General features: G+C 45.3%; 1 protein-coding gene across 2 annotated transcripts; it reads right to left on the bottom strand.

Annotated features, from left to right (window-relative positions):
* Positions 1-18,623: 18,623 nt before the first annotated feature.
* JCAD (junctional cadherin 5 associated) lies at positions 18,624-86,901 on the bottom strand. 2 transcript variants are annotated; one of them, XM_009679631.2, is made up of 4 exons: positions 86,742-86,901; positions 35,642-36,000; positions 25,082-28,767; positions 18,624-21,205 (listed from the first exon to the last, which is right to left on the bottom strand). In XM_009679631.2, exons 2-4 carry the CDS (start codon positions 35,938-35,940, stop codon positions 21,171-21,173), a joined length of 4,020 nt encoding a protein of 1,339 aa, XP_009677926.1. In that variant the 5' UTR covers positions 35,941-36,000; positions 86,742-86,901; the 3' UTR covers positions 18,624-21,170. The 2 variants fall into 2 exon arrangements, with proteins under 2 accessions (XP_009677926.1, XP_009677927.1); XM_009679632.2 differs by lacking the exon at positions 86,742-86,901 and adding an exon at positions 49,131-49,226.
* Positions 86,902-136,239: the final 49,338 nt, after the last annotated feature.

The following is a 136,239-nucleotide window of genomic DNA, read 5'->3' on the forward strand; positions in this document are numbered from 1 at the left end:
TTATCCTTAAAAAAAGAATAATTCTCTGAGTTCTTTTGAAGAAAACCTCAAAACCTGCAGACAAATATTCCCCAAATTTCTCTGAATTTCCCCCCAAATTAAAACTCCTGTCCCAGGCAGGAACTTCCACAGAAAGGGAATTAACAAAGCTGTGTCAACAAAATTGTGTAGAAGCCCAATTTCAGCTGATTCTGACAGAAGTTTTGGTACTTTCAAATACCTTTTCTTCTTGATCAGTTCTAATAAACCACATAACTTAGAGGAAGGACTTGCACCTACTTAAAAGCATACATACCATATAGACATATTTCCAATGCATAAAAACTTTAGTAATTTTCCTTACTGCTCAATGAACTCTCCTTAATAACATAGGTAAGTGGCTGTTTTTGTCATCAGTCCAGACATCACTCCACTGCTCTATGGTGCACGTTTCCCTAGAGACCACCTTGGACTTTACAAGACTGACTATGTGCTGCACCATCTCTGCTTATACCAGTGCACATTTCCAGCCAGAGCACATCGAAATACTTCACGGGACTGGATGTCTCCAGGCCAAGCCATCCAATAAGTGAAATTTATTGCTTTAATATTTTTCTTCCATTTCTCCGCCAAGGGATCTCCCATCACTCAGTCAACACGACCCAGCCTGATGCAGAAACAGGCAGAAAACAGGACAAGCACAGACCCTCTAAAAAAAAAAGGAGCCAAAGACAGATCCTCCACAGTACTGAATGTTTACAGTAGCAATGAGATGAATCAAGAGAGCTACTCCTTTAGGCCAACAAATAAAGCAGGTAAAAAGGAAGGTGTTTTGTTTGGCAAAGCCTGGCACTTGTTCCGACATGATGAGACTGGGTGAAAATCATCCTGGTCTTCATCTTAAAGATGGTCCTGCAAAGTGTGGTGACCAGCCCCAAAGCCAACCTCACAGCAGCCAACTGAGTCCCTCCAGCTCGATGCCTTTACCATCGCCCTGCTCACCAAGGAGGGTAGGGAGGTTTGAGGATGAGCATTTGCTTTGCGCTTTGCCCCTTTCTCTGTATCCAAGCATAAGAGCATCTCCTGCCTTAGTGTCCACTGGCAATTTCTGTCAGTACCCTTTCTTATGCATGGCCTAAACACAATGAGGGAGTCACAAATAACATCTCCAGCCTTTCCCCATCACTGTACATCTGGGAATCGCTAACTCTGCCCCTTGCCATAAGTGGCCTGTCCCAGTCCTTTGGGATACCACAGTAAAAAGTTCTATTTAACTCCAATAATGCTGAAGGGGAGCAGTCTGTGATGGTACACAGTGCACAAAAACAGGGTAAAAATACGATCCAAAGGGTTTACAATCTAATTAAAGAGTTTAATTCTTTATATACACTGTAAAACTGAAAATCCAGGGTAGGCCCATTTGAGAACAAAGCAAAATGGATAAATGCGAGCTGTTTCACACTGGGCTATGTGTATATTTATGTGGAAGACTGAACAAGTAAATTAGTGGTTTCTTTTCTGATAATGTAAATACTCCCATGAACTGGAGATCCCTGCGAAGTCATCTGGATGGGGATATAACGCAGTGCAGATGTGAAAGTGCTTGAAGGGGAAGAGGGAACATCCAAGCCTTTCCTGAAACTCTCCTAACACCCTTATGACAGTGATCTGCCTTAGTGTTGTTGTTGGCAGGGCTCACTCAGCAGCCGTCACAGCTCAGCCTCATAATTGAAGCTACAGGCCCAATTCATTAAAAGAAGATTTACTGGTGTTAGGAGGGTTTTGTTACAGATCTTGTTTTCATAAATGGGGCTCCATAGTGCATTATGCATGTGATTTACAGAGGAAAGAAAAAACCCTGAGTTATGGGAAGAAGTGCATGTGAGCAAGGCGCTTGGACTGTTAATAGTTTAGTGTGGAAACAAGATATGGATCTGGGGAAAAAGGAATGCAACTTCGTGCTATCTGCTGGTGTCCTGGGAGATGTGATAGTAAGATGTGACAGTGCTGAGGTGCCGCAGTGCACTGTGTACCCCTCGGCCTGCTGCTACTGTCCTGTGAGCTCTGGCTGCTCCTGGAGAGGTGGCATGGAGCAGCATGGCCCCAGCTCCGCAGCTCACTGCCTCCTAAAGCCTCTGCCTCCTAAATGTAGCCTCAGAAGTCTCAGAGAAGTGCTCAGCTCAGTGCCAAGACCCTGTAGATGTCATAGTTTCTTTCAATATTTGGTGTGACTTTCCAGTCACACTCACAAGTACAGCCCAGCTACGGTGGCAGAGGTGGCAGAAGTAGCCACAGTTACAGTGCAAATGACATTGGTGCTAAATGTCTGGGTTTGGTCAGAACAATGTTTAGCTAATAGAGACCTAGCTAATAAGGTCAGTGGAGTCTTGGGCATGTCATGTCTCATCCTAAAATAGATGCCTAACAAACCATGTCCCCAAAGTGTCCCTCTCTTTCTGTTGACTACAAAGGGAGCCAGGATGACTGGCCCTGATACACAGATAAAGTCCCTCTACATGTCCTAATTTAAGTCTAATGGCAACATCCAAATCCAAGTTGCCCAGGTGGCAGAATACAAACAACGCAGCTAGCTACAGCCACATCTATTAAGGCAGGAGCAACACAATGGCTGGATCCAGGCAGGAAAGCCTGGAGGACATACCAAGACTATTTCAGGCTCCTTCCCTATCTTTAAAACAGTTCATGGCTGTTAGCTCTTATGATAGAGTGCAACAGAACTGAGTAAAATATCCTGTTTCTTTATTGAACTTGTTAGATTTCTGTGATTAAAAAAGCAGCTAGATTATTTTATCAAAAACCTGTCGTAGTTTCTAATTTGTATGGATTTTGTCTCTCAAAATACAAAAAAAGACAATTTTGTAATTGACAAACCTAATGAATAATGCACAGTCTAGCATTATCTCCTTGGGAGCTGCTCAAAATCTCCACCTAGGAGATAGCAGACTCACAGTAGTCAACTAGGGAAACTGATGTACGTTTTGATTTATGAGATTAAGTTATAGGTATTTTGCTCTTGCAACATTTGATATGCTATAGTGATCTACAAGTGACACAGCTCTTTCAGAGGGTGTCCGGCACACAGCTAAACCAACGTCTCTGTTCAGGTTTTGTGCATACAAAGCATTTTCTGGAACCATTCACTCACATCTTTAAAACTGATTCACTTACTACAGGAATATCATAGAGACCAAAACATTGGTAGGTATTTTAATAAAAGGAAAGTGTGAGGTGAAGCATTTACTGCCTTTAATTTAAGCTGTTCATGTTTCTCTAGCAATCAGGGGCTGGTTTTCAGAGGCCCTGCAGGTGTTCAAGTGCACATTGGATTTGACAGGGTCTATTGTTTGTGCACAGCAATTTTTTAAGTAACAGTTGGAAATGTTCACAGAAAAGGGCAATTCTGGACTTGTTCAATGGGAGTGATCCTGCACAAAACCTGAAGCGGAGTTTGACTTTCCCAATGGGAGGATAAGGAGCAAAAAACGCCCCTCATGAGTCAAGCATTCAGTCAACACAGTGTCCAAATATTGAATACTAGCTATTGAATACTAGAATTCTCCAAAATTGCTTTTTGACCAAGAATTTATCCAGTCAGTAATTTTGATTAAGCAGAAATGTTCTAACTGGTCATAACCTGCTTGTGGCCAAATCACAAAGAAAAGAAATCATCAAATACAATCTGTAGTCTGAGAAGTTTATTCTGTTCTAATCACACGGCAATACTTAGATAAATATATATCCAGTCACACCCCACTGGCAAGCCACCAGCAACAGAAGACCAAGAAAAAGCAGCCTTGATGCATCTTTCAGACCCATGGTTTTCAAGGTTTTTTTCATTTGCAACCCTCTAAAGAACGTGCAGCAGAAGTGAAGATCCCGCCTTTTCAAATACAAGCAGCTGACAACAAGCAGTTAACTTGAACAATCCCCACAGGAGTAGTTCCAGGAATATACAGACCGTGGCTGAAAACCATAGCTCTAGATCAATCGTATTTGACAACCCAATTTCAGGGTTGGGCTTTTTCCTCATTTGAGCTGTACAGTTTGAAAGAGATTAAGAAGCTTGCCTAATAATTGGAATTCTAGCCTGTCAGAGTCATACTATTGCCCATAAAACCTCTATTAAAAGAACAATACAAATGTTGCCAAGTTAAGTATTCAAAAGCTAGGCCGTACCAGAAATAAGGTCATTATGCTCTATTTTAGCACTTTGAATGACACAGCCATGTAATCCGTCTCAGGCAGTCATCACTGTAGTATCTGTCCTCCATGGAAAATAATTAGTTTTCAAGTCAGACTCTGAGACAAGTCTTTTTGTGAGTGAAGATCCCACACTTTACTCACTCATATAAATCATGATAGCCAAAGCCTGCTATAAAATTGAGTGCTTGGTTTGAAGTGCCTTGCTCCTGCCTTTTCAGCATTTGTAAGCAGGGCAACTCATCTTCTCAAAGCGCAGCTCCCACCAGCTTTCAGCGTCAGTAACAAGCTCTAAAAAGACTGTCTGAACGACCTGCCTAGCATCATCCATGAGCCGAAGAAGAGAGAGAAACCACCTTCCCGGGCAGCAGTGTGGTTCTTCCTGTCCCTGGGCTTCCTTGCGGCAACATGCACACCCCTTCTCTTTCTGCCCAGAGAGGATGGACTCTGGGAGATTTTAAAGCCACAGTCTGTAAATGTATAGACAGTAAAGACTGCTGTGGTGTTTTGAAGGCTGTTCTCTTGGCCCGTTCTCAGCACTACAGCCACTTCTTCTGCCACACTGCAAGCCTGTTCCAAGGAGTGCGAGAACTGTCACATTCCTCCCCGCTCCCCCAAAAAAAAGGCCTCAAGAATTTTAGGACATGAGAAAAGCACTGTTTTTCATCCTTACTTTGGATCTTGGAAGTAGCTCAACTTGTTGACATTTTCCCAAAAATAAAGCCTGAGATGGAAGGCTGGCATAGAAAATCTGAGCCCAAATAGGTTTAAAAGTTTAGCAAAACTATAAACAAGTAAGACTGGCGTCTTGTAACAGGGGAACCTGTTCAACTGTAATTACAGGAAGAGCTGTTAGATTTCTTCAAAATAGCACAACAATATTGCAGTGTTATAAGATCTATAAAAGAGTTTTTCCAGATAGAGTTCAAAGCTATTAAGCTGAGGGCTGGGGTTTCATAAAGACCTAGGAGGATCTCAGGGATCTCAGAGATTCCCTTTTCCTGAAGACATTAACTGAGATTAGACTGACACCAAGAGTTGCACTGAACTAAAACTTACAGCCAAAAATCGACAGCGTCTCTTGATTCGTGTGCGTTTCTGCTCAGGTTGAATCACTAGATATCTATCCCACACTAACATTCTGCTCAGGTTGAATCACTAGATATCTATCCCACACTAACAACATAATTGCTAGACTAAAAAGAATCGCTTATTAAACTAAGGTGACAACAAATATTCCCACAGATCAGCTTCTCTCTTCCTACAAATAGCTGCTTTAAAAGCCTTAGTTCAAATTTTCAGAAAATCCTATGTAGAAAAAAAGGTAAAGCATTAGCTAGACACTGACTCTTTCTGCATGTCTTTATCGGCTTTTCTCTTTCTAAGGGTTAAAATGTGGGACCCAAGACAGTGACTCAAAAAAGGTTCTGGTTTAGATACATGAAGTTAGACAGATTTGCTTAAATATTTAGCATCCCAAATCATGCTTCTAGCTCTTGACTTTATGCTTGTCTCTGTTCTTTAGGATTTAGTTTTCACTGATGTCTGTTTTTGCTAAAGCCTCTTGCATTGCAGGAGAGAAGAGATCCCTGAAGCCAGTTGGTGTAGATCTTTAAACTAATACTGGCTTATACATTAAAAGACAAACACAGCTGGAGTGAACGGCACTAGGCTTTTGATCTTAGAAAGGAAGGAGTTGGATTTAAAGAACTTTCATGTTACGCAAATAAATCCACACAGAAAAACTGTGGAACAGAACGTCTGTGCCCTTTAGGGACAGGAGAAAGCAGCTGCCTGGCTTTCGTGGAAGCAGCCTGCAGGTGCTGGGCACCGCAGTGCCAGAGGGCGAGTTTCTCAGCTGTCGGACTTCAACTGGCTTCTGCCGCATGGGGACAGGAAGATGTTATTTGCGTGAGGAGGGCCCTGTCCCTGGAAAGAGGGTCACCCCTCTTCCAGGTCCAAGTGCTTGAAGGGAGCAACTTTGTTCTTTGTATCTATCAGAGGCATATATCTCTTAGGGTGGATGTCCTCTTTCTTTTATCTTTTTTGCGACATAAAACCTATCTGAGAAATGTTTGCTCAGAAGTGCCAGCTGGCAGGCATTTTCCTGTTGGGCAGCCTGTGCTCCCACTTTGGTCAGATCAGAAAAAAGTCAAATAAATGCTTCTGGAGCTCTGCAGAGGAGAGTGTGATCTAAGACTTATTTGGAACAAGAGGAGTTCCTCTTTGCAGGACTTAAACCCTTTTCATTTTTCAATTTTTGGTCATGCAGTCCTGACTATGGATTTTCTCCCTCTTCTGTGTGCTTCTTCACTGAATTCCCTGCCTTACCATAGGCAGTATTAGGGGGTGAGGGGAGATGGGGAGACAAAGGGAGCACACTGGGCAACTGCCATTTGGTTTCTTTGCACCCAGGCAGATCTAAAGAGCTTGGCCTTCATCTCCCTCCTGTAGTCTGTGACACCAAAAGAGGTCAGTATAGTTAAAAACAGGTATGCCATGTCCTGTGTTTCTTGGTGATACGTGATTTGCGAGGGGCTGGCAATGTCACGGATTGTCTAATAAACTGTGGCTGACATAGCATAGGTAACGTGAGGCAGTGCTTGATTTTTTGTGACACCAGCGAAGAAGATGGGCTAAGGCACCTACTCAACTCCTAGGACAGGAAGGAGAAGATGTATAGAGACCTGGAAAGAAACCTTTTTAAAAAAATTAAGATGAGAAAGAATGGAAAACACACTCATGAAGATGTCGGGTTTGTATAGTTTTTTTCCTACTTTTGGATCTGAAAAAGCTTCTCAAGAGGGGGGGTGAACTACACCCGTTTTACATACATAGAAAGCACACAAAGCTTATTGGCAAATTCATCAAGCAAGTTACTTCAGAATCAAGAGTGAAAAACTATCTTCATGTCATTGAACTTCCGAAAATTCCCTTTTTGCTCCTCCTGGCTCATGTAGTGACATTTTTCAATATAAACGTCACCTTCCCCAAAACAGAGAGGTTCACTGAGGTCAAAGGTTGGAAGAAACTTATCTTAAACTTGGGAATAAGATGGATTTCAGACAAAATGGGCTTATTCTGGCAAAATGTCTTTCAAACTTTGTGAAAAATGTATCAGTGACGGGTGAGATTACAGAGGAGCTGGACAACTAATTGTTCAGTTCAGTGGTGTTCCCAGCCATCCTGGGACCCAGCTCCCCACAAAAGAAAATGCCAATGCTTCCCTCTTCCAGCATCAAGCTAACATTCCTCATCCCTTCCTAGCTATTCTTTAGCCATCTTGACACAACCAGTAATGAAAGTCATCATCCATAGACTTTCTTTTTACTCACTGCCCTCCAGCTATTCTCCATACAAAAGTGAAATGTCAAATTTGCCTATACTGGGTCTGGAAACCACAGGACTGGGATTGGATAATTCAGGTGTAATATCAAATGCAAATCGGATCCTAGGTTACATTTTTGTATAGGATGGCTGGCAAGAAAAGAGCTATGGAGCTCTGGCTACTAGGGTTTGGAAAGTGGGAATAAGCTGTGATTAATTCTACTTTGAAAACAGTCTCCTACTGCTTTGCTGCCTTCTTGAGAATCACCACTGGAATAAACCCAGGCCTTTTGAAATATTCATTAAAAATAAGAGACCCTCCCTTGCCAAAAGAGTCCAGCAGCCTGGAGTATGCAAACCCAACCTCATAATCTAGGTCTGAACAAGGCAGAGCAGAGATTCTGGCCACTATGTATTGGGTTTTATTTTTTGAGGTTCTAGGTTGCATCTCAGTTTCTTCTGCTACAAGTGTCCTATTTTGCAAAAATAATTCAACACAAGTAGGAGAAATTGTGTCTGTATATCCCATCAGCTGGAATGATCATGTGAGTAACTGGTTCAAGTCTTTGCCTCCCCAGCATCTTAGGTATGTTAGACTTCATGCATGAGGTTAATTGTTTCAGTTAACTAGAATTGCAGTTTAGAAAGAAGAAGGAATTAAAAATTGAGAAGGTTTTTGGCTGGAGTTCAAGGTATTTAGGGGTAAATGAGAGCCAGCTAGGCATGACACCTAGGGCAGAAAGGAAGGATGGCAACAGGAGGAAAATGAGATGCTCAGAAGGGGTTTATTGAAAATTCAGATGTTGCTTTGGCCAAATTAGGCCTACTGGTGATGTGTTCAGAGCCAAGAGCAAAAGCTGGTGAACTACAGACATACATTGCAAAAGGTCAGTGGTGGCTAGTGAATGTGGTGACGCTGCTGAGTGATTTCACTTTTGTTGATCACTTCCTAACCCTGAGAAATTCTCTCATACTGTGGTTTTGTGTCTCCACATCTTCGGGGAAATTGCTCAAGTAGAAATCACTTGTCACAGGCATGCTAGAAGAGTGAACTTGTAGATGCTAGTAGATGCATTGACCATCTAACAGGAGAAATGCTGATTCAGGTGCTCTAAGTGGTGCCTGTATAGACCTGAAGGGAACTGATGAGGTGAGGTACATGTTCCTGTAGGAAAGTCCTAATGACAGTCACAGGGAAATTGGTTTCAGGACTGAGGTCTATTGATTCATGCCTCATAGGTAAATTCAAGGAAGTCGGAGCTCCAGTAGAAGAGTTTCTGAAATCACAGCCTTTTTTCCTCTTTCTACACCTTCCAGAAAAGGCTTCTAATAAACAGTATGTCAGAGCACCATCCAGAGCAGCAAGCCACCTTGTTTAATCAACCTGGCCTCCTCCCAGTGTTTTCCCACTCCTCCCCCTGATCCCCACTGACCCGTCCTGCTCCTTGTCCAGGCTCCAGCATAGCAGCGCTTGGAGCCCACCCAGCTCACACCCATCCAACCTGTCTCTCACCCAAACCCAACCTGTCCCTGTACGCTCCTGCTAAATCCTATCACATCACAGCCTGCTTGGGTTTCATCCGGCTCAGACCCGCATTTAAGCTTATTTGTAAGGTCCCTGGCAAAGAAAGAGCCCCCGCTGTCTCGGCGCTCTCTTTCTCTTCACCCACTAACCCCAAGGCCAGGCTGAAGGTGAAAGGGGCCAGGGCGTTTTGCAGCGGTGAAGGAGCCGCAGGGTGGGTGTGGGGCGCTGCTTGGACGGGCTCGTCGTGACGGGCCGGACAAGAGCAAAGGTGTCCGGCAGGCACTGCTGCCACGAAGCGGGGCGCGCCGAAGCACCTCGGTGTGGGGCAGGGCAGGGCAGGCGAGCGCCGGAGGGAGCACGGGCAACGCAAAAGCAGCAGTGAAGACGAGGAGCTGGGGAAAGCCAAGTCTGGGCAACGACCCCCAAACAAAGCCCACGGAAGCCGTGGCGTAGCTTAAGCGCGGCCTCGCCCGAAACGGCACGGCCACCCGCTCCGCCGCCGGGCCCAGGTTCCCGCCGCGGCCCCTCAGCTGCCGGCCGCGGGGCGCGCAGCCGCAGCCGCCCTCCCCGCGGCCTCTGCCGGGCACGGCGGCCAGGCCAGGCCAGGCGGCGCCCGCAGGTGGCGCTGCCGCAAAGGCTGCGGCCGGCGGCGCCGCGGAGGGGCGCGGGGGGCCGGCGAGAGCGGGATCCCCCCCCCACCTCCCCGCGCCGGAAGCCGGGCATGTCCCAGCCCCGCTGCTTGGCGACGTGCTACTGGCAGCAGGGGTAACGCCTGGGGTCTCTGCGCTTTTCTTTTCTTTCCTTTGTTTGTTTGTTTGTTTGTTTGTTTTTTAAGGAAGGCCTTAACAGGCTGCGGTTGAGCCCTCTCTGAAAACCCCTGATGCTCCTGAGGGAAAACGGCTGCGTCCCCGTGCGCAGGCAGTGCTGGGTGCACTTCAGGTTGGGGCTGCCCTGTTAACGGGCACTCGCTTCACACGTAGAAAAACTAGTACCTCTCCAGTCTCATCAGGTTTTCCTGTTTGGAAAGGACACCAAGAAAAAAAACTGGAGTAATTTTTCACTAGGAGGTTTTTTTTTTTTCTTCAGAAAGAAAAACCAACTGCGGGGGCTGGTCCAGTGGCCTTGCCCAAAGGAGAAACCTGCAGCCCAGTGGCACCAAATGGCACCCGGCCCGCGGCAGCGCAGCCGCCTGCCGTGCCCGGCGGGCAGGGCGCAGGAAACGCCGCTGCTCCCTCCCCGCTGCTGCCTGACGCCCTGGGCATGTACCAGGAAGGATCTGCGAGGTCGAGGAACCGTGCGCGGGGCAGCGTTCACTGACGGCCATGCTGGTGTGAAACAGAGGGTGGCTGCCATGGCGCAGAGGCCGCGTCTGGGCTGTGGCCTCTGAGGGGGGTGTGAAGAAAGGGCTGCAGCAGCTTGGCGTCTCTATTTGGCTTCTCTAGGAGAAGAAGAATAAAGGAAACAGAAAAGTGAGATTTTAATACTGCTGAAGGGATGCTCTGGGCTGGCCAGGCTGGGGAGGAAGGGGCCAACCCTTTGGACGGGCTGCAGTGAAGCCTGTTCGTGGTTGTGCCGTCCTGTGTACGGACAGAGCAGACAGTGAAAGGGTGAAAGAGTGCTTGAGAAAGATCTTCAGAAGTTAAGAGGGGGCACTTCCCAGCTATGGTTTCATCTCCTGATGTCCTCATCCTCAGCAGCAAGGAAGAATCCTTCAGGGTTTTTTTTGACTTGGCAGATTCTTGTAGTTGTTGGGGAAGGGCCACCGCCTTCTTCCCACAAATTTCCGCTGAATAGTACAGTCAGCCCCAAGAGTCAGAGCGAGGGAGGTTGTTACCAGCCTCCTGTCAACGGGGATCAGCAAGCAAATGAAACAGCTCAAGTTAGGTCCGTGGGCTAATAGGAAATCAAAGATCAGCTGTAGCCTTTTTGAACAAGTGGTTGCACTGAAAGAGGCTTAGGTTTTTTACAGCGCTGTCTTTGTGTAATGGAGATTTTTGTTTCCCGTCATTGATCAACCTGCTTCACCACCCCATTGCTATGATGAACTCCTTCAACTATTTATATGGTTCAAATGTACGGACACTGCCTAAAAAAAACTGAAAAAAATCTTAAGGCAGAGTTTTAGGAAATTGTTCAGAAGTCTTAGAAACTGAGTCACTGGGGATGGGCATAACTTTGCTTCTTTCTTCCAGCTGGCTGCTGTGTGTTTGGCAGATAGGGATTGAACTGAGAAAGGGTCCTGGAGTTCAAATGCCTCCCCTGCCTGCAGCAAGGTGGAGCATGGCACAGGATGCAGGTCATCACAGATAACAGCTGGGTGTATCAGGGTCCCAGCTTCCCTCTCCCACGTTGCTTACTCTGCTCTCTCCCCCTCCTTCACACACTGCTTGGAGGGAGGTTCTCAGATAAGATACGCTTTTCAGAGTTTTTAACAGCTCTTTAGCTGGCTAAAGTCCGTGTCACAGGGCACATCCTGCTGATTCAGCAGTAGAGGGCAATTCCTGTCTCAAGAGGAAGCAGTGAAAAAGAGAGAAATGCGTCTCCTTGCCTTAGGAGGTATGAGTTACACCTTGCAAACTCTGTCTGTCTGAAACGTGGACCAACGTTACAAAACTATACTGTCTCACTGGTGTAGTTAAAGTTGTATAATTTCTCAGTGGCGGACCCAGTTGTATGGATATAAATGTAGTCATCAGCATTTACCAGCCACTAAATTATGACTTCAGCTGAAATAATTGTCCTGCTGCACCGAGCTGTGTGCATACCAGGCTTTGCTGGCTGTGGGATGAAATTTGGTGTGGGGAGGGACGGGGGGAGTCTAAGCAGATCAAAAAAATGACTTAAGGGGGGAAAAAAAAGGTTTTCTTGGCATTTCAAACAGTTTTAAACATATTCGTAATTCATTCATTATTCCCTCTCCCTCAAATTCTCTTTCTAAACCTGTTATCAAAACCATCAGCTAGCCAATAATTAGAACACCACCAACATAGCCAATAATTGTTTGATATTAAAAATGTAAAAGTACACAAGAATAAAAGGCACATCCTCTTACATTATGTAAAGAGTTGACAGCATTCATGAATGTTGTCTTTCACTTCTCCAGGGGGGAAAAAAAAAGATATTTTTTACATAAGGAGTGTTTCTGTTAAAAATCTAGCACAGTCTTCTCACTGTCCTTACTCACCTCCCTGAAATGACTGTGATTCTTGAGGGCAGGGGAAAGGGGCCTGTATTTTTGACATGGTACTGATATGTCTCAGGAGAACCTCTGGCTGTAGTAACTCGTTTATACAAGAACTGCTTAGGGGAGGATGGGTGTTGCAGGTACATGCAGGTGTGTCTGAACTTAGAAGGAGAAGAAGCTGAAAGGTAATGCAGAAGGAGAAGCTCTGTGGATACTTTTCAGCCTTATGTGTTCAAGAGGAGGCTGGGAAAGGAAGGAAATAAGCAGCATATCACAAAGCGAAGAGAGCTGTGGCATTTTACAGCAGCTGAAGATCTCCTCCACGGTGTTTGTACTTCTTTCATGTGGTGTTATCAGGGTTCCTTTCAAGGGTTTATTATCGTATTCTCCCAGACAGAAAGCAGACAGCCATCCTGTGACCTACATCCTGAGTTTTGCAGACCTTCTTGTCCTGTGCCATCTGGGATATTTATAGTGTGACCCGCCACTGGGAGAACAGAGGACTTCCTTTATACTCTAAACATTATGTTATAATAATAATGAGAAACTGGGACAAATGACAAGCCTTGCTGCCCACAAAATGTCATAACCCTGCCACTTTAAATGACACAAGTTGGCTAGGTCACTGTGCTATTTGTTCAGTTGATTTCAGATTACTGCTTGTTCTTGCTACTGTAGTGAAACTGAGGCTAAAGGTTCGGTGTGGCAGAATGCAAAAAGTACCTCAAATGCTCTGCAGGCTAAATGGAGAAGAGAAGGAATGAAAGGAGAAGCTACAACTTCTCACTTAGGCCAACATCTCTCCACACAGTCCTTCCCAAGGATTGTCTGTTAAACTGATGACAAAGCGAGATACAGCTAGCCCATTATTAAGTACAGTGCTGCAAAGCTCGGGTGAAGCATGTTTTCCTGACCTGCACCCTCAAAGGGACGTAAGGGCTTTATTCCTGTCGGGTTTGGTGAACACTTGCTTTGATCTTGGCTTTAGTTACAAGAAATACAGAATCACACAGAATCGTTTAGGTTGGAAGGGACCTCTGGAGATCATTTAGTCCAACCTCCCTGCTCAAGCAGGGGCCTCTAGAGCATATTGCCCAGGATCACATCCAGACGGGTTTTGAATATCTCCGGGGAAGGAGACTCCACTACCTCTCTGGGCAACCTGTTCCAATGCTCCGTCACCCTCACAGTGAAGAAGTTTTTTCTCAGAATACCTTTTTTCAAGGTGTGAAACAAAGGAGCTGGCTCCCTGATCAGCCACCCTTACTTTCTGCTCCACAGCCCCTGAAATATATGACATTCCTGTGGGTTGGCTTTAGCACATCTTTGGATAAACTGTGCTAAGGGATTCCCCGGCGCCTATTTTTCTTTCCCTCAAGAAAGGGAAGATTCAGAGAAGAACAGAGAAAGAGAGAGAGAGATAATCCACGTTTAATTGAAACTGGGTCCGGATACCATTGTTACCAGAAGAGGCCAAATGTGCTTTAGGGCTAGAAGAGGTCAGTGAGAGAGATAAAGAAGATGAGGTATGTGCAGAGTAAGATAAGAGCAAAGGGTCTTCTCTGATTAGCAAAGGGTCACGGCTGTGTGGGCCCAGTGTGAGTTAGCTGGTGACTCAAAGTAGTGCTGGAGAGAGGGCACAGGGAAGCCCTGCAGCTTGAAGGATTTCTTGCTTATTGAGCCAGAACCCATCCAAGGGAGGGCTTGTCAGCTGCAGCGGCCAGAAACATGTAGTCCTCTCTTCCTTAATCTTTCCTACATTTCCATCTGACTTGCTTTGCAGGCTGGGGTGGCCCTGAGTGTCTACGCGTTTTCCTGGTGGGTGCATGGACAGTGCTGCCCTATAGGATGTTAATCAGCCCCTGTGCCCTGTGAGTTGGTACAGTGTGTTGAACCCTTTGCTGTGATTGGTGTTAATCATAGTTTGCTTCAGTAGTAGGCAGTAACAGGAGAAAAGATATGTCCTGAGCTGGGTGATCTTCCTTGTCTGCTCCAGATAACATCCATTCAGGATCTTCCAAAGCACTAACTGCTGCCTGCTCCCATTGCCTGAGCTGGCACTGATGGCAGATGGCTGAGGCTATTGCAGGCCAACATCAGCCTTGATACTGCTGCCCTTCTGTTTCCAGAGAGGATGGGTGGTGGTGGGTGGGAGGAAGTGCAGAAAGGCCTATGCAGTCATGTCTTCACCTTTCTCACTGAGCATATAAGCTCTCTAACACACTTCCAGCCTCTGCTCCTTGCTTTGAAGGATCAGGTCTCCATGTAACAGGACAATTTGGTCTGTAGGCACTCTGGAAACTTCTTCCCGGTGTAGCTCATAGTAAATAGTTCGGTTATGTTGTATATGGCTACTACTGAAAAAGTAATAAACAATATTTGTGCATGAATGCAGGGAGCAATGCTAAGGTGAAGATTAGAAACAAACAAACAAAATCCTATCAGCAATTGGAAAGAGCTGAATGCCTTCCTTCTCCGACCTAGGGAAAAACTAGGAAAACTGCTCTCTAGATTAAAACTGGGTGGAAGATGAGATTATGTTGGACTAGAGGCTTTTATACCTCAAGAAGGTGGGGAAGGAGAGGGTATAGTGAGATCAGATTGGCTGGATTTTGGAAGGAAACGGAGAACAGAACTACCACAGTCATTCCTATGTGCAGTATCCCCTAATCCGTGTGGTCTCTTGTTCCACAGGGTTATTGGTGACACATGAGGAGTTCCGGGATGCACCATTTGCTTCTCCACGGCTTACATGTGAGTGTGACCGTGAGGCCTCACTTGTTTATTAGCCAAAGACAAAAGACAGACCTGCATGCTCCAGCCATTAGCGTGACCTACACTTTTGCCTAAAATGGGTAGGTTTTTTTTATACCTTGATGTGATAACTTAGCTTTCTCAAGGTTCTATCAGCACAGACACAGAGCATGCTATTTTTTACTCCAATATAGCCAAGCTATCCTATCCCAGTGCCATTTCAACTTGTGCAAAGGGAATGGAAAATGCTCTGAAATGGTAGCTTTAGCTAGCACAAATGGCTGGTTGCCAGGCTGTAAAGGAGGACCAGACACTTGCACAGAGGCAGAACATACCCTAAAGGTAGCTAACAGACAGTATACAACTTGGAATTATGACCTAGAGTCTGTGAAGACCTGGGAAAGTTTAGATATGGAAAGTAATTTTTTTAAAGTAAACACATGAAAGAGGAAAGACAATTTCTGTACCTGATGGTATAACAGGACTACCACAGTGTCAGATTTTAGTGTAGTGAAGTAGCAGTCCCCTGGAGAATACTGCAGCCTTTTAACACTTCACTGATACACTTACTTTCTCCAAGGTTATGCAAACACCAGGGCACATGTTCCATTTTGCCCCACACTAAAAACAAATCCACAGAGGAGCGTATTCATGCAAAATCTTTATTTGGAGAATATCTCCTTGTTCGATACCAGCACCCCTCCAGTCTACATGAAGCACAAAAATACAGTATTTGTATTGTGCAGAAAAAATACAAAGAAATTCTTAAAACACATTCATCCTGTGATATCATATAAATACTACTGTAATTGCTTACCCCTTTTTCCTCCCCTCTATCCCTCTATCTCTGCCCTTGGGCTACCTAAAGTAGAAATCCAGGTCAATGAGCTAGTACTGGTTTTGAAGGTAGGCCACAGTATGTTGAAAGTCGGTATGGAGAATTACTTGCATTGTTTAAAGACAAAGACACAGGATAACTATACACTGTCTAGCACATACATCTCCTTGTTTTCCTTCCAGCTTAGGAATAACTTTTGGAATGGTTCTAATTATTTTCTCTGCCAGTCCAGAGCTAAAAAGAAGGCTGTTGAGGGTGGAAAGTTCCTCCTTCATTTTATAATCTGTATCTTATTGTGGTTTCTCTTGGCTCAGCCACTTGGCGGTCACTTCTGACTTAAGTTCTCTTCACCCTCTCCCTGCTGTGCAGCTCTGCAAGCCATATTGCAAACATATTTTTCAGCATGGGTGGGAGATAGCATTGTGGTTTTGGGCTTTGCTATTGATATCAGGATTTCCTTTTTTCTTTGTTTGAAACATTTTTTTCTTTAAAAATAGAGCTGATGGTAAACAGCTTTCATTTAGTTCCCAGAGGGAAGTAGTTCATTGAACATTTTCATGCGAGAGAATGAGAATTAAAGAGAATTAAGTGAGAATAAGAGAATTAAATCAAAATTGCCCAGCTTTTCTAACAGTTTCAATGATACAGTCATCATCTCATAAAATCTCCAGCTTGATCCTTTGAACTGTTACTCTTCTGTATAGTCCCGATGATATACTTAGTAGACTACTCAGGACTGCACCATCATGGCATTATTGCCAGTGGTATGAAAATAGGTGAGCATTTGATCCTTAACCTAGAAAATACCAATGCCCTGCAAGAGGACTGCTTCACAGAAAACATTCAAAAGGCTGACAAGCTACCAGTCTTTTTCGTTCAATGTAACGTAGGCTATCCTATAGTTTTGTTTCACCTATTTAAGTAAGTGAATGACTCCTGCCAAGGAAAGACTCTGTTCTCAGATATGCTTCCTTCAGTTAGATCTTGAACCTGAGTAACCGTGGAAGAACTTTGCCATTTGAAATGCGAGAACATTTCACTTTTATCGCACTAGTTTTTCCCCTGAAAAGGGGCAGAGAAGAAAATGTCAACATTTTAACCCAAAAGGGAGTTCCAGTACTATAAAACTAACATTCAGTTGGCTGTCCGTGTGCCAAAGGCAACAGAACGTAGACCATAGATACTAATATTGATTTATGATATTAAACAAACAGGAACATTTTACTAAATTCAAATATTTATATATAAATAAGCCTAGTGGAGCTGGTTATTTTCAAGGGGTGCACACATGACAGATTACTTTTATTCCTTGAACACTTCAAACATATACTGTAAACAATCTCTCATGTTTTTTTCCAAAAGTTACTATGTGTTTAAGTGTATAGAATATTTACTCTCAGCGTTCTTGCATTATTCCATGTCCTGTCAAGATCTGAGTCAAGGAATCTTGATGTTTTTAGTACAGGACACAGTTGTCTGCAGTAAAGATTAACCTGCTGGTAAAATCTGTTGTATGAAATACTTCAGTACTTCTTATGTCTAGGAAAGTTTTTTTTTTTTGTTATTAATTGACTACTAATGCTTATTCAAGCATATTGCTGGGCATTTCAATTACCAATGATCTTTAGTCATTAAAAGGACTGTCCCTCTTTTGCCTTTCCCAACCCATCCCTAATTAGCCATGAATCCAACGGGATTTGAAAGACATACATACCCAAAAGCTCTGCTCAAACCACACTTTCTCCTACTCAATTCAAAATCACTCCAGCAAGAGCTGCAGTGGGAGCAGTAGTTACTGATTCTTCATGGAAACAACTTCCAATTTATACTCAGGGGAACCACATGAGGGAGCACTCTTACCTTCCAAAAATGACATTCTTCTCAGGGAAGTCCCTGAGGGTCTTCTTGCTTCACATCTCTCCACTGGGACTCCAAAGTGACTTGCCTTTCTTTGTTAACATGGGTGAATAAAGCTCAGTAGCCCCAGAAGCTAACTAGCTACTTTTCTTTCTCTGACAGAAGACAAGGGCCTGAAACTTTGCATTCACTGCGTATTGGCCTGCCACCAGAGTTGATACTGTAGCACTGACACCAAGTGCTGTTACTTTCACTAACCCTTAGGGTTGACTATCCGTTCTGGATTTCAGCAGGGTATGCGGAAGGAGATGGCAGGTCTTATTTAGCTACCCAGCTCTACAGGAGTCTCCCTGTTTAAACACTTTTAAAATATATAAACCAGGCACTGGTTCTTTGCATGAATTTCTGGGAACGCTTGTGAAAGTAACATCTACCCAACAACCACTTTGACATCTTGTTATTCAACCCGAACTCCCCTAGTTTCAGCAGTATGGCAAACTGGCTACACAACATCTCATAATAATGTGATTTTTTTGAGGAAACAGCTCTGTATTTCCTCCCGAGAATAAAGATAAACACGCAGTTACCCACTGCTGTTCTGTAGTCATATTTCTGCATTGGAGGCGGCACAGGAAACAGACGGCCACATCCTCTTCCTCCATGCCCACTCACCCCGAGCCCCCTGTGATTGCTGTTACCAGTGACAGCTATTGCCATGATAGTTTTATGCACCCATTGAGACAGGCACTGGAGTCACCATTTAGTTTTTTTTTTTTTTTTTTTAAATCACATTTAGCGTAAGAGGAGCTTTCCATTGACTGGTATTTGCAACTGTCAAAAGGCTTCTGGAAAGGTGGCAACCTATGGTACTTACCAGCCTAGTGAGACACCTGACATCTTTATTATGACACAGGTACTGTAGAAACACTGAGCCACAATTATTCATAAGACTATTTTATGTATTTCTTAGATGTGTGTACTTTAGTAGGAAAAGAAATAACTAGTGTTGCTAGACAAATACAAAATTTTTACAGCAGTACTACCTCTAGTCTTTCATCTACTGGTCAGTCACAAACTACGGCACAGTAAGGCTTCCTAACTAACTTTCTACAACTTAATTTCTCACTCTTAGGCAATAAAACCTCCCCTTCAAAAATTCTGCTCATTTCCTTTTTTAAGATCTTGGCTCTTTGCATCCGTTGGAAAAGTAATCACTTTACATGACTGATGAAACAGGCATGTTCCAAAATCAATTAAGCCCCTCCTCATCAGAAAAAAAAAAAGATGCATAAAACCCTGTTGTTCCACAAAGAAATGAACTGAAGTAGCAGTACTAGTGATACATGACAATTTAAAGTTCTCCAGAAATTAAGGGTAAATTAAGACCTGCAAGATATTGCCAGACATCTCAGTTTTACTAGGAAGTGGGATGATGAGAATTGAAGCAATTCATTTTAATAAATGGATCTTTGTGGAGAGACCTGTGGGGGGAAACATGTTTTGTACCCATTTACTACCCCCACATGTCCTATGCAGATGCTGGTGAAAAAGCTGGATTTTAAAATAAAGGTGGGTATAGCAAGATTCATGGGAACAGTTTGTCAACAAGTATTGCTAGGGAACATGCACAAGAATTAATAAAACAAATTATACACCACATTTTCTTTTTAAATAAGCTTTAAATAGTCCATATTTAACAGAATCATGTGTTACAGACAAGAATTTCTTGCTGCCAAAGCACAGGATGAGGGTTTTTCCCCTTGTTTTTCCAAATTACAGACTTAGGGGGAAAAAAAGTATTTCAGGAATTTAAAAGAATTTTTTCAAAAAAAGATGTTACAAAAGCAAAAAAGGCCAGTAGAAGAGACCAGTGACGTACATGAATAAGTCATCAGAAGAATGTTAGCAAACAGAAACGCTTACAAAAACCCACACAACAGCAGACATAAAGGCTTTCCAGACACAGATACTATGGAGGCTAACTCAATATCAAACAGAAGAATGTGTTGACTTTATATAAAATCTGTAATTCATGCATTTGTGTGTGCAGATAATATATATTAAAGCCACGTATGTAAATACGTCAGAGAAAATACCTAAACTCCTCCCCAGCAACATCAACTGGCTTCAGGGAAGAATTTAACCCAGGTTTATTTGTTTTTATATACTGGCCTAATCCAAAACCATAATATGTAAAAAGAAACAAAGTGAAAGAAACAAACCAGGTATTTTATCTGAGCTGCTGAGAGACACCGAGACAAAGATCCATACCCACTTTTTGGTAATTACAGTCATTGGAATGCTATGGCAGGAACACCAGCCCAGACAGTTCTCAGCTGTGTTTCAGAAAGTTGCTCCAGGAAGAACGATCCAAGGGTTGAGTGGGGAAAAAACAGAAATTAACCCTGTAGTTCACACATACATACACAGATGGCTCTTTTCACAACAAAATAAGATAACACGACTGAATATGTGGCAGTACGGAGTGTGTATTAAGATACACAAGTGAAATCTGCTTGGGTCACCTTCACTCAGAGGGATAAGTCTTCTTAAAATATAATAATAATAATAATAATACTTCTTTATACTTGCCACTTGTTAGCAATTGTTTACGTCATAGAAAAATAGATAGCATTCTGTAACAAGAAATATAGTTACTTTGTTAAAACGGGCTATTTTAAACGAGCTACTATTCTGTCATATAAAGAATTTCTAAACAGCAAAACAAAAATAGGTACTACTGAGTGCAAAACAGCCAGTGGTATACTTTGCGTTGGTTTGAAACCCTAGTTGCCAGCTATTGTAATTACATGTTCTGTACACAGTACTACAAAAGTCCTCATCTTTTAGAAGCTGGGGGGGGGGGGGGGGTTTGCTTTCCTTCTTTCTAGGTGGCCAATAAGTACTTAATCCAAGTAATTTCAAACTTTGGAAGTCAGAAATAATTTCACAATCAATCTTTACTACCATTGTCTTGCATTCTTTCCCCCATTCAGTGCAGCAGCACTTTCTACTTATGGCCAAAAATCCCGTAAGTTAAACAAAGTTTAGACTTCAGAGACTAAGAAGTTTAGCTTATATATTCACATTCTTTTAAAAATCATTTCACTAATCTTCCACATTTACATTTACACCAAAGAGAAAGCGCAGAAGCCTTCCTTCATGCATTTCACCATCCCCGCTGAAGACTGAAACACAGTTCAGATGAAAACTCTTGGCCAACTGTAGGCATTAAATCTTAATGCTACAAAGCCAGATGGTTCCAATGTAGAAGTCAGATTTTTCTGTGGTCTGTGCAACAGTTTTGTATATGAATAGCTAATTCCTAGTGGCATTGGTAAAGGCATCATCAGTACACCATGAACACCACAAATGGAGGCAATTTCCAAGCATCAAAAAACAAAAACAAACAAAAAGCACCCAGCAAAAATTGGTGAAACATTCTTCGTAGAGCAGAAATCTCTCTGTTCTCATTGCCATTCATCTCACACCTTTTCAACTTTGCTGGGGTCATATGTATCTGAAAAAGACAAGAAAACAATATTAATAACATATTCTGAAATCTATTCAATGTTAATATGTGCAGCAAGCCAGGGAAATGAGACATCCATTTCCTAATTTTTATTTTTTAAAAAGAAGCTAATACTGGACTGACAGCCCTAAATATACATACTACATTCCTGACCCAAATTCTGTACTCACATCAGTGTAACTAGGAGCTACTCAGATCAAATGTATGGAGATATAATTAGGGAGTCCTTAGGTAGGTAGAAACAAGCTCATTGTCTACTAAAAAATTACTTCTAATTTTCAGATGCTTTGAGAGGGAGGGAGAGAGAGAAATCAGGCTTGCTCCCTTTGGATGGGACACTAAGGGCAGGTAAATTCTGCAAGCTTCCTAGCATGGTGTTTAAGGCTACTTGAAGAAGTGATGATACAGTTTAGTCAGCAGGACCTCTTAATTCAATTGCAGGTCCTCCTCAATTTGAGAATAAGTCAGTGGAATACTGGAAAGCATAGCTGTGTTACATCAATACAGTTAGACTGCCTCCCTTCAGTCAGCAAAACTGTAGCACACAGTTTGAACAATATTCGTAAAAACACAGGCCTGGCATTTTTCTAAATTTTAAGCCCACCCCTTGTCAGTTCACAGCACTGATCACCCTTCATTTTTCTTTACCTCAACTCCACAAGACACTTTTCTGTCAGATTTCTTTGTTGGAATTTATCCAGACATTTGCCATGATGTGAGCATATATGAACATTTTCTTCCATGCTTGGGACTTGGTGACATGATTGCAGCGAAAGAGTTTAGCCTTACATAATCTGCCTGCCCTCCATCGTCATGCACGTCTGCCTTCCTCTAGGCATCTTGGAATGCAACGCAATCATGGAGTGGAAGAACCAGAGCTACCGATGGAGGAGCCTGTAAGTGCACAAGGGCCTGGACAAACTTGCACTGCAGCCTGTGCTACTTGCAACTCTTATATAACTTTGTAACGCTAACCTTAAAAGTCCCTCCTGCAGGCTGTATTCCCATAGCACTCTCATTTGAACAGTTGAGCATGAAAATAGTTGCACACATAAATATCACACTTAGGAGTAAAATGTTCACCCTGAAGACTTTTATGTAGATATGAGTGACTGTCTTCATTCAAACAAGCATAAAACCTCTCACAATGAGAATTTTACTCCTCTGTGCAAGTGTCCATCTGTAGCATCCAAACTTATATCAAGGGGAGATTGGCCAAGAAATGGCCTATGGATTTGTCCCTAGTGGCTGGATTACTGGTGCTGGATCCTTTATCCTTTCTCTTCCCAGCTCTCCTCAAATCGCAAAGCCAGCCAAGAAAAGAGTCTGTGCCGACACTACCTATGTTTTCAGAACTGCTTATCGCCATGCAGCCTCTTCTGGTATTGCCAAACTCCAAGGGCAGACATCACATAAACGCAAAAAACCCAAGAGGAAAATAGTGTTGAGGGTGTACTCCAGGAGAGCACTGCAGCTTTCTAAGCTTAATGCACTCACTGTGTGGGAAGATCCCTCTAAAGCAGTAATGCTTTTACAATTTTAAATGTTTTTCCCATCTAAACGACAAGAATGTACAACAATTCCGAACTGTTCTGCATAAGGTTGACCTAAAAATAGAAACGGATTCACATTTCAGAAACCTAATTTTCCTAAGGCCTCTATGGCCCAATTTTCTCACCTCAGAATTGCAGGTGCTCAGTGTTTCTGGGTGTGTGTGCTTGGGCGGGGGGGTGGGGGGGTGGGGGGAGATGAGAGGAGGAACAGGTCACAACGCATGGAGAATCTGCATGGTTAAGTTTATTGCTTCAAAGCTTACCCAACACCTTCAACATCTAAACTGAGGAAACAGAAGAGCCAGACTGTCAGGAAGAATTCTGGCCATGCCGCATTTCTAGGGGTGCAACATTAGAGTTCTAGCACTGATACAAGCACTTGTTCAAAACTGAGTTAAGCTCATTTGAAATGCTTTCTACAGAAACAAAAAGCTAGATCAGCAGCTTCACAGAAATAGTCTTCAAACAGCAAAAGAGAAAAGATATTCACTGCATTTGCAAAGAGTTGGGCATGTTCTTCTAGTGACAGTATTTGCATAGTAAGATCAGCTTCTTGTGTTGAGTTTCAGCAGAGCTCTTACACTGGGAGATGACTGTTCATCTGCCAAGCTGCTTTATACAGCTAAAAGCCTGTTTCTGCTAAGGCCTGAAGCCTCTATTATGGGCCCTGTCTGCGATTATAAGACTATCACTCTATCTCACTCCAAACAGAATGGACTTTAGCGATATGTACTCTTTAAAAGCAATAAATACAATGGTTTTCCAGAATTAGTTGTCATTTTGGCTTCCAATGGTACCAGTGAGCTATTTTGGAAGTCAGGTGGGATTAACAGAATGAGACAAAATATCAGGCCCTTCAACAAGGATGAATCTTCAGTCCTGCCCTTTAAGCTAAAGGTGCAGATCTTGTGGCTATCAAAAAAATCAGGAAACGAGGAAGCTAGTGGAGGAGGTTACTTCCTGCCTCATGTGAGTGCGTGTTGTTCCTTGCGGTACAGGATGCGTGTGGCGGGCAGGATGAGCCATGCTATCCTGTCATGGGGAAGGCTGTCACGGTTGTAAGGAAACTGTTCCAGCGGGAACACACTGCAGAATACAAGCCTGGCATTGTCAGTAACAGGCATAAATTTAGACCCAATTTACTGCAGAATAACTCCAAGTACAAGTCTCCAGTAACATGCACACAATGTGTTTTGATACAACCCTGAAGTCATTGTCACCACAACAGTTATTCTCCAGCAGAAACCTCAAAAGAGGAAAGCATATGAGATGCATGTGGAGCATATTAGACCTGATGGGTATAAGGAAGATGAATTTGACTGTTTGGCAAATCTGGTCTAGAGAATACAGTTCGGAGCAGAAAGACACGCACAGCTGTGGGGCACAGAAAAGGTCATGAAGGGAAAGGCTGCAAGATAATGGGAGCCAATACTTAAAATTCATACAATCATTTCTCTTTGGAGGGAAATAAATAAATCCACTTTAAAGTATGCTTGGTTTAATTGCAGTGCCCCTGTAGTGGAAATCTGCAAACAGATTTATATTGATGGGGTTTAATGAATAACTAGCGTAAATTTGAAGGTACGATGTCAGCTGTTACAGGGAGGATGGGAAAAGTAAGGAGAAGATTAATACTAATTTAACAACTTTCACACCATGCATTTGCTCACTCCAATTACTTTAATGTACTGGACTGGGAGATTTATCCTTTTACATAAATCTGTGGCAACAACTTGTTTTTACTGGTTCAACACACTATCACATGAAAACTGTGTCAGAGAGAACACCTCAAGTTACATTGGGGATGCATATGGGCTACAGAAGTTTGTAGGCTTTTGAGAAATGAGGAATAAAAAATAAAAGAAAGGAAAAGGTGCTCAGTGAAAAGCCAGTACGTGTCTATGTAAGTATTAGAGAGGTAAAAATGGGTATTCAGGGAGAGGCTATGATTACATTACCGTGTGTTCCCAAACACTGGCACAACAGTGACTATCTCTGAACTCTCTTTTTGAAGCAGGCAGTTCTCTGAAACACTTAGACAGAGATAAGACCTCAGGGAATGCTCCAGTCTCTGTGAATGAGTCTCAGTATCCCAAGGTAAGTTTTACATTAACTTTTCCTAAAATGGGGTTAGAGAATGCTCATGTTATCTCTTCCACATGGAGAACAAAGGGGATGACAACCAGATGGGGGTAGCACCACCTACAGTCTGTTAGTATTTGAGTGGTATTATGTGACCATAGGGAAAAATGATCATGCCCATTACATAATAAAACAGAACCTACTTGGATCTCAAATAACGGGGTCTTACCTAAACAAAAATCTCTGTCAGTCTTCTTCTTGTCCATTCCACCTAAATATCCATTTTCACTGAGAGAGATAACACGCTTGGAAACACCCCCTGAGCTTGCCGATTTGCTTCCCCTCTCCTCTTGCACCCTTGAGAGCTTCTCCTCATCCACGTCCTCTCCGGAGTCTGCACTCTTAATGCTCAGACGTCTCATCCGCGACACAGAGTCAACTTCCTTCATTCGCACTAAGCGATCCATGGCAGTCCGGCTAGGTGGAGAAGTGAGTTTGCCTTGGAGTGTCTCTATCACTTTTGAGGTGCTTCTCACTCTCTTTTCTGAATGCTGAAACACAGCTGACTTACAAGATAAGTTTTGGTCCTCGCCTTGGCTGGGACCTGCACGTTGTTCGAAAGCTCGCTTGGTTATTGCAGTTTTAGCGCTGGCTTCTTGGTCACTGGTCTGGCATTCATCAGGATATAAAGATCGGCCTCCCTCTCCAACAAAGAGCACGCTCTCTGTCCAGCCACACTTTCGTCTCCCTTCGTAAGAACCATCTTTTTTTCCTTCTTTGCCACTTACTGTGCTCTCCACTGATGACTCAAAGTCCTGGGCACCATTAGCAGGGCTAGTGCCTGAGCGGGGCCCAACTCGTTCGTCAGGAAGGAGAGACTCCACTGCTATCTCTATGCCTAAAATCCTTGCAGCTCTTGCCTGCAGTGACTCATTTGGAGGGATTTCCACTGCATTTACATTTGAAGAATGATCAGAATTGTTAACACTAGGTCCTGACGCTGTATCAAGGCCCACTGACCTCAAATCTGGCTCAGAGTGACCTTGATTCCTTTTCGTTAATGACAAACGTACTATTGTGCCTCTCTCTACTACTGTGTCATTTCTGGGAGTTGCGCCTTTGTTTGGTTTAACACAGTCTAGATAATTTTGATATTCAGTCATCTCCTTTAAGTCAGCGTTATTGAAAGGATTACTGTGACATGAACTGCTTGGGCTGCTGGGCAAAACTCCCTTGAGAGGGTCTGCACTAACTATCTGTTTGTTTGTTCTGCTCTTGGCTTCCTCTTTTCTCATTTCTGTTATCAGACTTCCATCTGCTGGCCTGACTACTTCACTGCTCTCTCTTGGCTGCAAAGAGCTTTGTGATCCAACACAGCTCTGCTGATCACCATACTCTGTCCCCATACTCCAACTTTCAGACTTACTTTTAACTCTTCCTGACTTAAACATAGGAACCTTTGGCACAACGCTTTCCAACTGCCCACCATGTTTTGGTTGCTGGTTTGATTTCTCATTTCTGAACGCCCTTCTCTTTGTAAGGGCACATTCTTGTGGAGAAGCTGCAGCACTTTCTGAGTCTTCTTCACTGCTCGTGCTCTCTTCCTGTCCTTGCAGTTCCTTGTTAAAACTTTCTAGCTCACTTATTGCATCCCAGGGGCGGCGACTTACGGGTTTCAAAAGGAACTGGCCAAACAGCTCTTTACTGTGGCACAGAGTGCTTGCTTCTCCCTTAACTACATCACCCTTAACTGCATCACCCTTGGAACCCAGGCTACTTTCCCTTTCCTGGGCAGGCACATTCCTGCTGGGCCCAGAAGGCTGGCTCTGATGCGCCTTTGGCAAAGGGGCCTGGAGAATAGAGGTGGCAGTCCTTGAAAATGCACTGTTGCTAGATTGACTGAGGTACGTCTGACCCTTCATGCTGTAAGCACTTTGTGAGCTGTTTCTCTCATCGGAAGGTAACCCTGTCTGTTTTGACCCTATCGTGGATGCTGTACATCCTAGGAGCTTTGGAGTTAGCAATTTATTACTACTGGGTTGCCCAGGGTTTGTACCATGGAAAAATTGTGGGCTTTTAGGTTCTTCAGTGAAACTGGTCTGCGTTTGCTGGTCTTTGTACTGATCACCTGGCCAGGAGCCAGAGTATTTGAGCTCTCTGTGTTTTGTGGGCTGAAGAAATCTGAGGTCATTCATTTGTTTGAACTCTTCTGGTCTCCACAGCTCTTGTTTTTGTAACTCATTTTTATTGGTCATGTTTCCTGTAAGCGCTTGTAACTCCAAGTCCGTTGAAGACATACTTAAGAGACTTTGTTCTTGCAAAGCCCCATTGTTATCAAACCCATTCTTATCAGGGCTCTGGGTTATGTTGTTGTTCCTATCTGTATCTGGCAGGTTTGATTCTGATTTAACTGGGATGGAGACCAAACAAAATATAGTTTCATTCATTTTTTTCTTTGAACTCTTTTTGCTCTGCATCCCAGTTCCAGGTTCAAACTTTTTCACTTTTGTAACAGTCTCACAGGTGCTGTCCATATGTGAATTTCTTACAGAAAGTTTGTCTTTTGTGTACTCTGCACTGACTTCATTATGGGGATTGTGGTTAGTTGTGCTACAACTGTCTCTTTGGTCAGGCAAGGCACAATTTTCCTGATCTCGGATGGATGGTGCCAACCATCTGTTACTATGGGTGGAGCTGCCAGAAGTTCTTTCTCCCTTTACAGAATTAGATAAGTTTGATGCATCCAAAAAGGCACTGTTGTACTGTACTTCAAGATCTCTGTCTTGCAAAGTACCGGAACTGGGACTACATGCATTTTCAGTGTATTTAGTGTTGTCCTGGAGACCTTCTGGTGGTGCAATTTTAATATGTCGTATTCGAGGATCATCAAAGGGAATATACTGAACAGAATGCAGGTAGTCAGCAGGACGCCTAGCATGGCTTGGCTTTCCGTGAGAAAGATGGTTGTCTTTGTAAGGTTCACCCACTGTTTCAAAAGCATTTGTGGCTGGTCGTTGGCAGGTGGCAGGCCTTTCTGCACTATTCTGCTGATCGCTGTTGGCATGTACATCACTGTTAGGCACTTCACTGAGGGAATGTGGAGTCACACTCTGGTGAGGTGGGGATTTGTAAGATGGAGGAGGTACATAGACAGGGGGTTCCAAACCAGAGTCTTGAATGCAACCATCTTGCCTTGGCTCATTAACTTTGGCTAAAGAGGAAATAGGTTCATCTTTCTGATAGGGGTCCTGAAAACCACTCGTTTCTGCAGGTGTCCTGGTTTGCCGCTGTAATTCATAGGACAGAGGTTTCAGAGGTCTTCCATACTTGGGTTTTGCCAGTGGTAGGAAATGGCCTCCTGTTTCTTGGTGTTTGATTGATTCCAGAGTTAGTCTGTTTGGGGGATAAGGAGGTGTTTTAGTTCCACTGAGAGAGCTGTTACTGTTCATCAGAGAGGGCATTTCCACACACCTCAGGCTCTCTGGTGAAAGAACTCTTGGCAATGACTGTGACTTCCCTTTGTTATGGGTGCTCAGTACATTGTCTCCCAGGGTCAATGAGTACAGGTCTTGAAGCAGTTTCTCCCTGTCACCATCTGACATTTGCCTTCCTAATTTTTTCGGTTGGTTCCAGCTTTCCATTCTTAAACTTTGCCATTTGCAGTCACCAGGCACTTTACAGCTCTCCTGCAAACCACTTCTTCTTGCATACTCTGGGCCTGCTCCTACCTTGAGCTGACTTTCTTTAGCATGCCTGTATGCCCCATGGGCTGGGGCCAGTCCTTTCATTTCAGAGCCTCCTTTGTGGGAGTAGCCTAGTAACACACTAAAGTCTTGTCCTCTTCTTCTCCAGTAGGCAAGATCTTTATCTGTCTTGGGCTGGGAAGACCATGTTAATTGAGGTCTGTCATCAATCCTGAAAAAGAAACACAGTGTCACAGGCAATTTATACAGATATCCTTTCTTTCCCTTATGGGTAATTCTATTAGGAGGTCAAATGTTGAGTTATGCCAATGGGGTTTCTGTAATCTGTTCACAACCAGAAGACATTATGATTTTAATGAGCGGATTTAAAAGTCAGTCATTAACATGAGCAAAGGAATAGTGAAGGAACCTCTACTCTGCTTGCATGTTGTTAGCTATGCAAAGCTGTTAGGAGGAAAAATAAAATACATATAGTTATGTGCAAACATATACAGCCCTCCTCAATGGACATGAGCAAATAAATATTATTAAGTTGAACTGATTTCTATGCTCTGTTACATCAAAATCTATTGACTTCAAGGCAACTACTGTGGTGGAGAAGTTTAATAAGAATTTAAAGCTAAAAAGCAGAGGATAGACAGAACAGGTAGAGGGCTAATTCATAAGGTATGCTCTGTAAGAAGTATGATTTGCATCCTAGTACAAAGGCTCAAACTGAACATGTCATTTCCTGCTTTGATTCTTGTTTCTTTCTGAGGGGACAAATTTCTTTAGTGTTTGAATAAAATGATACATACCACAGCAACGGTCATGTACTAGTGCAGTTCTGAATAAGATGGAGCCAATATTTAAAATCTTAAACACCTTAAAAGAAGTGTAAAATTTTTAATTAAAGAGGGATTAACTCCAACAATGTGTCGCTGAAATATGAAAGACAGTAAACATTTTATTGCAGATAAAAAATCAGAACACAGATTTACATGAATAGAATAGGTTCTTTATGTGTTCTGAACAGACTGTAAATTATTTTACATATTATTGCTGAATGAAATCGGTACCTTTCTATGTAAATAATTAATCTTCTATTTGAACTATTTTCTGCTATTCTTGTACCTAAGGTGTCCTACAACATAACCACCATTACACTATGTAGCTGCCACCAGCATAAGACTGGAAAGAAAAATCAAAATTGACATAAATAGGACAAGTATGTAGACAGAGCCCAAGAATTTCTTCCTCTTCCCTTAGTCCCAAGGTATAAAAACAGTTTCATCTGGCTTTTTTACTAAAAAACAATTGTTTATTTAAATATTACTTTATGAAAGCATGATAGAATTCAAAATTCAGAATCAAAATTAAGCAATCCAGATTCACAGCACTAGTCAATAATTTTTTTAACGTGTATTAACTTCATCCTACGAATATAAAAGTTTAAAAACCAAACTGGGATAAGGCACAGGGATAAGGTTCCTATTAAATCCACTGGATTAAGACTTAACATCTGAACAAAACTTTCTGCCTCTGAAGTACAAAGTACAGTTCAATTGGTGAACCCCCAAAAGTAATAAGTCTTCATTAATCAACGAGATATAACAGGACACCTCCTATATTGGAAAGTTGATTGCAGTAATGATGAACATTTCTGTATCTCTCAGCATGCAGAAGCATACAAGTGAACATATGCTACCTTCTTCTGAGATTATCAAATCTACCTTTTCATTTCATTCCCATGCTTTTATGGCGCCATTTACATCTGTGTTTACAAAAACAGGTGAGAAACAGGGTCTAGCAACAGCAAGGAGGGAACGGACAGATTGCTCTTTCTGTTCTGCCAGAGGTACTAGGAACACAAAATACCTGGTATGATTTTATCAGTCATTGTAAAAGGGTCTATAAAAATCCCAGAAACTACAGAGTCATAGATTATAGGATTAGAAAGGTCCATTATAATTACTTAGCTTGACCTCCTGCTTAACACATGCCATCAGACTTCCCTGAAATGATTTCTGTTTCAATGGCAGCACGTCTTCTAGAGAAGCATATAGAGATCTTGATCTTAAATTTTCCATCGAGGAAGAAAGTGTCACTATTGTTGCAAAGGTTAATCCACAATTTAAAAAAACCTCTGAAACTAAATATAAAGTGAAAAAAAATTCTTATTCAGCCAAATATAAAGAAAACTTTGGGGAAAGGAGGTATGGCAAACAATAACACTGAGATTTGCAGCAATTGCAACTCACAGCAGAGGAATGAAATGGGCTAGCTATTTAAAGGGTTTAACAGGTGATTGGTAATAGATAAGCATTACTTGATTCTTTCCTAGGAAGTCACTAAAAACAAAAGAGTTTTGGTTAGTTTGCCTTTTTTTAAAAAAAAAAAAAACAAACAAACAGGCAAAACCCAAGTTCAAATATTTATTGTACTAAATTAGGCATAAATTAGGGCGATCTAGCTTCAGTTACAGAAAGCATACTCCTCCATATTTTAAAGCTGTTTAAAAGATTACATTTCCTTTAAAAGATTAAAAGATTAATAACTAGGCTACAGTAATAAACTTCTAAACATGATATAAAGCACCCTGTGACCTCTACCATGTCATGAGTGCAAAGCAAGAATAGATAGCACATTTAAAGGGAGGCATTTAAAACTTTTGTCTTTTCTATGATACATTCACGAAGCAGAGAATCTCTCCAACTACAGGCTCAGGCGCTAGAGGTGGTTACAAGGGCAGCCCGTTTCCTGGGCCCTGTAAAACCGTGCGGGAAAGGGCTGCTGCAGTCGCCTCAGGGACTCTCTCATTTTACCCTAGGCTGAAGACTACTTAGACCCCTCTTTGCAGTGTTAAGCACAATACCCGTGTGCCAGCACCCAGCACGTGAGCTGGCAGGCAGCCCTCCAGACAACGCATGAGCCTCAGAGCATAACTGCACCCTCCGGCAGCAACTGGGGTGTGCAGTGGCTCCTCCCAGGTATCTGTCACTTCTAGGTCCTGCAGTCCTATAAAATGGTGGAAAGGGGAGCATCCAGGGGCCATCACAAGTTCAAAATACTTCACTACTGCAAATTTCTGCCTTACCCCTTGACATAATGGCACTGATGCACAAAGAAATGCATATGCAGAGACAGCAGCCTGCAAGCGCTTCACAGCTACCTCTCCGACGGGGTGCCAGTGACTGAAGTGGCCCATGGGACCAGCCAGGAAGATTTAAATCCTATGAACTCTTTTCTAAAAGGTCTGCTTCTCAGCGATGTCACATTGTGAGAATGTGCTATGAATTCGTTCTATATAAAATTAATCTAATGAAAAATTTGTTTTAAAAATAAACTATTGCTAGTTTTCTATGAATTTTAGGCCTTTGCAAGAAACTAGACAATCAGCCCCCGCTGCGTTAACTGCATTTCCCTGAGCAGCAGCTATCAGAGCAATGGGTAGAAGATGCCTTGCTCCCCTAGAGCAACGCTGGACCAGCAGGACCTTACAGAAGCCACGTAACGGGAACAGAAGTGCAGGAGCACGGCACAGGCTGTGAAGTCAAAACCCTGCAGACCGAAGCCACTTCTGGGTTACCCAGCAATACCATGGAAGTTTCTGTCTCGTTTCTGGCTCCCTGGGTAACCTTTAGGAATAAGGCACCTCTGTGCTCAGGATGCGCAAGCTGCTGGCACCAGGGGTGACTGTGCCTAGTGGGCAGGCCACTGTTCAGAAATGTCCAGGATTTGGCAGCAAGGGGGCATGATTTTCAGAGAACTCTTCTGGCAATTGCTGTTCTTTTGGGGGATCCTATCTTTATATATACACTCTCCCAACATTTTGAAACAACAATTTAGTTTTCTAATTTTTCCAGTTAGGTGATTTCATTAATGACAGTATCTACTTATGTCTAAATTTGCTAGGTACCGACCTAGTCCCTCCTTCATCTGCAAAAATTTCCCATGCAAAAACTAAGCAAAGTGCATCTCTGCACTTTTTCTTCCACTCAGGAGAGAAGCAGGAAGTAGTTCTTCTGTGGACCCTCTCGTCTCTACCCCTAGGGTCAGCTTCCCCATTTTTTTTGCCTCATTTAACTCTTTAAAGCCTTTACTGGGCAGTCTCCTAATACTCAGTGAAACAAGGGCAGCCGTCAGACCACGTGACCCCCATGGCCTGCCTGAAGAACAACGGGATGGAGCAAGAAGTCAATTCCCTGATCCCTGGAGAGTCATGGCCTCTTGCAACCTGCAATGGCTGTGTGATGTGCCCACGTGTAGCTGCTTCAAAGCTGCTCTGCATCACACCCCTGGCCATTACAAAACAGGCTCAGCTCGGCAACCTGTCTGTAAAGGCAACAATAAAGCGGGCGACATTGCTTTTTTTGTGGCTTTTTGGAGGGTGAGTGTATCTTCAACATCCAGTACTTTGAGCACAGATAATTGCCACCGCTGAGTAGTTTGAGTCATTCTATAAATTCCCATGGACCTGGTCAAGGTCTATGAAGCTAGTCAGGTCCCTGACTACCTCTTTCGGCTTCCTCTTGCCACAGTGCCAACATCTGCTAGGTTGGCAAGGCAGCATCACTACCTCCTGTGTGTGCTGGCACGCTGTGCCACACAACCTAGTTAGTGGATGGACTGGAGGCAAGTGACAGAAGTTGGTGCTGAAGTTCAGCCTAATTACAGAGTATTATTAATTAGAGCAGTTGCTAAACACAGGAAACCCAAGCAAAACTTTCTGCAAATTGTTACCAGCTGGAAGCTTTTAAGAGGCCAATCCAAAAAAAGGAGCTGGTAACATGAAGTCTGTTAAGTCCAAAAAACACTGTATTTGCTAGATGCCACCTCTTTAGGCCTAAATGTTCTCCGAGGCTCTGCAACATGCAGTTCTGTCCCAGTGGAAGACCAGGAACCTGTTTCCCAGTATGATTCAGAAACCAGACAGAGTGAGATCAAAATCCCCAGTGGAGCTCATTACAGGCCAGCCCATAACAGGCCTAAACTCCCCAAAGTGGGCCCTCACAAAAAAATGTACTCTTTCATTTTAACACAATTCACCTTTGCATGACTACCTCCTGCCTCAGATCCTGCCCAGGGCAGGGGAGGCCTGGACTACCCTCAGAGGGAATCGAGGCAGAGCCTGAGATTATCACCCCGGAGCTTGGCAACTTAAACACAGGTGTGGCAGCACTGGACCTGCAGACATCCTGACTTGATGTCACCCAAAGGGATCCCGTGGTAAGAGCAGGACAGCTCCAGGATTGCTCTCCGACTGCACCAGAGGTACGCTGCACATCCACGGACGATGTAAAAAGAGGACTGATACAAAGGCTTTCCTTTTTTCGTAACTCCTAGTACCCTCTAAGAGTTCCCAAGAGGGTCACTGTGAATTAGGGCTGTAATAATAATAGTTAAAAAAAGTTTATATTTTTTTAAAGGGTGACAAAAATATCTCTAGTGCAAGGTTTTGTTCCCTATTTTATGAGGAAAAGCAGCTTTTTAAAACCGAGATATAATATTTAACTATGCTGTAGGCTGACAGATTCCACTGCTTGCATTTTGAGAGGTTAGCAAGAGACATTTAAACTGTCACAGAGGATTATTTTGTAATACGTTTCCCAGCCTACACTTAACAGTTATAGATACCTTTGCCACATCTCAGGCGTGGGGCAGCTGAACAAGCCCACACAGCACTCACACACTGCAGATTTAATGGCAGAGGCGGCAGTCTTCCCACCACCGACACGCACTCAAAGCACGCTCGGCCTCCCAGCATGTGGGAGCAGCAGCGCTACAGTTGCTTCCAGCCTTGCATAGCCAAACTTCTTTCACTCTGATTTTTCTCCACGCTGTAAAATCTGCTCCAAGGCCAAGCGCCACCTTCTTCCTTCACACCCTGCATGCCCTGTTTTCCCGCTTCAAAGCTTTTACCCCGTTTTGTTACTTTTTCAGAATCTTTCCTCCTTTCATTGTTTTCTGGTCTACCTCACTGACAGAACACCATAAAGTGTTCTTCCTCACTATCTTTAAAATGTGCATCCCTCCCTTCCTCCTCCAACACTAACCCATCTGCACTAGGCAAAGCCCCACCTGGAGCAGAGAGAACCATTACACACTGCAGTTGGGACTTGCTGCCCTTATGCTGCTTTACAGCGAGTGCATTTGTTCTTCCCGTTATTCTAGCTGGCAATGAGCAGTCATTTCTGCTCCAGGCCAGCAGGTTTGCAAGGGGAAGAGATACGAAGGGAAAGAGCAGACGAGACCAGCAGTCGGGGGACACATGCCTTTGCCATGTGTTAGTGAAGGTCTTCATATGAGGACAAGATCCCAAGGCTCTGGTATTTTGTCCTGCTTTCAGTTTCAAGCCCTTTCTGCAGGCGGAAGGGGCTTTTCCTTATAAACTATCGTCATATTTGGGCTTGCTTCCAGTACGGCCTTAGCCCCTTTCCTTTGCTCATATTTAGCACTCCAATAGCTGCAGAACAATGACCGAGGCCAAGGTGTATAGCTCTTCCTGCCCAGCCTCAACTGCATGTCCTCTGCATTAAGCAAGCCACAGTTGTACAAGCGCTTTTACGAAGTGACGACAAGAGCTTCCGTTGGGTTTGAGCCGTTTTAAAAAGAAATCTGCAGGCACCTTCTCATGTTTACTCCAAGAGAACTGCCTTAAAAAAAACCCCTCCATATATGTAGGAACACCCAGAGAGCTGCACACAGCTGAATTTACAGCAAAAGTCAGGGCGCGTACGTGACAGAAGATGCTGGGGTCATTTTTTTTAACTACTCATTTTTGAAAGGAAGAGCTTTTGCCCCACTTTTACTGCACTTGCACCGAGCTTTTCCAAACCTGCCAGAAGGCCCTTCTGATATAGACTATATTGAAAATTTCCCACACCTGGCAATATTCTCCCAATATTCTCAAAGGCCTCGCTCTACTGAAAGGTGAATGGATGTACCACTGCTTTGTGTGGACTTGGAGTGCATGGAGATGGTCACGCGTATGGGAGCAGAAAGAGACCACAGAGAGATAGTATCAGGGGTTAGGGTCATGCTTAGTTATCTGCCAGAACCCAAAGGAAGAGAAAGCAAAGCCATGGCATGATGCTGAAACTTACCCCCCTTCTGAAGTATGAAAAGTGGACAAACCCTGAAGGTCATGGTGGTAACCAGGACCTGCTTGCCTCCCTTGGCTCCCATGGCTGCTTTCGGTGCTGCTCGAGTTGCTTTTTGCCAGAGGTCTCCTGCTGTAAGCACTGGCTCTTGATTCTGCCTCAAACCCATTCAGCGTTCTCTGACCAGATCTATTCTCTGTGACTTCATGCCGATATCCATCATATCTGTTCTCATATGAAACAGGAGGATTTTTCGACAATTTGTATCCGTGAGAAATCAGGAGGTCCTCGACACTGAACATATTGTGCTGGTGTCGGTCACAGCTGTGCCATCAGAAAGCTCTTTCCAGCAAGACCCATCACTGGAAAAAGAAACAGAAAGCTGCTTTAAACACGGAAAGACATCTTTGCTCAGCTGGTAGGCTGCTGAAGCTAAGAGTTTTATCCCCTGGCCTCAGTCCTCCACCCTTACAATAAAACATATTAAGTAAAGTGCATGCAGATGCTGATGAATCATGTGCTGACCTTCCCTAGACAATACACCTACATTTATTCAGGCAAGGAGCAGATGCCGTGCTGCTGCTGAGTCAGTCCATTTAACTGAAGAATTCAGTGATGATTGCAGCTTTCAGTTTTCACCAACTGATCTCAAAAATTATTTGCACCAGAAGTAAGCACACAGTTTGAGGCAGGCATTTATTTAAAAAACAATTTTTCTCCAGTCATGGGGAGATGTGCTTCGTACTGGGTTTTAGCTAGCTGTGGGAGGAGTGGCTAGATTACAGGGCAATGGAGCCTCTCCCTACAGTTCTGCATATTCCAACTAAGAAAAAAAAAGAGCACATGAACAAGGAGAAAAATTTGCATGAGAACAAAAATGAATTATGCTACCACATAAGAAGCCCAGGTATTGTCATGCAATGCCCCAGTTAAACACTCTCCTTTACAGGTTTTTTTTTTTTTGGTATAGGTTGGCATGCTGGAAATCAGTAATACTCAGCTAGAATAATACAAACCTGAAGATTTCAAGTATGCTCGACTTCTACAGCATGCTTGCACTCATTAGAACGACTGAAAACAACCTGAGATGCCTGTGTTTGTTGTGTCTCAATGATTTCCAAGACACAGGACAGTCAAGATTTTTTCATTCCAGTGACAGCCCTCAATTCTTTACTGACTACAGCAAAGATACAGCAAACTGAATTAGTTGGCTGGAAACAACCTCTATTGTCTATACTACTCGTCTAGCTTGTTATGGCAATTATGGAATACCTATTCTTCTATAGTTTTAAAATGACTGGAATGTAATGGTCTATTCTGTAGATTACGCACAGTAGCGAACGGATCCTAGTATATTCCTCCCTGGTTGAAACAGTGTTATAAGGGAAAAAAAAAGAAAAGTCTGAACAAGAAGTGAAACACACTGAAGAAACAAATTCCTTATGTAAAACACTCAAGATGATTTTACCTGCATAAAGACTTCATTTAATGTGCCTAGCAAGTATTGTGTAGTAGCACTAAGTCCATCTGAGGGTCTAGAGCCCAGCATTGGCAGCTACTCAAAAAGAGATCATCTCTGCAAAGATCATGATCAGCAAGTGCATTTTACACACAGGGCTCTAATGCTCTTTTGGGGGAAGAAGAAAGGGAGAACTCTGTTCACTGCTATTTACAGTAATTTAAATTAGATGGAACAACTTCCAAGGTGGCTGCTGCACATGTATCAGTATTAAAGCTCTCTGGCTACGTTTACCCAGAAGCTGGCAGGTGGGCGTAGAATTTAAACCAGCTGTACAGGTGGAGCACACTGTGCGTTATGGCAGCTTTGTGCCTCTCCAGTGTCCCGTCCAGCGTCGGCTCAGCCCGTCTCCTAGATGCCGCACGTGCCAGCTCCTGGGCGCTCTCCGGCCACGTCTCGTGCCGTGCTGCACGAGATGGCAGATCTCGTCTTGAGGACAGCCCTCAAGATGTGGCATAGAAAAACACGTAGTTTTTCCTGCAGGGCCATACTTTAACTAGTAACCAAGATTGTTGCAAATAGCGGCTTTTCAGCCTGAGACCCTGCTTTGCGTTTAAACCAGTTCGTCTTTAATGAATCTCTTCCCTTTTTTTTACAAGTAATACGACACAGCCTCTAAGCAGAGAAATAACGCTCTGTGCAGAAGGTATTTAGCAGTATGGCCTTGCTAGAACAGGACTCCAAATTCCCAGTAAGTGCCCAGAATAACAGAGTCAGCAAGAAGTACACCTAAGCAAAAGTCAAGGAAAAATCGAGCCGTTCTCTCTCAAGGGAAAGGAAGGTTCGGTGGGTTGTTTTTGAAGGCTGACCTAAAAGGCTGATTTTCCACATGCACCCCACCCCCAAGACCGTGTGCAGCACCAGGTATGAGCAAAGCAAAGGGAACAGCTGGCTGCTAGAGCTGCTCAGCCTCTGAAAGGAGAAAGATCCAATGTGACTGCCATGAACAGCAGAAAGCCTATCGGAGCGCTCACAGGTGCACGGAAGAAATGCGCTTTTCCTGCGATTATTGTCAAGCTGGCTTGGTGCGTTTGTTAACCCCCTCTCTGCCACCCGCTGCAGCACAGGGTGGCCGGAGAGGGAAAGGCAACCCCTCAGCCCCACCACCCGCAGAGAGCGCCCCGGCAAGCCATGGCAGCGGCTGTGGGTGACCCGCTGGCCAGGCTGCTGTCAACGCACGAGCCATCAAGCAAAAGTCACAAGGAGCCACTGTCCTGCGGCACCGGCCCGGGGCTGGGGCAGGAGAGCAGAGGCCCCTGCCTGAAACAAGCCCATGGGAGACCACCACGGCAGCACCCGACATCCGCAAAGAGCCTGGCCAGCTGTCAAATCTGGATGTAGTGCCGGGATGCTCTTCCCGCCCGCCCTTAAACAAATGAGTTTAAAAAATAAAATCAAAGGACTGGCAGGAGTAACTAAACTGTTGCTGCTGTGCTGTCTTCTAAGTAATTTATGAGACTGGGCCAAAGAGTAAAGTCTGTGCAAAGCTTCTAATTTGAGGTAAGATCAACAATGCTGCAAAACAGTTTGTTTTCCCAGCGCTCGTTTGTTTTGTTTGCCAATGACATCAGTGTTTGCTGATAGGGTTTGCTTCCTGAGGATGCCTGCTATCTTGCCCGTGTTTCCGACTTGTCCCAGGCAGCCGGTACAACTCCACATTACACTGGAAACAGGGGCCAAACGTTTTTCTGGAAACTTCTCAGCAGCACTCTCAGTTGCAAAGAAACAAGCATAGGCTGAACTACGGAAATCTGCATTAGCACACATATACACAAACACAATGGGGACCTGCAGCCGCGGGCAGCTGCATACAATGGGACCAGGGGACAGACACGTAATCAGAACATCTTGTTTCAGGGATAATCTGTCCAAGACCAGGGATCTCATTCCTAGCGCTAAGAAAAGTCCCAAGCAGTCTTGAAGGATCTTTAAGTAATTTGGCACAAGAATTTCCTCTGAGCTGCTTCTGGAGCCCATTCTCAGTGGGAGAAACGCACTAATTTCTGTTCATGTTCTGCCTATACCTGTGGCAGGGCTTCCTAAAGTCCTCTTTTTTTTCCTGGGTACCACTATCATCACTACCGGCAGTGACAACAACACATGCAGCAGTGGCAGAAGCAAGTCCTATCTCCAGGCTTTGAAACGGCTTGCGTACCACTTGGGAATCTTCACCGGACGGCATTTAGAGAAGGCTGCCAGGCCTGCTCCTTTGGTTACTCCCAATTCCTGAGATCATCCTTGCAGAGCACCCACGTAGTTTGGTGGGAGACCAAAAGTGACAAAGAATTTGGCACTGAGCTGGCTGCTCTCTGTTATATCTCTCTCCCTCCCTCTGCTGCTTGAAATAAACTGGAACATGGCAACCCTTCAACTGTTTGAATACCACCCCTGAAAGTGCTTGCTTTCTTCCTGTCCATCTCTGTATAATTATTTATAGTATTTTGCAAGCAATTCTATATAACTTTATAGAAAAGAAAACATTATAAGAACATTATTCACGTTGCAGAACGAACCATACAAACATGAATTGCCAAAACTAAGGTACCCTGCATGGATGCGTAAGTTACCACAGTCTGTAATTACATGACTACAGAAGTCCTGCAGGACTCCAGCCTCATTTAATGCATAGGGTACATGACGCTGGTCTCCATAGCCTTCATCTACAGCAGCTATCCAAACACTGCCCTGAAGACAGAATTACCTAGCAGGCACCTGAACCACCAAGTGTATTATTTAGTTGGGTCACACACTAAATTTCCCTCAGCTCCGTAGAGCGTGGGGTGATATTATACCCATTTCATACCAGAAGTATGTCACATAGAAGTATTTATGTGGAGAGACTAAAGCAAAAAACACCACTTTCCATTCTAGGTGCCTAATTGGAGGTGTCTCAAAAAAAAAAAAAAAAACTGATTTTTTTTAAGCACTTAAATATTGAACTAAGTATGTTCAAAACAATGCTCCCACAGACTTACTGTTGCAAGTGCCCAGCGCTTCTGCAAGTCAAACCAAGCATTGCGAGTCAGGTGTCAACACAATGAGGACAAGGGAGTATAAAAAAAGTTGGCTGCAGTAATTTGTCTGTCTCCCTCTCTTCTGTCCCTCTGCCTGATCAGTCTAGTACCAGTGCTGTTCTCGTCCAGCCAGGCCCATCTTACCTCCTCCCAGCACGTCAGCTTCTCACCTCTACGTACCTCCGTGCTTTTGTTTCCCAATGCCCAGGCTTCTTGGCCAGCCAGGCCCACGCTCCCCTGCCTTACCCTCCAGCATCCCTCCCCCAGGTCACACTCCTGCTCCCATGAGTCCCAGCTGCTATTCCTACCCAGACTCCCATCCTTTCAGCCAGCCTGTCTTTCCAGCTCTCGGCATCCTCGCCCTCCTCCTCCCAGTCACATGTTCTCCCTGCCCAGTCCCTGACTCATGTCACTCATCCCAGTTTTATTCCTTTCCCTCCTGATGATCAACTTCTGGCCCTTCTACATCTCAGGCAGAAAAACCTCCTCCCTGAGCCTGCCTCTGTGCCGGACCTCTGCTCCCAGGTCCAAAGCCCCACCTCATCCTTATGTGGAGAAACCAGGAGCCATCATTACTGGAGAAAATCCAGCTTGACCTCCGCAGCCCTGGGCAGGAGCACCCCTCTGGGAACCACGCACCCTCAGCCCAGTCACACATGCTCTGGGAGGGTATGGAGCGCTGTCCCTACGTGGGGTGGGTTGCATGTGGGCTGGTCAGCACCAGAAGCTGGGATGTTAATGGATGCGAGGAGAAAATCTTCAGAAAATGGAGCAGCTAGAACCAGAGAAGTGTCTGCTGGGAACATGCATGGACTTTTCCAAGTCCTACAACCATAGGTCCTGTTCTTCAGCACGATGACACTACAGCTCTCAAACACTTGTAAGATTTGTTTTTTTTTTCTCTTTTTCCCTTTTAATGTGGGCAAAACAACATTCCTTCTCCCCTTCCTCCACCCCCTAGTTTTTCTTGGAAATGGTTGAATTGGTTTAGCAGATGATATTAAAACAAATTTAGCCTGAGAGAGAGAGAGACAACCTGAAAGTCTTAGATCAAGTGATAAAAACCTGACAAACTACAGCAATGGAAAACAGGTTCTCGTAGTAAAAGTTTTAAAACTAGATGTTATTACTAGCTCTGTCTAAATATAACCCTCTGCTACATCACAGGAAAATATGTTAGTCTTTGGCTATTGTAATCTCTTCTGTTTTCTCACTCTGTTTTTGCATGTGTACATACCAGATGGCTTATCAAAATCAAACACATTAAATAAGACTTTTACCTTGATCATTTCATCTTTTTTGACGACAATAAAGTCAGATCAGACTGTTCTGCTGCTCTGTGTTTGTACAACACCTGGCATGCTGTGCCTCTACCCTTGATTTAGAGCTACAGGGCAGTACAGAAATCATCCCCACAGTGTATTAAGCTGCTTAAGAGATGACATTCAAATGCTAAAGATAAAATTCAACTGCTTGAAGAGTCTTCAACAATAGTGTTCACTATCATCAAATATTAGATATTTAATACAAATGGTGTATGAGGATGATAGACCAGAACAAGGAACAAAGAGGTTTCAGAAGATTAACAAAGCTGGATGTATTCAACTCAGCAAGGCTTAATTAACGTACAACAGAAATAAGGAACTAGCCAGAGCAGCCTCCGAGCCATTAGCAAACACCTCCTAGACATTCACAAAGGATGGGCGAATGGCAAACATATTATCTGACTTCAAACAAAAGGGGGAAGGAGACAGAGCTGAGGTATTATAGACCAAACAGCCTGACTTTGATATCTACTCAGACAAATTATTCAGCCCACTCGTAAATACTTATAACAGGTGTAGATTTATCATGAGCAGGCAGGGGAAGGGACGGAGCGGGGTGACACAGGAGGAACAGCAGCACCCTTCCCAGTCTCCACTCCGCTCCCCGCACGGCAGCTGCATCCACTCCCAGAGGATAAAAGTATTGAGAAAAGAGAAAACACAGACTTGTCAAGAACAAATTAAGTCTAATCAATTTAATTTTCTTCTTTGATGGAATAAGTAGCATAGGGACTAGGGGAAAAACAACAGTAGAAGTCATGCATTTGGAACTAGGAAAGCACTTGCTAGATGCATAGGATAGTTCTATATACAAACCAGGTGAATACAATTTAGGTATAATTTACTCAAGGTGGGTATCCAAAAGTTTCAAATCTGTACTCAAGGAATAGTCAGTAAATTCAATGTCAATCTGAAAAGACTAATCAGGAGACTGCCTGGGGTCTTGCTCTATTCAATATTTCCATTAATGACTAAAGACTACAATTACAAATCTGCAGGGAGTGCTGCGAGCATTTTCAGGGATTATAATTAGAATAAAATTTTAATAAATTGGAGATCCAGTCTGAAATCAATGACTGAAATGCAACACAGACAGGGGCAAAGCACCATGCTTAAGAAGGATGCAATGCAAAATGCAATATGGAGCAGTATGGCAAAAGAGTCTCAGGGACTAGAGCCACAAATAGAAAAGGCACCAACAGTCCTGCAGGGCTTGAGACAGAGAGGCAAGCACATTCAGAGCTGTACTACCAGGAGCACGGCACGTAAGGCACGAGAGGGGGCCGCTCTCTCCTCGCAGCACTCCAGCACTGAATCAGTTTGGGGCCCCTACACCAAGGGAGATGCTACTCTCCCTCCCCCCCCCCCCGCTGCTCACAAGGATGATAAAAGGTTTAGGAAGCATGACCCCTTGAGAAAAGGGTGCATAAAGTGTGCTTGTTTAGCTGCAAGAAAAGGGAGGAGGAATGAGAGTGAGAGAATGAGACATGATAACAACTTTCAAATTCACCAGGCTGCTAAAAGGGAGAGAGAATCTTGTCCTGCTCCCTGCAGATGTGGGGGAAAAAAGTGATTGGCTTAATATGCAGCAAGAGAGATTTAGGTTAGATATTACGAGGCACCGCATAACCACGACAATAGTTAACCACTGTGTACCCTGGGAGGCTGTGAATCTCCATCATTCGTGGTTTGCAACAAGAGGCTAAATGAGTATCTACAGGAACAGTACAGATAAAACAGATCCTGCCTCAGAACCAAGGGATTTTGGGTGGAAACTAAATACTTTGACATTCCTCCACTCCCAAAACTAAAAAAAAAAATGAAAAAAAGTATCATTTTGTCAGAATTTCCCTCACCTGTAGTTTCTGGACTTCCAAGTACTGAGTGTTTCTCACCTTGACTCATCCGTTGCAGTTTTTTGGCCTCCATCCTCTCCCATGGACCTAGATCCCTGGCTTTGAATTGTAATATGACCAATGCTGTGTACCTCCGCGACAAACCTCATACATACCACTGAGGACAACCAGGACACTGCTTTCTGTGAGGAAAACTCCTCTGGGGATCCCACAGTGTAGCAAAGTACAGACGTCAGTAGCGTAACTCCCTAAGGTAATACACCATCCACAAGACATCATTTAACAATTTTCTCATTGAAAATAGCACATTTCCAAGAAAATCCAAACCCCTTCTGTACACAATTCCCAGTCTTATAAACAGACATCTGAATTACAGAATGTCTTTTGCTCCCCTACCATTCCTAAAAGTAAAATGAACACTGTCATAAAATGCCATCAATGACCTCCCCTGCACCTCCCTCTCCCGACATACTCTGCACTCCAGGGGAGCGTGAGGAGGATATAAAGAGCAGACAGGCCTGGTAAGGTAGGAGACAGTGCTCAGGTAGGAACAGAAACTTTCCTTCTCCTCCAGGGATGGGAGGGATAGACTCTGCCTGAGGTCACAAGAAACACATTACACACTGAAGGATCCCTCCTAGAGAACAGCCAGCCAGTAGACGAGGTGAGTGGAGATATCACAGTGGGGTCCCCACCAGAGGACTCAAGTCTAATCACGGACACACACCAGCCAAAGCTCCAAGAAAGCTTCCAGCACAGCCAAGACCATACTGAAGGCTTCAAAGACACTAGAGCTAAATGAATAATCATCTCTGCTGACTACAAGTAAAGAAGATGTGCCAAAGTCATTGCTGGAAAATAATTCAACTTTAAGTTGGCTCCACAAGTGTTCCCAGGCCTGCACGTCTCTCTCATTCATCTCAGAGATGAAAAAAATCTGTGATTTTTGTGTTCAACTTTCATTACCTGTGGGCAGGAGAGTTCACATTTTCTCTAATACAGAGATTCACAGACAGTGAAAATTACAGCTCACATCCTCTTTGCATTCTTTGAGCAAAAGTCCTCACTGAAATCACTGAGGAACTGTGCCAGAAAATAAATTAATGATACAATGTGTCTCCAATAAAATTAAGAAGTGGGAAGGAGAAGAGAAGCGAGTGTTGAAGACGGAGTTTATTTAACTGTAAGAAGATAGTTACTGCTGTCTTTAGTCTTACTGGGGCAGCACGATCAGCAGATGCATCAGCAGACCCACTGTGGCTTGTGAGATAGCAAAGAGTCTCCTCCCCAGGAGACTCAGACCTTGATGAGTGACTGCCTCTCTCCAGGGGTGTAACAGCCCTGGTTTGTTAGGTTTTGGGTCATATTTCAAAGTTTGCCTTCTCAGGCTTGCCAAGAAAAAACTTTGGAGAGCTGCTTTTTCTTTTTTTTTTTTTTGAACTAACATGGTCATTTGCGTAGAGGGTATCAATTTGTTATTTAAGGTTCGCACAGTGACAAAATACATGTCTGACGGTGCACGGTAGCAGTCTATGTCTGAAAAAAGCCTGATTTTTAAACTTGCCCTAGACCAATCTGGCACCGACTAAGCACCCATTTACTGTGGCTCATAAGCATCCACACAGAAGCAAAGGCATACAAGGAGAGAGGAAATATTCAAGCATGGCCAGATACTGCTGCTCATTTTAGCTGGTTTTCAAAATGTCAACAGCTTGCGTCCGCCGATGACAGAGCAGCACATTACTACTCTGAAAACGGTCCAGACTTTTTTCCAGAGAAGGAGCAATTGTTAAAGAGCACTCACTGCTACTCTGTACTAAAGATATAACGAGTTCTTAGACCAATTGGCAGCATATGGTGTATTTCCTCAAATGACAGCTTTTGTTTGTCACAGCAGAAGAACAAAATAGTACATTTATTAAACAAAGTATAATTAGCCAACTCTCTCCCTCCCAAAAAGGAGCTATAGAAGAATCTACTTTTTAGAATGCAAATGAACATTTTCATGCTGTTGATGACACTTTTTTGTACAGTGCAGTCCATCAGGGCTGTGGTGGAACAAAGTAAATGGAATCACATTTTTTGTTCATTCTTAAAATCAAGACTTTAAAGGCCAATCGTCCCACTGAAAATACCTGCAGGCAAAGTGTTGATAATCTACTCCTGTGCTGGGACTACACGGATTACTATTATTACTTTAAACAGAAAAGGTCTCCATTTGTACAAATCAAAGAAGAGATCACAGTAATTACTGTATTCAATCTTTTGAAGTAAAAATTTTTAATAAGGGATCCATCACTTAGTTGAACTTCTTAGAGGTGACAGTGACATGGCTTATAGAGCTTGGGCTCTGTGATCAAAAGGATTACACACATTAGCATCCTACTAATCACGGCAGGATCGGCCAGCCGATCCGGCCGGGATTCAAGGAGGAAAAATCTGGAAACAAACACTTTCTCTTCCTCACAAATGTGGCTGGGAATGCAGGCTGTCCAAGGTTGGTATGGCCTTCTCCTCTTTCAAAGAGATAAGGACTGTGTCTGCTGCAGTAAATAAATTCTCAGCAGAGTCTTATGCATCTGTTTGTTTACTTGTTTTCAGACATTACTACCCTCTCCTGTGCTGTTATCCCCTTTATATTACCCTTGTACGTATAATCTAATGCCCTCTCTTCTGGATTGCCCCTCTGCTTCTTCCTGTATTACAAATGTCTTTGATCTTTCTTTCTTGTGTCTCTATGTCCTGCCTTGTACTCTCAGCAGGATTTCCCCCTGACCCCTTGCCGTACAAGAAAATAAATGCCAAAGTAGCATTTGAAGCACTAGTTTAAAAAAAAAAAAAGACAGACACTCAAGATGCCTATACAGCAAGTCCTGCCGACGCATGGCATGTGGTGGGCAAAGAGGTGCTACTTTGTGCAAAGTATAGACTGGAGAGAAGTGGCACAGCTCTTGAGTGCAGACAAGCCCTCCTGAACCAACAAGGCAAGCAACACACAATGATTGTGATGGAGGAAGAGGAACCATGCTAAAATTTCAGAAATCATTATTATTATTTTGTTACCCTCTTGGTTAGTTTTAGGGTGTCCTTGGCACTTTCAAAAATGCACTCGGCCTTTAACTCTATTTTTTCCTTTGCTAAGGTTAGTCCAAATTTCAAAAAACCTTCCCTTGTCCCACATTTCACGATGATCCAAGTTATGGCCGATAAGATCTATTAATAGCCTAACTATAATAGGCTCAGACAACAAAGATGCTACTGCCAACTTCTGTTCTCTGCAGGCACTGGCAATAGCAAAAGAATTGTGGGTTATCTGTACTCGAGATGTGAAAAGATGCCGTCAGTTCACATAGAGACCTTAATGGTCACATCAAGACTGCCGAAGGGCTGACCAGCCCCTCCCTTTGTAGCTGGAAGCAGTGAGTAAGCTTCCCCAGCAAGCCACCAGTCCACTGGCTCTTGAAACAAAGCACAATAACAAGGTTGTAGAAAGTGAGATAACCCTTTCCACTCAAGACGTGGAAAACAACATCTGTTAAAAAACAAATAAACTAGTGTAATGGCTTCAGCAAAAGACCCAGAGGATTTTAGAGATGCAGCTCTCGGTTTGGGTCAACACATTGTGAAAAGCAAATTACAAGAGAACAATTGGTTCATACCAAGCTCTCCCACCCCTGAACTCCCTCAAGGTTAATTAGGGTGGACTCTGGCCAAATTAATGAGAACAGAAGATTTGGGCAGGACTTTGCTATGTACTCATAGCTAGTTCCAAGGTGACTGAGGAGTTCAGAAATAAGTCTGTCTTGGCAAAAATCAAGTTCACATGTGCCATGTCATTTCTCTGGCAATCAGGAGAAATACCTAAAAGTAATCTTCCCCTAACCGGACAGCTAAAGCAAAAGAATTTTCTGCATCCTTCCCACTGAACAATATGCCCTTGTTTATTTTCTGTGTGCTTTTTAGGTCGTAAGAGGCCAGTGAAATTATGCATCTAAAGAACAATATACTACTGTAATACGGCACTCGACACACGCAGCCAGACAGACTCCGACAGATCAGTATTTTCCACGTGCTGGCGAATGCACATCGCGGCAACAAGCAACTCTGAACCTCACCACAGACCGTGAGGATGCCAGCGCGAGACTCAGCCTTCCCAGCGACGGACCAGGCTGGCATGTGTGCGCCGAGCCGGGCGGCGCGCAGCTTCGGAGGGCATCCCGCCCCGGAGGTGCCGCCCTAGCCGCCTCTCCGCCCCGGGGACGGCCAGCTGCGCTTGCTCCCACTCGCTCCTGCTGCCCGCTGCGTCCCAGCCGAGCTGGAATAACTGCAAGAACCAAAGTTTTTCCTCAAAGCGGTACCGCGGGGGACGGTGGAAGTGCAGGAACGTAACAGGGCACGCAGATCTCGTCTCTGCGATTAAAAACCGTAAGAGCTGGCACAGACTCAGGCTCCTGCGGTGGCCGAAGCCTGCATCTCCTAACTGCGCAAACCTTTTCTGTCATTAGCCTGAGATTCTTCAGTTTGCAAGCGGAAGGCTGCTATTTTCTGTGTGTCTGTTACGCACAAACAGCAACACCCATTCTGGACAGAATCAGAACTTTTACAGCCTTCAGTTTGTGCTAGGAAGTGTAGATAAATACTTTTCGGCAAGACACAATTCTCATTGTCACTCGCCAAGATTTAATGTGCTCACTGTGTGGATCAGATTTACTACTCCGAACAGTTACATCATATTTTCACTTAAAAACATGAGCTAAAGTAACTTAACATGTAGGGCCCGGGCCACAAAAAAGCCATTATTCTCAACTCTTGACAAAAGAAAAACTCAATAGATGCAAGAGTCCTTTGGCACAGACCCAGCGGCAGAATAAGGCCATAATTTGTAGTTCTGGGGCAATTATGAAGTGACATAACAGCCCAGTTCTCCTTCTGACACAACAGCTTTTCTCATCTCCTTTGTAACATAATTGGATTTTTTTTTTAAAAAAAGGAAATAAACTAAAAGGTCTACTTGACTGCTGTGCAAATACCATAACACAAACAGATACCACGACTGGTGGCAGATGATGCTTCAGACCCCGGCCCCACATCCTGCTACCCAACCCCCGTCAAAGGGAGCCGCCTCAGGGTGCAGGAGCTGTGCCCCCCGCCTGCGGGCTGAGGGCCCACGAGCAAATAAATCATCGCAGGGCCCAGGTGCTACCGGGGGCAGCTCCAGAAAGTGGCTCTCAGGCTTCCCCGGGACTTCACTAAGCAAAACTGGGGAACCGCGGCGCCTTCGCAGGGCCCTGGCGGCCCGCAAAGAGCCCCTCTCCCCTGCAGGGACGCGGGGAACGCGGTGGGGAGGAGGAGGAGGAGGAGGAGGAAGAACAGTGAGTGGAACCAGCAGGTGCAAAGCGACCCGAGCGGGGACGGGAACCTGCCAAAACTGTCCCCGGCGGCGAGCCGCAAGCCCTCCTCTTGCAACAAGACACTTTTGTGTCACTGAAGGAAAGAGAAAAAAGGGAAAGATTCAAGAGCACAGCAGGCAAGAATACAACAAGCCAGATACATACACATATATATATAAAGAAATGAGTGCGTCTGTGTGTATAAATATATACAGACACACACACACACATATATATATATACACACATATATATAAAGAGAGATTAGGCTTCTTTAGCAGCACTCTGCCATGTGCTCAGACACAAACAAGAAAAGCCAGGGTGTAGCGATTTCGCTACATTTCTTCACTCACCCTCCCGCCTCCTCCCCTACCTGCCCGCGACTCACCTCTCCGGCGGGCCGGGCCGGGCCGGGCCGGGCCGGGCAGCGGCAGCGGGCGGCAGCGGCGGCAGCGGCGCTGCGCGACCCCGGCAGGCGGGCGGCGCCGAGCCTGCGGCGGCCGCGACCCTCGGCGCAGCGCCCGGCCGGGCCCCGCGGCGCGGCGCGGGGCGGCCCCGGCAGGCGGGGCGGGGCCGCCGGGGCGGGGCGGGGCGGGGCGGGGCGGGGCGGGGCGAGCCCGGCCGGAGCCGCCGCGGAGCCGGGCGCGGCGGCGGCCCGGGGCGCGGGCGGCGCTTGCGGCTGACTCGCAGCAGCCGGGCGCAGGGCGGGCGCGGAGCACGCCCGGCTCCGTGCGCCCGCTCTCAGAGACTCTGTTTTTTCCACCGAAGAAACTGTGCGGCTTCCCCGCCCCGTAGACACTTTTTCCTTTCTTTTTTTTTTTTTTTGTTTTAAGTAAAGAGCCCCCGCGGAGCCCGGGGAAGGCGCTGGCCCCGCTGGGGAGGGCGGCGCGCCGGCCGCTGTGCGCGGGCGCCCGGCTGTGCCCGCGCCGTCCCTCGGAAGGGAGCCCGGGGCGCAGCGCGGCCGTGCCGAGGCGCGGAGCCCGCCTCCGAGCCGAGGGACCCCCCGCAGTGCGGTGGGCGCGGGGATCGCGGTGGCCAGCCCTGCTGGGCCGTTCCCGGGGGACGGCGGCACCTCGGACCCCCCTAGGGGTGGGGGGTCCGTTGGCTCTGCAGCACCATGCCTTGGTGCCAGCCCCGTGACCCCCCCCCCAGCTGGGAGAAGCATTTGCTTGCACAGAGCAAGCTGAGGGCACCGGCCCCTACAGAAATCACACGCGCGCCTCCCAGCCGGCGCCAGGATCCGCAGATCCTCGTCTAATCCTTCCCTATAAACATGCCTACTTGTGCGACAGAGAGCGCACGTCCTACGCCAGTGGTAAAGCGTGCGCAGTGCACTTGCAAGCCAAATAAACAGAGTATTAGAAGATCTGGTTAGCTTCAAGCCCTGAGCCCGTCTCAGCCGCGCGGGCCTGCTCCGCAGGCGCTGAGCTGTGAAGCTGGGTCAGACAGACTTCCAACTGCAGCGCCGCATCCTCCCAGAAAAATAACAGAGAACGGCCTGAGCCAGGGCCCTGGCTGCCCCTCCGACAGCAGCAGCCCTGCTGGGAACACCCGTGTGCCTGGCGCAGGTTGTTTTGTCTGAAAAGAGCAAGAGTCACCTCCAGCCCCCTCCCTCCAGGGCTGCAGTCAGCGCACACTGCTCCGTCAATAGGAAAAATAACAGCTTTCTCTGCACAAGGAAGTTCTGCAGAAGGGAAGACTGGAGTCCCTCAAGGAGGGAGAACAAACAGAGGATATACTTTTAAAGCAAATGGTGCCCAGCAGGCTGGGCTAGTGCCCTGGCCATGCCATGAAGGGCTCCTCCCAGCACCAGAAAGGGCTGCGGGCCCCGGGACCTCAGACGCTGGCAGCCGGAGGGGGAATTGCAGCACGTGGGTGATGGCGGGAGAGACAACCTTATTCTTCCAAATCCATCCACTGACAACTTCCTCAAGAAGAGTGCAAGATGATGTAGTTTGTATTTGTTTCCAAGCGGGCCTGTTTGAATTCACATTCCTAGTTTCCTCTTTTATCAGTACTACTATCAAGGCCAGTGCAATTAGGATCTGTTTTCATTGATGACATTCATGAGCTTGTCTGAAGCATTACTGGAGGCCTGCTTCCCCACCTCTCTACTCCCCATCGTTTATTCAGCCTCTGAAAAAAAAGGGAATAATTTGCAAATCTAATTTAGTTTAATGACACCCTTGAAAAAATATGCTTGCAAATCATTTACTTCAGCAATTGCTTGGGCCCATCAACTGTTCTCCCTGTCTTAATTGACTTTTACCCTAGGCTATCCAAGCGCTTTAAAAACACGTTCATAAATTGAGTCCTATTGGATACATGCTGTAGTTAACAGCTGGGAAAACAAGGGCAGTGAAGTTAAGTGACTAGCCCAAGGTCACTGGAGCAGTCCGCAGGACAGCCCAGACCAGAGTACAGGTTTTCCAGTGCCCTGTTTTGTATCTTCATTGACCCAATTTTCTATGGGCACCTTCTCCTTCCGTCTTCTAGCAGTGAGGCTCTGAGCCTGCAATCCCTGGTGCTCGCCTGGCTGTGCACGCCAGGGCCCTGCCACCAGCATCGCGGAGATGCTGCTGCTTTCTGCAGGAGCCCTCACAGACGTGTTAACACCTAATAGCTGCAGCTATCTGAGGACTTCTCCTTAGATTTACTGGTTAGAGAAACCCATGCTCTGCCCATGGCACATCCTTGTACCAGACAAGTAGACTGCAACCCAGTCATTAGAAAGACTGGGTTTTTGTCACGGCACAGCTTCTTTTAAATATGATGATAGCATAGGTTTCCATCAAAGAAACTGGTTAAAGTTGATTATTTAAATATCTTGACTCTGACAGGCAAGTTGGAAGGGTTTTTTTTTTTAATGCCTATCTCTAGTATCTTGTATGAAAATATTTCCAGGATGATTTTCTCCTCTTGATGGCTGCAATTTTATTCAGCTTGGAGCTGTTTGCTGTCCTTGGTCACAGGAAATAGTCCTGTTTACATCCCTTCTTCCTGGGCCAGGAAGCCTTGACTCCCTGTTGGATATTTGCTGTGCGATCTGTAGAGCAGGTCCTCGCTTCAGAGCCAGGAGCTTTGATGGTTCCACTGCGGAAAGCTGCTGTGGCACTGGCTAGGGGGTGGCAAGAGGAGGACCCACAAGCTGGAGCTGCCACTCCAGAGAAGGAAATTTTGATCATTTACTGAGCAATGTCAACGCGAACACCTCAGAACCATATGCCAATTGCATCTCAGCTTTTGGGGATATTTTTGTCACATCTCTTTTGAGAATTCTTCGTAGGCTGGGAAGGGAAGTGCAGCCCTTGGAAGAAAGACATTTCCATAGATTTGTTAGCTATCGTGCAGTTGCTAAAGAATTCCTTAAAGCCACAGAGCCTAGCGTTGAATCTGTGCTCCTGCTTCCGCTTATCCTTCGGGTGTTTTCATAGTGTGAACTCTTTGGGCAGATATTGCTTCTAACTTTGCCTAAGCTCATTGCCCAGATCAGTGGGGTCGTAGTCTCGGGTGGCTACTGCAATATAAACTGTGGCCCTCAGGAGAAGAGCAAATATAAGCAGAGGAGGCATGGAAAGCAATTCTCCTTTTTTATGATCAGAGTAAAGGTGCAAGTATGATCAAGCATTGCTTCCCTGCAAATCCCACTGTGCTGCAGCCAGCATGGGGAGATCTCCCCCTCCTGGCTCTTTCCGGATAAGAGGACCACAGCTTGACATTCTTCCATTTGTAGTTTCCAGCCTAAAAAAGTCTGGAGGAACTAAATGTGTATGTGAGAGAAGTGTAGAAATGGGGTTTGCAGAAGGGAAAAGGGAGAAAAAGCGTCTGGCACAGAGTTCTGCAGCAGGGGACTCCTGAGATGCGTGAAAATTGGTGTGATGGGGCAGAGTGACACGATGGCATAATGGAGGAGAGAGCCATTATACCAGCTTTGCTTTGTACGGCTTGTGGGGGCAAGAAAAAGAGCAAAGAAGCTGTAAATCAAAGCCCTGAAGTGGCTGTGACAAAGGAGAGTATCTGGACAGGAATGCAGAGGGGCTGTGCAAATCAGCTGAGAGGTAAAGTCGTCCTCTTTTTAGAGTCCAGGTTCTGATAACTACCCTGCAGGATGCAACAGAGCAGGTGCCACCTGTCTGAGTGACCACAGTACAGGACCACCAGAGATCGGTTCTTAAGTAAATGAAGAGCAGCGTCTGAAAGTCTGACTTAGTGGCCATTACAGAAAGAAATCATGGAAACAGAAACACGCAAACATAGGAGAAGCAGTCCAGATGGGGGAAATATAGATGAAATAATGCACAGGGAGGAGAGAAGGAAAAACACACACGCATACTGCACATCAGCCAGCTCTTCAGCAGCAGCACTGCTGCTTGCCATTACTGTGCGATGAGTGAATGGGTAGTCTTGCTCTACTCAGTGCAAGTTATTGCTGCTTTATGCCTTTATAGTTCTCTTTGGGCTAAAAACCTCCCCAGCTGGGGAGCTCTCTGCTTATGTTTTACATCCCATCATCAGCCATGGTGCTCAGGGCCAGTGCTTTCCTGCCACTCCCACCTAGTTTGTTGCAAATGTTGCTGGGTTTCTTTTCTGGAGTTGATCTTGTGTCAGGGATTTTTTTTTTTTTTTCCACTGAAATCAACCAGATTTCTTCAAATTTTGGTGTGGTCTGAAGGGAGTAGGTGCCTGAATTATTCCCTGAAATAGTGTGACAGTTTTTGTCTTAGCTCCACTTGCCAGAAATGTATTTAAGAACATATGCTGAAATCACCACATACCTGAAGTTTACCATAACTAACTAGCCACAGATGTGTCTTTAAAAGCATGCCTATTTTTCCCTCTTGTCTATCCTATATGGCACATGTTACAGCCATGATATATTAAACTTACTTAGAACAGATGCTACTCATAAACAAAATAGCTATTATGCTTTTTCAAGAAAACATGTCGCATTGCCCATCCTGTCAGTAATCACCTGTTTATAGAATTGGCACCTCTTTTTAATTTGGGACAGAGGAGCTTGAGATGCGTTATAGCTACATCAAGGGAAAGGCTAAGCATTGCCATGGAGAGGAGATGTTTTTGTTTGTCAGTTCATTGGTGCTCCTTTAGCTGTACTTTGACCTGGTGTTTGGAGATTCAATTTCTTAACTGTTTTACCACTTTCTAAGCATCCCAGAGAAGCACATTGGATGGGTGTGGGTGTGCACTGAGTAGATGGGAAATAGTTCTTGATACCACATGCCCACCATTCTGTGAGGACAATTTAATTCACAGCCGTTACGGTCTGCAAAAAGTGTTGGGCCGCAGGCTGTGGTAATTTGTCAAACTTGGACTCTTGCTCTTTTGGACAGGGATGTGACACAGTGACTGACGCATAGACAGCGATGCTGCAGGAGAGTGGTAGTTCAGGGCATGAGTTGAGTGTGTTTTCCCTTTAAATGCAAGGACTCAGCTATCCTCTGGGTTGGAAGAGAGGAGAGCCTCACAATCCTACAGTATGATACGTGGATGCGTGCTGGCAGGAGAAAAAAATGGACAAAAAGCTAAAAAGAACAGAGTAGTTAACATGAAGTAACTGTGCACACATACTGTATGTATGAAGACATCTGAACACTGAAGACTGCTGAAAAGATCAAGAGATGTGGCCCACAGATTACCCTTTAGAATTTAGCTGTTTTACATTTGGGAAAATTAGGTAATGTTTCCCAAAGTTTCCAAGTGCTAAGTATTGTTAAAGCAATCCTTATAGCTCCTTCATTCGAGGTCTTGGCTCAAAGTACTCAGCAAATATTAATGAGTTTCTCATCAAAACACCCGGGAGAGATGGGAAGTCATAGCAGTAATTATCCCCGTTGCCCAGACGAGGAACAGAACAGCTAAGGCCTAATTTTTCAGAAGAGTCTCCTGATCAAAATATTTGTACAGTTGTTCAGCTGAAAAGCTCTCGAGATTGATTAGGAGTTTCAATTGGCCTCCCAGCAAGCAGTCGAGGATGGAGAGGGTCTTCCCTAAAGGGAGGGAAAGATAAAGGGGAAACAGTTACGCAGTAGCAAGCAATATCGGTCCTGGATCTAAACTACCTTTCCTAGTATAAAATTTGGAAGCTTACAGCCAGGCTAATACAGAAGACTAATCCCTGCATGAGCCGAATGAAGGAAACGTAAACTTGATACATTTAATGTAAGTGCAGTACAAACACTACTGCAGGTCCGTAGATCTCGACAGGGCTATACGTGAAGGCTAAGGATTGTGAAGGCCACGTCAGCATTTCTTCCGTGATCTATGCTTAACCCATTAGGGAGTGAAGCCTTGCAGACACTGGCAAGTCCTACCGTCGCTGAGGACGGGTGTTTCAGATCCGTGCAGCCAGGAGGTGGTCTTTTTCCAAATACAGACAAGATTTTAGCTTGGTTTTCTGGTCAAAAATAGGTGGTTAGCAAGAGATGTGGATCCCATTAAAGTCAGATGAGAGACACGCACTATGTGGAAGAGTACTAACGAAAAACATGCCTCAAACAAGATAAAAGAACAGTGGCCCTGGTCAGCTCTCACATGTTACAGCAAGATATGGGTGAGCTCCACGGAAATGCCCATTTTGTTGTTACTTAGGAGTGCTCAGCAGCTCCAAGCCAGCACCCAGCAGCCCATAGGGTCGCATCCCGTATCCAGCACGGGCCTAGCAAGGCAAGAGGACGCACCCTGTCCTCTCATAGAGATTCTGGCTACACCTCAATGCAGTCAAATTATGATTCCAGATTTATTGTGGCAAGTTGAGATGCTGACCTATTGGAGTTACAGTGAAGGATGAGAGCAAATTCAGCTTGCACATAGGCATTATCTAAAAAGTCTTAGCCTCTGTTATGAAACTAATTACAAAGCCACTTGGAAAAAGGCACCTTCATCTTCAGAACAGCGGCAAATATATTCTTAGCAGCATAAATAATTTAACTCACGGACACATAGCGTGTACTGAACAGGTCTTTATCTGGGAGAATAAGAGTCTGAAATAGCGAGTCATCTGAGGGAGAAGAGGCATGAGAAGCAAGGTAACAGAAGCACGAAAAGTACTGAGGAACAGGAAAGGTAGTTTAGGAACATCTCATCACTTTCTGGAGCATGTACGTACAACCAATTAACTAGAAGACGGCAAACACAGTACTAATAAAGGGATTATTATTTATGTCTACTGCACATAGGTCGTGGAAATCACTGCTGTAAGATATGCCTGAAGCCCTGAAGTTTATAGAGAGCAAACAAACATGTATACCGATGGCAAAAGAACGTAGAGTTACAACAGCGAGTATCAAGAAAGGGAGCCTGGGAGGGGTTCCGCACCTCAGAGCTTTGGCCAGCCCACAGTTTTTGGCAAAATAGAGAGAAACTTTCACGGGAGCAAGTTACCCGCTTGCCCCCACCCCCCAAATGCTGCCATTTGACAGAGTGACATGTGCAGCGTGACAGAGGGACACGCAGCAGGGCAGGGAATGAGACCAGGCATCCCTCGGCCACGGGCAGCTCCCCAGGATCGGCCAGTGGCAAAGGGTCTGTCTGAACCCGCTGAACCAAAACCGGAGTTACCGCGTTCTGCCTTTAGGACCTGAAGTCCCCTGTCCCGCCTGGGCAGCCGTCACTTCGCTCTGTGCAGTGACCAGCACAGCGCTGAGCGCCGCTCCCGCTGGTGCCTCGATAGCGAGCCGTTCAGCGAATACAACCATTTCCCAAAGGGCAAGGAAGAATGGCACTTAAATGATGCCTTTTAACACATAGACCCGGCACATGGTAAAAAAGCTCTTTCGATAAACGCTTTGTGCTATAGTTCCTATTAGTTCCACAAGGACTTAAATAATAGCTATTTAACTTGGACTCACCTTTAGCTACAGTAGTGTTACATTATAGATCATCTGTTTATTTCAAAGGGCAGCACTGTGCTTTCTGAAATACTGTTCCCATATTATAGATCTGCCTGAACTGGTTCTAAGAGATACCTAGAAAGGAAAGCTATCTATATTGCCCATTTGTGGGTTTTTTTTTTTTTTTGGTAAAAGAAATTGGACATATCTGTAATTGGTATATTCAAAAAGTTCAACAAAAGTTTGCAAGAGCCCTTCTTGCCAGTATGTTCCCACACAAAGCCTCACCCAAGTAGCTGAGATTACAGACCTTCTTTGTTAAAGAGAAAAATGTGAGAAAGGCTTGTAATTTTGAGCTAAAAAAGCTATGTTTATCTTCCAAAGAGCAGCCCCTTGAAGATGTGACTGTGATCCAGGGTTAAAGAGCAGTCAGAAAACCCACAGGCCCTTAGCTGACGAACACTGAGTGCTAGAAATCCAATTCCTCAGTGGGTGGAAGCTCTTGTTATCTAGCTGATAGAGACCAGAATGTCACAGTTTTCCATATCCAAACACATCTTGACACTGGAGATTACACAGATCCCAGAGCTCTGGAGGGAGGCCAGGGAGGCGTCCCAGCCCCGGAGCAGCTCACCATGATGGCGACAGGCAGAGATAGCATGAGGAATTGTTATCAGAGAGGAGTGACATGTCACCGTGATCTCTAATGTGCCAGGAGGTCAAAGGATTATGGCTTAAATCCAGTCTTAATAGAAAGTCTTTTCAAAACGGCTGACATAAAGCTATGAAATTGCCTGAGGAGTGTGCTGTTATCTGTGGGAGTAGTACAGGCCCATCTTAGCTTAAAGTGTGAATCCAAAAAGAAAAAAAAAAAGACTGCATTAACAAAAATTAGCTGCATAGAGCATCCAAATTGCACAGAGATACACCAGACAAGCTGCTTTCCTTCCCCCTCACGCCCAGGAGTGTGCAGGTATGGAGGAGTGAGTGGGGATGTGTCTTTAGACCCACAGTCATAAACTTGCCTTGTGCATGTATGTAGGTGCTGAATTTAACTCCATGCCCTCATTTGCTCTCATGCTGTTTTTCAGTAGAGTATGCACTGACACCAACACTGCTGTTGTCCTCATTTCTTAACTCTTCTCCACTGGAAGCACTTCTGGAAGGACCGAAGAAGAGACAGTTTTTCCTGAAAGGTATTTGTGTCAAAGAAACATGGTTTTGCTAGATAACCTTTAAAGTTACAGCAGCTGTGCTAAGGATCACAGCACCGGCACTAGAATGTCACTCTGCACCATAAAGCTTTATGTGGATGCAGAGACCATATTTTCACATGAAAGTAATTGAAGTTATTAATTCTTTAAGCAATCTTGTGGAAGCTGATACTGATATTACAAATAAATCTTGCTTGGAGGGTAGAGCAATCAAAGTAGATTTTGTAGTTCTCATGCTAAAATGCTTTTCTTGTTGAACTGAATTTTTCCATCTCCCTCCTCCTATCCAGGACTAGTGGGAAAATGGAACCAAGCACCAAATAATAAAAATCTTTTATTAGGCAAAGCCTCACTCAGATTAATCAGAAGGAGTCAGCAGGCATTTTGCTAGGTTCTTTTGATGATCTGAGGCTGCCTCCCGTACAATTTATGCAGCCCACCTGATTCACTGAGGACTTTCAGGCTCATGGGTGGAAACTGCACCTATACCAACTGCTGCATTTTCTGTACTTTGGATCAGAAACACACACTACGAAAGCCTTAATTTGTCACATCCTCTCTTTCATGGGCTCAAACTTCACCTCTTGTCGTTGGGTATATTGCAGTGCTGTGATAAAGAGCTGTCAAGTAACCTCTCATGGGGAGGCAGGCTGTTTAAAGGAAGGAGTGCAGCAAGACGTTTATGCTGTGCACACTTTTCGGTTGAGTAGCCACCCTGCCCGAATACAGTCATCCCCCAGAGGGCAAAAATACCCCGGAGAACATCTTACAATGTCTCCTCCTCGGCCTTGACAGAGATAGCTCGTGCTGCTTGTTCTTGCACGGTGGGCTCCCAGCCCGTGGCGCCGGTGCCCCAAGGCTTCAGGCACCCCAGAGTGCCAGGTCCTCTCGGGACAGCTCTGCTCTGCTCCCACTGCCGTGGCCTCACCGTCCGTGACCCCCGCAGCCTGCTACGGGAGCTGGCTGAGGGGCAGGGGTCTCCAAATCACAGTTTTGGTGTGCCGGCAAGGGAGGTGATCTACTGCAGGGTTCACCAGGTTTTTCCTTCAGCCAGTGATACGACGTTTGGTAAACCTCTGTCTATCACTAAAGTGACTGTTATTCAGAGTGGGTTGTCACACTTTTTAAACGTCCGCATTTCTCTTTCATTTTTTCATGTTATTAGTAATGCCATATTTAAGTATTTCACGGCTTAATGCTCAAAGCCTAGACACTAACACCGAAGTTGTCACCCAAGGTATTTATAGAGCAGTGGTCTCCAGTGCAGAACAACTGTTCTGGCTTTTTGTCCAGAAGCTCATCTTCCTTTTTGCCGTAATGGTGCTCTCAGGCGGTTTGGTCCGGTGGAAGAGCACCCACCACTTGTGTGAATAATTTCTGGAGGCTGTACTTCCTCAAGGATGCCCCAGTATGTCACCTGCCTTCTTTTGAGGGTGTCAGTGGTGCCACCCGTCATGACCAGTCCCAAGGTTTCTGCAGGTCAAAAAAGGTGCAACTGTCTTCACTGTGCCTCAGGCTCTGGGGCTCTCAGGTGGAAGTAACTGAAGGTGGAAGGTCAAACCTTCAGTTAATGCGAACCATCAAAAGTCGGACAGTTAAACCTAGCAGAGGGTCTAGGACGGAAACCACATTCAGCTTTTCTCAGCTCACAAGTATTACAAAAGCCTGAGACCAGGAGATTCTTAGTTCAAGCTGTTTTGGAGTGCCTCGTTTGTACTCAGGAAAGTTTGGGGAGAAAAGCAGCCAGCCAGCCTCTGAATGAACGACTATTGGAAATAAGATTCCAATAGCACTCCTGTGCACATGCAGCATATGGTCGGGCAGAAAACACTGGTGACGCTGAATTATATCCACTCCAAGCAGAAAATTAAAATAGAACTGAGTCTTCTTACTTCACCTCTGTCTTTTTTTGTGCCCTGCAGGCAGTGTGCACCTGTGACCGTATATCCTCTCACGTCAAAGTACACTTGCCCAAAGTGAAAAATGACATACACAGCCTTACCCTTCAATTCCCATCTTTTTAAAAAGAGCCTGTATTCTCCTTCTATTTAACAGGGACACTGTGGTCATGAACAGCACCACAAATCATGCAATTATATAACACATCTTAGAAGGAAAGTTCGAGTTGCCAGGCTCAGAGAGTAGATCAGTTACTTACAAGTGGCCCCTCCATATTTAAGGAAAGGGGCGAACAATCTCTACAGAAACAATAATACTACCTTAAGATGCTATTCCCCTCTACCTGCAAGAAGCCATCATCTTCCTTACAGGGTCAGAGGAACTGGTTGTAGGAGCTGCTCATCCATTTCAACATAAAGCCAGTAGTACTAGCTTAACTGGTTTTCTGGAGTGCACTAGGCTAATGGTTTTGCAATGAAGCCAGTGAGGAAAACTCTGCTGAGGGGTATTTTCTTGTAGGAGTGATGAAGGAAACAGCTTGGGATAATGACACCATAACCCACTACAGCTGTTTCTGCAGTGATCATTTGTTCACATCCTAGGATGCATTAAAAGAGCAGCTTGGAGCATTTGCGTTGCTGGTTATCCTCTGACTGGGCTGTTGTTAAAGCTAATGCAACACTTACTCAATGAAGTGTTTGGGATGAGGTCCAAAAAAGCACTTAGGTGCCTAAATCCAAGACAGCAATTCACAGCTGCCTCAGGACTTAGGTTGCCCCTTTCATATGCCCCTTCCCAGAACTTTTGTAAGAGCCGAGGCTCAAGGGAGCCTGGTGGCCCTAGGTGCTGCCAGCTTGGCTGGGCTTGGCAGCTAGCCTGCCCTGCCTCTCTGCAGTCAGGACCCACACCAGGTGGCTGTATTCAGGTTCCCTCAGATGCTCAGCTCCGTGTGGGTGCCCTGAGCTCGGGATTCAGCAATCGCAGCAGCTCTTGCTCAAGGCATGGCTGGTGCTGGTGTGCCCCATTCATATAGCCACCACAGGGGATGGTGGTGCCAGCTAGTTTTCCAGGCTCTCCTCGGCTGTAGATTCAATATGAGCATCATGCAGGGGTGGCTTTATGTTGTCAAGGGAAGAGCAGCAGGGAGGAGGTGACTGCTGGCCTGGCTTGCGAACATTTGCCTGGGTGTAGCATTCCCTTCTCCTCCTTTCTAAGAGGTGTCCAGGGTAGAAGTCCCTCTAACATTGCCCTTGCCTATTGACGGCCCTATGGAGAAAGGTGGTGCCAGCTGGACTCTGCAGTCTGGTGGCTGCTGTGTCATGAGACATGGGACGTCCTACAGCAACCCATCAATAAGGCTATACAGAAAAAAATTAATGTCATTCCTTCCTAGCATGGCATATCATTCCTCCGTTAACTGACTCTTCTCCCGCAGTGCAGAGTGTGTCTGTGCATGTATCTCTCTCCTCAAGGTAAAACTCAAAATAGCTGCAGAAATCTGGTTATCAGACTGCAGTGACTGACAGAAAGAGAGAGTGCAGTTGCTATTCCACTACAGTTTATTCATTTTGCACCTGAAAAAGTCAATTACCTTCCAACAAGCTCTTTGGAGAAACAAATTGCTGAGGAACGTGTGCTGAGAACTCATTTGTTCTGATGGCAGGATCTCTTCCTGGACTCTGAGTATCTGTTTGGGTGATCTGACAAAAATCATTCAACTGAGTTCATATGTTTTGCCATGAGCTCATTAAGCTTTGCCAGGTTTCTCCTCTCATCTGATAAAGCTGTTAGGGGTCCATGTAACAGACACTTGCACTTTTCAAATATATGTGTCAGGTAGGGCTCTACATGAACAAGCTGTTTTTCTCATTAAGCCCTTCAGTTAATGCAATTTACCTAAAACCATGCTGACTGTAAAGGGCTTAACTGATGTAACACATTCACTCCTAGTGATGTCAGGGAGTGACTATAGCAGTCTAACAGATGAGCTGATCTGATACCTAGTAAATTTGGGATGACAATCAGGGTTTATCATGTTAAAATGGATGCCATCAGCACTCTTCGGTCCTGTAAAAATGCCCAAAATCTTCATAAAATTATGATTGAACCACATAAAAAAAAAAAGTGAGACTTGAGCTCCTTCCCGCTCCAGCCCTTTGCTGTTTTGCTACAATCAGGAGCAGAGGCCAGTGTGGCAGCATGTTTCTGAAATGATTTAAAGATCGGATTTGGTGCCTCCTCTGCCTACATTGGCAGGAAAATGGCAGAGCAGCAGAAGAGTGAAGATAAGAGCTACCACGGGAAGGAAGGTGAATTGTCTGTAGATCTATCTGTGCATACGTATTTAGTTGATCATCAGCTCCAGTCCTATGGCAATCTGTATTTCAAAGAGACTATCATTCCTTCTCAAATTACTGGTGTTGGCAAAGGAGCAGAGCTGGCAAGTGAACTTTCAGGAATTTCTTTATCCTTCCCAATCCATACAAAATAGGTCCAAGTAGCAACGTTCTTAGAGAGCCAGACACACAGATTTTGAAAAGGTTGGAAACAGCAAAGCACATATCTTAATAAAACAGTTATAATGCTCTAGGTTTTGTTCTGATTGAAATAATTATATGCAGAAGTTTTCTTTTGTCTAGTTTGAAACCCCAGTTGCTTCAATTTTAGAGCTGTCAGAGGTATCTGAATAAGAGATAGCAACATTCAGTGGACAGGAGTATCCAATCCAGAAAGTACCATCAGTCTACATTTGGAAATGTAGTGGGAGAATGAGGAGGAGAGCTTGCATCTCTTGAGGAGACCCACTCTCGTCTTCTCTGTTAAAACTATTCCAGCTCATAATAATGTAACAAGGCCATCCTGGCTTACATAGATAAAAAAACGGATTCTTCTTGGAGATGCACAAGCACTTCCATAACCATATGTAAAGGTAGAAGTCAGTATTACTTGGACTTCAACATTTGGTATTCTGTTAATACTGTCTTATTTAAATGGGATTTCTTTAATAGGGAGAAATAATGGACATACATACCCTAAAAATATTGGGAACGAGATTTAAAAATGGAGCTGCTTCTAAGTGTCTTTTTTGTCCTCAGCCAAACGTTCAGAAACAAAGTTGGTGCCTTCTGACAATACTATTGTGCTTAGAATAGGAGATTTTGTTTTGACAGTCAATAAATTTTCCCTGCACATTTTCAAAAGGCAAGTTTTGTTAGCTACCATTAAAAGTCAAAGTCTTTGTGCTCCAGAGGCCAAAGCACCCAACATTTCACCTCATTTACAATTTAACAGATTTATCATTTACACTATGGTGTCTCTTTAGAAAAAAATTCCAGTAGAAATAAGCAATATTGCATTTCATGTGTAACAGGAAAAAGTGCAGTGAAGCATATCTATGCCAGAGACAAACTTTTGTGTCTAGGTACACTGCAGTGGATTTTGCTGAAAAGGGCAGCTTTTCTGTAAAATTCTGTTATATCCCTCTCAGCAGGAAACAATTATCTGTAATATCAATTTCCTGCAGAATTTCACAAATCCTTCCCTACAGGGATTTCACCTTTCATTGTTTCCACTGTACAGCACAGAAAATCTAACTGGAAAGGTGCAAAATCAGATCTAAGACATATTTTTCAGCCTCTGGCAGCTGAAGTGAGTAGTTTCATCTTTGACTATAATAAGATGAACAAACTGGTAACTGCTTCTGCCCATGGTGCTTTTGAAGGGCGGCGGATGGAGAGCGGGGATCCAGCACAGACAGTGGGTTTGCGGCTCTGGGGGCCCTGCTGCCACAGCAGCGGTGCGGGTTGAATCATGGCTATGATAATAGGACACACTGGGCTCTGAAACATCAGTCAGAAGGAGCGCTTCAGTAATGACTGCCTGCTAGAAAGAAACCCTCCTGGGAGTGCACTTCAGCACTGCCACAGTCTTCAGCTGCGATAAAAAGAGTCGTCACTTCAGAGCTGTGCTACTGCAGTAGTCAGCCTCGCGCTAGGGACCATGATGGGGGTCATGCTGAGGAATTTGCAGAAGCAAAGATCAAGTATGGACTGAAAATGCAAATTAGTGATCAGCTTAGGCACTAACAAGAAGCAGAATTTCAGCTGGGGCAAGCTGGCAGCGTGACTGGAGCCAGGGCACAACAGCGAGTCCCTCTAAATAGAGCATCACCCCCTGTTCCCAGCTCTTTCCGGTTATATATCACTTAACAAGGAACATCCGGTCTGATTGTTATTGGTCCTGGCAGCCTCTGCAGGGAGATCCAATCCTGGAGAGATAGAGAAAATTGACCAGTCTTTATCAGGAGGGGCATGCCCTTTTTGAGGGTAATCAAAGCAAGTCAAGGTAAGATCTCATGCTGCCACTGTCTCGGCTGCACCCTATCTGGATGTGACCAGCAAACTGCAGTCACTAAGGCCTGTAGTCTGGCATGGGAAACGCATTCACCCTTGGAGCATCTGAAGGCATAAGCCAAGGGCAGACTGTGGGCATCTTGCTGCTTTGAACCATCTTCTCTTTTCTTTTAACTGCAGCAGTGCAGGGTGACAAGGCAGAATTACAGTCACAGCAACCACGAGTCACATTTTCAATGGGTTTTCTGTGTTTTTCATCTTTGTTCCTGTCCCCTGTTCCAAAACAGGTATCTAAACAGACAGCTTCCTGACTACAGAGTGAAAACAGATGTGCCTGCATGGGCTTTTTGGAAAACATAACCCAAGGTACTTGTGCGGGTCTACCTTATTTAATGTTGGAAAGAAACTTTGAGATCAGTGTACACATTACAGGTATTTGTGGTCTCCTGTGTGCAGACTCCATAATCAGCAGCTCGAGACACGCATGCCTGGGGATAGAGCAGCAGGACCTTTCCCATGGAGGGTGGGAGCATGGCCATAGGGGGGACTTTTCTCCTGGGGTGCGTTGGCATATTTAGAGCTGCCATATACCTGGGTTTCCTTGTAAAATCCATTTTATCTACCTCTGCAGACATTTCCAGAGGTGGGAAAACCAAGGACTTTGACCACGCATTTAGGATTTCTGTATTGGCACTAGCTGATGGTGGGTGGCTGGTTGCCTGGAAGCCCTGGGCATGCAGATCCTCCTGATCAATGCATGCATGCGGTGGGACTGATGCTGTCCAGGTACAAGAGGATTTCTGCGCCTCCGCCAGCTCCCTGCCTAGCACCTGAGTGGCAAGTCTGGTTTTGTTTCTAACAAAACTAGGCTTGTGAAATTGTGATGTCTGCCCGTGGCAATGTTTAACTCTGCCAGCCAATTTTATCTGGTTCTGGTGCGAGAGATGGAAGTGAAGTTTCAAGGCTTCCAAGTGCGCGGAAAACATCTGAACAATGAGAAAGACAGCGGGATCTTTAGGGTGAAGGCTGAGGTAGCGAAAGGCATGAAGGGCATGGCCCCGTAGGAAACGAAGCCTCACAAGCCCCATGGTGCATGGAGCCACTTATTTACTGTTTATTGCCATAATTTCTGAGCTGTTTATGAACTCCAGTTCAGACGGCCTGACATTCACAGTCCAGGTAAGCCTAATCCTATTTTCCAGCTGAGGGAACCCTCAGATCTTTACCATTTCCAAGCAGATTTCATCATGGAAAGCATATTGCCATCTGAGGTCTGATTTTGAATGCCAATAACAGACATGCAGCTGCCAGAAGAAGGAAATGCAGACCTTTGCTAGGCCTTGGCTGCAGAAAGGAGAAAGTGCATGAGAGCAGCTAGCCAGATGCAGATACCTTGTGGGGCCAGGATGCCCCATGGGCATGCAAGGAAGGACATGACTGCTGGCACAGCTCCTTCCCTGCACGATTGGCAGCCAGGGACTGCTCTTCCCCCACCCTATGCCCCTGAAAATGTGAGCTGTGCCAGGGGATGCAGGGCAGTAAGTATCCGCTCAGCTCAGTCAAACCTATTTGGGAAGGCAGCCTGGAAAGGACAGCGCTGGGAGGAGGTGCCTGGCGAGTTGGGCAGGTGTTCTGCACCCTCATAGGGTGTAAAGACAGCCCCATGGCAGGTGCCCCCTCCAATGCAGACCTTCTTCTGGCAGGTGGGAGCCTGGCCCGCGAAGAGAGCCAGGCAGAGCAGCTCAGCAGAGGGAACGTGCTCTGCACATGGCTCATCTGCAGCAGCGCTGCCGAGGCCATCCCTGAGGCCATGCTCGGTGGAGCCGAGGACAGGCTGGTTTGCTTATTTGGGAGACCAGCTGAAATTCAGAGGACGCATCTTTGGTCCCTTCTTTTAGGGGAACTTAAAATCCAAGAGGTGTCACATGGCCTTCTCTCTGCCACCCCCAGAAAAGGGCCACCATCTCCCCAGGACCTGGAGACCTCATCCTGTCCCCTGCAGCAGGGCTCATCAAAGCCCCAGGGGAACAGTTTTTCTTTGTCCAGAAAAGATCCCAAGCAGAGTTAAATATTATTTCTGTTGGAAACTTTTCATTTTACGTCAACTCACACCAAACTGAATATTTGGAATATCCATCTTTGGAGCTCCATATTTGGAGTTCCTATTTTTCCTCTTCTTTACCTTTCCATTACTGAGTCCAACAGAATAGCAGGCTGCCTCACCCAAGCTCCTGTCCTGCTATGTCTCCAAAAGTTTCAGAGAAGTGATACTATGGCCTTTCCCTTTTCCTTCTGCCACCCTAAAGCTGGAGACTTAATTTGTGATGTTGCAACGTTTTAAAGGTCAAAAAGGGAGAGATAAAAAGGGGGAAAAAACAAATAGGAAAGAACCCTCTTTGGTATTTTTCAATCTATTATAGCTGGTATCAGAAATGGAAAAATGAAATTCAAAATTTTCAGTGTATTTTGTTTTTTCAAACATTGAAAATTTAAATTAAAGTTACAGATGACATTTTTAAAATCAATTCAAAAACTTGTTCAAAAGCAATATTTTCCTGCAATAAGTGGCTTAAAAAAGAAATGATTAAATACCTTATTTTGGCAGGGATGTTTTCAAGTCACAAAAGTCTGAGTAGCTCTGCTCCCTGCTGTGGATGCTGTGGATGCTTTGAAGCCCAAAGCCTGTCCATATCAATATGGAGCTATAATCTGCTTTTCGTTAGGGTCTTTGTTACTGGTCTTGAAGCTGCATGTGAACTTCCTTGTTTCCCCTTCAATATAAGGGGATACAAAGTGGGATGTCATTGTCCCAGAAGTGCAAGGACAGCTATGAATGCACACAGACCTGTGAAATTGAATTCAAAGCTACAGGACAATTCTACCATGCTGTTAACCTGTTACCCATCCCAGATCATCCATTTGTATTCCTGACCTTTTTACTTGCTGGAGTTCTCTAGCAATCTCTAGTCCATAAAATTTCATTTCCCACTTGGATTTCAGAGGAACCGGGCAAAAACGTAATTTACATGACAGTCAAGGTCTCCTTGACCTTGGAAGTAGATTAAATTAGCCACAACCTAGAAAGAGTAAGGATATCTATCAAAAGTTGTTCATTTAATTCCAAAGCCCAGGCGATCAAAAAGTATTTGTTTTGTAAAAACTAGGAGAACAACAGCAAAAGGAAAAGATGATTTGCAATGAGATCTGTCTAGGGGAAAGCCCTTCTGAAGTGACTGCAGCTGCGCATGTAGATTGGGAAGCTGTGTTATCATGGGTGTGGGATCCTTGCCCTAAGTCAGTGGGAGGTACATGAGAAACCACCCCACGCCGGAGGAGCTCACAGGGAAGCCGAGGAGTACTTGGGTGATGAAGCTCAGCCCGAGGAAGAGCCAAGGGAAGTGACAAAGCCTGGTGTGGGCACACGGAGAGGATAAGCCGCTGCCTCTGCCACACAGCCAGAACTGTGGCTATCCAATGTGAGGAAAAGGCACAGGTGAGACAGGATAAATCTTCTCATAGGAAGAAAAAAAAAAGCAACTGCAAAATGAGAAATAACTGTCCTCTGTCTTCCATGCCCGTGGAGGACAGGAGATGAAGTGCCAGGCTTATGCTGCGATTGGGAAGGCAGAGGGGGGAGGAGGCAGCCCTGGGATAGACTGCCGGAGGTGAGGACGGCTCTGACAAACACCTGCGGGACCTACGTGTGACTGGTCCTTTCTGTGAAACCGGATAAACATCAACTGCTTGAGGGCCCTTCCTGTGGGCCTGTGCTCGGGAGCTAACAATAAGTAAATGAGATTTGTGCCCGTCCCCCCTCCTTCCTCTCCGGGCTGCAGGAATTTTCTACGCTCCTTCCTTGAGGCTCTGCCGCGGTTTCCTGGGAGTTACCAGCTTGCCCTGTGAGAAGTGCTGCAACAGCACTGCGTCCTTCCATTGCGCCTTCGAAAACTGCAAGACCTTAATAGTGGTCTAGCTCGTGCGAGCACTAAAAGTGCCAAGTGCCATTTAGGAGCATCTCCGCTATCTGTCCCGTGCGCCAGAACACCTGCTCGTGGCATCTCATCCAAGGAGCCATGCTCAAGCACACTGATTTCAACCAAGCAAACAACGCTGCTGCCACAGCTCTACAGGATTTCCATTTTTTAATCTTTTTGTGTAGCTCTTATTTTAAGTTGGGCGTAATTGATTCTGTTGTGGTCTAGCTATAATATCCCATGCTATGCCACAACATTTACAAAAATCAGCAACGGTCCAAGGGAAAACAATGACTTCAGTGACTAGAAGCACTCCTGATTATTTCCAGGTATAATGGGAGAAGAAGCAAGCTCAGAGATTCTGGCATTCCCGAGCAATAAATATTTGAGAAGTTTGTAATTACTGAATTTTTGTAGTCTTTCGGCTGCCTGCTCCCTGACTGACAGCGCAGGCCAACCAGTTCTTTTCTTGTTCATAATAATGGCAGCTTATCTGCCTTAGTGTCAATGAAAATAAATTATCTGGTGCCTTATGTTCTACACGGGTGAAAACACAGTCATCAGTGGTCTGTGTACTTCTATGCTAACATTATGCCTATAACATTTTTTTTAAATTAAATTGCAGGATTTTGGAGAGACTACTATGTACTGGAAAGGAACAGAGATCTGAGGCACAATATATGCAAATGATAAGGTTACAATACTTTCATTGTTAGGTTTAAATAATGATTTTTCAAATTAGGTTGGCACATATGAATTCAGTGTTCTCATTGACTGTAGTGATGTACAATAGACCACCCACAATTTGGAAAAGCGCTGTGAATTTGTCCCCCTGTGGAGAGGCATCACTTAGTTTTCCATCCCCACTCTGTCAATATATCTTCAGCCTGGCTTTATTTGTTCCTACTAGATGAGCTGTAAGCGTATCTGGATCACATAATTTCCCATGGTAGGTTCATACGCAGTTAAATGATGATTTCAAGTTGAGAGTGTGCAAATCTTTGAGAGCTGAGACCTGTACCACTGAACCAGAATCAGACTTCGGCATTTCCCATTCATTCAGTGTGGGAGCAAATCAGGATTTATTCTTCTGAAGTCAGAGATTTACATCGCTTTAAAACAGGAATAAGTGCACATGCTTCTTCTGTCAAGGGGAAACCAAGCTGAAGGTTAATTCTTTCTACCACATACCACACACTGGGAGTCTCAGCTGCTTTGCAGTAGTTTTCTTGCTGTTCCTATTACCAGTTTCATAAAAAAGTGTGTAAACAATCAAATATGGGGCAGTTTGTGGAGGAATTGCTCCCACTTAGATCTCATCCGAGATAAAATTGCTAAAGTCGAAAGCCAAGGAGAGGAAGGAACCCTAGCTGTATTTCCATCTGGAACATATGCCTGCCCCCGCCCCTCCCCGGCACTTGAGAGGGGAGATGCTTGCGCAGGTTATTATTGATGTCAGTGCGAACTGGTGGTACCAGGCATGTCTCAGCAGTAGTGAAGGGAAGTATTAGCACCGGCATCTTTGCACAGCATATGTATGTGATGAGATAATAGACGTCTGGCCCTGAGCAGCTACTGGAACTCTGTAAATCCCTTGTTTTGTAGCTATGCGTAGAAAAGCTACCTCCAGGTTGTGTAGTCTGAAGTAATAAATTAAAGATTGTGCGTATTGCTCCTTATAAAGCACTGAGTTGTGTAACGCTGTTTTCACATCCCCAGCTTAACCCTTGCGCCCAAACACCCCCAAGGTCACGGGTGCCGGAAGGACTCAGGTAGCTGTCAGGTGTCTATAGTTTTGCTTGTAAATCTCTAAGGTTTGCTTTGCTTCCCTGCACCCCTGAGCTGCCGTTGTTTTGGCCAGCCTTGCAGACTGGCAGCAGCCCTTGGCCTGCCTGTAGACCTTGGACCTCAGGCACGCTGCCAGGCAGAGCCCTCCCACACGAGCACATGTGGACACAGCCCCTCACACCCCAGATCATCTCCAGCCCTGCACCACAGTGGTAGGAACTAGTTGTCCAGGACATGGGAAGCCTGAGGTCACCATTTTCTTGGTCTGAATGAACATGAATGCCAAATTTCCCACTTTCAGGGCAGTTTTTTCCTTTGCCCTTTTCCCTGGCAAACGAGAGTTGGGTGTTCAGATGCCTGCTCCAGCTGCAGGTTGTGCATTTTATCTGATTACCATTTAGATAAATGCCATAACTCAAGGTTAACATGTAGTTAATCTTATCCCAAATCAAGGAGATTACAAATGCCATTAACATGCAGTGCCGTTGAGGAAGATGAGCGTCAACAATTCATTAGAGTGCTATAATTATGGCAAGCGGTTACTGCAGAACAGACGGCACATTAAATTTTGTGATGAGGCATTTCCAGTTCAAAATTCCTTTGGATGGGTATGGGTCCAAATTCTACTCTCTGCTGGTCCACAATTTACATCTCTGTGGCTCTATGTGGTGAACTGGTGGACTGTTTGATCTCCAGGAGCAAGAATAGGAATGAAGTGCCTGATTCCACTGCATGATATTCTACACATTTCTATTCGAATAGCTAGGTCTGAGTAAAAAAAAAAAAAAAAGAAATCAAATAGAGGGATGTGGAAAAATCTCTTTATGCCTATAAAAGGATCACTTCAAAACCACAGGATTTTGTATAGGAGCCTTTTTCCTTAAATAGTAGAAACAGTTGCTGGTTACATTCCGTCACTGTAAAAAATGGGGGCTTAGAGATGAGCCGCGATATCTGATCACGGTTTCCTCTCCTTCATTCTTTCCCTCTTCCTCTCCCTCCTCCCTCCCTGTATGTATCTTCTCTTAACCCCAGAAACTGTGGAAGTAGGAACAATGAAAGCAAAATCATTTGTGTACATATATATATATGTATATTTATATATATATAAATGATTTTGCTTTCATGTTTCATGTACATATACATATATATATATATGTATAATCAAACTCATGTATAACTATGCTGTACAGTTAAAGAGGAACTGCATGGTGCGATTCTCCTGCATTCCTCAGGAAACACCCTTTTGTCCCATTTTTCCACTGAGATAAGGAAAACTTGGCAGTGAATTTTGCTGGGTGGCTCAAATACTACTTCTTTCTCCTACTTCAGGCTAACGCCTGCAGCCTTCTCCCTGCCCACAGTGGTCTAGAAGGTGAGAGGAATAAAAATCAAAGCTCTTCAGCCGTGCTCTTAAGAGGGCAGTGGGCCAAATCCTGCCATAAAAAAACCCTACTGACATCACCAGGATTAGATGGGCTGTTAATCAGGACAGTGGGATTTGTGTCAATCTCTTATGTAGGTTGAGATTCTGAGTCCCCCAGGGTTAAAAGTTAGCAGAATTGGGGGTGGCTACAGCAGCAAAGGGGCAGGATTTTGAGCCCTTGCACAGCAGGCAGCTCTGTGGAAAATGACTCTGGCCCAGGGTCCCCAGCATGTGTGCTTGCATGCACAGCGAGAAGGGAGGAGCGAAGGTGAGGGCAGGCTCTCCCAAGGAGCAAACCCTGGTGTCCCTGATGGAAAGGGTCCTGCTGCTGCTGTTTGAAGGTCTGGTCTCCTAAATCACCGGCTGGCAGGAAAGGGAAAAAGATTTTTGTCATTTCAGCGTTCACTGTCCCCGTCGCATCAGGTTTGCCTTGAGGGTGGGAAAGGGAAAGGAGAAGACAGCCTTCCCTCATCGAACCAGAGAAGGGCTTGACTGGGCCGCCGCCCTTATTCTGGGGACTGGTTAGAGACTGGAGAGTGCATATATGTTAGTACATTATAAGAGGAGTCTCACATGGTCTGATGAATTTGCTGAAATACCATGCAGAATGGTCCCGGCTGCTCAAGCTTGCCCTAGTCCATCCTGCCAATCCAGACTTAGGTAAGTCCTTACAGATGTCTGGATAACTATTCTTAAAAACCTTGAATGACAGAAACTTGAGTCTCATGAGACAATTTATTTCAGTGTTTCATTATCTTTACTACTAGAAATACTTTCTTAAATCACTCTTTTTGAATTCTGCATGTATTGCTTCTCTCTACAGCAGGGATAGAGAACAGGTTATTTATTTTCTTTTTGCACAGCCTTTTGTGTGTCTGAAGGCCATTATTTCTCCCTTCAGTCCTCTGTTCTCTAATCAAACCCAGTTTCTTCAGCCTACCTTCCTGCATCATTCTGTCTATTTCTCTATTGGTATGTACCTTTCTTTAGGAATAGGACCACATCCATAAAAGAGTCTCCAGATGAAGTTTTACACTAGCAGAGCTAACTAAACAGAGAGAAGGGAGATGTCTTGAATGCTGTATTCCTATTTATGTTCTCTACAATGGATGTTTTGTCAACAATATGACATTATAGATACACATTCAGCCTGTGATCCATCATAACCTGTGGGTCCTCTTAGCCGAACTGCTTCCAGGCAGTCATTCTCCACCCGCTGTCACTGACACTGTCAGCTCTCGGAAACGCTGTGCATTAATCCCTGTTGAACTGCATCTTATTTCTTTTCAATCCATGGCTCCAATTTGTCATATCTCTAATGGGCACCTGACTCAACAACTGCCTTAGGTTCAACAAGCACCTGCTGTATTTTTCCATTGTCCAAGTTCTCAATGAAAATATTGGTTAGTCTTGGGGTGAAGGGAGACCTCTCCTCCAGAGAGGCCCATTCAAACCACTTCTCTAGCCCACAAGGAAGTACTGGCAGCTTCCAAATACAACTTTCTAATGGTTTCACTCTCCCCATAACAGTTTCACTTTGACCATATTTCTGTGGCTTGCTCATGGAAATGTCACGTAAGTGATGGAATTGCCACAGTTTGCAGAAACCAGGAGTAAAGGTCACTGGGATGGAAGTGCATCACACTTACTTTACAAAAACCCACTAATGGCAGACAGCGCCATGTAGAGCTCACCAGGCAGGGGCAGAAGCCATGGGGGCTGTGTCACCCACGGGAAGAAGGAGAGGGGGACCCAATATGTCTCTGCCACCTGCCTTTACTTGCTGCTGCCACCACCCAGTCCTGGAGGAGAGGCAGAAGAGGGCTGCAGAAGTGTGAGGAACAGTGGGAGGAAGGTTACTGCTATGGGGCTGCTGGGAACAACCATGATGGATGTGCCACGTGCTGAAATCATTTGTCTCACTCAGAGCATGGGCCGTGCTGCACAAAAGCTTTGTAGCCCACCATTGTGGTGTCCCACCAGGCCACTCATTGGCTATGGCCAGCTGGCACCGGCAGGGGCCTGAAATAGGAAACGGGCTCTGATGCTGCAGGGCAAAGCAGGTGAGGGACTGGAAAGCATCGGGTAGGAGCCTCATGTCTCCCATTCAGTGCATGCAACCGATTTCTGCTCCCATAATAAAAATAAGCAACCCTACAATAATTAGTTCTGTACATACGCCTGGCCACCTCCAGAAGAATGGATTGTTATGTTTCTACTTCCTGGACCCTTACACCTTTTACCAAGTCCTACTCCTTGCAAAGGGTACCATCCTGATACTGCACACGCACAGATTTCTAGGAAAATTGTTGGTGCAATTAGCAAAGGAGAAAAAGTACTTGCAATGCAATTGCTCAACCTCCTTTCCAGAGAGCAACACATTATACAGCTGGAGACGCGCTGCTGGAGAAAGTGCACTCAGTGTTCTGGCCTAGCAAACACCTCCTGAACATTTTTTAATGTGGCCTGGCAGCAAACCAGGGTAAATGGTATGTTCTTTTTCCAGCGCTTTGGCCCAAAGTGTGTATTTCAGAGGTTTAAAAGAACAGTCAGTCAATTAAATGTGATAAACGAGGTCATTTGTCACCAGCATTTTAGCTTTTCTTTTAAAGTATAAAACGAGATAATGAGCGAGGCTTGAAGAAATCCTTTGTGGTGTTAGGAGCCAGGGGCACATGATATACAGAACGGATTTTCTGCTTCTCCCATCATGCGAATGAGATCTGACAATACTCCCCCTCATGACACAGAAATCAGAGACAGTGTTAAGGGAAAAAAAATCGCTAATGGATGAAAAACTAGTGACATGTTGCAATAAAGATAAGAAAAGAAACGCGCTCAGTTAATGGCAAGTCTACCTCCATTAGCCTTCTTTGAGTGCCTATTTTAGATGCTGGTCAATAGGAATACTAATACGGGCGTAGCTTAATAGTAAGTTTAGCTTACAAACAAGCCTCAGGTAGCATAGTTGCAGGCACACCAACTGGTCAGTGAGAAGCTGTAGGGTATGCAGCCAAGGGCGTGCAGTGGTTGATGGGAAAGGCGGATGGGCCCTTCCTTCCGCAGTGATGGAGATGCGGAAGGATGATTGCGAAGGTGCTGGGCTGCATGAGCCACAGGGTTCCCCGAGCGAGGGAGATGGGGCTTGGGGCATGACGAACAGAGAGGGCCACGGATGGGTATTCATCCTTGCGGTTGGAATTACGTGCCACAGAGCAGCCTTTTAAGACAATCCAGTTACCATGTGTTTGCAGTTACATGGAGCACACCAGGACTTCTTGTTCACAGATAGCCACTTGCTCCACAAGAGTGATGCCATTTAGGTGGTTTCCAAATTAGTGTGGATTAGGATCCACAGCTGGCTACTAGAGCTGAATCTGGCCCGACAGCTGGAGTATTTCCGATTCTTTTAAAAACAGCACCTTTATTTCTGCCAGATCCCCTAAAAGTGTTTCACTCTGTGTGCTGCATTTTTCTATCATGTATGCTTAGGAATTAGAAAACATTGACTGCAAGGTGTGAAACATATGACCAGTATTGACTGTGTCTGTGGTTTTGCAATAGGCACCTAACACTGGCACATGCTCCTGCATGCGAATACTCCTTTTTCTGTTTCCCCATTGCACCTCCTTACTTGTGCTACCACAGTACAGAACTATTCTTTTCCTCCTCTTGTTTTCCTCAGTCAATCATCTGTTTATGCTGAATATACTGAGATAGGAGTGCAGGTCAGTATGGTTGTGCATAACCGTGAATGGATAACTAAGGCGACCAGCACTACTGACAGTTTGTCTCTACGACCTATGTTTTATTTATGTCTGTATTGTGCTGTCTTGGCAGAGTTTGATTTAGCCCTGGGATGAAAACCCTGCCTCCTCGTGTAAACATGGACAGCCTCACACATGCTGCTGACACTAAATAAATAATACATGCAGTACATGAAATCATATATTTTTAAGGAAACTTCCCACATGCACCGCTGTAATCAGGAGGTATCAAAGTAACTCAAAAGATAAAGAACTAACATCTTACCAAAAGAACCACATGATACCAGGTCCCAGTCAGGGATCAAATGAACAAATACCAAACACACAATTTAGCCAACGATTCAACGTGAGGTTACCTGTAAGTCAGTGAGTTTTAAGCTCATAATGAACTTTGCGCATGGCCTTCAATGAGGCTGCGCCCTGAGGATGGCCCTTGCCAGGGGTTGTTACCAACCCACACGACGGCGGCAACGACCAGACAGCTGGGCCCATGCAGATGTTTCCACCGAAGCTCACGGCTTCCTCTCACATTAGCGAGTTCTGCACCAGAGAGGATTTTTCTGGTGAGGTTTTAAAGAGCTAATTTAGGACCAACCCCCCTATGCTGTATAAAACCAATAGTAACAATGGAATATCTGTCCCTGCCTTCCACGGAGACAGGCTCAGCCCCAGACTGCAGATTATCCAGACCAGGTCTCGCTGGAAGAGTGGAATAATCCTGCAGAGACTCTTGGTGCGCTGCCCGTTTCCTGTCCTTCCGACTCACTTGGTTCCAAAACAAATTCGTCTTGCAAAGGCCCAGGCCATCTTAACTATGTGTTCCTGCTTGTAGCACGATCCCTTTTGTATAAGGAGGTGAGCTGGTACAATGCAGTGAACTCTAAAGGAAAAAGATCCCAAATAATTGTTTGGGATCATCATTGGAAATGATTGGAAAGAAATGTCTCATAAAACGACACCCTAAGCCAAACAGAGGGCTGAGCGTTTCAGATGCATTTAGTTTTGAAACGATATGTTTTCAGAAGCACGGTCACTTACCCCCTGGGAAAGGCAGTGGAAGTTTGAGAGTCGTTGCCAATGTCTTTCCTTCTCTGATGCTAGGAGCCCACAGGACTGCTACCTGCACAGCCAGGCAGTTGGGTAAAGGTGCTACCGCTGTGCCTCTGCACCAAACAAACGTGAAGTGTGCGCTATAGTCTCTAGGTACATCAGAAAAGAACTGTCCATCCCTTCTGCAGCAGAGATTTGCTGGCATCCACCTCATTTATCTAGAAGTGAGGAAGACATGGACAAGGAGGCTCTGTCTTCTAGAAATATGGATTTACAGCTTTAGGAAGACGGCTCTGTTTGCAAACACTTTCCATGGTTTTGTTCTGTCCTGTCAGCTCTACAGAAAGCTGAGACTCTTTAAAGCTGCATTAGCCTCCCTCAGGAGCCCTGTTTGCAGATCCCTTCTCGACCAAATTTGGAGCAGGGACATCAAAAGCAAGGCAAATCTGGTCCCATGTTCACTTTGATCCATCTGGAGCTGGTCTGGGCAGTTGGAGCTTGCCATGGTGTTCAGAGTCTTTCGAAATATTTACTTATCTGACTGTCGAGAGAGTTATTTAGTAAGTTATGGTGTCTGCAATTTTGTGTAAACAATTTACAGTGCCATGACTGATGCAGGGTGCTGTTTGCAGAGCAGCAAGACTGACTGTATATACTGAGTTTCGGCTTAGAAAGTTCAGCTCCAAGGCTGGGCAGCATTATACCCAACAAATAACAACAGTTAATCATTCAGACTCGCACTGCTTTCAGTGGTCATAAAGCCGAACAAATATGGCCAAATTAAACCAATGCTTCTTTCAGGCAAATAACTTTGTTTCCAGATTTTACGGAGAGCGGATACAGTGCTGAGGCCATTCTAGGAGCAGTTTCTAATCTCTACAAAGGACGTTATGGCCTTAGGGCTAAGTGATGCCACCAAGGTCTCTTGCCTGCCAGCAGCCACCCCTGCCCTCTGCTTGTTCCCTCTTTGGTGCAGCACTGCCAAAGAGCTGCTACCGCCAAGGCTCTCTGAGCCAATGTGGGCAAGCGGCCTCCAGCTCCTGCCTCTGGCACGTGCGGACCCCGAGCTGGGGAGCGTCCCTCTGCCATGCAAACCAACCTGGCGCGTTTAAGCATCCAACATTTAAGCATCCAAACAAGAAAAGCCTATTCCTTGGAAGAAGAGGTGTTCCCACCTCCTGCTGGTCTCCATCCTACCCTCTGTTTGAATGCCACGGGCAGGCAAGAACTGCGGTTCATGGAAGCTCAGCTGGTCAGTCAGACCTGTTGTGAAGAACTACAGACCCCAGGTTAAGGTATGCATTTCAGAAGTTCCCATGAAGTGGAAGTCCTGTACGCAGTGCAGCAATGCAGGAGCTATGCTAGAGCTATCATGGAAGGGCAAAAGCTTGGAAGGAGAGGAGGAAGGAGTCCTTTCATGCTACAGATGCTCAGATTGTCCAGTAAAGAAAGAAATTAAGAATAAGATGTAAGAACATTATTCTAGAAATACTTTTTCAGACACATTCACAGTCACGGGTCCATGTCAGTTGCTGTGAATAAAGAATGGGAGGGAACTAAAAGGAAGGAGTCAACCCTGACACTGATACAAGGTAGCTGGCTGGGTGTGAAGAGTGACTGGATAAAAGCTCGCTATACCCACTCAGAGAAAAACATGCGCCCTCTTAGTGGAGCGAAGTAATGAGGTATTGATTTGACATCTGAAATTATTGAAGTATGATAGTGCATCCATGTTGCTGAAGATGGCATTGTGTGAGAGAGAGAAAAGCACAAGGAGATCTTTCCAGTTCAGGCTAAAAGAAGGAAAAGGATATCTGAGACATGGACTTTCCACACATCGCATTCACCTTGGAAGCAAAGTAATACTTAATTCCATCCTGAAGTCCATCCGGTTTCCGTAGGCATCTTCAGCCACCAGAAAAGATTAATAGCTCCGGCTTCACCAGTAACATTCACTCTCAAAAAGATGTATCTTTGCTTTTAGTCTGTTGAAATTTGCACTCAGAGCAAGGCTCTTGATCAAAACATAGCCTATCTTTTTCTCACAAGGGACCCTCCAGAGAAGTACTGCACTTACCAAGGCAAGTGAGGGTTTCAGGGGACCAGAGGGACTGCAGGCTGATGGCACCACTGTCTCGGTCTCCGTGGAACTAGAGCTTGATGTAATTAATGACAAAGAACTGGGACCACACAAGGACAAGAATGAAAATGATTCAGGGAAGTTCTGGTACTTCTCCTTGTTTAGCTACAGTGATTAAACTCAAATTGAGCCTGGAACAGGAAGATGAGGTTCAATTATAGCTGATGGAACATCATAATGAATTCTTTCTTTTCACTTGCTTTCGCTTGTGAGTAATCCAGCTCCTACCTAAAACCCGTGTTGACAAAGGAGATTTTGCCAAAATCTGTTTCATCAAGATGCTGGAAGAATACAGAATTAGAATTGCAGAAGATAGACTATATTTTTAACTTTTAAAAGGTTAAAATTCAGCCAGCAAGTTCTCCACCACTGGTTGTGAAATATTATTTCAGGCAAACAGCAACAGATTACATGAACATAATCAAATACTTTGATGAGTCTACTTTTAGCTGAAATTACATACAAACAAATGGCCTACTTAGTGAAGATTTTGGATCCTCTATTTTACTTACAGTATCAAAATCTTCTTATTGTGAATGGTAAGTCCTTCTTAGATTTGAGGAATCAAAAGGAAATGTATATAACATGTTTCATGCTTATTCTTATGTAAATATATCTCAAGGATCATTTGCTCAGAAAATGCCAAGATTTACCTGTACAGATATTATAATTTAAATAATACTGAAAAGTTCCTTTTCGGTGGCTAGCGAGTTATACATTAAAAAAACAAAACAAAACAAAACTTAATACTCTTCTGCAGAAATCCACTCAAAACTAGAAGAGAAAACTTTGGGCAAACTGTGGAAGCCCTAAGTAGGCACCCAAAATTATGAGGGCAGCCAAGTGATCACAAATGAAGAAGCTGGCGTGTTTCCAGTTCCCGCTCCTCAGCTTGGTCATAGCAGAATCTCAGTTACCGACTGCGCATATATTCCTAGTTTGTTAAAATTGAACCTGTCTCTGGGAGTCCCCCATGCAGAGGCAGACATGCTTCTTGGGCAGACCCTGCCACCAGTGGTCCAGCAAAGGACGGCTGGCCTCTAGTTGACAGCTATCACAGTCTACCTGCATTTAAAATTCAAAAGTATTTTAAATTACAGGGAACAACTGGATCTAGGTTTCGATCTGTTCACCCTCAGCTGTCAGAAACGCCGTGCGTTTAGTTGTAGGAAGAAAAGTCTATCAGTACAACATCCCTGCATCCGAAAAGACCCTGATTCCTGGAAGTTATTATGCTATTCAGTTCCTGGGACAGAAACAATATGAACACTAAAATCTGTGCTGTGGTTCTGGAAGCTGTTTGGCATGATTTGAGGATGAGATCTGCAAGCCCCATGGAGCAGGCACTGGCTTTCTGAGCTAAGCGAGCTACAACCTCAGCACAAGGAGATGCTGGCCCGCAGTGGGGCTGTTAGATGGAAGTGCAATTCAAATAAATTAAAAAAAAAAGTTAATGTGTTTTATAAATGGCAGTCTTATACAGCAATTTATAAAGAGCTTAAGATGTTATTGTTTAAATAAATATTTAAAGGAGATTCCTCTCAATTTAAACATAGAGAGCTATAGCATGTGGAAAGCAGCAGTGTTTGATTAAGTATGTGCAAGAGGCCAAAAGCAAGCAGCTATGAGCAAAGGAGGAGGAAGAGAAGAAAGTAATTTTATTTCACTCTGTTTCTTCAAGCTACATTATTGACAGCAGCATTTCTACCTGGTGTCAAAGTGCAGCAGGGATAAAAACCCTTGCAGTCAAAGCAGTGAATATGTTGTGTGAGAAAGCAATTCCACAACCCCTTTCAGCATTTTGTCTGATGAAATTGCTCAGGGTACAGGTAAATGAAGAGTTCAGTCCCCTCGTGCACTACCAGAGCGACCATCGCCCTGTCTAGCAAGGTAACAGCCCTTCGTACAGCAGTTTGGCTGTGGGTGTGAGAAGCAGGTGACACGGGGAGGACCATCTGGGCTGTAGGATCCACCATGGGTGGATGTCAAGGTCTTTGACAGAGGCACAGTCACAACCTTGATACTAGAGGGCTGCAAACCATAATGCGTGTCCACTTTAAAATGCTGCTTGGTTTGGTTGGGAATCAGGGATGGAAACACAGATGAGAGTTTATTATACTCCACCGGCTGCAGAACTGGAGTCACCTTGTGTGTACAGCTCCACACAGCCAGTGCTCAGCACTGTGCTGCTAGAGGCTTAATAAAAGGAGGTGTTTTCTGCCCTGCAGATATAAAAAGCCAAGGGCATTAACATCCAAATCACAGAAGCAGAAAAGAAGAAAAAAACAGAGAGATTCACTGCTGAGGGACCAGACTGCTAAATAAAAGTGGTCACATGCTAAAACATTGCAAGCAGTTAAAAAAACTTAATGAGTTTGAGGTTATCAGGAATCTGTTTATGTTATAATCTCATACCTAGATTTGGACTGTGGGATTCACAAGGATATTATAAATGGATTGAGAGAAATGGACTCACAGGAACCCATGACATTTGCCTCAGGGGGGGAAACCTGAATTTACATCAGGGAACATGTTTCCCAGACAGCCTTTACCAGTGCAAAATGCTGAAATGCTCATCTTCCTCACCCCATGTTAATCTTCTTTTGAAAAAGGTGAAGCTTTTTCCTTGTCAGAAAATGATTTTTCTTTTCTGATATAGCTTTGTATCTGCTTTCCTGAACTTAAGTCACAGGCCAATAGGACATAAAATAAAGCACTTTTCTGAAGTGCCCCTGAAACCGGGGAATTCTTTAAAGGTCACACAACCCACGTTACATGTATTTCTTGGTTATGTCTGAAGATATAGCAGAGCCTTTATACAAAGTAGGACATGATTTGTACAGGAGAATACTGCTGGATTATCAAAATGGTTGCTACAAGAGTGCCCAGCTAGGACTGTGTCTTGGTAAGAGACAAAATCTGTTCACCAGTTCATGAACAATCTTTCATGCTTCATCCTATCCCATACCACTGGGGAGCAGAATAAAATAAAGAAAGATGCTAGATCCTGCTGGTTACCTTGCACCGTGCTGCTAGCCCAAAGCTCCTATTGCATTCCTAAACACAGCTGCTGAGCAACCCTCTAAGGGGGGTACCGTGTATAGTGTGAGATTGCACAAGGTCCATATGCCATTCTCCAGGCACTACAACGGTCCAGGGCATCATTTAAGGACCAGGCATACAGAACGTGTCTTCAGCAGCCTTGGGCAGCTTGGAGACATCCTCAGGACACATCGGAAACCTGAGCAAATTACAGCAGTCGCAGGAACACGCTACGTCACCTTTGTCTGGTCTGTGGCTCGGGAGTCAGACCTGGCTCGCAGCTAATTCTGCGCACATCACAGGTCACTGGGATGTTTTCTAGCATGCAGTTCGTGGGCTTGGCTTCATGAGCCACGGCTGTGCACAGGTGGCTCTAGAGATGGTCCAAGTATGCAAATTGGTATCTAGGGCACAACTACAGGGAAGGTAGCAAGCCTCTGTCAGGGAAGGTAGCAACCTGATTCTCTGCAGTCACAGAATCTAGGGACCTCAAAGGTGCTATAAAACCACCTTTAAGTCCCCTTTAAGTCTGCTTATCTGTCATGGCTCAGGACAGAAGACTTGGCCCATACAATCCACAGGAGGTCTGCAGAGTAGGTCAAAGCGTATCATTTGGAAAAAAGCACTAATTTGCAAGACAAAGTATTTCATAATTCATGACTATTTGAAAATAAACGGGGAAGAATTACACAAAAAGCCTATTTTGTTCATTAAGGAACCACAGAATTATTTTCATGTACTTTAATCTCCAGTAAAGGCCAAATGCCAAGGCACAGCATTGTAGTAATCATTGAACGAGTCATATTGCACATGCTGGTTTGATTCAACCAAAACCATAGGAAGAACATGATGAGATAAAGCAAGTAGCTAGCTGGGAATAGAGTTGGGGAGGAGCTGGGTCCAAGTCTCCAGGAGATCACAAGCAATGCAGGTTTTGCTTTAGGACCCTTGAGGTGACCTAACTCTTTCACTAGTCCTTGTGCAATGAAAGGAGCAGGCTAGACCAGAAAATGTTGCAGATTAGGAGGTTGCAGTGCATTCAGAGCTACGCAAGAGAACTTACACAATTCAGGCCTCCCTCTACAACTCCCTATTTGCTTCATTAATGATGTTAGTCCTCACCTCTAATCATCACTTCAAAATTGTAGCAGCATAGTTTCCTGGAGCTATTTATTTTGTGACAGCTTTCCCAAGGACATCCTCTACAAGCATCTCTGGTCTTTTGACTGCAAGTCTCCACTCTACCCATCAGCTCTCATCCAGGTCACAGTCTAGGGCATGGTTTGCCACCTGTCCTGACAAGCACTTCCATGTTTTTCTCCATGCCTCCCCAACACTTGGAGGAGCTACCCATAAGCATCCACCATCCATGGCAGCCTGTAAGCACCCCCTACAACATCCAGCATAGCCTGTGAGTGGATTGCCTATGAGCTGCTGCTGCTGCTGTTGCAACTTCACAGCATGCCTTTGTGAAAGGATTGGCTGTACAGGATGTTCGATAGCCCATAGCCAGCAGAAGGGGAAGTGGGAGAAACCGCCCCTAACTATGACTGCAGCAGGAACAGAAGCATGCACACTGTAACTGCTTTCCTCAGAATGTGGAAATCACGTCAAGTGGTAAAATGGAAACCCTGACATTTTACCATCTGTCTTCAAATGCTGCATATATATTACATACAAAAGTAGGTTATAAGAATACTGTTAGGACCACAAAATGCGTGAGGTAGAAGGTGCCAGAATTAGGACTCCCTTGTGCTATGCAATATGATACACTTGTTAATAAGATGATCACACAGTACTCTACGAGAGGTCTCTGCTTTATTCCAAGGTATAGGATGGACTCTCTTAGGTGAATAAGATGTTACAAAGAATTTTGCTTTCTCCTTGTTGCTCAGTGTAGTCCTAGCCTTTATTTGCTATTCAAGTCCTCCTCTGAATACAGATGACTAATTTTCTTTGCAGTGATTTCAGTGGCAGAGCTCTCTATACTATCTGTGTGCTTTACAAGCATTTCTGAGCTCTGGTACCTCTGGCAGGTGTGAGGTGGTACTTTATCCACTTGAATGAAATGGAAATGGAGGAAGAGCCAAGCCATCAAGCAACCAGTGTGATCACATCAGGTCCCATGTTGTCAGGGGTTAGGCTTGATCTCACACTCCTCCTGTCCCCGACCACTGTGGCCTTCCCCACCACATGACCAATGCCCTATTGCATCCCTGTAGGCTTGACAAGTCCCACACCCAGGGCCACCTCTGCTTCAGGGTGACCAGATGAGGCACAAGGGGTACCCAAATGGAGATATCGAGGGCTTTGGCTTCGCAAGAGTGTTTAGCATTAGGTGGCAGTGGGTATGCTCAAGGCACAGCTCCCATCATCTCCAGCCCCAGGAGTGCACATTCAGGGCTGAGGTCTCATGGCGCCTGTTCAAAAAGGGGAACACACAACTACTGACTGCAAAGTGGTGAAAACCTCCAGTTAACCAGGCACAAAAGCCCCTGTGGGGGAGAGAGGGACTGAAGCCAGTCCTCTGAGGCATCTTCCAGAAAAGGCATCATGGATGGGGCAGCTCAGGTTTCATGCCAGACTCTGGCTGTACAGACTCTCCCTACCGTTCACACCTTGACACGCACCTCCCTGTCCTCTCCAGCTTGTACCTAGCCAGATCCCAAGTGTGCCTCGCTCTTGGCTCCCCACTTGCACCTCTGACTCTCCATCCCAACCCGATATCCCGACCAGGGCAGTCACTCTTCAGCTGTGGAATCCCAGTCCAGCCGTGGGGTTGTTGCCCCAGACCTGTCTCTTAGCCCAGGATCACCAGGACCTCCCAGCTGCCTCCTGGCCTAAGGACCCCTTGGCTGCAGCGGGAAGACACCGAGGAAGGAGAGGGATTCCCTGCTTTCCTCGCTGTTGCTCAGCCCCTCTGCCCGTCCTTGTCCCCAGGGCTGAAGGAGGCCCTCAGCCAGCAGAGGTGCTGCATGTGCAGCCTGGCCCCTGCTGACGGCTGCAGGGAGCAGCAGAAACTTGGCTGCGCTGTCTGGATGCACAAGAGCATTTGGGTTGGCACTGGGAGCTGCAGGATGCTGGGCTGAGCTTGCTAACACAGGGAGAAATCTTAGATTTTTGACTACTCAGCCCCAGCATATCTCTAATCAGCTCTACAGTCGCTGTTTCTTCCCTTCAAAGGCTATCACTAGGCCAAATTGGAGGAGTTTTCCAAAGGAAAAAAAAATCACAATCCTGACACAAAGCTCAACCTCTGCCAAATTTCAGATCTCTACTCCAAAGCACAGAGGGATAAGAACTATCCAAAAAAGGCATCACCAGGTTCCCCCCTCCCGTTTTTTTCCTTTCTTTTTTTTCCAATTGGACAACAACGCCTTTTTCCCTGTGTTTATTCTTGGAAATGGTTGGACAGATTTGGCTGAAATTTTCCAGAAAAGAACTCAGCCTGAGGCAGACAATCAAGTTGGAAAAATTCCGTCTCAGTGGTTCAAGTCTGGCAAAGTCTGTGAATGCAGTATTAGAGCGGGACACATATGAGTAGCGTTACTCATGAGGAGTTGCAAGCAATCCCACCTTTGCCATATTCAAAGTTATAAAAGCTGCTGATGCTCTTTTCCTTCAGGTGCATCTTATCACCATTTGTGTATGGCACTAGGAAAATAAAGTGAATTCAGAGATCCCACTGAGCCTTTTTGTGCTCTTAACAGCTCTCTCTATTTGAACAGCTCTTCCTAGCTGATGACTGGTTGTACAAAAACACAGTTCCCTTGCCCTCAGTATTTGCATTTGAGCTTCTTCTTCTGGAATAGAGGCAGCTGACGCTAAAATGGGGTTGCTCTCTGAACTAGTGTATTCAAAATTAATAAAAGAAATAAAGCAACACACTCCTCTGGCAGGTTCCCATGCATATTTTCCATAAAAGTTCATTTTTCCACATGAACAAATTGTGAGTATGTGGGGGATTTTCACTGAATCTTGATATGGAGCTTAGAATTCTTGGCGTTGGTCTGGGAAGTTAAAATGACATCAGCTTGACTTTCTATATTGAAATTTTATAGTTGCTGCCTAACCACATCTCTTTGTTCCACACATATTCTCTCTCCTCCAAGCCGGCTGTCTGCCGCAGCTTGCTGTACACAAGCATCATTAAAGCTGTGTGGTTGTATTCCTCACAGCCCTGCCTTCCACTCCCTATACCAGGCACCCGAATGATAAAGCTGCATTTCTTCCTCCGAGACAAAGAAGCATTGTCAGTGTTACCTCTGCCTGCCGAGTGGCCCCGCAACAGCACGGCACGCGGTGCTAGGGGAGCCCTGGCTTGGCACTCAGGTCCTGTCCCTGTCTCTGGTGGCTTGCAGGTGCTCAGGGCATGCTACAGGGTGCCATTGCTTTGGGATGGGTGACCCGCGGGTCAGGGATTGCAGGAAGGCCATGCGTGCTTAGACCTTGTGGGAAACCATCCTGCCTTGCTTGAAGAAGGACAGGGGGAGTGGGAGGAAGGGGAATAGGGCAGGGAGCACCTCGGAGAAGGAGGGAGGGCTTCCCCCACCAGGGCGAGACACCGCAGGCAACATCACCTGCAGCAGCACTTGTTCAGTGCCCGCTCGACGGAGGGAGAGCACACGCGCCCACGCGCCCACGCACACGCCTTGAGACAGGGAAGGGCGCTGAGAGGCAACATTTTTTTAAATTGAGCAGTAGTCTCAGCAGTGGTGTTTTGGTGTTATCTATCTGGCCTGGTGACCCACTAGTTTTGAATACCATGGTCCAGGAGGACTGATTTTGCACTTGGGATCCCTGTGAATCACAGGGTGGAAAAGTGGGAACGTCGGGGCAGGTAGAGTCAACAGAACCCAGCGCCCTGAATCCAGTCTGACAGGCTTTCATGCAGTCATTGCTGTTGTTTCCTGGATTTCAAATAAAAGCTTTCAAGAAAAAGATGATGCTTTCCTGCATGCACTGGGACTTGGAAAGCAGTAAGAGCAAATAAAAGCACTTAACTATCTGGCACGTCGCACCAAAACATTTCTGGTTGCACAGCTCCGTCCCTACTGTTAACAGTCACACCGTAACAGCATTAGCATATACTCTGTAAACAGACTCAGCGCGACCCTGCAGCCCAGCCTCAGCCTTTCGCATGAGGATCACAGCAGCTGGACAAACCTGAGAGGGACTCACTGCGCCTGATATCCAACGCAATGTCAGTTTTGTCTTAGTCCGGCTTGATCACATTAATACCCAGTTTTGCTGTTTCCTACGTCTGCTACATTCAGTCCCTCTCCCATGTGGCAGAGCTGCTAGCTTCTCTGAACAAGATTATCATTTCATCATTCCACTGTCGCGTGGAAATAGCCACAAGACCAGATTAACAGTTAAAGATTGTGAAGCCATTTGCCAAATGCTTCTTGCTATATAAGCAGCAACATTTTCCCCATCGCATTTATATGCTCATTTTCACACACATGCAGACACACACAATGCAGAAAATCTTTACCTTTCATGCGCACAGGAGAGATCCTGGTTTCCTCTCATGGATCAGAAGTAGGATGAAAAACAAAAGCAGAAAAGACCCTGCAAGAGACTCATCTGCTGAGAGTTGTCTAAATCCCAAGCCTGCTCCAGCTAGCAGCTCTAAGTTTGTGCTCTGAATAGAGGCTGTGTTATTTTAACCACAGGATTTCTAGTCATGGGGGAGGAGAGATGGATTAGGTACGTTTGCAATCTAATGCTTCACATTTACCTCAGCTGAAATGAACTACTTTAAGCCTGATGTAAATAAATGCAGCTAAGATATCAATTTCAAGAGCATATTAACAATTATGCTTAAGCTAACATGCTAAATAACTGTAGAAAATTCCAGAGGAGTAAGATAACATACTTTTGTGTTCTTTCCTAAATAAAAGGCATGTGTGGAATTTCATGCTAGATACTAAAGCAAGTGAGAGACAGCAGACGAACTGCACAGACTAACCTACATAAGGTACCGTACCTCATAAAACAATACTCCTAACACCTGTTAACACCTGAATCCCTCAAACATCAGAGCAATCTGGTTTGTCATGGTTTGTAAAAAGTACAGATATGTTTCCTTGGAATCTAGCATTTCAAGGGGCAAATAAAGTTTTCAAGGTAAAAAGCAACATTTTGAAAGGAATGGATATTAGGATATAAAGGATATTAGGTCTTTAGTTCTGTGAGTGCACAGATATTAGCACACAGAAGCAGTGCCCTCTCCAGCGGGGATGTAGGCTTGATACCATCCCTGCAGCTCACTGCTTCAGACAGAGACTGCTAAATACAGGCAGAATATTGTGTTCAGGAAACTGGCTTTTGTTTTTTTGTTTTTAATCCAGCTCAAAATCTGCATTCATTTCCTGTTTTATGAGTCTTTGCTGCTGCAGCTGCTCTCATAACAGAGCATAGGCTCCAGTACTAACCTTCCACGGTCACCTCGGAAGTGATGGCGTAGAAAAACAGAGCCAATAACTTTCTTTCTGAGAGCTGTGTTTTGGAAATAAAACGCACTTACGCTTTGGGCTGAGCTGAGGAAAATGACCGGGCTGCATAAAACTAGAGGAAGCAAGGATAAATTCCAATTTGTCTTTGTCAACAGCGGCTCCACAAGCGCAAGTTTAATTCCATGTTAAATAAAACCTGTGTCTATAAATAACATTATCTTACCCTTACATAATGCTTTTCATGCTGAAATATTCCCGAGTGCTCTACAGACATCATCATCCCATCTGAAAACCGCAGGCGGACAACCCACCCTGGACTGGAAGACAGCGCCGCTGCGTGCGAGGGAGCGCGGCTCGGCTGGCTGGGGTGGAAGGAGGAGCAGCGTGGCCAGCTCAGACCGCGCAGGCTGCTGCTGGCGGCGTATCTGGAATTACTGGGGCTGGCACTGGGCCGGCGTGTCGCAACCAACACCACTGCTCTTGAGGTAGCAGCAAGGAGCGCAGGGCATCAGCAGGTGTGCACCACCTGGGTAGCACTGACCCAAAGAGAGCTTATTCTGATTTATGAGCCCGGAGTCTTTAAGGACCAGCATTGGCCACGAGCACTTTTATGCATCACCCAGCTCAGGCACCAGCTTCCCAGGAAAGGACTGGGGCATCTATTTGACCCACATGCAGTGGGAAGAGTGCCCTTTCAGGAGCATCTGCCTGCTTCCCGGACCACGGGCTGAGCTTCCTGAGCTCCTCTCCCATGCCTGGCCCAGTCTGGTTCAGCTGAGCTTGTGTTTTTGACTCATCCCATTTTGCCGTGGGAGCATGGAAAGCCACTGAACTGCCAGGCACCTGTGACGCCAGCCAGGCAGTGTCAGTACCTGCGCTAGAGAGAAAACATCTCCCAGCCTTGCGTGAACCAAGCCTCCCCAAAACATCTCAAGCCTCTGACTCATCTAACCCCCTGCTTCCACCAGCAGGGTACCTCGTCCACCCATGGGACCCTCTTCAGAGCCGCTATAAATGCAATAAGATCAACCCCATTGATGACTGCCAGCTACAGGGAGCCTGGTTGTCCCTGGTCCTTGCGTGGGACCTCGGCAGGGAGAAGGAGTGCAAGCAGTCCTCCCAGGGCGATGCGTGTGTGTTACCAGAGCCCTTCTGACCCGTGAGCTCAGGAAGCAGATCAACTCATCTCCCTTTCTTGCACTGTGTCTTCCACCTGGACGAAGGAGTTTTGTGTGCACAGAGGATGTTTCTATGCTGCAGAGGTGTGTATTTTTTCATTTTTGCTTAGCTGGCTAGATAGAAAACAGTGGGAGGAAGAGAGGCCAACAGCAGCTGCTCTGCAGCTTGACCTGAAAAGAGTCCATTCTTCCAGAGGAAAGAATAAAAGTGGGAAGGGAGAAAGCAAAAGCAATTTGGTTCAAGTGAAAGCATTTGATCCTAACGCATGGCTTCATTTTCCAGTTTATCTCTTAAGTCAGATTATACTCCATTTACAAAGGAACAGGGCTCTAACAACAAACAAAGAGGAAATAAAGAGTTTCATTTCTAAAACATTAAGGCACAACATTTTGCCTTTTCACGTTGCTGCTGTTTCTTTGGCATGCAGAGAGAAGTAGTAACAGAGGTGAGGGTGAGTGTTCGTTTCCTTTTTCCTCCCAAATAAGTCAGCAAATGGGAGCTAAATTCACAAAACATTTTGTTCAAATGTGTATTTTTTAGGAAAAAAAAAGTTATGTCTGAAACACTTGCCAGATTTAGCTGTCACGGCAGCCTGTATCAGGAAGCCAAACACCTGCCTGTGGAAGAGGTTTGTTATTTTTTGCTCTTGGCTCAAGGTAGCGAGTAACCGCTGCCCTGCCTGGCATTATTCTCCTGTTACAGTAAGTATCAGCAACTTGCCCACAGCTTCCAAAACAAAGTCAACTTCACATAGTTTCCTAGAGTTATTTTCCTCTTCATCCAACCCTGACATTATGGATCTTTACAGGAATGGCTGTTTTCCAAGTGTAAACAGCAACAAATTATTCTCAAACTGTGCGAAAAGCCTTCTCTTTCTGCATCCTCTTTACGATGTTAGATATTCCTGAGTCATAATCATACCAGGCTGAGTACTGCAAGGTGGTGTGATCACCTGCCTGCCATTAAAGTCTGCATAATACATGGCCCATGCTGCAATCTTTAGGTATTAAATTTTGCATTTCAATCACTGCTCAGATGAATCAAGCAACAAATGAAAGGAAATGTGAGGCACAACGAACTGTACAATAAAATACAATTTCATACCAGTAAGAACTCCCACACTGACCTCCCCTTCCGAGATAATAGGATGAAAAATTCATAATAGTCTTTGTCGATATGAAACGCATGATAAAGGAACCTGAATAGATACCCGCCTATTCTGCATCTTTTCTTCTTCTTCTTTTGTAAAGTGAACTGAGAACTGGAGATAAAAAGTTTCTATTTCTTTTGATTTAGGAAAAATGTTTCTGTAAGTGATATTGCCAATCTGCAGTATTACAAAATCTTCAGTTAGGACCTACACAAACCATTGAGATGTTCTAGAGAATACAAGCTTTTGCAGAAAAAAATCCTTTCGGAATGGTAGCAGACCACATTTTCACACTTCCACTCTGCAATTTTGACATCTGGTACCTACCTCCACTGTAAAAGAGAGCAAATATTTTCCTTAATCAAAGTACTGTAGGAACTGAGGCCCTAAAATGGACCCTTCCCAATAGCAAGTACCATAAGACACAAAACTATGATAACTGTCAAATATTTAAAAAATGACAAGAAAAAATGAATTTAAGCTGATACTTCTTGAATTTCTTTTTTCTAGATTGTATTCATAATTCTTAAGTTTGTTTATTTGTTTTAATTATTTCTAAAACGATATCAATTCCAACCCTCAGTGGACATAAAAATTCAAAGGAAGTGATGAATTAAAACAAAACAAACTCACAATGAACTACAAATTAACTGAATGGCTTCAGTTGAAGAATTTCCCATTAAACAGGGAATTTGCATCTCTTAACTACAACCCTGAGCAAAACGGACAGCTACCTGGCTTAGCTGTCTCCCCGACATGGGAAGACACCCCCCACAACTCGCCTTCTGCAGCAGGTGTGGTGGCTGTTTCCACCAGCGGCTCAGAGGGGCTTTTCCCCAGCAGACACCGTTGCATTGGGCTATATCCCCCCTCCCTTTCAGAAATTGCTTTTACTCTCTCTGTAAGCTGGCGTGCTTGGAAACATGCTCCCAGATAGTGAGCAGAACCTCTGCCACGGCAGGCCTGAAAGGCAGCCAGCCTTCTCGCCAGCTCGGCCAAACGCTGGGAAAACACAAATACAATCTCATCCAGATTCGGTGAAAACAAGGCTGAGCCCTCGGCAGTCTGCAGCTGGCAAGTCTGGCTGCAGATCCCTCCAGGAAACCTGGCACGCTGCGCCTAGTCCCACTATGCACGCTGCCTGCTCGGTGGCCTCGGCAGCAAGATCTCCACGTGGGAGGGACGTGGGATGCGACCTGGCCCTCCGGACAGCCAGGACCCTTGAGAGAGCCGGGTGCTCTTTGTTCGCAGGGATGCTCCCAGCACCCCGGGACGCGAGGGCTCGGGTAGGGCAGTGCGGGGAGCGCCGCGCCATCTGGCCCCGGTGAGATCCGCTGCACCCCGGCGAGAGCGGTGGCGTGCCTGGGTGGGCTGAGTGCCACAGCCAAGCCCTGCGGGTTTTATCCTGTCTCTGGTATGACGAATAGATCCAAGTTAATCTCTTTCTGGAATAAGTGCTCTTGAAGTAACATTTAAGTTTCACGGCATACCACTTCTTTCAGGGTAAGTCTTACAGCGCAACTGGGTTTATTTCCTTTTTTTCCTTTATTTCCTATTTATTCTGTGCAATCAAATTCATTTCACATGATGGAAACCCCTGAAGCTGTATTGGATGTTATTACGTGAGTATTGGGCAAAACCTAAACTGCAATATAAACTGTAATATAAACTAACTAATTCAGCCACAAACATGTTAGCCTACCTCTTACCAGAGCTTTTCAACCACCCATGGTAATTTGAAACAGCACAACTGCAAAATTCGTCGTTCACCCCTCAAGACAGAAGCCTTGATCATGCTGAATGACCTGTCCAAAGAAAGCTGTAATGATGGAGGCTTTTCTTATCCTTCAGTGGTGGATCTTAGGGCACTGCAGGACTCCACAAAGGACCAAAGTATTAAATCACTAAGTTACCCCAGGACCAAGCGTGAGAGCTTGAGCAATGCTCAGCACTTACTGTGACTACAGCTGTGGTGACCAGTTGTGTCTAACAAGCAATAAAAAAAGTTGGGGTCACTGTCAGGCATGCGGGTACCTCACAGTTGTCTCAGAAAAGATCCTAGAGCAATGCCCTGAGCTGCTTCAGGCTGGGGCTCACGCGTAGTTGTTTGAATTGCCACTAATGGAAGTGTAGTATCCGGGATTACTTAAAGTAGGGTGGGAATTTTTCTTGCTCAGTAAGTTCTTTTGGTAACTTTGGTAAATAAAAAGGACAATAAACTAACTGTTTTCCCTGTATGCTTAAGGATATATCATAACTGTAGCTAAAACGGCCTCTCACTTAGGTGTATCCCTAACCGTCCAGAATGCCAGAGTTTGATGGTCTTTAAATGTGGGCTAACTGGTCCAAATGCAGGTACAGATTTGAGTTCAGGTGTTGATTTTTGTAAAGGAAGACCCTGCTTACAAAGATGGTGAAGCCTGAATCATTCAACTGCTCATAGTCTTCCAATATTTTCCTGAAGTTTTCCCAGCATGCCTAGAAGGACATCTACTTTTAAAATCATTTTCTAGGTGAGTGTCATAGAACAGCTCACCGTCTGGCAGGGCGATGTGTTCTGCGTATGCTCCAGAAATCCTGGTGACACGTTCTGGCGAGGGCAGCGTTAGGGAGAGCATGCTAAGCTCAGAGCAGTTTCTGAGGTGACTGTTGACATCCAGGCCAGACTGGCCCAACTACACTGCCTTCTGTGCTAATCACTGTAATTAACCGAGGGAGACATGACCACACAATCAATTGCCGTAACTTTTGGGATATAAGATGTTATCATATGGCCCTTTTTGTAATTTGCTTCAGAAATGACTTCATTTTAGTTGGAAGATTTCAGTTAGTAGATATGATCAGAAAATTCCTGTCTGGTTAAGTGCACTACATTATAGTTTTAGAAAGGGGTATTATGATCTGATGATGACTTTTTTGAGCCTTCTTACCTCTTCTGTCTATCTGCCCCTGTTCTGTATCCTGTCTCCACATTCTTCCGGCTTCCTGGTGAAGTGAAATGGTAGGAGTGCGGGCGGACATGTGACATAGTGATCCACGTGGACCTTGGGAAGTAGAGCGGGCTTTTCCTAAAGGGAGCTTTTGGATGACATAGCGGGAAGATAGACCACGAACAGCTGAACTCCAGTGGGAACAACCCTGAAAATACTCCTAGTAAAGAGCCAATTTTGTTCAGTAACAGTGAAGTGCCACTAGTAGTGCCCAGCGAGTCGACCTTCCGTTCAAGAAGAAGTTATCCTCTTCCCTTAGTCTTGTCAGAGGGGCAGATGAGACTCGTTACTAACGAATGCATCTTTGTTATGGTGTGCCTTTTGAGGTCTTTAAGCTTATTAAATCTCTATTGGGAGGCTTATCTGTCAGGAGGGAGCATTTGCACTGGATATGTGACTGTTATAAGCTAGAAGTTTTGCCTTTGAGAACTGCCATTATTAGAGAGATCTGCTGTGGCAGGAGGAGTTTTTTACATCTCCTGCAATGTCGATATACTCGTCTTTATTATGGAAATGGAGATCATTTAATGTGACATTCAGAACAGAAAATGAAGGTAGCTGAGTTCTGATTCATAACATTAAGGGTTTTCTCTACATTAACAAAAGATTCATGTTCTTGCATTTAGGTATATGTATCCTTAACACTACGTTACATAATGATACCCAAACTGATGTAGCTATTGGGTGCAGCAGATAGTTTTCTGCCTAACTATGTGAGCAATGCCTCTTTGAGCTCCCCAGTCTTATCTTGCACCCTCCCTAGCACAAGCTGCTCCTCACATGGCAGTAAAAATAACTATGCCGCCCCGTGTCCAGGAGAAGGAAAGACCAAGCCAAGCTGTGGCAGATAGGGCCTCTCTTGCTGTTGTGTGCTTTTCTAAACTCTCTAGCAGTAACGATGAGAGCTGTGTGTGCTCCTACAGGAGACATGCTCTGTGTCTCTACAGATTACATCATCATGCCCGCCGTCATGACATGTACATCTGAAAAGCTCAGCATTACTCCAGACTCCTGGCAGCTTGTTGCCAAACCACCCTTTAAATAACAAAAGTGAAAACAGAAGTAGCACAAGAGCATCATGTATCTAAGGAGGCCAGTGTGCAGCACTTCCAGTGACTCAAAAGAAAAGTACAGTCATGACAACATTCCTTTCAGCCTACAGACTTCTTTACCATGGGCCTAGGGCAGCTGTAGCATGACAAAATAAAGCCTCTGGCTTACAGGATACATTCAGTAGATAATAGAGAGTAAATGGAGGTACTTATTTAGCTAGTGGTAGCAGGGCACATTGTGGAGAAAATGAAGGAACAGCAGACTGAGAGTAAAGGAAACACGTTTAGAGAGGTGAACCTCAAGGGTCTGAAAACGGAGGTGAATGAGAAAAAAAGAGTTAGCAGAGCTCTATGCTGAACCTAAAAATATATGATATTCAGGCAAAGCATGTAGTGGTTCTTGTTAAGCCATAAGGGTAGTTCTGCTTTCCTCCCACACCTGTGACCACAGGAGCTTGGAGGACCTTTGCAAGGTCTCTTTATCAAGGACTGTGAAATGAGCCATCCTGGTAGAAGGTACCATCGTGCTGCTGTTGTCTGGTGGCAGCTGCAGGTTGTCAGCTCTGCGCTGTGAAAGCAAAATGAGAGACACCCAGTGACAGAAAGTCCCTCTGGGAGGCAGAGGTGCTGTGGCAGTGGTGAAGGAGCCTACTGCAGTACAGCTGAGGGGTCTCCTTGTCTCATCTGGAAAGCCAGGAAAGGAGAGAGTCTGGTGCCAGGACCGGTCCTTTTGCAACCTCATGAAAAGAAATAACTGCTGTTATAAAAATAAGAGTGGGTCTGACATAAACTGGGGTTAGAATCAGGCCTTCCAGCTCCATACAGTATAATTTGTGGAATTTCCTCTTCTTCCTTGCTTGATCCACCCAGGGTTGCCCATCACAGCTCTGGACTTGTTCCCGACCAGCTGGATGAAGCTGGAGGCCAGCGATGCCAAGTTCACAGACACACTCAGACAGCCCTGGCTGCAGGTTTTGTACCCAATCAAAGAGACACAATGTGATATGGTTGGGCAGGCAAATAGGCACAGGCAAGGCTGGTGACGCAGCCTCGGTCAGGGGCAGGGGTCCAGCCTGGATGCCTGGAGCGCTTCGGCACTGCCTGCTCACCGCCAGTCCCCTCCTCGCTCACGGGGAGAAGCTGCCTAGCGCAGGCACGGCAGGCTGCCTAACACGGCCCTTTCCAGTCCTGTGGCCTCAGTGTTTCTTAATTATTTGCACGTGACAGTTCTTGACGATTTCAGCAAGGCAGGAGACATTCAGGCAGGTGAGAGGGGAATTAGTATCTTTCTAATACCTCCAGATTGCAGCCTACATCGCTTAGAAAGCTGTTCACATCAGTGGCGGTAGCTTGTTTTGCCCTGAGCTACTTACCTGTAATTATTTCTATTACCATTAGCCAAATGTCAGCCCTGGTCACAGTGTGAAAGCTACTCTGAAGGAAATGCTGAGCTGAAGATTCGAGTGACTTAAAAGGTAGATCATGAATAAAACACAGAAAGCATGGCACCCTCACACAGCTTGCTGAGCAGCACTCAAGTTGTGCGAAGATATCAGTTGCCCTGTGTGTGCTATTGTAAGACCTTGCGTGAAAACTTTGCTCATCGCAAAATTTGTTCAGAAATTATGAATTGTGCATGAAAGATCTAAAATCCTTTCGAGGCCCTGGGCTAAGCTGTACACTGAACCGTCCCACCTCTGCACCACCGGGTCAGGTCGAGGGGAGGGTGCCTCAGCCTTGTCAGAGCCAGGGTCAGCCCCAGGTGTTCCCCAGGGCAGGGTCAAACTCCTCTCCAGAGATTCCCCTCAGGAAATGCACAAAATGCTCTCAAAGAATTGCAAGATCTGCTTCAAGCTATTTTTCTCTAAAGCAAGGTGGTTAAGCCAAGGCCAAACCTTGTGCTTTCCAGACAAGTAAGAGGCCTTACTCATACACTTTGATTTGGAGACCAGGATTTGATTCCCAGATGTATCGCAGACTCCCTGTATCACTTTGGCAAGTCATTTTGTGATGGATTTTCATATACTTGGCACCAAAGCCAAAATGCTACAATAACTATATAAGGCAAGATCCCCAGAAGAGCTCATTTCCCCTTGTTCTGAGTCTTTTGGAAGAGCTAGTCCATTATTTCAGTTATTAAATGGAAGCTCAACTCTTTTGAAAACCTGTCCTACTTGGCAGCGCTGAGTTCTTAAGAAACTCTGTTCCCAACCTCTCTCTGCCTCAGTTCCCATCTGCATGTTGAAGAAAAACATTTTTCCTTGGAGTCTTTATTCTGGCTTTTGTACTCCAGCCACTAGTTCGCAATGGCAAGAACTCATGTTATGTCTCTAAAAACCTCTAGCACGGCAGAGCACAAAGTTCTGATACGTATCTGACTGCTTCTGCTGTAAAAATATATGTCACAATTAATAGAGATTAAATTAAGAAAAATACCAGACTACATGAAAGAGGACGCTAAAAAAGAAAAAAGAATCATGTTAGATTCCTCTTCCACTCCCTTTAATCTGTCTCTTCTTGTAAGATCCCATGGTGTCTAGGACCTACTTCTCCCTTGTATGCTTGGAGGATTAGAGGGCACGTTTCCTGGGACAGGCACTGTAAATCCTCTCTGGGCTTTAAATGCTGACGAATAAGGACGAACATGCTCTATCTAGAGTGAACAACATCAGTGAGAGCAGAACACTGGGATTTCCCAGGAACTGTTAGGAATCTGAGCTCAAGGTTATAGTAAACTGAACTTTCTTCCATTTTATGGTCGTGTTAATTCTGCCTGACTTTCTTCTGAAACTGAATTTAGCTACGATTTCTCAAACACTGGGACTGTTCTTCTGAGCTATGAAAACTCTCTCAGAACACAAGGCCTCAAAGGAAGTTGAACTCAAATCATATATTGTTCCTAGGTGATCAAAACTAATTCCTACCTGTGCCTATTACAGAAAAAAACCCAAGCCTCGCAGCATCGATGTAGGTCATGCACTGATTGGCAGTGCTCAAGTGTTTGAGGCAATGGAGAAAAATAAGGCTATTTCTGGCAAAGTTCTGATATTCAGGCCTGGATTTATGCTATAACTGAAGAGCTCGCTGCAACCTCTCACACCAAAAATTGCAATAAGACACGATAGCATTAAGAAAAATAACCCAGAGGCTGGCAGATGAGCTCGCAGCTCCATCCTTCACTGCTACGATCTGCGAGGTGGATAGGGCTATATTTCTGAAATATTGAATGCGCTGTGCAAAGTGACAAGCGTCAGCAACTTGTCCTAAAGCCAGGGAATGCAGCACCTAGTGGGGCTAAATCTCTCTCACACGTTGCTACTGTTTCCACATGTCCATAGCAGATCAGAAAATTCACAGGAGGCTGCAAATATTTTTCTGAGCACAGGTGAGTACAGCACAGAGAAAGCAACATACAGAGACTAACAACTGCGTCTGGATTATCTGTCAGCATAGAGCCCCACTCCTGTGTTTCGTCTCTCACTGCTGTTGCAGTAGAAGTTTTCAGTGCTTAATTAACATTAAAAATGCAGTCAGAGATGACTCTTGGAGCAGTAACAGTGATGCAGTGAAGATTCCCACAGAATAAAAGGGTTTATGAATACAGGAGGGGGATCATCTATCTCAGCAAAAACAGAGTGCAAACATCTTAGTTTCACGTGTTATCCCCTTATACAGATGAATTTGGAGCTAGTGTCGTTATAATATAAATGTGTCTCTCACTTAAAGTAACAAAAAAGATGGATCCATTTCCGTACTACAACCTTTGCAAAACATCTTCATTTTGGGAAATCTCCTGAGATTCAGGGAAAAGGAAAAAAAAGAAAAGAAAAATAAAAAGAAAAAAAAAGAAAAGAAAAAGAAAAAGAAAAAAGAAAGAAAGAGAAAGAGAGAAAGAGAAAGAGAAAAAGAAAGAGAAAGAAAAAGAGAAAGAGAAAGAGAAAGAGAAAAAGAAAAAGAAAAAGAGAAAGAAAAAGAAAAAGAAAAAGAAAAAGAAAAAGAAAAAGAAAAAGAAAAAGAAAAAGAAAAAGAAAAAGAAAAAGAGAAAGAAAAAGAAAAAGAGAAAGAAAAAGAAAAAGAGAAAGAGAAAGAAAAAGAGAAAGAGGAAAAGAAAAAGAAAAGAAACACTGTAGTGAGAAAGGAGAGGTGCCTGCCTGGTTCACCAAGAAGAGCCCAGCCTCACCCAATAAGGCTACTTAGATAGCTGGCTGAGGAAATAGAGCCTCTTGGTCCACTGAGGAGACAGGGAGGGAGAACCTTAAGTAAAATTAGCTCTTGTTCTCAGCCATGCAGCTAAGTGAGTGGCTGTGGAGACCTGGGGTGCTGTGGAGCTTTGCAGCGAGTGCCCCAGCGGCAGAACTAACGGGTTTTAACTCGGCTGGTTGCCGCAATCTGTCAAAATCAACATATTTTTACAGAACATTCCTATTTCGACCAACTGGCATTTTCAAATGGAAAAAACACATTCAGCTGGAAAATATCCAACCAGATCTAGTCCTCGTGATGTACTGCCCTAATACTCTATTTATGCAACAAAGGTTGGCATAGCTTTCACAAGGAAATGAATCCAAAAGGAGCCTTAACAATGAACTGTAGCCAACATCGGTATATTAAGATGGCAAAAATCTGCATTAGCGAACCCAAGCAGTGCCATAAATGTGACTGCAGCAAGTCCACATCAGCTGTCGCGGTAATCGTGTTAACCGATCAATAACTTGAAGTCCCTTGGAAACCAAGCTGCCTGAAAACAAACCTCCTCTTGTTCTCCGTCCTTTTAGACTCAATTGCTAAGAAAAAAGCATAGAAAAAATTGCATGCATTAAACACTGAAAGCCCCAATCTACTTCTTACTATCTCTTCCTAACTCCTAAAGAAAGGTAACATAACATAGTGCTGTCTGCATTAGTCTAAAGGTAAAAATAGATTTTGAATTTAGGAAAGCAACGATCAGAGAACATTTTGTTTACCTTCCTTTCCTATACAGATGCAGATATTAGATTAATCATAACACTGTTTTTTCAATATGTCACATAAACGCGATTTTCAGGCTCTTTGAAGTATATCATTTTCTCCGTTTTACAGGCTGCAAAACAGAAAGATGGGAAGTTAAATTGCTTGCTTTGAGGCCTGCTGTGGGTCACTGTCAGATCAATGACTCAGAGAGTGGTTCTTGACCTGTGTGTGATCCATTAGACTCTGATTTTCACAAAGAAAGGGCCTGAGTCTATTCTTGTTCACACCAGAATAATTCAGGCAACTTGTCCGGTGTTGGTGGACTTACCAACGTCAGCACAAAACCACTGTCAAATATTAAGTTCACAGAATTTAGCATCAGGCTAATGGAGTCTCTGCATAAGACAGGAAAGTAGCACTGTCCTTCCAGTGACCCTGCTCCTTCTCAGCTTTCCTTTTCCATCTGCTGCAATCTCATGCTGTCATGATGTGTTGCTCTGGCATGCTCTCCCAAGACCAGTCCCTTGAGGTGCCGATAAAAATTAGACAGGGCTGTGAAATTTTCAGGAAGGAAACTGGATTAAAACACAAATTCTGAAAATGAAGGATAAAAGCCCTCTTCAAAAATGTGTCTCCTGCCTCTCCAAGTAACATCACTGTCATACTGAGGGAATTCTGTGTTCCCAGCATAATGTGGTTATGTGAAAACGTCTGTGTTTATTTAAGGAAAATGTTAGTACCCTTCTCATTTATGGAAAAGCTTAAAAATATGAAACTGAATGGCTCAAAATCCAGGAGGCAAAATTTAAGAGATTTTTAGTGATTTCTCCCAGTTCACGCTCTCTGCCTGCTCACAGATATGCTCTCTCACTCGTATGGCATTTCTGTTCATGTTGGAAAACTCTTGGAGCCAAAAGCCATGTGTGCTTGTTTCAGGAAGTACAATTCAAACGATACATTAATCGTAAGTAAGCACCAGGCTAGCTTGACATCCAGCTAATGGATCCAGTGTACAGAAGAGGAACGCATGGGCTGAGTGGGGTCGTGATGTGTGTGTTGAGGGATGTCCAAGGTGTAGAGCACAGAGTATGGTTGAGCGGAGCTTTGACCTCCACAGGTGGAGATCCTCACCCATCTGGTGAAGGTGACAGGCACAGCGCAAGAGGGTAGTGTAGCGCAAGCTGCCCAGGTAGCACAGCGACACTGTGCAGGGCTTAATGCCCCATGGAGATAGCTCCTGAATACTGGTCCTGGCTTAGGTGCAGGGCTAGGTTACCTGTGGTGGGCCAGGGAGGGTATCTGTTCTGCCTGTGGAATGGAGTCACTGATATAGAAGCATGTATTGTGCAGCTGTCTTTTTTCTCCTATTTCTACCAGGAAAAAACAACTTGCCCTTTGATTTTCTTCTGGAGCGTTTGCTCCTGCACCCTCATCCAGGGAAGTGGTCGCTGTAGACAAGAGCCAGAAGCAAAGGTGCTGTAGGCAGATGCTGCAGTTAACGTGGTTTTTAACTTCAGAGCAGCATGTTGCTTTTGTCCTGCCAGGGGGATATTTTGTGTCTTATCACACTCGCTGCTGGATATCTCCATTTAACCATGCCTGCTGGGTTCGCAATTGCACAGTGTGAAGGCAAGTCTCCCTTGCAAGCTAATGACAAGGAGGGCGGGTTGGGGGCTGGGTCCTGGATCGGCCAGGACGTATGGAGCATTTCTCACTACTGGCCTCAGCTCAGGCTGTGCCAGCAAGGGGGCTTTACCAGGTCCCTCACAGCTTCCGCAGCTTCAGCGTCCCCAGCAAGGCTCATCAGCCAACAGGGAAATGCCTCTCTCTGTAGAGAATATGAAAGCCCTTCATCACTTTCTTGCACAAATGCTTTTTTGCATGAGGCGTCCTTGCCTGAAGCTCAGCCCTCTGCTCCAGTCCCGCAGCAGCAGCAGGATTTACAGATGCTGCAAGGCTTGTTTGCTTCCCAGGGCTTTTCCTGAGGCAGGAGGGAGGAGATAACGGAGGCCTACTGAAGGAGGCTGTCTTTCTCACCCATTTAGGGGCGCCCAGTGCCGATAAACAGCACTAATTAGTTGCTGAGGGAGCCCTCTGAGCCATAGATGAAAGTAGCTGCTTTGTTCATCAAGCTCCCATGCCCCGACCCCGCCGCGCACAGCCAGGCAGTGACGCTCAGCAGCATCTGCGGCCCCAGCACATCTCCTGTGTCTGCTTCCCGGGGAGAGGAGAGGCCCATTACCTAAAGGAGGGGACCTAAAAATCCCCAGGCTAGTGCCAGAGGGAAGCAGGAAGGTGTCCCATGAGTCACATCGTTAGCTAGAGACCTAAGAGGTGTAGGGCATCCCCAAGGAGCACCCAGTGGGTCCCTGGAGTAAGGCCCTTTCACAGCAGCTGTGTCCAGGCCAGGTTCAAATCATGAATATTTATTACTGTATTTATTGATCTTTAACAGGGAGTAGCAGTTTGAAACATACGATTCCTCTTATCAATACCATATGATCAGAAAATATCAATATAATTAAAATATTGTGTTTGAAAACTTATAACCTTCACCACAATTTTGCTAAAGGAAGAACAGGTAGATATTTTTGCCCTACCTGTTAGATTTACCTGATGGCCTGGCAGGCCTTTAACTAAGATTCACAATGTGACAATATCTTTACAGGTGTGCAGTTATCACCACAGAACACAATATTTTACTTGCTCACCGCAGACGGCTGACAGCAAAGCAAGAAATATTTTTTTTTCTTTCTTTCTTCTCCTAATTTAAGCTGGAGGAACTCATCTGAAAATGACTTCACTTCAGTGTGAGCTTGGAAAATGTTTAAATGACTGCAGTGAGGAAAAAGAACAAAATAACAGAGAAAGGATAATGGGAAAAAATGTTGTAGAGAGACAGCTGGAGGAAAAGCAAAATTCTCTTTTTACTCTTGGTGAAATGGATGCCAAATAAGACATGTATGCTTTTTACATGCCTTTTGGAAATGTGAAAAGTGCTGCTCAGCCAGGCTGTTAATTAGACTCCTTGGAAAGACAGTTTTGGAAGTGGAACGGTGTCATAAGTATGGGATATGGGAGGGACTTTTTAGTTGCTTTCTTCTCCATGGCAAGTGGAGCCAACTGCAGCAGTTACAGAAGAGCAGGAGACACTGGGGAGGGTTTTATCATGAGCTTTACAGATTCATACCCCCATGCTGAGAGCCTGCATTTCAGTGCCTGCAGGCACTCCTCTGAGAGTAACGTGGTGTAAAAAGTCATTGCTCCGTAGCTGCATCACAGCAACTGGTAGTAGGCACCTTTAGTACCCCTCTGCCAGGAGATAACACAATTCTGCTGACATCTCAGTCAGCAACTGGAGTGACCGGTAATTGCAGCTGATGGGTGGAAGCTCGTTAAGTAGCCTGCAGCCCCTTCACGCCTCTCTGCCTCGGACGAGGAGGTCGGTGCAATTGGTTGCAACGGTGGCTAACCTCTGCCAAGGGAGAAGGGAGGTTCTCGCTGTCTCAACCATCCTGCCCAGCGATGCAAAGCCAGTCCTATGGAAAGGAGGGACTTGTTTGCTGCTGCTGTAGCTGCTCATGCTGCTTGCTCAGGCTAGATGCCACTCTCATATTTCTACCTCCGCCTCTTCCCCACTACAGCTAAAAGAGGTTTAAAAAAAGCCACCCGGTCTGTTCTCACTGACATTGCAGCCTGCTTGCCCAGAAGTAGAGGGGGGAAATGAAATGCAAGGGGTAGTGGGAAAAAATGGTGTAGAAAGAGAGTTAGAGGAAGAGCAAAATTCTCTTTTTACTTTTGGTGAGTAAAAGGGTACTGAGCTAGGTGAACCTTGGGTGGCCACTCTTGGATCCTAACCCTAAGACGTGGGGGCTGGCCCCAGGGTGGATGGGAAGAGGGGTGAGGAGGGGGGGAAGGGAGGAACAAGGGGAAGGCCCGAACTGCCTGCGTCTATCCTCGGGCAAGGGGAAGGCAGATGGGCTCTTCCAGCATGTGTTGGGGACCCATCAGACCCTGTGAGGGACCTAGCATGCAAGCAGTCCTCCTGTGTTTCAGAAACAGTCTGAAGGGATCATTCGTGAAGCATGCAGAAGATGTAAGGTAGCAAAATCAACTTTATTCATCACTGATGCTTTTGATACGTGTTTCTGAACATATCAGTTAAGAGCTGTTTTTACCTAAGGTTTGGTTCTTGTGCAGCATGTAGAGGCTCACTATCTGAGGTGCTGAATGCTATAAGGGAACTTGAAGTTTAGTTACTTTAGTAATGTTCTTCAGGTACTTGCAGAGTCTGAAATAACTTGTTTTTTACTTTGAATAAACTCTTTCTGGAGCGCAAAAGCAAGAGGAGGTGTGTGTCTGGAGGGAGCACGGAGTGCCTTGAGGTGGCCTAGGCAGGTTGGCAAAGTTGTCTTATCCAACGTGACCCAGCAGGGGCTGTCTGTACGCCAGCTCCCACGCTCAGACCCGTGCTGAGATAGCAGAGACTGCGCGAATCAGTGCGATATCTCACCGTGTGCCATGGGGTTGGGTCCTGCAGCCAACACGGACAGAAATCCCAGTGTCTTCAACTGGGAATTGGGAATTTCACTGAAATAAAGACTGAAGGAACAAGGGCCTATTTTCCCGAGACAGTATTTAGCTGTTGTCAAGTAAATAACAATGGAGAGGGAAAAGCTACTTATATAAAACCATTACAAAAATTGAAAACAATTTAACCCTAATGTCTAGATCTTGCTTCACTCTCTGCAGAGAAACTGGAAAAGAATAATCTGTGTGCTCTCAGTTTTCTGTTTAGATGGGCAGGTTTCATTAAGAGAAGCCTTTGACCTGCTAATAGCTAATACGGAAATGCTCCACTTTCTCCCAGTTTTTCAAAGCTGCTTGTCATCTCTCATTTCCAGTTAGATATGCAAGAGGAATTGAGGAATATCCTGCTACAAAATGATTGCTTAAACCAATTATATTTCAGGACACTACAGTCTTGCCTGAAGGAGATTTTGCAAAAATTTAGGTTCTGGCAAACAGATAAGTAGGAACTCCCTCATTGATACAGAGGATGGAAATATTATTTCACTGGAGAGTGATTTTTAAGTCTTTTTTTTACTACAAAATGAGAATTTAGCTAATCAAATCTCAGAAATGCAGGACATCTCAGTTGGAAAAAAAAAAAAGGTATACCCTTACAGTTAATAAGCCCTGAACCCCTCTAGGGTAACAGTCTTCCTAGAGGTCTTATCATCATCATAAGAACTCAACAAAAAATGTAATGCTTTCATCAGAGAAAATGACACTGAATGCTACAGAAATGGTGTACAAGGTGTCAGACAACCAGTTGCAAAGTATTTCTTCTTACACTGCACAACTGTATGTAGTAAAATAGTTCTTACAAAGCGACACTCAGCTTATGGCTCAGGATGAATACAAAAACTAAATGGAAAGGTGTTGCAACATATGCACCTGAAGACTCACAATGAATTCCTACAAAAAAAGCTAGGTACCAAATGAAGTGGCTACAGGGAGTAAACTAATCTTGAAATAAAATGATGAACAACAGAGGGGCCAGGGAGGAAAGAATGTATGTGGTAGTTTGTGTTTGGGATAGTGGTACAAGGCACTCACAGGGAAAGGAGAGGAGAGAGAAAGAAGCGGAGATCAAAATTTAAAAACGTCTCTTATAAGGCCTTTAAACAGTACCGAGATCAGGGTTTGTGCTGTGTACCTGGCACACGATAGAGTTCCTCAGCTTCCCTGGACAAAAATAGCTTTCTAGTAGGTAATTTTCAATGTTACCTTGAACTGAAGTATTTGCACGCTAGCACAAAAGAAAGTTTGTTCCAGTTCCTGGAAGTGCTGCAATGGGAAAGGCAGTGAAGTAGTCAGGGGACACACGGGAAACCCCGTCACGGGATCTGGCAGCTCCAGCATTGGACAAAGGCTTGGAAAACCCAAGTTTTATTCCCCAGTCTACCAGATGGGTGACCTTGAGCAAGGCAATTAACCTATCTCTGTTTCACCTTCACCGTTTGTAAAACTGGGATAATCACCTTTTCTGTATTATGCTTTGAGCTCTACTAAAGAAAAAAATAGTTGAGTCCACTATTAATTATTGCTATCATCATTAAATAGGCAATTAATTAGAAAACAGGCCAGATCTTAAGAACCTTAAATGAAAGATACTGACTTTCTGTCCCTTGCCTTCTGGCATTAATCCTGATCATACGCCATGCTGTAGGAATCCTGCTCTTCTGGACAGCGTGGCCGCAAGCCCTGCTGAAGAAGTGCTGGAGGACCTGTGGGCTGGGAACCACTACCCTAATCTGGTCAAGATGGACACTGCACCTCTTGAAGAACATGCCACTGGGTCGCTCAGTACAGGGGCGTTAAAGGCTAGTGGGCAGAGAAGAGTCGAGAGCCCTGGGGAGTGGGCAAAGTCCAGCGACTTCTGATAGCTCCACTGACTGCAAGGACGAAATAAGTATGTGCTCTCATGCTCTCTCCCTGACGGGGTTACTAGATAATCAGTTTAGCAGGCAATGAGAACCACTTCTCACAAATTGGCGCATATTGTCAGATATAGGCTACCTTAGATATAGTCTTCTTATTTCATGAAGGACTATGAGGACAAACAGAAACAGAAGTAATATGACTTCTGTAATCCAGTAAACCGCTGGATTATAGTAACTTGGATTATTTGAAGGGAAAATATCATTGACCGTTTGGATGGATTTGAATGGTCCTTCAATATATGCAGTTTCCTGGAAAAATGAAAGAGTGTTTTCTTCACGCCTATGGACTTTACCTTACAGACAGGAAGAGACACTGGTTACAAAAGAACATGTATGCACACTGGCATTTGAGTGTTGCTCTTAATCCACCCAAACCACTCTTTTTGACTATATCATTCTTATAGCCTTCACCTAACTCTCTCCGTTGTGCTGTGTCTTGGTGCCTGAAATGAGTATGTTCATGCTCCACTTCATATATCAGAGCAAATGCATATTTTCTAAATGAGTTGTCTTGAGGTAATAGCTTCACTGTCAATACTCTCTCCAGTTATTCTGGGTGGTAAGAAGTTTTATACCAACACACAACAAGCCTTAAGATTTAACTTTGAGAAAGATATGCATAATAGATTTGTACTTAACAATGCAATTTACTTAGCAGGAGTGATATTTCTTAAGGATTACTTTACATTTCAGGATCAATTATTATTACACACAAAAGGAAGTGATATGAGGATGAAAGACTCAAGCCTATGAGAACTTTATTATGAGAAGATGACAGGAGGAATGCATTCATCCAGACTTGTGTTCAATAGCTTTGTCGAGCTAAGGGAACTTTTCTTAGCAAGGAAAAGAGCACCATGGATTTGGAACTTTTTATTATCTTCATGAATTTTATCCATTAGGTTATTTGATTTTCCTTCAGCTTTAGTTCAGTTGACATGCTTTTAAAACAAAACAACGCCTCCTCCCCAAGGAACAGTGCGGAAGAATATATAGCAAAAAAATGGCAAAGAATAATTGAAAACAATTAAGGCTGTGCTTTCCTTTTAAAGGAAATCTCTATTATCGACAATTTGTGTAAAAACAAAAGCAAAGACACAGCTGAGGGAAAGTCAGTACGGAATGAAATAGGTAGTAAAACTAATGGGGAAAAAGTCCAACTAAAGCATAGGAAACCCTGCCAAACCCAAGCCAGGAACAGAAAAAAATAAAAATCAGCTATTTTATGACAATAACATTATGCTATATTAATATATATATAAAATCTATTATTAATTTTGAAGCAATACGGAAAGGGGGAAAGGGGTTCATTTTTTCCTGCATACCCGAATTTAAGGACTATGTGGACCCAGTCGGTGGTAGATCCTGCTTTGTTGTCTTTTCCAGAGAGCAGGAGTTTTGTGGCCCAGTTGGTCACCTGAAGACATGCTTGGCTGCCCCTGTGGGCACAGGTGGAAGGGCAGCGGCGCTGGGCACATGCATGCGTCTCCATGGCACTGCTACGGGGTTGGAGGGTGAATGGGCCAGTCTAGGTAGGCTACAGACCCATTCAGCCTAAGTCGTTCCGCCTAAGTGTAATAATGCCCTCAGCCAGTCTTTTGTAGGCTTGCATAGCATGAGCTGCCGGTGACAGTGTGGATCTTAATGGACATAGTCAAAGTCTCCATGACTATCATTTTTGGCAGCCTCAGTAGAAATGGTGAAGACCGAATATGGATTAGGTTCAGTCAAGCTCTCTTTTCCCAGGGATGGATGCTAAACATCAGCCATTAACAGGGAAGAAGCTGGCAATGCCAACACTCGTCATTGCCTTATTGCACAGATGAACGGGAGGCTTTGGTCTCCTGGCTGCTCGTCCCTCAGATCTCTCCAGCACTCACTCCACTGACAACTCATATAGTTAAAATAAGCTCAGCTGACAGTCCATGGATTTACTTCAAATTTTACATGTTTAAATGGGAAAACCTTACAAATATCAGAGACTGGTTTTCTGAATGTCGAGGTGAATGGCTGTGGTTGAGACTAGGCCTGGAGGAGACAGGACTGGCTTCCCAGGATCTGTAGACAGTTATATCTTATTCAGATCTACGCTGTTCGCTCTGCAATGCCTGATGCTGCCTGAAGTGTTTGGACGTCAGCAATTTCTCCAAATCTGCAGATGATCCCCCTACTGAGCATTTCTTTTCTCTTCTATCCTCTCTCCTGGTCTACCTGTTGCTCGCCTTCTCTGCAGCGGTGGCAACTCGAGTGTCTAATTTAGCAGCTGTACTGCTTTTTGCACATAGAGCTGGGATAAAATATGGCCAGGTATTTCAACTCAGAAAAGAAGAGAAAAATTTAGCTTCCTCCCCTTGGCTGCCAGGAGAATGCCAGGCACCCCAGGGACTAAGCAGAGACTCAGGCAGGGCCCAACAAGAGGGAATTGCTCTGAATTTGCAGGAGCAGAGAAATGTCCCAAGAATCGATGAAGTGCTGGGGAAGGAAAATGAGAGCCTCTTATTTTGGCCTCAGTAGGTCTGTTTGATTGTTCCTTATCTGCAGCTTTCTTCTATTCCTGAAGAGAAAGGTCTGGGAAGGAAAAGGTTTTTTATGATGAACTGAAAAAGCATACACAAATGGTGCAGGCAAAGGGTGTCCAGGAAAAAGCCTCTTGAAAAGGAAAACCTGGAATAGAAAGGAGAAGGGAAATGGAAGTCTGGGGAGGGGGAGGAAGGAGGGAAGGATAAACCATTAGAGCCCAATGATTCAGATATGTGTCCCTCAGTGGCGTGGGGCAGCGGGACTGAACACAGCACTGATGTCACTGCCGCTGCAGGAGCGCCTGTAATGCACAACGGAAGCCAGATGTGCACTGGCCTGGGATGCAGGAAGACGGAATTTTCCTGTAGAAACCTTCTCTGACACCAGTTAATCTCTGCTCAGGGTTCATCACGCCAAACCAAGAAGATTTTCCTTTAATGTTTATTCTCTCTGAGAGTTGAGGAAACCATTTCTGGCCTTGAATGGACAATGTCTCCCTTTCTATTTTATTTCTTCAGCATGTCATGATGTTCCAGATAAGACGGTTGGGATAGTCAAGCAGAGCAGTGATGCTGACTTGCAAGGGAAGATGGACTATGCCGTGCCCTGAAAGCAGGTAGTGTTTATTTAGGTGGCAGCCTCACCTCAAACTGGGAGCTGCTAAGTGGACCCTGGAGCCTGCAAAATAAGCAGGCAAGGCCGTAAAAATAACCCCTGAAAGAATAAACTATGTCCTAATTATTGTTTTACATTTTAGATAATGCTAATCTGCAACTGGAAAGGGCAAGGTGTTGTTGTCAGGGCTTTCTATAAACTCATAGGGAAAAAAGAGTCAGTAGAGTTATTTAAGGAGAGTTTAACTGGCCCCCACTGTCCTCGAGGGTGTGTTGCCTCTGCCTGAAGCTGCTTGCACCAGTGTGACGTTCACAGGCTTATGCAAGAGGAAGCTCAGAGTTGCCCAGACCTCGTAGCTGCACTGCTCCGATTTGGTGGGATTTTGTGAATCAGAAACCAGGAAGGGCTGGAAAAACTGTAAAGGTTTAGGAAAGGACAATGTGAACAAGTAAAAGGAGGGATAATTTTGCCTTGTAACACAGTTTTTGAGGACCTTAATGTGTTTTTCTGGTTTGTCTGAAATGAGTCAAGCGGACTGGGACTGCACGCTGCTTGGGTGGTTCTTATCTGACTAAACATCACTATATTTAAGCTTATTCCTTAGAATCCCTTCAGAATCAATGAAGAGAAAGAAACACTCTGAGGATACAGCTCTCCTTCTCCTGAAGTAGTTGTCTAAAAAAGGTCACAAAGAATGTGCCCTAAAAGTATTTCTTTTTCTCAACTGAGTACAAATTGAAGGCAACCTGCTCTGCCGAGACATCTTCACTGCGGCTGTCTAAGGCAAGGTGAGATGAACCTCACCTTAAACGACCACAAAGGGAACAAAAATGTGATCAAGGCGCTCTTCAGTCTTGAACATGAAATGCAACAAAATCTGGAGTTCGGTGTTGAAGCATAGGGATTTTAGATCAAAAAGTAGATGTTTTAGGAATGATGTTCACCAGACACAAGAACAGTTTAGTGTAGGCTGGGATGGATTTTTCAAAACCCAGACATTTTCCAATAATGCATTCTTCAGCAGAACTCATTCAGTTCAAAGATGAACTAATCAGGAAAGGTCTGGCCTGAGTTGCATGTGAAGTCAGACTAATTGTTTGTAACAATCTCTTCTCATTCTCTGTTCTGCAAATCTAAATGGCAAACTAAGGACAGGTTTCACCAGCTTTAGTACATTTTCCAGGGTTTGCAAGTTGTCACACTACAGTGATGAGAACTAGATCTGATAGAAATTAGTAATGCTGAACTCACCAAGTCTCAGCTTTCAGTCTCTGCCACTCCTTCACCAGGGCTAGTAGAAAGAAATATTTCTTTGCTTAGACTATTCAAGCTGCATCAGGAAAGCAATTATTTTGAGAGGGAAATGACTGAAATCATTCAGGGTTTTGCTCCGCAGAACAAAAGGGGATACAATTGGAACTGGGGATCTGGAAATTCTGGGGAATGCTATTTTCATGACTGAGCCTCCACTTTCTTTTTCCCATGTAGGTAGTTATTGCCCATTTTTTCACAGAGTGGCACCGAGCTGCACTGGGAAAGAGGCTGAAATCAGCTTCACAGAAGGTCAGTCAAGCACTTTTTTCCAGGCCAAACACTATAGGTGCATTGTTTAGAGAAGATTCAAGTGAAAAAGGTGCATGAGCGAGGGCAGCAAAAAAATATACACTTCCCACAGCTCTGACCTTGTTTATCTGGCTATTCTCTAAAAATGCAGGGGTTTTTCATTGTACCTTGTGAAGCTGCCACATCACATTAGTTAAGCCCTCCTAGAGAGGTTTAAAGAAACAAACTGCCGGCTCTCACATGAGCTGTCTTCCTGTCACGGTTTTCTTGCTTAAAAGGAGAAAAAAAGAAGTGATTGTGGCAGCGGGGACATCCCTCTGTTTTAACCCTTAATTTTAACAAACTGTGCTGAAATAACTTGATTATGATCTTCCCTTTCTTCTGCCCCTTGGAATCTTTTTTGATTTACTTGTGAAAAACATTTCACAAATCCTATTTTTTTAACGTATGTGTGTGCATGTGTGTGTATAAATCTATATACTTACGGTATAAAGTCTTCTAATTAAATAAATTACTTGGAGCAGGAGTAGGTAGGAGTATTTGCTCAGCGTCTAATAGAAGGAAATCCCCAGAGTCTTTTGGGAAGACCCTTGGGCTTCTTTTTATACAAATAGATATAACAGTAACAGAATATAATGAGATATTGACTCAGTGGCCAAACAGCAAATACCACGTCACCATATTTGACTTCTACATACCCCTTCTTTGTGGGTACAGTCACTTTTTCCCTGTCCTACTCCCTTTGACTGCCAGTGTTTCTCAAGCCATTTGTCACCTCCTCCCAGCTATCTCCCCATCTCTTCCTTTGACATCCTCTAAATGATGCAGCTTCTGCAATGCCCAAGCCTATGCTTCGTCCCTGACATCTGATCACTGTGCCAAGCTCTCTGCATGCAGTTTCTGCAGTCACTACTGTTTGCATTGTTGTCTTGAGTCACCAAAGCTGGGTATTAAAAAGATCTGTTTGATCTTGGAGCCTCTTCCCTTTTTCTTATGTAAAGATCAAATCCCTTTTGAGAGGACATGCTGAATATTTAATGTCATACCACACTTGATCTTCACCAAAAGGCTCAAAGAAGGTGTTTGTGAAATCCTAGGCTTAGTTAATAGCTGTCTTTTTCCCCCCCCTAAGGAACTGCAAGTCAGTGTTTAAGAGGAAATGAGTAAAGGGAAAAATGATGGTGTATGAAGAAAGAAAAATATCCTTCATGGTATCTCTAGACTATGTGAGACGTTGCTGCTGGCCACCCCTGTCAGGTTCCTGCGATGCACTGCCTGGTGGGAGCTGTCACAAGGCTCCCCATGGGCCCAGGCTGCCTCCAATCGGGCTGCACGTGGCTGGGCATGTAGCACACAGCGGGGTGAGCACCGCAGCAGGCACCCATTGCTGAGGGATGGGGACATCGAAGGGAGCTGTAGCTACACTCCAAAAGCAATAAACAGGAAGCAGTGGAGCTTGGCCACAGTTGGGAAAGAAGAAGGCGCGTGTCACTGTGCTCAGAATAGCACTACGGGATCCAACGTCCGCTCTTCACTATCTGCTGAGAAAGTGAGCTTAATCTTAACTGCAGCCCAGTTTCTTGCCTTGTTGATGCAAGGGTGTTCACCCACTTGTGGACAGATAGCTGGATCCAAGGGCTGTTCCTCCTCCTCCCTGTGCAAGGCTGGAAGGACTTCAGCGGCTTATTTGGGCTTGTGAGAGAGAAGGCTCAGCCAGAGCAGTGGGGCTGTGGGGGGAAACGCTGCCCTGCTCCATCCACAGCTGCAACACGCCAGCCAAGACCGTGTGAAGGCATCTGGAAAGCATCGCCATGATGGCTAGCTAGGGTGAGGTGGCAGAAAAACACCCCAGAGCCCCCGTGGTGCCACTCATAGCAGAAAAACTTCACTGCCAATCTGTGGGGGGCAGGTCCGCAGTCCAAAAGTCCAATGAGAAAAATACTGGCTCAGGGATATGCGCTTAGAGAATTGGCCAGACTAAAGAAATCCTGAGTGTGAGCAGCTCACATGAAAAACGAGATGATAGCACAGAATAATTTTCTGTGTGAACACTGTAGGTCTGACTCCAATCTCAGTCAGTCAATCAGGAGTAATCCCGTGCAAACGAATAGTTCAATGAAAGCAGATGAGTCAGAAGGGGAACTCGGACCCTTCTGGTTTTGAACTGATGTGCTGTCTCTCAGGAAGACTTTTCAGCAGCTTGGCGCAAGTGAGGTTCAAGGGACCCAATTAGGAAATGTGCTCCACCATCACCAGAGAACAGAGCCCTGGAAGCCCAGGTACGACACAGAAAGTGCATGCTTTTTCCTGGCGTTACCCTTCTTATGGGAAAAGGATAAACTTGTAGTGGGGGTCTGCTTCTCTGCTGGCTGCAGCCCTGAAATGCACACCAGCATTACTTTCAAGACTTTGCTGTATGTTTTGTGCTGAGTGAACACGAGCATAAAAATACTTTATAACAGCTAATGAGAAACCCAGCAATCCCTGTAGTCAAGGAACCACAGAGGTTAGAGATGAGAAAGATCTGTAAAATTAAGTTGGTTGGAGTGTCCCAGCAACAGTGCCAGAAAAATCTTAAAGGTTAAAGCGCTATCTTTAAAGAAGAGCAGCCATATACATCGCAAAATATACAGAGGCTCTAAAGGGCCGAGGTCACCCCTCCAGCACCCAGGTCTAATGTGTGCAGCCCTGCCAAGGAACTGGAGTGGTTTTGGTAACACCAGCCTGTCCCAACAACAACCATGCTGACCGACTTTAGGAAGTTGAATCCAAAAGTAGGAGCACCCCTCGGTACGCACCGGTGTGGCACAACCTTAACCAGTGAGAGGAGGCAGTTTTGGCCCCCACAGCTGAATCTCCTGATTTTGATGAGCTTCAGCCAGGACTGAAGACTTATTTTCAGATTTTGTTTTGTTTTTTAGGAAATAAAGATCCCAGATGCTCTGAGAAGTGACCAGGGGAGGAAAGCTCTGTGTACAGTGTCCCTACACGGCTGCACTGTATTGCCAGTCTGGGAGCCAGCAGCTTCCTTGCAACTTTCTGGTAGAGGCTCAATTAGTGGCTTCAAAGAATAACGAAGCAATTCTGATGTGCCACCTGCCTTTTCCTACTTCCAGGGGAGCACCATGTTCTCTATGGAGAAAGGATATACCGTTCAGGAGAGGAAATTTGGCCCCTTGTGTGCATACCGAAGAGAGCCCTGTAAGTTTAGGCAGTGCACCCTCCTCTTAGACCAAAACAGTTGTTTTTAATAGCCCTATCCCATGAGATGCTGAAGGCCTTCGACTCCCCTGCCTCCAGCAAACCCTTGTGGAAACGCTGTTAGGTGGCTCAGGGTGAGCACACGCTATGGCTACTAAGAACAACCTGTGAGGTTCTGCCAGAGCAGGGCCAGGAAGCAACATGTCTGCCTGCTGCAGCAGCCCTCTTGCTTCTGGAGCCCAAGAAAGTTCTGCCAAAGCCTCTACTTATGTGCGTGAAAACATATTTCTGGTATACCTGTCCATTGCCCACTTTTTATGTCAAAGGAGAACCTCTTTTCACATTAGAAGAGCAGAAGCCGTTTTTTGAGAGGTCTCCTATGCCTGCACCAGAATCTGCAGCTGTGCTTTGGTGGACACAGTCATGTCACCACCTCTCTGCTAGCTAGAAACCCCCTCACCAGCTCACACTTGTGGTGGCCCTAAATAGTTAGACAGGTTCATGGCCCTGCTGCTGCAATCTTTCCTTTCAAACTTTCTTCCTTTCCTTTTTCTCCTACCCTCTGCCATGTCTCCACGTACTGGAAGAGCCTGAGCCTTGCAGCGCCCTGGATGACATTAGGCAGATGCTACTGCGGATGGCATTCAAGCAGCTCTTCTCTCCTAATGCTCTCAGGCGACCCTTTCACCATCTGCTTCCTCTGAAGTGCAGGTTTCCACACGTATCACTAGTACTAATAAAAAACATTGGGCCACTCCAGCAGAAATAATAATTATGGTAATTACCACCTGCAACTGGGTGATGATTTTAATACCTTCTCTGTGGAAAAATGTGTCACTAGTTGCTAAAGAGCAAACCTAACAAGCAGCAAAAATAATGTCAGCTGAGTCAACTTCCTCAGCAAATAATGGGGGAGAAAGGTTAGATATCCTCCATCGCAAAGGGCTGCATGGAGCCTGTGTATGTGGCAGGGTCTTTGAGTAGGGGCATGCTCCAGAGGCCTCTGTGTTGCTGCACCTTAGTCCACATGTACGTGCCTGATGGGTGACTAGGTTGTGGGAAGTGGCCCTGAGCACCCAAATCAGAGAGTGGGTGACATAGCAGCCTGATGTAACCTATCTACAAGCATGTTGCTAGACTTCTTTGAATGGGGGCAATGTTACTGTACAGTCCTTGAGGATTAGTTTGTCCTGCCCAGCACGAAGATGAAAAATGTTATGACTCAATAAAATCAAAGGATGGAATTGCCTGACTGAAGCTTGCTGACGTTTTCTACTGTTAAGGGCACAGAAATGTTAGTCCCACATCAGCCTGGTGCTTCGGAACAAAAACATCGTTTTTATTTTAAGATGACAACAACAAAAAGCCCAAAGGAAAGTAAAACAAACAGAAGAAAATAAGCGTGATGGAAAGGGATAAAAGCTGAGCTATTTCTTTAAGGTTTGTCACACTTGCACATGACATATATTTAGATACCTGCCCTTTGTATATTTTAGATACTTCTAATGCTCATACTGTAACAGCTCATTTGCACTGGAGCCAAGCTAACGTGTCTGGCCAGGTGTGTTCATTCATTTCCCAGAGCCATATGGTGCCCAGATGCTACACATGGCGTTTCACTCCTTTCTGTGCATGTGCACTGTACTGTGGGTAACTCCTGCTATCTCCTGCTCTTCAACAGCGGAGCAGTGGGAGCTGACATCAAGCACCAATGTTACAAAAAGGTCTCCGCTCTGCGCCCCTCTGTTAGTTTTCATACAGACTTGCAGGTTTGGTCTTCCTGGTTTGTTCTTCCTAGTGGAGGAACACAGGCCTGTCTCTGCTATTTGTTATGTACACCTTAACCTCAGATCTAGGCCTTTTTTTGGTCAGTGGTAAACATCTGAAGATAATTGTCCTTGAAGGAAGATAATTGTTAGGGAAGCTGCCATTGAGCTGGCAGAGCTGCAATGACTGAGATGACGCTGATCAAAGAGACTTTGGGCTGGCTCAAAGTAAGGTTTTACCATTCTGGCTCTGAGATCTGCCATGCTCACCTCCCCCTGAGGCAGCAAGCCCAGACCTTAGTCCTCACTGACCAGGGCCCTGAAGCATGAACATCACATGCAGCTCACGGGTAGAGCACCAATGCCCTGAGCGTGCTGAGGAGCTGAGGGTGCACAGCCTTAGGTAAATTCCCTTCTGAGTGGTTAACCATCCTTCTCGTAAAGTAAAATGGACAATTTTAGGAGTCCTGCAGATACAGCCACATCTTTCCTTGGCAACCCCATTGCTACTCCCAAGGGGAAGGAGGGAACTGACGCTGTGGCATACAGCCACGTGGTGCAGCTGGGAGTGACTTGCAAGAGTGGGTGATACATGGGGCCAGCAGAGTGAGAAGGTGTCCTCCAGGGAGGAGAGGCCAAGAGAAAGGACACAGCAGACAAATATCTCTTTTTCTGGTAGGCTTAGCGTCTACACGCAAAGATCTGGAGCGAGGCTGCGGATCTAGATCCCTTTCTGGTTTAAAGGTGGCTCTTTAAGGCAGACTGAAAGACCAAGGCACCAAAAGGTTGTACTGAACTGCAAATAGAAAGTGAGCAAGTGGTTCAGCCCACCTGGTTTCACTGCCGTCCATGCTGCCCCACTGAGCTGCTCTGTTGTCTACTGTGCCCTGATCAAAGACTCGGACACCTGCAAAGCACAGGGCCACAGTCGCTAAGCTTGGCCTTTGTGGTGTTAAAAGCTGAATTACTTCAGGATGCTTCAGTTAACAAAGGAAAATTAGCAGGAGGAGATTTTTCCCAGCTGTGCGCGAGTGTGGGAGGAAACGTGGCTCCGTGAATCATACAATGCCAGCCAAACAATTGGAGGAACTTGCTAGAGGAAATGACTAAAATAGCCACGCAGGGCAGCCCTGGAGAGCTAGTTTAAAATAAATAACCAAGACATAAAAGCTAAACCGTACAAGGTGAGGGAGGACAAGCAGGGTGGGGGAAAGAGGAGGTCTCAGAAGAGGATGATAAAGAGAACAACCATCATCTCCCCACCTCTCCCACGTCAAAGGACCTCCTGGTGGCAAGCCCATGGCCTGAGACTTGGTTCCAGTGCCCTTCTATCCTGGACATCACCCGGGGCTTCCTGGGCTGTAGGGCTTTGCCCACAGTGCGGGCAGCAGGACAAGGTGATCGGCAGAGCTCTAGGATGGGCATACTAGCGAGGTTGGGCCCGGTGACCAGGGCAGTAGGGCGCCATACAGCACCCGGAGCAGAAGACGTGGGAGCTAGAATTGGTCCCACCCTTCACTGTCTCTGTGGGAGGGCAGCAGCTGGCTGTGGCACTGGACCATCCCCAGGCTGGTACGAAGGCTTCTGCCTTCTCCTCTGGTCCCTGGGTACTGGAGGAGGCTCTGTCCCTGGACAGCTGCACAAGCAGCACCACATGCAGGGTTTGCGCAGGGTATGGGGAGAAGATGTGTGACCAGCTGCCAATACTGCACTCCATCAGGCCAGGCAAGAAGGACCTTGCAGGCTGGTTTGGCCTTCCTCAGAAGAGCTGGGAAGCTGGCAGCAGCTCTGTGGGGAGCCTTCCCCAGGCTCCCTAGAACAGGCACCGCAGGCTACCTTTTAATTCCTACTCTGTTGGGAGTAGCCAGGCAATGTTTAGCTGTGACCAAGAGCAGCCAAGCAAAGGTTTTCTTCTCCCTCTTCCCCTTTTGGAGTAATATGGCCAAAGTCAGTGTTACTCAGCCTGATTACACCGAGAGGAAAGTATTTTCCAAATTATTGCCTGAAAAGCAAAGCAACCTGGCTACTAACCGAACTCCTGCCCCTGTTCCTTCCCTCCACTGGGGCTTGGGATCTGCTTTTGGGAGAGGGATCGGGGTCTTCTGGGCACAGCCAAGGGAACAGCAAGTCTGTGGAAAGCAAACTCTCACCCACTATCTCACTTGCAATCCTCGGCTCTGAGAGCCCAAATGTGTTCAGACAAAGTTCACAAAAGTTTGCAGAGTTTATATTAAAATGGTGGATCTAATAAACAGTGTCCCCTAGAAACAAACAAACAAAATTACATAACCCTTTCAGCCTTTGTTTTAGAACCAGGTTTTCCCCTTTGGCTATTGCTTAAATGAATTTGTTTCTTCATCACAGATATTCCCTATATAAAATATATAGTTTATTAGCTTTGATCTCCCCACATGCGGTACTTGAAGCTGATTCCAAGTTTTATACGGTTAAATACTACCACATGCTTCAAGAGCTCGATACAGCCTTTTCTATAAACTAGCGTAAATCAGAATAAGAATTTGAACTACTTGTTGCCAAAATAGAGGGTGTGCCTCTTGCCCAAGCTAAACCCTATTCTTCATCTCTGCTCTGCTCACAGTTAACCTGCAGTTAGCAGCCTGGTTTATACAATATCTATTATGTTCCATACAGGAACACTGTGGCCTTTCAATGGCTCTGGGAAACGCAGAAAGAACGTATAATCTAAAATCGCTGACAGTCATTAAAATCTTTCTAGTCCTTGTTAATCACTCAGCAGCACGGTTATATTTGTTTATCAAAACTATGAAACCTTGGGAAAAAATAGGAAGAGGGAAAAAATCACCTGTATAATGTATGAAAAGTTTCCACATATTGCAGAGTGTTGCAATGGTTTTGGCAGATTCACGGAAGAGGCTTTATACAGGGCAGGCTTTTTATTCCTTCTTCAGGCCCCTAGTGAAACCCAAGGCCCTTGGGAAGCTCAGCCAGGTCATTCCAATTTCACCATCGTTAATGCCATTCCAAGCACAGGGGTATCATTCGTTACAAAGGGGATCCACATACACTAGTAAGGACGTGCGGAAGCTGGAGGCAGTGCAGGGGACAGCTTGATTTGGCTACCTCAGGCTAGTTTCGAAGGAGAGTTTAATGGCTTGGTTTTGACTCCCAAAGCCCTAATGCCTCCAGGACCACTGTTATCTGTTGTGCTAGGACAGCCTTTTTCAGTTCAGGAGCAGAAAATGTCCTCATCTTTGTGGGGAACTGCAACTTTCAAAGTCTTTGGGACAGGTTGACGGAAACCGGCTGCTTTGGGCAACAGGGGTTGATTCCTGCTGAACACAGTTGGCCTGCTAGAAATCAGGCACTGAATGAAGCAGACCTCTGCTGAGCAGCATGACTTTGAGCTAGCTAAGGACACAGTCCTGAAGGACCCACAGCACTAAGGCTCCAAGAAACAACAGCATTTCCACAAGTGGAAGGAGAGAATAGTTAAAAAGCCCACCAAAAATGGAATTCCTTGGCAACCTGTAGGATGCCAGGAAGAAGTATAAACAAGCAATAGCTGTTGGCAGTCGGAAGAGCAGAAGGTGGCTTTGTTTCTGATGAGGGCTTGTTCCAAAGCAGTTGATGTTTTCCACAGCTTTTAGTTGCCACAGATGGAGAGAGCATGTGGTGGTAGTGGGTTGCACAAAGCTGCATGCTTTGCCTCCCTCCTGGGAGCAAGCCAGCTGAGAAGGGGCTCAGCAGAGCAGCTAGATGAACACAGGTTGTGATGGTCCTACAGCCAAGGAGTCACCTTAGCATTGGGGACCGGAGGACCCATGTTGCAGCTGAAGTAGAAAATTGAGAGAGATTATTGGGAAACTCCTAAGAGCACCCCTGGACACAGCAATCTGAAGTCTCTGAGCCTCACTGACATGCACTATAGGCTGCCCTGGGGACACAGGGGATGGCTCTGACCCAAGGGACACTAGCAATTATGTACTGCCTTGTGGTTGCCTCTAGCCCTGCTCCTTCCTTGGTTTGGTGAAGTTCACTGGCTTTGGGAAGTGTAGCACAGGAGAGCACACTCTCCTCAGGCCAGCAGAACAGAAAAGCGAGTCAAATTAATACCCCTAACCAGTCTCTCAGCTATAGGGCATGTTCAGAGGCAGCCTCCCAGCATCCTCGTGTTGCAGGTCAGTCCCAGTCCTCCTGTCCCAGAAACTATTGGAGAAATTCACTTTGGGTAAAAACCCTGGTCTAACCTGCAAACAATCTGCTTGGGAAGGAATGTGAGCACAGAAGAGGAGGATATATCTAGGAAAAAAACAGTTGTATGGTAGCCCACATAACCTAATTCATTCCTCAAAATACCTTCAGGTTTCTTGCTACCCCAGGTCTGATTTTGGCTTGGTTTCCAAGGAAATGAGTCTTTAGCGGCCGTGCTATCTGCACTGGGAGCTGGATGTCTCTGCCAGTCTCCCCTCCCTCCTTTGGTGACTCTGGCACCTAGAGACTAATCTGAGGTGCAGCTGATGGAGAAGTGGAGGTCTCAGACACACTGGGCTCTCACATGCTTGCGGGCACCTGAGGACAGGGAGCGGGTGGCCCCTGGGGTCTGCGCAGGCATGCACTCTGATTGCAGTTGTCGTTCAACTCTGTTAAAAAGTCAGTCAATTACAAGACTCAAAGCCTCTGGAAACTGGGCTTCATCTGTTCCCGTGTTCACTGAACAGCTTGTTCTTGCATGAGACTACTTTTCCTTCTGCAGTCTCTGAGGACCGTTAGGGGAATTTTAAAGCCCTGTCCCCATCACACAGTTGCTTGATGTTCCTGTCAGCAGCTAAAGCAGGAATAGGCTTTCTGCACTGGTCAGCTTGGGACTGTACTGCCCTGCTGCACTGAGAAGGGGACCCAGCAGGATTCCCTGGCATTTCTGCAGACCCTCTCCCAGTCTGGGGCTGCACGCTGCCATTTTGACTGAGTGAGTGGCAAATTTCTTGCAGTGCTCTCCAGCACAGACACCTGGAGCACGGGAGGCCGCTTGTCCTCACCTTGGACCGATTACAAGAAAAATAAGCATCTGAAAAGAGGAGAAGGGTATGGATTGCTTTAGTTTCGGTCTGCGCTGTTCATATACATTGAGAGCCCTTTGGAGAAGTCTACAGAATCCACTCGATTAAAAAACAATGAAACAATTAAGCTTTTACTTTTGAAATGGGAGTAACTGATCTTTCTTCCTTTTGGCATCCACCTCTGACCCTAATTCCTTGCTTTGCACACAGCCAAACATAGTTCAGATAGGGCGAAGCAGTAGGAGAGAGATTAAGATTCTGGACTTCAGTTAGAAATGTAAATCAGCTTTGAAACAGTCATATTTTTTGTCCTAACTAAAGGAAGAAATCTGTTCAAATCAGACTACAGTCACTTTGTTGTTATAACTAGAAATATGCCAGCTTTCTGGTTGTTAGGAAATTATCATCTTTTTTTTTTCTTTTTATTACGCTGGGATTGTGTAGCTGGTAATGTTGGAAAAGATGTTTAGAGCAGGGGAAAGAAAACCTAAATGCATTGAAAAGGTGGAGGTAATGAAGCATGCTGTGACTCTGACTGCGGAGTACCGCTTAGGCGCTGTCAGGCACAGTATCGCCTGGTGAAACATGAGAAGGAAGCTGGGTGGAAGACATCACCCAGGATCCTAGACTGCAAACGGAGCATGTTGGAAGAAAAGGGAATGTGTGGAGGAATGATGAGACCCCATTATTGCCCCTTCTGCTCCGCAGCATTTCTTTATATGGCTTTACTCTGTCTTTTGCCACATAAGCGCTGGCGCGCTTCACAACAGCGTTTTGCTGGAGGGTCTCCTGATGCAGACCCAGCGACCTCCAAATCTACCCTTGTTAGCTACTGGCCAGGAGGGCTGAGCTCCAGCACCATGCTGGGACAGAAGCTCATTATGGATTTGGAGGCACCCGTGCCCGTGCCATGCCACACCGAGTCAGCACAACCGGTCACAGTCCTGAGACCTTCCCGGTCAACAGAATGGTTGAGGTTGGAAGGGACCTCTGGAGATCATCTAGTCCAACCCTCTTGCTCATGCAGGGCGACCTAGAGCACGCTGTCCAGATGGCTTTTCAATATCTCCAGAGAAGGGGACTCCACCACCTCTCTGGGCAATCTGTTCCGTGCTCTGTCACCCTCACAGGAAAGAAGTTTTTCCTTATGTTCAGATGGACCTTCCTGTGTTTCAGTTTGTGCACACTGCCTCTTGTCCTGTCGCAGCGTACTACAGAGAAGAGCCTGGCCCCATTTTCTTGACACCTTCCTTTCAGATACTTATACACATTGATCAGATCCCTCCTGAGCCTTCTCTTCTCCAAGCTGAAGAGTCCTAGCTCTCTCAGCCTTTCCTCGTAGGAGAGATGCTCCTGTCCCTTCATCATCTTTGTAGCCCTCTGCTGGACTTGCTCCAGAAGCTCCATGCCTCCTTTGTATTGGGGAGCCCAGAACTGGACCCAGTACTCCAGGTGAGGTCTCACCAGGGCTGAGTAGAGGGGCGGGATCACCTCCCTTGACCTGCCAGCAATGGTCTTCCTAAGGTAACTGAGGATACTGTGGATGTGTTGGACCTCACTAATTTCTTTCTATAACCACCTAATGAGGTTTCGAAAGGCAAAATGTGCTGACCTTCACTTATCACTTCAATTTTCCAGTATCCTTTTGCTGCTCAGTGTCCCATATGGCACTGATGTTAGATGGGGAGCTATTTCACTAAAAACTCTCCATCTGAAGAGGGAGAGCATCTTGCTGCAAACATAGTGCCTATATGGATTGGAGTCTTTGAAAACAGGAAAATGAATTTTTTTTGTTTTTTTTACCCTGGAATGCAACCACCTTTCCACTGGCCATGTCAGTTTGGCTGATGCCTCCTGTGACTAGAGCTTTGCAAACAAAACCCAAAGATGTCCGGAAGCTGCCTTTCTGCTCTTGGTTTAACAGCACCTGTGGTCAGCTACTTCACCCTAAATACCCCTGTGTGATGGTACTGCTGGGAAGCACTCGGTCACCTTGCAAACACAACACCTGCTGCAGCCGTGCTGTCTCCAGGTAGCTTTGCCGCAGCAGAACGCGGCAGTACGTGGCCACAGACGCACACCGGGAGGCACATAAGCATGCTCCTGACAACCTGTGCTAAACAATTCAGATGCATGCATACACTGTGATTCCAAAACTCTTCACAGGCTTGCATGTTTTTATTGCATCTCTGGATGGTTTGCTGTTGGGCTCTGCAGTAAAGGTGAGGTTGTGCTGCATGGTTAGGTAAGTGAAGAGATGGCACTGGTTAGGGGATGAGGGAGGGCAGAGCTGGGGGGAATGCTAGTTACCAAGTGGTGGGTTGGCTCTAGTGGCATTTGGAGGTTGGTGCAGGTCTGAAGAGCAAGGGCATCAGTGAGCAAACCCAGGCTTACCCAAGGGCTCTTCCTTTGCTGCAGCCCCGTATCGACTTTTCTTCTATCTCCCCAAAGCAAAGTGACTAATCTCCCACATCTTCTTTGAATAATACAGGTGAAAATATTGCTATATGTATCTGCAGATCCGCACAAATGTTCCCATTTTCCAAGCACCTGCCATAGCAACTCCTATTGCTGTTATATGGCAGTGAGGATATTCAAGGCCAAAAGCCTCCTGAGAGCTGGGCTGCCAGAAGCGGCACTTGCCGCTGCGTCCCTGCGCTTACACCCCCAATATCCACCATCAACCCGAACAGTAGTGGCGCATCTGTCACTGCTTATCAGTGTCCCCAGCACAGGGGAGAGCTGAAGAGCACTTGAATTTATTTTAATCATCTCTACCCATCAAGTGTGGTCACAGAAAGTCAGGCACGATCAGCCTCAGAGCACAAGCGGTTGTTGCTGTGCTTGTCTGCAGTCACGTCACAGGCGAAACGGAGGCCCCTGTGCAGATCCCGACCCTTTCCCAAGGGCCGCCTTCCACCCGGAGAATACAGCGACACCGAGCAGCCTGGCACGCTGCGACGAGGCCTTCCTGGCTACTGGTTTACATGGAGCCGGGATGCTTGCCTATTCGGTTTGTTTTATGGCAAAGGAATTGCTGGTGCTTCCCTGCCCTCCACCACCGGCTGCCTCCCTGCAGGGGGGGCGACTGCGGGTGTTGCCAGATGCAGAAAGGAGGACCAAGGGAGAGGTAAATACAATAAGCTCTGCTGCATTAAGCAAACTGTCGGCAAATCAGGGAAGTGAACGCTGTGCCTGTTGTGCTTTTGGGTTTTGCCTGCTGTCCCGTACTTACCTGTGGACTCTGGTGGCTGGAGAGGCACTAGCCCTCAGGGCCGTGGGCAGGCTGTGGCGCGGGAGGCATATGCACTACGGTGATTTATTTAGTCTTTTTTCTCTATCGCTTTTTTTGTGTGTCTGCTGCTTTCTGACACTCTACCAGGACTGTTGGGCAACCATCTCTTGCACAAGGGAGCCCTTAGGGCTATAAGGTCTCTCCTGCCCTGGTGACCTCCGCTCGACTTGGCTGTTCACACGGCTGGGCATGCCTTTGCAGTTTTTGCACCACTTTCTTACTGGTGGTGTTAAGCAGCTTGTGAGAGGAATAGCTTGAGACAAGGCCCATAAAAGAATATGTCTCATATTGCATATTTAAATAGTCCAAATTTAGTGTTTAACTTTCCTTTCTCCCCCATGGAAAATCCTGTAGAATTAATAGGGATTGACCCGCTTGGTTCTGTAGAAATTTTTATTCAGTCATACGCAGTTTAACAGAGAATGACGCTATGTAATTTATTTTCTGTTAAATTAAAAAAAAAAAAACCTTTTGGGATGCCTCTCATTTTCTAGTCTAGCCTATAGGTAGAACCTTCTCTCCCTCCAAGTTTAAACTACGCACTTCGGAATTTGGAGTTTAATCGAAATCTTTTGACAAGAAACTCAAACTGGCAGGGGCACAGGCTTGAAATCCAGCACCTGCTCTTCTGTCTCAGTTTGCAGAAATATGTGCGCTCATTGTGGCGACCGTGGGCTTTACTTTTGACATGTCTTTTGTGCCACATGCAGCCTGCTCTGGGCTTGCAAACAGGGGCTGGGCGGGCAGGAGCAGCCTGGAGCAGTCCAGCTTGCCATGCTCGTTGTTGACGGGTCTCCCCAGAGCCGGGGTACCTGTAGCTAAATCTTCACTCCTTTTTTTGTCCTGGGGGAGAGGGTTATGTCTCCTTGGATAGACAGTCTTTCCAATTAGCAGTGTCCAAAATTCAGCTGTCACACTGTGGCTGAAGCTCAAGAAAGATCCAGTCTCATTGAAAGAGCAGAGAAGGAGCAAAGCATCCGCGTGGAGGAGGTTTTGGCACCCAAAGCAGAGGCTGGAAGATGGGGAGTAGCCTGGGGTCGAGGCTCATTTGCTGCGGTAATGAAGGGTATTCGGAGATAAACGGTCGGGGCGGTTTAGTCATCCCCCGGCTCGGGACTCTGCAGATGGACAGGCAAAGGCCAAACCAGTATTTCTGAAACATCTAAGGTGGTTTATTAATCTGGAGAGTGTTCTTCTGCTTGAGGAGGTGAACATAAAAGGCAGGCAAGCATTTCTGAAAAACTGTCATTTCAAAATATACCCGCTCTGTTGAAGTGTGAAGATTGGCATATTTGAAAGCAATAGCTGGAAACTCTTCACTGTGCTTGACTAAGGCTTGCTGTGAGCTTGATGAATTCAGAGGGCTTTTAAAAAAGAAGAAAAACAATGCTGCTTGCTTGGGCAGGCAGATTTTTCCAGCTCTCCAGCAAGGCTGAGCCGAGGCCGAGGGCTGGTCTGGTGCCAGGTGCGTGGTGCGAAGGGAAGGCACTTGCCCTTGGTGTGTTAAAGGACAGCCAGGAGCTGGCAGAGGAAGCAGCTTTTGTCCCAGTGCAGGGGTGGAGGAAGGGGATAGACCTCCTTTCACGGCTGGGATGAGCGCTGCTGGTGCCTGTCTTGGGGTGAGGGGCTGCCAAGGGGAGGCTGGCCCCCAGGAGGTTCCTGCGGCGAGCGGTTGGGGCTGCTTCTCCCAAAACTGCTCCATTTCCTCTGTTGGGGGAAATTTTGCCTACGGAAAGTAAAAGCCGTGGCCTGTAGAGCCTGAGCCACTGCCTGCAGACCGGCAGGACAAACAGGTGAAGTGAGGAGTTGCTACTCTTGCCCTGTTTCTCATGCTTTCTCCAAGCAGCTGCCACTGGCCCCGGGGCAGACCTTTGGTTTTACCCCACACCATAGGCCTTTTGTTGCTGCGATCTCCCTGCTGAGGCTGCAGATGGCCACGAGGATGCAGCTGACTGTGCGTGTTGCTTTGCCTCTTCCTTTCACCATAAACCCCTGCCTTCAGCATGGAGCTAACGGAGCTGATGGACACTGCCATGCAAGCATCCCTGTGCTTGGCATAAAATCCTGGCAAAACTGCGGCAGGGCAGGCCTCTCCCGTTCGCACTGCTGCGGGAAAGGCAGCGTGCCGAGTGGGGTGCCAGGGGACACCTGCTTCCTGAGTGCCCTGGTGCTAAAAAACCAAACAGGTGATGCAAGGAAACCAGAGAGGCGAGCACCGCTGCTCTCGTGTGGTGAAACCCCAGCCCTCTGCTGAAGCCCAGCAGCAGGAGGACACCTTTCCAGCCCATCAGCTCCAGCTCTGGCCGGACCTGCTCCCCGCTGCCGCTGTCCCTGCGCCGCGGCAGCGGGGCGAAGCGCAGCCTGTGCCACCCTCTGACGGCGGCGTGCTGCCACAGCATCGCAGCAACAGCCGCTGCCTGATTTATTCCCTGTGCAACTGCTTCCAAGCAGGTTTAAGAGGCAGATCAACAGCTCCACGCACAGCATCTTTCTACGCAAAATAATCTCTAGTAAGAGAGGCTTGAACTGGAACTCAGCACTTAGAAGGACTGAGACTGCTTTTAGCTTACAAGTATCCTGGCGCAATAGAAGTCTGCACATGGGATCTGAAACAGCGTCTTAAAATCAGCACAGCTTCTCTCCCCTGCCGAGCACTGGTTTTGCGGCAGCTTTTAGCTATTTACAGCACCAGTGGCAGGTTGTACAGCTAAAAGCAGCTCTCACCTGCCATTAGACAGATTTTACCATCATTAATCTTTCAGGAAAATCCTACAATATTCTAAGACACGTAGCAGGTTATATTCGTGTGTATGTTTAAACAGGACCGTTTCACCTTTCCGGTGCAAAGATGCGGTGGCGGCACCCCTTGCTGGAGGTCCGACGACGTGAGGTGTTGCCCGAGTGCTGCGCCTGGAATGAAGCTAGAGGAAAACCTTCACCAAAGCTCTCTTCCTCCAGGAAATGATGCTGAAATGTTCACGTTTACATCAAAGGTACCAGCAAATGAGTAAGTCTGCAGCCTTTGTCCCTCCTAGAGCCAAGAACTGTTAGACCATGAGACATGCTGCAAAGCCCCTCTCTTCCTGTGAGCATTGGGGAAGGAGGAGGATTTAGAAATAAGGTTCTGGAAGTGAATGGAAAGGAAATGGGAGGCAAGAAACGTAGATATATACAGGTTATAATTACATGGAAATGTTGCTGTTGAGGACATTTTTATGGTGAATACTGCGGAACTGAATAAAAAAGAATGTACACATATATATATACACACACACTGTAAACCACTGCAGAGAACTAACTGAAAATTGCATCCTTGCTGTAGGATGGCTAAAAGGAAAAACAATGAAAATGCTACTGAGATCAGTGGTCCCGAATACACCTCTGGGAGACCTGGAGCATCTCAGGAGTGACTGCAAGGCTCTGGGGAGAAGCCAAAGGCCCAGGACCTGGGGGAGGGGGGAGGCGGGGGGGGGTTCTCCTCGATCCTGCTGGGGCAGGTGAAGGGCTGGCTGCAGTGGATGGATCCTACGGATCAATACGTGGCTGTGCAGCTGGTGTTGACAGCAGGGATCCAGCTTTTACAACCAGCTGGCTTCCTTTGAGGATGGAGGTCTGCTAGGAAGATAGGATGCACCTGACCAAGTGGGGTAAAAGCATCTTTCCCAACAGGCTGGCCACCAGGAGAGGAGTGCCTCAGACTAGGAATGACACGGAGGGAAATGACGACCCACAAATGTGAGAGGAAGTGGTCAACCAGGTTGGGAAGCAAAGGGTGCAGTGTGGTACGGACAGAACTGGCCTCAAAACCCACAAAACTGGGCAAAAGAGGTGCCCTATCCCAAGCACATGCGCACAAGTAAGTAAGAGCTGTGAGGGCAGCACTGCAGGGGAAGCTCTCACACTTTCCTGGGAAGCCGGCATGGCCAGGGGCCTCTCTGAAGTGCCAGTGCACTAATGCACACAGCATGGGCAGCAAATAGGAGGAATTTAGAGGCCTGTGTGTGGCTGCAGGGCTATGCTCCCGTCAGGACCAGAGAGATGTGGCGGGACAGCTCCCACGACTGGAGTGCTGGTGAGGATGGATACAGGCTCTTTGGGAAGGATAGGCCAGTAAGGCGACGAGGGGAGTTGTCCTCTATGCGAGAGAGCAGTGGGAATGCAGGGAGCTCTGCCTGGGGATGGGTGAGCAGCCAGCTGAGAGCTGGTGAGTGGGGATTAGCTGGCAGACCAAATGAGCGACGTAGGGGGTCGGTCACCTGATCAGGAAGAAGAAGTAGAAGAGGCCTTCTTCAGACAACTGGAAGAAGTCTCTCGTTTGCATACCCTGGTCCTCATGGGGCACTTGAAACACCTCGATATCTGCTGGAAGGGCAACACAGCCTGGTGCAAGCAATCTAAGAGCATCTGATATCCTGGACCTTTCCAACTTTCAGCCCTAACAGAAGAGTCTGTAGAACTTCACAGGGATTAAACCGTTCAGCTCTTATATACACTTAACAGAGCCTGAAGGAATAACCCTGAATCAGTGAGAATTTTATAAGAAGAAGCCACAGAGCAAATGGTATCATTTTTCTAATACACGTTTAGGAAAGTATGAACAGACCTGCTGGGAAGATTTTCTTTCAAATTAAATTTTAGAGAAATCTGCGGAAGAACTGGCAAGGTTTCCCAGTCCCCTGTGGACTTCAGCAAAGCCCTTTCTAATTGATAGCCTCATGCTTCAGCCTCAGGAGAAAAGGCCAGGCAGGTTGGTTCAGACCTGTGCAAGGAGTGCTTTGGTGGCTTTGACGTGTGCTCCTTCAGAAGCAGCTCTTCTGCATTAAGAATACAGCTTTTCTGCACAGCAGCTCTCAGCCTCACACTGAGAGAAAGAAGCCAAGCAGAGAGAGAGAGGTCTGTGGCAGGCAAAGCAGATGCATAATTCCCTGCTGAAAGACATCACGTTCTTACATTAACTGCTTCTGTTATTTCCCCCATCGCTATTGGCGGCATTTGCCTTTCCAGAAAGTGTGTCCACTGCATAGCAATAATTTATTTTCTCTTTTTAGGAGATATTTTTGCTGGCAGAGCCAGACACTTCTTTTACTTTTCAAAGTTTTCCAAGAACTCTCTTGTAACTTTTCGGAACATACTCCAGTAAAATCCATCAACACATACATTACTTGGCTGTGAGTGCACACTGTGGGTGGGTAGATGCCTTTAGCTCCATCAGGTACTTGAACTTCCACTAATGTACTTAGGTATACACCCAGAGCCAAGTAACCTGCACCCTGTGGTGCCACGTGTAACTTCACGTAACAGCAATGAGGGGACTCGGCTTTGGTTCAGCTAAGCAGTAAATGTTTTTTGACAGGGAACAGCAGTGTAAAGTTTGGTCTTCTGTGCTGCACTGAAGTCATCCAAAATTATGATCTACTGCATCTTCCCACCCACTGAGTTGCTACTCCTGGGAGTAACGACCCAATCTGTTTTTTTCAGTGTATCACACGCTATTGCAAGGCCAATTCCACACGGCAACCCTATGCATGATGGGATGGAGATCTTTCCACCTCATCACCTTTGCCCTAGTCAAGGACTGGTTGTGGTTAAACTCCACGCAGACAAAAGTTGCTTCAGTTCATGCTGGAGATAAAATCTCTGAGGCCAAACTTCTGGGCTGGCAAGCAGCTATATAACAGGAGAGCAAGCAGAGCTGGGAGTCTTGTAAGATGGCAGGATGGTGATTCACCCTCTTCTGATCTGCCCTTCTCCTAGCTATTGACTGTGCAGAAGGATGTCACTTGTTCAGGACATAGATTTACTCCCAGAAAGGTGCAAGTGATCCAGCAATCCAGCACCGGATAAGCTGATGGGTAAAAGACAAAGTAAATAGAGAGCAGGGATCACTTATCTCGATAAAGAACCCTCCTAATGCTTTTCTGAGCATAAGAGAGAAAGAAGAATGAGTATCAGAGGTGGATGTGAACAGATCAAAGGAGAGGGGAAACAGCATGCAGCTCAGGACCGGACTTGTTTGCCTTTTATCATTATGAAAAGCACGAAGCAAATGGCAGAGAAACACAGGAGATCATAGCCCAGAGCCCGCCCTGGACTGTGCATCCTACATCCCAGCGGAGACAGCTGCTGGGCAGCCCCCACGGAGCGGCGTGAGAGCAGCTCAGGCAGCGGCACTCCAGCTTGCAAAGCGCCGGCATTTCAGATGGGTGATGAAAGGTAATGGCCAGTGTTTATCCACTGTGAAGTTAATTACTTACAGAGATTAAGCTTCATGTTTATACACCGCAGTCTCACAACCTGCCCTTCAAGTGTCGCCTCTACACAGGAGAGCCTCTCTCAAAAAGGCAGAGAGAGTTTCTCTCGTGGGCAAATGCATTGCGCACTCACGAATCAACAGTTTTTCACTACGAAAAGATCTCTCCTGTTTTTAAATGAAGTGCACAATGAGGAATATAAAGCACTGTGACCCAGTCCCAAAATCCAGGCGCTTGCAGCACAGTGATCATCAGCCCTGGTCCATTGGTCACGTCGGTTATCAGGCATAGAGCTCTATTATACATGATGCAGTACAGTCAGTCTGCTCTTTCACATGCTGACAGCAATGCTTTGCCTGCCTTTTCTCACTGGTTCTGAAAAACAAAAAAAAATCTTTTTAAGTTGTGCAAATCCCTTAAAAGGAAGAAAACAGAATTAACGGAGTTTTCACACTGTCAGTGTAGGAAGGGATTTGCTCTCTCCAGTGGCTCCAGTGTGCAGAAAATGTGCTTTGTATTAAATCCCAAACAGAGTTTGAGAAATACAGACGCTTAAAGACATTGTGGAGGAAACAGGCAGAGGAGGAAATCAGAACCTTTTCATGTTAATAGCTCTACTGGCTTCCCTAGGCCAAAATTTCCAGTCGTGGGAAAAATCTTATACTTTTGCTCAGAGTTTCAGAATTGGAGTTAAACCCAGAAATATCACAGCGAACAGAATTTCCCCTCTCCCCATTTCTTTTTTTAAATTGGAAAGATGGGGTTGAGATCCCTTGCAAACAAAGAGCAGAGGAGCCAGCTCCCTCCTTTCCTAGGAATTCTGGTGATTTGGGATCCCTGGGCACGGACAGCAGGGAAGGAAGCCAAGAAGGTCTTGGTGAGACACGAGGCACGTCCTAAAACTTCCTGGTGGAGCATAAGACACACTGAAATTGCCCCACTAGAGTTTCTCATGAGGAGCAGCCCACCTGAGCGTTTGGGTGCAGGTGGCAGAGCGAGGCCGCACTCCCAGCACCTAAGTCCTGTTGCCACTGGATTTGGGTGAGGACAGAGCCTTCCTCATCGCTGCTACTGTAGTTACAAAACCAAACACGATAAAGGCCTCAACTATTGCACGAGAACGACTCGCTCCCATCAAGGACTTTGCTGATGAGGAGTGCAGCCGGCTGAGCCCAGCCCTGGGGCGGTTCAGCAGCACCGTGGCCTGGGAGATGTGCTCGAGTTGTGGGGTGCTGCTGGGCCGCCACTCAGGGTCCAGTTGCAGTGGAGGTGATTGTCTCAGGAACAAAGCCTAGCTGTCTCAAGAATCAAGGTCTCTGATTTAAACATAAGGAGTACATAAGTTATTAGAAAACAGTCTGATATTTATTGCTGCCAGGCCACAAGAGCTCAGGAAGGCAAGAGAAACCCAAGCTTGTTGCTCCCTGTGCTCGTTGCGCTGGCATACACCGGCACCACAGTGAAGGGGGCTGCATGGATGGCCTCCTCAGAGCCCCACTGGTCCCGCTTCCAGGCAGGATTCTCCATGTGGCTGTGCAATGCTTGGCCCCGCACAAGAGGGCAATGGAGGGAAGGGCAACTTTCTTGGTGGCAATAGCAGCTTAAAGGATCGGCAAAACTACTGCCTTACAACAGCTGCCAGCAGCAAGCGCACGGGAAGGGGCTGAACAATTTTCTTTCAAGAAGCACAAGAAAATCTAACAGTCTCCACGGTTTTCTTGCCTCTTGTCTTAGCCTGTGCTGAGTCACCAGAGCAAATGCATGTTTTGCTGCTGCTAAAGGTTTAACTATCATAGCCAGAGTCACTGCCCAATATCACTAGAGTTGCATGTGGTTATACCACAGCAGCATTTAATACAGATATTTTTACTTTTAAACATTTAGAGTACAATTATCCTACTCTATGTAATTTGGATGCACCATTAATTAATTATCCATGCTTAAAAAGTGTGATTGAATTGCTTTCTGTCAGTAAAACAAATAGACTAAAAAATGCTTTCAGTTTTTGTAATAGAAGACTTAACTTAAGGCCCGTTGCCATAGCTGATCCAATGTTAACAATTTAACAGCTTTGAGCTTGCTCTTGAGTCAACATACAAGCTCACTAGGGTAGAAAGTGCTATATTCACCCTTGAGTTATGACAAAGTTTCTTTGCACATTTTCATGTCTTTTGTTTATTATATACAGGAGCTTGTGTCTGAAAATAGTACCGCTAAGATAGTATATTACTATCAGAACAACACGCTTCTGCATAGATACATATAAAAAGCTTTAGAATTGTGAGGGAGGAGTAAGAAAACTTGCCTGAACAATGAGGAAATCCAGTCTTGAGCTTTATACTTTTTTGACCCACAGAAGCAGCATCTTTTTCTCTCTGCAAGGTAATATTCCATTTTGTCAGCTGCTTCCTTAGTGCCGATGGATAAAATCGAGGAGGCCCTCATTTATCTCAAGTTTTATAGAAATCAGACCAAAAGCAATACTTCTTTAAAAGTAGCTTTATTTAAATTAAATGCATTAAATTAGATACATAAAAAAATAGCTCAGTACAATAGCAATTATTACACCTTTAAATATGATCCTTAAACTTGACAGACAAAGCATGTGCGGTAAAGTCTTATCAAAAGATATGTTTTCATCCTATCGTGCTATTCCTTAATCTGGTGTTACAGATGCTAAAACAAGAAGCGTATCGCATGATCTATACTCCTTTTTCCAGTTCCTATAGTGCCAAACAGTAGTGGCAGTGTTAAATGAAGTTATAATATCTCATTTAATTTAAAAAGTGATTATTCGAAAATTTGAAGAAGTGAGCTATAATTACAACATCAGCTGAGGTAATTATTGGATCAGTTTTCAAGTTCAAGATGAATTCCCTTTCTTCCAAATATGCATTAGCGCATTCACAGAGACGGGATTGAAACAGGCTACTGGCTCACCAGACCTGCTCTCCATTCATCATGGTGTGATGCTTCAGCAGAAGACGTGCTTCACTACTTCTTCCCAGCATAAACTGCTGCGTAAGTCAGTGACTTTTCAGAGACGCCTAAAAAGATTTGGTGTTTGACCTTAGAGCTCTCTGAAATTTCAAGTTGCATTTAGATAAAAGGGCTTCTCTGTGTCATAACTTGTTCTATCCTAACCTACCATCTGTGTTTGCATACGTTTCATGTCAGAGTGCAGAAACCCCTTCCAATATTATTCTTTATGCATTTATTCACAATCAATAACAACAATCAAGATCTTCCGCTGGCGTCTTCTGTTGAAAGCTGTTAAGATACTAACACTTATGCAAACACATTGGCTACAGCTTCAGTTGTACTAGGAAGAGAAACCCGACCTTTAAGCAGGCATATACAGTTCCCCCAGCCTATTTTCTTGGTGGTGAGGCTTAATTTAAAAGATAGATTAAACCAAATCCTCAAGTAGAGGCTGAAATAAAAATAGCAAAGTTACCACCACTTCCCTTCTGAGTTGCAACTTAAAATCTTCAATTGCACATATTTTTATTTCAAATCTGTTATCACCTCACTTGGTATTCTTCCTGTGCAAGACAGGTTTTTATAAAATAATTAACTGAATCCCAGAGAAAATGATGTCTGTAAGTGGTTAAGACTGATGGATAGAGGAAGACAGTCTCACAGAAGTCCATATTGCACTAGTAAACATGTCAGCAAAAGAAGGATCATCAGACAACATAATGTGCAGGACTTACTTCCGTCTTTGCAGGGAAAAATAAACGTGTACATGGTCCGCTCAGGGAACACCATCTGCAACTGCTTTGAAAACCTATTTAGATCTGAAGGTATGGGGCCACAGAGAATAAATCTGTCCTTGAATGTGTATGATGCAAAGTCTAATAAAATAGCCTTTGGCTGCAAGGGTTGTGGTAACTTACATTCAATCAATGCTGCAAGGCATTGCGCATTTCTCCCAACAATGTGAGGAAGCTGACAGTCAGTTCAGGGAGATGCATCATTTGGGAAACAGCTACTTTCCCCAAAATAAGCATGCACAATATACTGCTGGGTTTCTCCTAGCTGTAGAGCTGTATTATTTGTAGAGCTGTTCTCTGTGTACGACGGTAACAGAGGACCAGACAAACAAATGTGGAAACTAGAGCACGAGATGCTTGCGTGGGCACATGCAGAGACGAGCCACACTCCAAGGAGTGTAAGATATTGATACACTCGACATTTCCAAATCTACCTAACAAAAGCACTGCTAGGGCCATCCTTTGAAGCACTCACACTAGGAAAGGGGTCAACACTTAGTTCTTGATCTTCAATAACCAGAGACTTGCTTGGAAGGAAGAGACAGCAGGAGACAGCTGGTATATTCCACAAGAAGCCACTTTGTGATGGTGTGCAATAGGGTGTTCAGTAAAATGCTACACTGCATTAAACAAAATTATGTCCCCAATGACTTCGTCTCCTGTGGATACATGAAGCTGATACAGACGAAAACAAAACTGACAGGTGAACAAGTTTCTGAAGCACTGTTACAGACACTAAAAGGCACAGGACTGCAATAAAAACCCTGAGCTAGCCAAGTTACCTGCCAATTTCCCCCGACTCTAAGCACATGAAATATCCACACGAACATAAACTGCCGTCAGGAACTCATGTTGGAACAGCGTGATTAAGCATTTCTGAGGGCCTTCTCCTTGACACAGGCCCAGACTTTGATTGCAGAGCTGAGGTAAAAAGTAAACGAGCTGTTTAATCTGAGAAATTAAACCTCCTCAGACACAGGCCATATCCAACTATGCCAGCTGCAGAGCGAGTATTCTACAGCAAACTGTTTATAGCTTACCCCTGCCAGGGGAACAATTTAAGTAGTAACAGAATAGGGCTTTTTCTGTAATCCTTCCCAATCCCAGACTTCTTTGTAAAGTCTGCAAACAGAGATGCCGATGTACCCCATTATGACCTACATAGCAAACAATTGGACATGTGTTCCTACGGCGCTATCACAGAAATGAATCATTGCTGCATCTCCTCGACACTCTGGCAAGATGGAGAATTTTCTGCTGGGAAGTTTCAGTTGGATCCCCTCACCTAATGCTCTCCTGACACCAACTGCATATTTTGTGTTTATCACAGAAAAGAAAAACATCCAGCAAGAAAAGGCTCAACTTGAAATTCTACTCTTTGCCAGGAATAACAAGGGAGCGAGGGAAGCACAACTTCGAAAGCTCCAGCTCATTAAGTCCCAGGGAAAAAAAAAAAAAAAATCAGTTCATCATTTAAAAAAAACAGAATAAAGACGCTAAGGAAAATTTCTTCCAGATATGTAGATATATTGCACAAACATGAGCAGTCGAAATGGTCATGCTATAATGTCGTTGTCCGCTCTCTCTGTATCTGAGAAGAATTTTAGGGCTGTGTCCTGCTGCTATTGGAGTCAGAAGGAAAAAGCCTGCTGGGAATGGGGATGACAAACAGTTCTTTGCCTCCTCAGGCTTAAGAAGCAGGTAAAACAAACAGATGACTTCAGAAAGTCCATGGGTCAGCTTGGCAATGGAAGATCCCCCCTGAATCAGAAAAATTAACTTCAGGGGAAGGCATCCCTCCTGGGAATGAGCAGCTGGCATTAGTTAATATTTATAGACTTCTGCAGCAATGGTGGGAGGACTCTAATACAGCGTAGGAGATTCAGACTAGGTGTCTTTGAATCACATCTGCATTAACCTATGTGATCTGAAGCTTCTCTCTTATCAGCATTTGGAGCATAAAATCATATCACTCATGCCTAACAGCCACATACTTGTAACCCTATACATGTGGGATAAAATTAAATCAAGACAAACTGAGATGCCTGTACTCCCCCTTTATAATTTATAAGGGTAAAATGCAAGTATTTTTGCCAGGGCAGGGTTCAGAAATTTTAGATATCCTGCTAGAAAAAAAATCTTCTCACCCATTAAGAGATATCATGCAGAATTTGTCAGCCATCCAAAATAATATTTCTTCTCTCTTCATTGGAAACCACGTTTTCTAAGCGACAGAAACAAACTTTTCATAGCTAATAATTTACTTAGATAAAATATTAGTCATAAAGTGACGTTAAAATGACAAAATGCAAGAAATGCTATCTCTATTCATGACTCAATAGTAGTTCCTTTGACCTTGGTTTCGCATGGAAAACATTAAAAGTTAAAAACCTCCGTTCAGTGAATTTAACCTGGCTGACAATCAGGTTGGCTTTCTTGCGGTTTTGTCTTGCTTTTTTTTTTTTTTTTTTTTTAATGAGCTCTTCAGACATAGTTCCCCAGATCCTGAGGAGTTCAGAGATCAAAAGCTGAAATCTGCTGCTCTACAAAAAGCATTCTCATTTTTTGTATGCAACAATCCTCAGCCTACATCTGAGGAAAGCACACACCAGATATCTTATTCTTTATCTCACTGAAGACTTGAAACAGTACAACTGAACTGTAGTTTACTAGGACAA

Source organism: Struthio camelus, chromosome 2 (assembly GCF_040807025.1).
Source record: "Struthio camelus isolate bStrCam1 chromosome 2, bStrCam1.hap1, whole genome shotgun sequence".
Lineage (NCBI taxonomy): Eukaryota > Metazoa > Chordata > Aves > Struthioniformes > Struthionidae > Struthio > Struthio camelus.

Bases quoted from the DNA above. Each gene is read 5' to 3' on its own strand.
- JCAD (XM_009679631.2), bottom strand. From the start codon at position 35,940: ATGTTCAGTGTCGAGGACCTCCTGATTTCTCACGGATACAAATTGTCG. The intron at 28,768-35,641 runs GTAAGTTTCAGC...TTTCTTTTTCAG, and splicing joins TTTCATACTTCAGAAGGGGG to GATTGATGACAGACCTCAAT. The intron at 21,206-25,081 runs GTAAGACCCCGT...TGTCTTTTTCAG, and splicing joins TGACAGAGATTTTTGTTTAG to ATACATATGACCCCAGCAAA.